This window comes from Agelaius phoeniceus, chromosome 31 (assembly GCF_051311805.1).
Source record: "Agelaius phoeniceus isolate bAgePho1 chromosome 31, bAgePho1.hap1, whole genome shotgun sequence".
In the NCBI taxonomy this organism is placed as follows: domain Eukaryota; kingdom Metazoa; phylum Chordata; class Aves; order Passeriformes; family Icteridae; genus Agelaius; species Agelaius phoeniceus.
Window position 1 is genome coordinate 4,890,330 of NC_135295.1, and position 140,777 is coordinate 5,031,106.

The 140,777-nt window shown below is 57.5% G+C and overlaps 2 protein-coding genes, 3 long non-coding RNA genes and 1 pseudogene across 5 annotated transcripts; 3 read left to right on the plus strand and 3 right to left on the minus strand.

Annotated features, from left to right (window-relative positions):
- Positions 1-1,740: 1,740 nt before the first annotated feature.
- Positions 1,741-37,102, minus strand: LOC143696208 (Fc receptor-like protein 4; annotated as a pseudogene).
- On the minus strand, positions 27,205-27,797 carry LOC129129688 (uncharacterized). Its single transcript, XR_008535469.2, has 2 exons — positions 27,723-27,797; positions 27,205-27,449 (listed from the first exon to the last, which is right to left on the minus strand). It is a non-coding gene; the product is annotated as an uncharacterized LOC129129688 (long non-coding RNA).
- A 13,052-nt stretch (positions 37,103-50,154) lies between the features above and the next one.
- LOC143696229 (uncharacterized) lies at positions 50,155-51,198 on the plus strand. The gene is made up of 3 exons (XR_013185658.1): positions 50,155-50,243; positions 50,830-50,851; positions 51,078-51,198. It is a non-coding gene; the product is annotated as an uncharacterized LOC143696229 (long non-coding RNA).
- Positions 51,199-61,273: 10,075 nt separating this feature from the next.
- LOC143691879 (Fc receptor-like protein 3) lies at positions 61,274-69,447 on the plus strand. The gene is made up of 8 exons (XM_077191911.1): positions 61,274-61,279; positions 66,199-66,280; positions 66,971-66,991; positions 67,080-67,310; positions 67,533-67,787; positions 67,888-68,166; positions 68,733-69,002; positions 69,092-69,447. The coding sequence occupies exons 1-8, from the start codon at positions 61,274-61,276 to the stop codon at positions 69,445-69,447; spliced, it is 1,500 nt and encodes a 499-aa protein (XP_077048026.1).
- A 29-nt stretch (positions 69,448-69,476) lies between these two features.
- LOC143696255 (uncharacterized) lies at positions 69,477-70,964 on the plus strand. The gene is made up of 3 exons (XR_013185685.1): positions 69,477-69,560; positions 70,123-70,284; positions 70,367-70,964. It is a non-coding gene; the product is annotated as an uncharacterized LOC143696255 (long non-coding RNA).
- Positions 70,965-80,312: 9,348 nt separating this feature from the next.
- On the minus strand, positions 80,313-96,830 carry LOC143696210 (Fc receptor-like protein 2). The gene is given in 13 exon segments (XM_077191912.1): positions 80,313-80,422; positions 80,508-80,586; positions 80,678-80,699; positions 81,100-81,169; positions 81,257-81,559; positions 81,650-81,919; positions 82,492-82,770; positions 89,267-89,524; positions 89,784-90,014; positions 90,103-90,123; positions 90,343-90,424; positions 95,504-95,652; positions 96,230-96,830. Coding segments are annotated over 13 exon segments (2,475 nt in total).
- Positions 96,831-140,777: the final 43,947 nt, after the last annotated feature.

Sequence of the window (140,777 nt, forward strand, 5' to 3'; positions counted from 1 at the left end):
AGACCAATGCCACCTCTTTGGTCTGCTTAGCAAGCCAACATCCCAGCTTGTTTGGCACTTTCTAGCCTTTTCTTGATGTTGATTCTATTTGCCATGCAATGCTTCAAAATAGAGCTGCAATTGATTTTCTTTTACTTGCACAAGGTCATGGTTGTGAAGAATTTGAGGGCATGTGTTGCATGAATCTTTCTGATCATTCACAGTCCATTCACTCCCAACTCTCTGAGTAGCGGAGGTTAACAGGTAGAATCGGGCTTTGGTATTGATGGATGGCTCAAATCTTTAGGCCAGGGATCATGGTTACACTCTATTGTTAAGGTCAGCATTATAGTGGGAATTATAGCTTTGTTAGTAGTATTAATTTTGCTGTGCTTTTGCATATGCCTACAGAACATGGTGCAAAAGATGGTATCTGCTGCATTTAATCAGACCATGCTTGTTCAACAGAAAAATGGGGGAAGTGTGGAGAGCTTTGTGGACAGTTGGCTAGCTGAGAAAGGTCACGTTGACATAATACCATTGGTTAAGTTAGAAGGAGGCAAGTCTAGGAGTCAGCAGTCACTGTCCGACCACTGACAAGGACATTGTGCCCTTGGTGCAACAACAGGATAGAGGAGAGGATCTTTTGCCAAAAATATGAGGATAGTTTCAGCAGAATAACCACAAGAATGTAGATGTAGTAACAAAATAACCGTAAGAATATAGAAGTAGGCGTGGTTGACCAATAAGTAATTAACCAATAATGAGCTCAGTTTTGCAATATGTAAAGGCTAAATTAACACCAATATAAAATATGTGTGAACTATCAATAAAGTTTGAGACTTCCTGATCACTCATATTGAGTGCCGCATTTCTTCTACCGATCCAACACCAAAGGGAGCCGAATTGTTGTTGTCTTTGCAGTAGTTCTTGGGCTCTCTCTGTCCCTTGGGGACAGGGACAAAAGGATCAATTGCTGCATTTCCAGACAGCTCCCTCTCAGCTGCCCCTGCAGGGGAGGTTTCCAACTAGTCCTGCTCTGAAAACCATCAAAGGCCCTCACAGAGCCCCTCCTTAGGCTCCCTTTGGGTCAAGGGGGCGGGGGGACCCTCAGGTGCTGGCTGCCACCTGGGGCTGGGCAGAGCAGGGCTGGGCAATGGCCATCCCTGTGCAGTGGGGCTGGGCCATGGCTGGGCCCCAGCCTTGCATTGACGGGGTCCCCAGGATGTGCCACCCCTGGGACAGGCGCCCGGCCAGGAATGTGCAGGGACATTTCCCGAACTGCCACCACCTGGGACAGGACCCGCCATGCCAGGATGTGTCACCCCCTGGGACAGGATCCTCCCAGGACAGGAGCCTCTGGATGTGCCACCCCAGGACAGAACCCCCCTTTCCCATCTGACTCTCAGCACAAACGGCCTCTTCCTTCTTGTCCAGGAAAATAAAGTGAAAGTGTTGAGGGGGCACAGCCAGACAGCCCCATCCCCCAAAGCCTCCTCACCCTTCCCTGCACCCCCCACAACCCATTTGCCTCCTCCCCTGTCTCCCCCCAACCCATTCCCTGCTCAGGTGCTTCCCAGGATTGCTGAGCCAGGAACCAGGAATAAGGGTACATGGCACAAACGTGAAGAAAATAAGGAAAAAAGAGAAATAAAGAGAGGAAAAAGTCCAGGGCAGGGGAGGGCATAGGAGCACCAGCACCGCGGGTCCCACCCCAGCCAGCTCCGTGGACGCTGCCGGTCCCCACAGCCCCTCCCGCTGTCACCCCTCCAGCAGAGCCTGTGGGGGCTCCGGCCGCGGCAGCCCCGCCTTCACCAGCCGTGCCGGTGGAGGAGGTTGAAGCTGAGAACCGCGATCAGCAAGCGGCACCACCCCTACTGGCCCCCCCGGTGGTTCTGCTGACCTTCTGCCGGCACGATCCAAGTTCAAGATGATGCTGAAAACGGCGCTGAGCCCGTGGGACCGTCTTCGGAGCTGCCCGCGGTCCCGCCGCCCCAGCAGCAGCTGCCGCGGCACCTGCGACCAGCCTGGCTTCCCCCCGGAGTTTTTCGGGCTGTCCTGGGGCTGGCCCTGCAGAGAGAGCTGGGACAGGGAAGGGGGCGTCAGCCTGTCCTTCTGTGGAGGAGGCACGGCCTGACAGCTGAGTGTGGGCGCAGCCCGGCTGCCTGCTTTCAAACTCAGCATTTTTTGCAGGCCGGTTCTCGTTTGGTCGGGCGCTTCCAACCCCCAACGGGAAGCTCCTGACCAAAGCTCCCTGCCGTCCCTTGTGCACCCCAACAGCGAGGGGGAGGTGGGTCCCGAAAGTTCTGCCTCTGGTCCCCAGCCCAGAGGGGGTTGGGGTGGTACCGAGGGGCTGGAAGCAGGAACACCTTTTGCATTTGCATTGCGGAGGCAGGAGGAACAGCAGAAAGCGACCATTGCTCACTTGCTGTGGGGACAAAACACCCCCCGAACCGGGGTGGTGGTCCCTGGGAAAGCTTCTCTTCCCACAAGTGCTGGTATGTACCGGTAGTCCAGGGAGAGGGAAGCGTTTGGTCACTCGTGCTGCCCAGGAATTGGCAGCAGGGTGCTGGGTTGTGAGAACACAGAGCCCGCCTCGCGGGCTGGGCCTGGGCCGTTTGGCTCGGTTCCCAGGGCCAGGGTCACCGCCTGGCCGGCTGTTGGGTTGGGGGGCTTTGCTTCCCCTGTCAGGACCTGGGCCACCGTTCTGTGGGCCAGGTCTGGGGTTCCTGATCCTTCCACGAGGGCCAGACCCCCTCAGGGCCTGAGAGGCTCCTCTCTGGTGGTGCTCTTTCCGGAAAATAAAAAAAAAAAAAAAAATAAAAGGAGTTGAAAGAGCTAGTAGCAGCTCAAAAGCATTGAAGAGCCAAAAATTAGCCTCAGCCCAAGTGCTTCAATAAAGGGCTGTGGCCAAGACATTCCAGAAATTTTCTCAAAATTGTTTGAGAACTGTCAATGGATGTTTGATAATCATTGATGATTTTCTTTAGCAGTATTTTGTTTCAAGATTCTGAAAGCCTGTTTCAGGACCAAAAGGGACTTTCAGAGATGTCAAAGAGGAACATCTTCAGTCCATGGACTTTGTCCTGAAACTCAGCTGTCTGGACTTGGAGCAATGAACTTTCTTTGCATTGTTTTTGCATTTTCTTATATTGTAAGATTGTTTTAAGTGATATGATAAGAGTTTTATGTTCTACAGGTGAAGAATTTCCCTGATCATTCCACATCAGCACTGGATTGAGATTTGGATTGGCAACAGATAACCTGTCAAGTGTTTGTTCTCTCTTCTGCATGAGCCCAGCAGAGAAAATTAAAAACAATTTTCTTTTAATTTAACTAAAATAAAAAAGAGTGATATGTCACAGACAACTTTTATGAAAAATCCTTTCCTTAGGATTTTTCCTCCTGAGAAGCTGAGAGGCCTCAGGAACAAAATGTAAAGAGTGATTATCTGCTGCTGTGGAATGCAACAGGTGGATCTTTGATTGGCCCATGTTGAATGTTAGTAATTAATGGCCAATCACAGCCCAGCTGGCTCGGGCTCCCTGTTTGAGCCACAAACCTTTGTTATTATTCCTTCCTATTCTATTCTTAGCTAGCATTCTGATGAAATCTTTTCTTCTATTAGTATACTTTTAATGTATATATAATAAAATAATAAATCAAGCCTTCTGAAACATGGAGTCAAATCCTCGTCTCTTCCCTCAACCTGAGACTCCTGTGAACACCGTCACATCCCTCCTCCTTCCTGTCTCAAACCTGAAGCCCTTTGGGATGTCCTGGGAAAAATATTTCGGTTATTGCTCAGCCGCCAGACAAGAGGGAAAAGTGAGGGAATACAGAGCAGTGGCTCTGCCCGCGGCCGTGGTGGGGCAGTGGGGAGTGACCCTGTCTGGATTCCAGGCGTTCCCAGAGCTGCTCCATCCCTGCCCTCCTCACCTGCACAGGGCACAGGGAATAGACAGGACTCTGCCCTGCCCCTGCCCCGCCCCTTCCAGGGTCCCCCTCCACTTCCTGGAGCTGGGGGGCCTTACCCTGGCAACGCTCGGTCCCGACACATCGCGACAGTGGCTTCGGACACGCTGCCACAGTCGGTTCGGACACCCCGGGACCGTCCCGGCACTCGCAGCGCGATGGCAGCTGGGCCCCTTCCCGGCTCCAGAACCCCCACAGGGCCTTTGTGAGATCCTCGTGTGGGGAACAAGGCAGAGGAGGGCTTTGGGACATGAAACAAGAGAATCCAGAGCCTCCTGAAGGCTGCGTGGGCGATTACAGGAAGGAAGGTCCAGGGCCCTGCCGGGTTCCTCTGGTGAGAGAAATATGCGGGGGGAAAGTTCTAAGATTTGTTCTTTTTTGGTGGCGTTCCCAGGAAATCGTTCCTTGTATGACAATTTCGACTCTGAACCTTGTTGCTGTTGCTGTTGGTTTTATTCTCTCTCTGGTTGCTGTTTCAGGAAATTGTTCTCCTCTCAGCCCTTTGGGATCTTTGTGCCCCCATGGGGAGCAGGAGGGGCAGTTTTTAGTGGCAGCACAGACACGAGTGGGTGCCCATGGGTGGGGACCCCCAATGCCCCCCAGTTCCCCCCAGTGTCACAGCACATTCCCGTAGATGTCACCGGGTTCCCGCGGTTGCCCCTGGTGTCCCCACAGCTCTGCGTAGGTCACCTGGGGATCCTGGAGGGTGGTGGCACGGAGGGATGCTGCGAGAGACACGGGCTGTGGGATCTGGGTGGGGTGACACTGGTGGGTGACGTGTCCCTCTGTGTGTGTCCCCCCCCGTACTCACCCCCTGCCCTCTTGGTGACCACGACGTGGGTGTACAGCACCTCCCCCTCCTCTGGGGGGCCTGGGGGATCTGGGGGGGGGGGCCTGAGGGAACAAAGGGGATGTGGGGGAGGAAATGGGAGGTCTTGAGGTTTGGAGAAAAGAGGGAGCGTGTGGTTTAAGTTTCCCACTCACCTTTCCTTGTTCTTCCTGGCAGCTGCAGAGGAAAGAGGGGAGGGGTGACTGTGGGATCCCCAGGGCCCTAACTGCTCTCAGGATTCCTGAACTCCCATGGGACCCTCAATCTTCAACAGGACCCCCATGCATCCCTGGAGTCCCACAGAATTCATGAACATCCTCAGGGCCCCGAATCAACTCAGTCTCAAGCACCCAAAGCCCAGGAGGGACAGAGACCTCCCAAACATGCCCAGGGACACTGAGAGAACCCTCAACCTCCCTGAACAACCCTCCAGCACCTCCCCAAGCTCTACAGCACCCCAGCCAATGTCACAACTCTGGGATTGTGAATGCCACACTATTGCTCCTCAATTATGGAAGCCTCTACAGTCCCCTGGGACGCCTGTCCCCCCATTGTCACCCACCCGCACAGTGCCACCAGTTCCAGGCCACAATGACACCCACGAGCAGGAGCAGGAGCAAAAAGGCCCCACAGACCCCTCCGGCCACTGCAAGAAACAGAGGGGGATCATTCAGGGTCACCCATGACCCCAAAGGTCCTGCACTCCCTGGTTACCCTCTGGGACCCCACCTGTGTCCTTGTGTGTCCCTGTGTCCTGCAGTGTCACGTCCAGGGCACCAGGGGTGATGGTGGCATCGGCCACGGGCACTGCGTGGACAGAGACAGGGCTGAGGGCACAGGAGGGGCTGGCAGCCGGTGTGGGGGGACAGGGATGGGGGATTGGTGTGATGGGGGATGTCAGGAATGGGGTCATAACACAGAAGGGTGTGGGCACAAGGGGAGTAATAGAAGGAGCAAGGAAATTTTTGTTGGGGACTTGGAGATGCCCAATCAGGGGACCCGAGGTGTCTGTGGGGCTCCCTGTGCCCATCCCGCACTCCCTGTGCACCATGACATGGAGCCAGGTGCTGCTTTTCCCCACACCCCCCCTCTCAGGGTTCAGCTGGCAGCTGTAATTCCCCAAATGGGAGACCCCGAGGGCGGGCACCAGCAGCTGTGGGGACCCCTGCGGGTCTCCCACCATCTTCCAGTCCCAGTATAACATGTGCAGGAGGGGGGCTAAGGGCCACAGGGGGCTGGAGGTTCTGAGGCAGCTGAGAGTCAGAGGCGACCCCAGGGTGGGGTGAGGCAAGAACATGAATTCTGTCCAGGGAGCACATCTAGAGGGGTCCAGCCTTTAGGGAAAAGGGCAGCTCTGCTGTGCTGACACCCGGCTCTTGTCCCAGCCTCTTGTCCCTGGGAGGTCCTCCTCGTTCTGGGGTGCCACATCCTTGGGGATTCCTTTCCCAGAGGTGGCACATCCTGGGGTCTTCTGTCCTGGGTGGGTCTTGAGCATTCCCGCTGTCCCCAGTGTGGCCCTGTGACTTCTGGGGTGCCCAAACTTAAGGAGGCATCTTTTATGACCTTGCCCTGATGATGGTAAATCCCAGGATCAAGCTGGTTGAATTCCCTGATGCCCAATTGCTTGGGACAATTTTGGGGTCATATTTTGGTCTCAGATTTTGAGATGACTCAGAGCCCAGCACAGAGCCCACCCTGGGGCACCCCAGGCTTGTCCTGGGAGGCTCTGGGTCTCTGCCCCACAAATCCCTGGGCTTTTTCCTGTCACCCAAATTTCCTGTCTTACCAATCTCAGGAAACACTTGATGCCCAATTGACTGTGACAAAATTATACAGCCATAGAAAAAAGGCATAAATCTTTTCCTATACCATTATTTTCCCAATAAAACACAAACTCCTCAAAAATCAATGTGACAAGGTATAAAATGCTCTGGTTTATAGAATTCTTTTAATCATTGCTTTCCCAACAAGAGGAAATCAAAACACAGTAAAAACAGAAATAATTGGAAATAAAAACCACAATAAAACCACAAACAAATCACAGTGAAATGAGACTTTTTGGTTCCCTTTAGCAGCCCCCTGCTGCATCCCAAAGCAGGGTTTGCTTCTGGATAACACAGAGGGTGGAATCTCCCGGACTGTCCAACAGCTCCATGGGATTGTTCCCTGCCTGCTGGGCAGCAACCCAGTCCCTAAGGAAGCCTTTTCTTGGGCCATATTTAGGAACTCTCCCCATTTTGCTCGTTCCCACCCTGAAACTTGATTGACTTCCCATGGAGGAAGGGGAGAAGCTCTGTCCATGCTTGGGACAGTGCACAGGAATCAGTGGAAATGCCCCTGTGTGCCTCAGGGTCTGATTCCCTGGTAAATGCACTCCAGCCTGCCCCGAATTCCCCTGTCTGGGCCCTGCCTTCTCCTGCTGTGACACCCCTGTTCCCCAGCCCCTCGTGTGCAGCCCCTGCTCAATATTTTCACACTTTTCCCTCTCTTCTGGTGTGCACATCCAGAACCCAAATATTCTTTCTGGGAAGTTCCAATGTCCCTGTTCTGCTCAGGGACCGGCAGACACTTAAGGAGGTGTTATAATTTGTTCTGGAGTTCCTAAAGTTCAGCCATGCTCCTAAAACATCCCTGTGCACAAACACAGGGTTCTGGTGCCTCTCCTGGGTATTTTGGGATCCTGTTGCTGAGGTAGGAGCAGCTGGAGCAAGTGGCCCACTGGAACAGCACCTGGCCATGGAGAGGAGCAGGAGTGCCGGGAATTCCGCAGGGTGCTCAGATGAGGGCCACAGGGCACCGCTTGCCATTCCTGCTCCCCCCAGATTTTGGGACAGAGCAGTGACACCCATCGAGCTCCCAGACCCCTCAGGGCTCAGGCACAGCCTCAGCCTGGAGGGGTTCTCGGCTGCTCTTACCAGGCACTCGCCAAAGCTCTGATCCACGTGTAGCATTTGTTCAATATCCCTCCTCTTCAGGAATCAGGCTGAAGAATACAGTGTTTCCCGGGAGGCCTGGAGAGCAGCAGAGATGCACAGATGGCCCCACAGGCCAGGGCACAGGAGCATCCCATTGCCACAGGCTGGAGGAGGCATCAGCCCGCAAGGTGCCAGGGCAGGAGGCAGCCCAACCCGCTGCCAGGGGGACAGCAGCTGGCCACAAGTGCTCACCTCAGCAACAATCTGATTCTCATCACGGCAGTGGAAGTAGAGTGGGAGCAGGCTCTGGCGCACGTGGGACTTCAGGGCCTTTCTTCCCTCTTCTGTTAATAAGTCCAGCATCTCTTGAAAGACAGACATGGAGCTCAGCTGCACCTGGATATCATCCTATATGAAAGGAAAGGGCAAAAGACCTGAGCATCAGCTGCTTCAGGCCCCCCAGGGCACAGGCCTGCATCTGCACAGGGCACCAAGTGTCTGGGCAGCAGCCAGTGGCCGTGGCTGTGGGCACAGAGCCTTATGCGGTCAAAGAGTGGCAGGAGTGCCTCAGCCAGCTGCAGGGCCATGGGGTGGCTATTGGGGCACCATTATCCAGGAGCAAATATCTGACTAGAAGTATGGTCATCCTGAGCATCTCGCTATCATTTTCCTCCAGGAGCTCCACAAGACTTTCAGTCAGGCTCCGCATTTTTTGGGCCTGTGAGGAACACGACTTTGTGAAAGGCCAGCCTGCTGCTGCAGGGCCCAGAGGCCAAAGGCCTGTCCCGAAGCACTGGGGCAGCTGAAGCAGGAGGCAGGAGAGCTGGGAGCAGCTGCCCCCATCACCCCAAGCCCAGTCAAGGCCAAGCAACTGCATTGCCCAGCCCCATGCTGCCTGCACGGCTTCAGCCACTGCCCCGTCCTCACTATCAAGGGATTCTTGCCCAGCACTACGAGGCCTCGGAGTGCCAAGTAATGCCAGGCCATGTGCTCGCTCTGCAGGTTCTGTGCCAGGATCTCCAGAAAACTGTCACTGCATTCCCTCAAGTCCAGGCACTCGAGGACCTGAAAGGCACAGGGCAGTGACAGGGGAGCCATCCAGCAGGATCCCAGAAGCGCACAGGGCCGGGCCCAGGCAGCAGCACAGGACATGGGCACTGTCCTGGCAGCCATGGCTATGAGAGGCCAGAGAGCTGGGAGGCAGCTCAGCCAGGCAGCGCCCGCCTTGAGGCTCACCTCCGCAAGGAATGCCAGGGCAGGGAAATCCCAGTATGGCATCTCTTTGCCGAACAGGGTGAGCAGGTAGAATGCAACCACGGAACAAAACTGGATGGTAAGTGGCAAATTTCTCTGAAGAGGGGAAAAAATAAACAAGACCCTGAACCAGTGGGGTGTGGGAACTCAGCACATCACTCCCGATGTCCAGAGTTGCCAGGAGAACCTTTGGGGGTCTCGGAAATCCTGGAATGTTGCCAAGAGTGTTTGGTGGCTTGATTTTGATCCATCCACAGAAGTGACAGCAGTTTGAGGACAAGAGAATCACTTTAGAGTGAAGGGTGTAAAAGAGACACATTTATAGGGTGAAATATAAACTTTAAGGTTTTTGGTACAGGGAGGTTATGGAGACAAGATGGAGGGATCAGGGCGTGTCTCGTCCTTCTTCTTTCTTCTTCTTGTCCTCCATCTCCTGTGGTGATGTTGGCACTTGGGGATTGGTTTATGGTGAAGGTGCACTTGCCGACATGGGTGAAAAGTATTGGAAAATAAAAGTAAATATCATGTACATAGATTTTAGTATAAAAAGACATGACCGCCCCGTGAGTGGTCAGAGTGCCCTTGGCTGCCTTGCAGATCAGACCTCTGTTGGGCAGACAGAAAATTTTGTAGATAAGAAACAATAAACAATCTGAAGATCGAAAAGCTGAAGAGTCCAGACTTGTCCTTTGAAACGCGTGCCACCCAAGAACCACCCTACCCGTGTCCGGGCAGAGACAGACAGCCGAACCGGACAGTGGGGCAAACCTCTCCCAGGCGTGACTCACCCAGTTCTCATCTTTCCCCAGCACCCTTCCAGCAAGGGGACGTGGGCCATTTGGGAGTTGGTTGCTCATGGGCACCCTCCTCTCCCAGCCTTTTCCAGTCTGCTTGGCCATCCCTCAGTGACAAGGCCCTCTGGCCCATGACCACGGGCACTTTGTGGGGCACCTGGGCACAGAGCACCAATGTCAGAGGCAGTGGGGAGAAGGGGGTCTCACCTGGCCAGCAGAGCCACAGCAAAGTGGTAAGTGTCAACAGAAAGCCGCGTGTCCCAGGCACACCTGCGTTCCATTGCCACCACCACATCCTCGCAGCGGAGAAGGCAGAGCAGGGACTTCAGGGTCCGCACTGCAAAGCTGTGTGCAGAGCAAAGCCCAGGTCACACCGGCAGCACTGGCTCCTTGGCAGGCCACGTGGCAGGGACAGGAGAACTGGCACAGAGCATCTGTTGGGGCTGGTGGCAAGGCCGTGCTCTTGCTGGCATCCCTTCCAGAAGGCATCGACCTCCTCCAGCATTTCCAGAGTGCTGAAGAACACTTGGAAGAGCAGATGCACAAAGAGGTGGGGGAAATACACCTTCAATATCCGTGGGAGACAGGGCACCTGGAGGATCTTCCACATCACCACGGTTGCCTGCAAAGGACAAAGCCCCCCGAGACAGTGCTCAGTTCCGGGTTGTCCCCTGTGGCAGGGCCCGAGCGTGGCAGGGAGAGGCCAGGAGAGACCTTGGCAGGGGGAGCACGGGGCCTGGTGGCCCTGAAGCTGCCCCTGGGCCAGGTTTCAGGCCAGCGCCTGAGGCAGGGAGATGCAGTGGGGAAAGGAGCATGGAGAGCTGCTGGAGAGGCAGCCTTGAGGCCAGCAAAGGCCACTTGCAGAAACTCACAGCCAGGGCAAAGACACCCGCTTGGTCCCCATTGGAGGTGCAGGCGCTGTGCTCTGGCCAGCTCCCCAGCACATCCAGGAGGATCAGCTGTGCCAGCTCCGCAATCCTGGCTGAGCCCATGATGGTCTTCCACATGGCCATGGCAGCTCTGCGGGGTTAGAGCTCTGTCTCAGGGGGGTCTCAGACACAGCAGCGGGGGGGAGCTGAGCTGGCTGCCAGTTCTGCCTGTGCCCACTGCCCCCCTGCCAGCAGCAGCCAGACAGCCCAGCCCTGTGGGGACAGAGCCCTGAGAGGCGGCAAGGGAGCATGGCAGCAGGCTCAGGGGCTGACATGCCAGGGCTGGGAAAGGGAGCAGCCAGAGGAACTCTCTGTTGCTCAGACACCTGGGGCAGGCTGTACAGGGTGATGGGCTGGGGAGGCCTGAGCCCCCTGGGCAGGTGGGCCCCATACCTGTCACAGGACGGGGCCACACGCAGCAGCGTCATGACTGCGTCATCTGGCTGTGCTTTGGTGAGATCCAGCAGGGTCTTGTCCAGCCTGTGCTCAGCAGAATCATTGGCCAGGAGCCACTGGTGGATGTAGCTGACCATGGCAGGCACCTGGAGAAGGCACGGGGAGACTTGGAAAGCTGCCAGAGGGAGCAATGTTCCCAGCTTCCCCAGAGAAGTGCTTCCCTTGCCACCACACTGCCATGTGGCCTCAAAGGCTCACAGCAACCAGCATGCATGGCTTGGGAGGCCAAGCAATTGCTGGGAGGATCACAGCCTGGCCACAGGCTGCTTACTTGCTTTGGATTGTAAAAATCTTCCTCTACAAGCACACACAGGAGGGCAGCACTGGTCTTGCTTTGGAAGATGGGCGAGTATGGTCTGAGACCTGCGCCCATGGCGATGGTCTCTTCCTCCTCAATTCTCTTAAGGAAGTTGCAAACGAACTGTAGGAGAAGGGCAAGAAGCCGGGGATGTTGCATGGAGTGCTCCACACACGGTGCTGGGCTGAGCAGGGACAGCAGGCCCAGCCCAGCCGGGGGTAACTGCAGGTACCTTCAGGGCTTTGCGCAAGCGGCCGCGGCCGGGATCCTGCTCTTGTGTCTTCTCCAGGGCTGCACCTGGCAAAGAGCGAGCGCAGCCAGAGCTGAGGGGCTGCGGGAGAGGCCGGAGAACACAGCCCAGCCCTGCGCTCCCCAGGCAGGGAGAGCCCCGGCATGACCCAGGCGATGGAGCGCGGCCACTGTGGAGTGTCTGCCCAGCCCCTCTTCCATCCTGTCCGTGGGCATGTCCCCAGGGGATAGCATGGCATGGCATGGCATGGCATGGCATGGCATGGCATGGCATGGCATGGCATGGCATGGCATGGCATGGCATGGCATGGCATGGGGCCAAGCTGGCAGCAGGCACCAGTTCTGTGGCCCAGCTTTGCCACTCATCCTCCTGCGGTGGCTGGAAGGGCACCACCTGTTCAGTCTGCTGTGCCGGGGCAGCGCCAGGGCCTTCCTCCTCCTCCTCCACCCAGGCCAGCTTCAGGAAATCTTGGGGGTCTCTGCTGCATGTCTCTGACTGGATTTGTGGCTATTTGCAGGAGAGATGCCTTGGAAAAGCTCCAAGTCACCAAGTCATGCAGTCGTGCCTGAAGGCACCTTCAAGAAAGAAGCCTCAGGAAGGCTACAGGACAGCAAGTCCTGCACTCGGTCTCAAGGGCTCCGGCCACAAGGACAGGAGACTCCTGTCAAGTACTGTGGTCTGGCCTCAAGCTCAGCTGCAGGAACAACGCCTCAGAAAAGCTCTGGGTGGGACGCGAACGAGTGCGCTGTGCAGGGGCTCCTCACGGCACCGCTCTGTCCCGTCCTGTCCTGTCGCGTGCTCTGAGCACTGTGGCGTGCTCTTGTCACTGCCAGCTCCTATGCCACCACGTGTCACAAAGGGCCCTTGGACACCCGGTTCCATTCCGTTCCACGGTGACCGTGCTGCACCGTGTCACCAAGGGCCCTTGCACACATTGCCGCCTGCCTTGGGGCCGCCCCCAGCCCAGCCAAAATGGCCCAGGTTGGAAGGAATGCCTGGCCCCAGGTGTCTAAGCCAGGCCTACAGGATCTTTAGGAAGGGCTCAGAGCATCAGCAAACGCTGCCCTGCTCTGCGGGCTCAGGGCAGCAGAAGGAGCCCCCAGGGCTGCCGACGCAGCCATGCTGGGAAGGGCACGGGGCCTTCCAGGGAAGCTGGCACGGCCTCCTTGGGACACGTCCCGGCTGGTGGCCGTCCTAAACTCGCCAGTGTGACCAGGCACAAGGAATGTGTGGGCCCGGGCACGAATGCTGCTCTGAGGCCTGGCGCCCGGGGAGCGCTGACATCAGCAGCTGTGGCAGAGTCCCTGGCCAAGCAGAGCTGCCACCCCCCGAGCCCTGGCAGCGCTGGTGCCTGTCTCCTGCCCCAGAGACCTGTGCCCCTGGGGGGCTTCTGTGCCAGAAGGAGCCAAAGCCCACGTGCATTGGGGGCTGTGCTCCTTCCTGCAGGGGCTGATGGCAGCAGCACCTGGAGCAACTGCTGGCACACTTGGTCTCTGTCAGATGATGTTGCTCCTTCCTGAAATGAATTTTTCTCATATAAGGCATTGGCAGTAGCACTAAAGCACATCCATTGCTGAGCTTCCCAGGGCAATTAGATTGCAAAGTAACAGTCTGAAATCTCCTTGTGCTTTTCTCACTCTCTTTCCCGCATTCTGGAAAAAACAAAATCTGCCCAGCCTCTGCTATTCTCGGCTTCAGTTGCTGCATATCTTGCTCTGGCAGCTCATGTGCAAACAAAACTGTGTCCCTGCTGAGCACAGCAATGAGTGGCCACAAAGTGGAAAGTTCCCTAGTGAACATCAAGGCAGACACGTGGAAGTGCGGAGGATAAGGATAACTCTGGGAGGAGAAGCTGTTCTGTGTCTCTGATGATGGTGCCCACACCCTGAAGCAGCAGCCAAGAGAAGTGCTGGAAGCAGACGGGCACAGTTTTGGGTGGCACAATATAAAAAAGATACGAAGCCATTATCCAGAATGCAAAGGAGGACTGCAAGGATGGAGTGTGGTCTGGAGGGGAAGCCCTAGATGCAGCTGAGGCCACTTTGTTCAGCCTGGAGGAGAGGAAAGGGCATCATTGTGGTCTTCAACATCCTCCTGAGGGGAATCAGAGGGGCTGCTGCAGCTCTCATCACTGTTGGGACCAGTGACAGGACTTGAGGAAAGGGCAGGGAGCTGGGTCAGGGCAAGTTTCATTTCCATAGCAGGAAAAGGATTTTCACCCAGAGCATGGTTGGCCACTGGGACGGGTTCCCCATTGACGCAGCCCAGCGGAGCCCGGGCTGGGTCTTGGGAAAACTGCGGTGCTGCGCCAGGAGCGGGGAACGGCCAAGGCGTGGGATCTGCCTGCGGCTGAACCTGATGAGCCACTGCTCAGTGGTTCAGGATCCACTAACTGAGGCACGGAGCAGGCAAAACAGAAGGAGGAGGCTCCTTGGCTGTGAGCTTCCACAGGCAAAGGGTTATCCCCAGGGAAGGATTCAGCAGCAAAGAGCCACCAGCACTTCTGTGCATGGGATTGCATCAGGGCGCAACTCGGGGTGGATACAAACGATTGACCAATAAGGAATCTGCAGGGGAGGAGCAAGGGGATTACATCCCTTGCTTGGGACTAATTAGGACAGATGGAGCAGAGGGTGGGTCACATGGGCCAGTGGGGCTTCCAGCAATCGGGGAATTCCTAAGGGGTGGTGCAGTCAGGGATTGGTCCAAGGCAAAAGTGACAGGGAAGGTTCAGGAAGAAAGAGCTGGATTATCTTGACAGGCAGGGAAGGAACTGGAACAAAGAGTGGGGAATGGCATGAGGGACAGCTTTGAGGGAGGGCAAAACCTAGGGGTAAACCAACTTGGGGAAAACACGGGGTATATGAAAACAAACCATGGTACGACAACTGATAAATAAACACGAACCGGAACAGCCCGGGGAAATGGGCACAGCACCAAGCCCATCTGAGTTTGAGAAGTGTTTGAACAAAATCGAGCAGTCACCCAAGCTTTTAGACACTACATCAAAAGTCAAGGTTTGTGACCTCTAGGCTTACATGAGTATATACTCCTGAGTATGACTTTAGGCAGTGTTTTATGAAACTCATTTTATGTCAAATCATACCCCAATTCCTTGTAGACCAGGGGTCCCCAATTCCAAGATAGGGTTCTCCACTCTGGGATGCTCTGAGATGTCCCCAGAGCAGGGGACAGCCTCTGGTCACACAGGAGGTGACCCATGGAGCGGAGCCCACCCAGAGCTCTCAAGGTCCCCATGGGTGCCAGCCTAGGGACATCAAAACCCCCCTCACCTTCTGTGACTTTCACGGGGGGGCTGAGCCCGGTGCTGGACCTGTCACACCAGTAGGTGCCTTTCATGATGACAGTGAGGTATTCAGGTCCCTCCTGCCACAAGCACTGCCTGTTTCTGTACCAGGTAGTGGCACTGGCGGTCCCCGAGCCCTGCCAGGTCAGTGTCATCCGGTCGCACCACAATGCCAGCATCCAGGGGGGCTCCACCAGTACCTGGGTGGTCTGGGCACCTGTGGGTGACAGGGGACACCAGCCTGCCAGGGCCAGCGTGGGGCTGGGGACAGTGGGGTGGGGCCATGGCATCCCCCGAGGACTCACCAGTGAGGCCGAGGGTCTGGGCTGGAAGGGAGAAGGGACAGGGCTGGGTGGGGATGGCACCATGGGCAGAGCAGCATGAGGGCATGGGGTGTGGTGGCTGTCCCCAAACTGTCCCCATAGGGGACAGCAGTTCTTGTAGGAAAGTGTGTGTGGGTGGTCTCAAAAAGATTTGGAGAGGCAGGGGCACATGTCTGTGACACAGCCATCTGTGCGCCACACCCATGTGGCACAGACACCTTGGGAACAGAGACACTGAAGCCAGCCTGGGCTGAGGCAGAACATGGGGACACTGTGGACACCCCAGGCAAAAGGATACCACGGACAAAGCCCAGGCTGGCTCAGGTCACCCCCACCAGCTCATGATCCCATTCCCATGATCCCATCCCCAGGGCCACATCCTCACCGTTCTTGTCCCCTTCTGTCCCTGCATCCCAGTTCCCTTGTCCTTATCCCCAGAGCTACCTGAGCCCAAAGGTGCCAGTCCCCATATTCCTGTCCCCACATCCCCATCCCCAAATTCCTGCCCCATGTTCCTGTCCCCAAAGCCACCCTGCAACCCCAGTCCCACGAAGGTCCACTGTGGGTAACATGGACTGGCACTGCTGGCATTGGGGACCTCAGGGGACCCCACAGCCCCCCTGTGCCCCCTCCCCTTCTCATCCCCTGCATGTCAGTCCCGTGCCTGGGGCACTCATCCCACAGGAGCAGCGCCATCTTCCTGGCCATCCCAGTGTCCCCAGCGATGTGCACTGGCTGTCACTCGCTGCCGGGGGTGGCTGTCCCCTGGGGGGTGGCTCTTAGGCCAAAGGGGAAGGAAGCGATGTCAGGTCTCACCCTCATGTGTAGGTGGCACCTGGTGGGGGCAGGGTGGCCACAAGCTGGGCACAGGCTGTGGGCAGGGTGGGGACAGGATGGAGACAAGGATGGGTGGGACACAGTGGGACATGGGGTTTCCAGGAGTCTGGGGGGAGCTCAGGCGTATTTGAGGACACAGAGAGGAGTGTTCAGGGGAATGGGGGTCCCTTGGGAATGTGGGTCCTGAAGAGGTGATGTCACTGGGGATGGGTCTGCCATGGGAATGGGGGTGCCAAGGGCTGGTGGGACTCAGGGATGGGAGTCCCAGGAGAGCGTGGGCTCCAGGAATTTGGGGTCATGGGATGGGGATGCTGGGGGAATGGGAGCTGCAATGGGAATGGGGGTCCTGGGAGAATTAAGGTCCTGGGGGAAGGAGGATTGCAGGGGATGGAATGAACAGGAGAGGGTTCCTTGGGAATGGGGTCCTGGGCCATGGAGATCCTGGGGAATATCAGTATTGGGATGGGAATTCCACAGAGGGGGGGACATAAGGAATGGTGCTCCCATGATTTGATTTCTAGGAGAATGCAGGTCTCAGGGAGGGGACGTGACTGGGTGGGCCAGTGAGTCTCAGCTCTTTCCCTGGATGCCTAAAAGTTTGGGGTGACCCAGGGCCCAGCACAGCCCCCAAAAGGTGCCAGCGGCCTGGGGGTCACCCTTGACAGATTCCAAGGAACTCTGTGCCTGTGGAGCTGCTGCAGAGCTGAGAATTCTGTGGGGGAAAAAGGCCTGCCTGTGGTTTGCTCAGCTCTGCAAGAAGCACAAACCTTAAAGGGAGCCCAAGCAGTGGCTCTGAGAGGGCCTTTGATGGTTTTCAGAGCAGGGCTGGCTGAAAAACCACCCCCTGCAGGGGCGGCTGAGATGGAATTGATCATTTTGTCCCTTTGTCCAAGGGACTGAGAGAGCCCCAGAACTACTGCAAAGACAACAACAATCTGCTCTACAACCTGACCTGGACCATCCTTCTTGAAAAAAACCTGCAGCCTTCTGGAAAACCTCATGGAAAGAATCTTTGGGTTCAGTCGGTCACCAGATAAGAGGGAAAAGTGTGGAAATACTGAGCAGGAGCTCTGCCCACTGTCATGGTGGGGCAGTGGGGACTGACCCTGTCTGGATTCCAGGTGTCCCCAAAGCTGCTCCATCCCTGCCCTCCTCACCTCTGTGAAAGGCTGAGACTTTAGGGGAATTGTGTTTTAAAGCCACCAGAGGTGCTGCTGTGGACCCGACATCTGCCTCGGGTCAGGCACTGCTTTCCTTCCATTCGGGATCATGGAGAGCGGTCGCGGGTGTTGTGCAGGGCGTGTACCTGGCCCCGGGACACTGCTACGCTGCCAGTGGGCACTGGGATCCAACCTGCTGCCTTGGCGGCTTCTGCCCGCTGCCGGTGGTGGTGCCGGGACCGATTGGTGGCCGTGAGTTTGCAAAAGGAGCGATTTCCCCTCCTCCCTCCCGCCCGAGGCCGCCATGGCCCCTGAGGGGATGGAGCTGGAGCGGGGCGCCCCCTGCTGGCCGGGAGTGCTCCCTGCAGCGCCCCCTGCTGGCCGCGGTTATAACTGCCACAAAAACCAACAGCGCTGAGCGGGAGGGAAAGTTCTGGGTTTGTGTTGTTTGCTGTGTTCTGGTTTATAAATTTCCTAGTAAGGACCTGTTATTCCTTTTCCAACACTTTTGCCTGGAAGCCCCATCATTATTTAAATTGAAAATAATTTAGTGATGGGTCTTCTTTTAATTCCAGGAAGGTTCCCACTTTCCTTGGCAGATGTTTCTCATTTAAATGAGTTGCCAGCTGCTGGGTTCCAGTGTGGTTGGGACAGACACCTCAAGAGCAGAAACGGTCAGGGACTTGGACACCTCATGCTTTGCCTTTTAAGCCAGTTGGGCCACCAAGGGCCCTCTCCCCAGCTTGCACTTCTGGTCACCCGGCCACTCAGGACTTGGTGCATCTTACTGCCCCTAGTGTGCCATGGCTGACAGACTGATGGACAGATGGGGCCCTGTCTAACCAAAAGGCCCACCCCTGCCACACACAGCTGTTCCAAAATGTCTCCAGACATCAAACTATGCCTGTCTCTGACACCCCACCCTGTGCCATGCCTGATCCCGGTTGCTCTGGAAAAGGGGGAAGTTCCAGAACCCCCAAAGGTCCTTTGTGACATCCTCATGTGGGGAACACGGCAGAGGAGGGGTTTGGGACAGGGGACAAGAGAATCCAGAGCCTCCTGATGGCCACTTTGGCCATCAGAGCAAGGAAGGTCCAGGGCCCTGCCAGGTTCGTCTAGTGGAGGAAATGTGCTGGGGACAGCATCTGGGGTTTGCTCCTTTTTGGTGGTTTTCTCTTGAAATCATTCCTTTTTTGACCATTTGGACAGTGAACCTTGTTGCTGTTGCTGCTGATTTTATTCTCTCTCATTGCTGTATCAGGAAATTGTTCTTCTCTCAACGCTTTGGAATTTTTGAGCCCCACAGGGAGGGATTGGAGCAGTTTTTAGTGGCAGCAGACACACATGTGGGTGCCCATGGGTGGGGACCCCCAGTGCCCCCCAGTTCCCCCCAGTGTCACAGCACATTCCCGTAGGTGTCACCGGGTTCCTGCGGTCGCCCCTGGGGTCCCCGCAGCTCCGCGTTGGTCACCTGGGGATGCTGGAGGGTGGTGGCACGGGGGGACGCTGCGAGAGACACGGGCTGTGGGATCTGGGTGGGGTGACACTGGTGGGTGACGTGTCCCTCTGCGTGTGTTGCCCCCGTACTCACCCCCTGCCCTCTTGGTGACCACGACGTGGGTGTACAGCACCTCCCCCTCCTCTGGGGGGGCTGGGGGATCCAGGCGGGCCCTGAGGAAATAAAGGGAATGTGGGGGAGGGAATGGGAGGTCTTGGGGGTTGGGGTAAAAGGGGAGAGTGTCGTTTGAGCCCCCCACTCACCTTTCCTGGTGCTTCCTGGCAGCTGCAGAGGAAAGAGGAGAGGTGTGACTGTCGGGTCCCAGGGCACTGAACCCTCTCAGGACTCCTGATCCCCACAGGACCCTCAATTGCCCACAGGATCCTGCAAGCATCCCTGAAGCCCCCCAGAATTCATGAACCTCCCCAGTGGCCTCAAACAAGTTAGCATCAAGAACCCAAAACCCAGGAGATACATAGACCCTCCAAACACCCCCAGGGCCCCTGAAAGAATTCTCAACATCTCTACAAAACCCTCAAGCACCTCCCCAGACACCATCAGCACCCCCAGACAAGGTCACATATCTGGGGCTGTGGGTGCTGCCCTGTCTCTGCCCAACTCTGGGGGCCTCTACAGCTTTTTAGGACCCCCGTCCTCCCACTGTCACCCACCCACACTGTGCCACAGGTCCCAGGCCACAGTGACACCCAGGAACAGGAGCAGGAACAAAATGGCCACACCAACCCCTGCGGCCACTGCAAGAAACAGAGGGGGACACATCAGGGTCACCCATGACCCCAGGGGTCCTGCACTCCCTGGTGACCCCGTGTGACGCCACCTGTGCCCCAGGGTGAGCCAGGTGTCACCTCCAGGGCCAGCTCAGGGCTGAGTGCCTGGAACACGCGGTGCCCGTCCTGTCCCAGCTGGTTGGTGGCCACGCACTGGTAGGTGCCCGAATGTCCCACATCGATGTCCCTGAGCTCCAGGAGGGGACCCTGGGCCACCTCCTGCCCATTGTGTAGCCAGGTGAAGGTGACAGGGGCTGAACCCACCTGCACTGAGCAGCACAAGGTGATAGAGTCACCTGCATGCACCTGGTGTGACAGGGGACCAGGGGTGATGGTGGCATTGGCCACAGGCACTGTGGGGATACAGACAGGGCTGGCACTGGGCGAGATGGGATGGGGGTGCCGTGGGTGGAGTCATCCCCAGCCCGAGGGTCCCACTCACCCAGGATGGTGACATTCAGGGGGTCACTCTTGGCCTCCCTTTCCCCGTCGCTGACCCGGCACCGGTACTGGCCGCTGTCATTGTCCCCAATGTGTTTCAGCTCCAGGCGGGGGCCGGTGCCCAGCAATGGCTCCGAGCCCTCCCGGTGCCAGGAGAAAGACAGGGGACCTGTCCCCATGGCCACCATGCAGCTCAGCACCAGGCGGTCCCCCAGTGCCACCTGTCCCCCAGGGGGCTGTGCTGACAGGGACACCCCTGAGAGTGGGACACCTGCAGGAGTGGGGAACAGAGATGGGATTGGGGACCCAGGGGAGGTGGGGGACATGGAAGGGAAAAAAGGGGTTTGGAGGGGAGCAGAGAGGATCCCAGTGAGCAGAAGGGGACCCTGGGAGGCACGTTGGGACCTGGGGACAATGGCGAGACCCCGTGGAAAGGGGGACTGACCCAGGCAGGGATGGGGAACCAGACGAGAGACTGAGGAGCCTCAGGGAATGATTTGGGATTTAGAGATGGGCGGGAGGAGCCAGGGAGGGAAGGGAGACCAGAGAGTGGAGCAGGGACCTTGGAAGGGGTGGGGAATCCAGGGAGGGCTGGGGAGGACAAAGAGAGGGATGAGGGATCTGGACAGGGAACTGGGCAGTCATGGGGGAAACCAAGAGGGACTTGGGAAATTTGGGGTGACCCAGGGAGGAGTAAAGGGAGGGATGAAGGATTCAGGCAGTGCTGCGAAAACCCTTGGAGAATGTGGTAGAAGGACACCATGGTGACCGTGCTGTTCTGCCAGCCTCGGCAGTGCAGTGTCACCGTGTCCCCCTCCAGCAGTGCCTGCATCAGCACCTGCAGCACCAGCCAGTCTGGGGGACAGAGAGGTCCAATCACACCTGATAGCCCTGGGACCCCCTCCTTGGGACACACCCAGTGCACAAGTGGTCCCCAATCCCAACATGAGTTCCGCCCGCTCTGGGATGATCTGGGATGTCCCCAGAGCAGGGGACGGGCTCTGGTCACACAGTAGGTGACCCATGGAGCAATGCCCAACCAGAGCTCTCGGGGTCCCTGTGGGTGCCAGGCTGTGGACACCCAAACCCCCCCCCAGAATCTGAGACAGTCACAGGTGGGCTGATCCAAGTGCCAGATCTGTCACACCAGTAGATGCCACTATGGGGGGCACTGATGGTGTTGCATCCTGGCCAGCAGCATTGCCCATCCTTGTACCAGGTGGTGGCACCAGCGGTCCCCGAGCCCTGGCAGGTCAGGGTCACCCGGTCCCACAGCACTGTCGACCTCCAGGGGGGCTCCACAAGGAGCTGGGTGGTCTGGGCACTTGCAGGTGACAGGGGACACCAGCCTGCCAGGGCCAGCGTGGGGCTGGGGAGAGCAGGGTGGGTCCATGGCATCCCCTGAGGACTCACCAGCAAGGCCGAGGGTTTGGGCTGGAAGGGAGAAGGGACAGGGCTGGGTGGGGAGGGCACTGCTGGGCTTGAGGCACATGGGGCACAGGGTGTGGTGGCTGTCCCACAACTGTCCCCGTCGGGACAGCAGTTCTTGTTAGAAAGTGTGTCTGGGTCGTCCCCAAAAGATTTGGAGAGGCAAGGAGACATGTCTGTGTCACAGCTACCCATGCATCACATCCCTGTGGCACATACACCTTGGGGACAGGGACACTGAGGCCACCCTGGGCTGAAGCAGAACATGGGGACACTGGGGAGAACACGGGCACGAGGACATCACAGACACAGCCCATGCTGGCCCAGGTCACCCCCACCAGCTCATGATCCCATCCCCATGGCCACATCCTTGTGGTTCTTGTCCCCTTATGCCCATGCATCCCAGTTCCCTTGTCCCTATTCCCACAGGTACCTGAGCCCAAAGGTGCCAGTCCCCACATTCCTGTCCCCACATCCCCATCCCCAAATTGCTGTCCCCTGTTCCTGTCCCAACAACTCCCCTACATCCCCAGTCCCACCAAGGTCCACTGTGGGTAACATGGACTGGCACTGCTGGTATTGGGGACCTCAGGGGACCCCACAGCCCCCCTGTGCCCCCTCCCCTCGCTATACCCGGGGTGTCAGGCCTGTGCCCGGGGCACTCACCCCACAGGAACAGCGCCACCTTCCCGGCCATCCCGGTGTCCCCAGCCATGTGCACTGGCTGTCACTCACTGCTGTGGCCACCGCTCCCCTGGCTGGCGGCTCTTGGGATGAAGGGGAAGGAAGCGAGGTCACGTCCGACCCCATGTGTAGGTGGTCTTGGTGGGGGCAGGGTGGCCACAAGCTGGGGAAATGATGGAACAGTCTGGGGACATGGTGGGGGATGGTCTTGACAGAACTGGGGGGGCTCAGGGGATGTGGGGAACCAAGGATGGGTGTCCAGCAGAATGGGGGTCCACTGGAATTGGGGTTTCCATGCCTGGGGGCATTCAGGGTTGGGGGTGGTTTGGGAACATGGTCCCCAGGGATTCGGGGTCATGGTGTGTGGGTGCCAGGGCTGGGGGTGCAGGGGGAAAAAGGGGACCCTCGGGAATAGGGGTTCTGGGGGAAGAAGAAGCCCATGGGATGGGATCAAGTCAATGGTGGTGCTGGGCAATGTCAGTCCTGGCATGGTGGCCCCCAGGGAGGAGAGACCAAGGCAATGGGGATCCCATGGTTCCCACAGGGATGGGCAGTGGCTGGGTAGGCACAGGGGGCACAGCTCCTTCACGTGGTACCTCAGATTTTGGGGTGACTCAGAGCCCAGCACTGCCCCCTGGGGTGCTCATTTACTGGGCAGGCATCACATGGGGGTCCTGGGTAGCTCTGCCTCTGTGCCCTCCCCTGCCCTTGATTTTTCCTCTCTTTATTTCTCTTATTTCCTTATTTTGCTCACTTTTGTGCCATGTTCCCTCACACCCTGTTCCGAACTCAGCAATTCAAGGCAGCACCTGAGCAAGGAAGGAGTTGGGGGGAGCCAGGGGAGGGGGAAAATGGGGAGTTGGAGGTGCAGGGAAGGGTGGGGAGGCTGTGGGGGATAGAGGTGTTGGGCTGTGCCCCCTCAACACTTTCACATTATTTTTCCTGGACAAGAAGGAAGAGGCCGTTTGTGCTGAGAGTCAGATGGGAAAGGGGGGCAGATGTGTCCTGGGGTGGCACATCCAGCTTGATTCTGTCCTGGGGGGATCCTGTCCCAGGGGGTGACACATCCTGGCATGGGGGGTCCTGTCCTAGGTGTGGCAGTTCTGGAAATGTCCCTGCACATTCCTGGCCGGGCACCTGTCCCAGGGGTGGCACATCCTGGGGACCCCTGTCAATGCAAGGGTGGGGCCCAGCCATGGCCCAGCCCCACTGCACAGGGATGGCCATTGCCCAGCCCTGCTCTGCCCAGCTCCAGGTGGCAGCCAGCACCTGAGGGTCTCCCCTGCCCCCTTGGCTTTGATTCTGGCAGCTTTAGAGCTGCTGCAGAGGTGAGAATTCTGTGGGTGGAAAAAGCCCTGCCTGTGGTTTGCTCAGCCCTGCAAGAAGCACAGAACCCAATGGGAGCCCAAGCAGTGGCTCTGGGAGGGCCTTTGATGGTTTTCAGAGCAGGGCTGGCTGGAAACTGCCCTGTGCAGGGGCAGCTAAGAGGCAAGCAGTCTGGAAATGCACCAATTGATCATTAGGTCCCTTGCAGCAAGGACCTGGGAGAGCCCCAGAAACCCTGCAAAGACAAAAATCTGCTCAAAAACCTGACCTGGACCCACGTCCTTCCTGTCTCAAACCTGCAGCCCTTTGGAATGGCCCGGAAAGAATAATTGGGTTCTGCATCGGCTGCTAGACAACAGGGAAATGTGTGGGAATACTGAGCAGGGGCTCTAACCCACAGTCATGGTGGGGCTGTGGGGAATGACCCTGTCTGGATTCCAGGTGTCCCCAAAGCTGCTGCATCCCTGTCTTCCTTACTTGAGTGAAAGGCTGAAGGTTTGCAGGAATTGTGGAGTAAAGCCACCAGAGGGGCTGCTGTGGACACGACACCTGCCTGGGGTCAGGCGCTGCCTTCCTTCCATTCGGGATCATGGAGAGCGGTCGCGGGTGTTGTGCAGGGCGTGTGCCTGGCCCTGGGACGCTGCTACGCTGCCAGTGGGCACTGGGATCCAACCTGCTGCCTTGGCAGCTTCTGCCCGCTGCCGGTGGTGGTGCCGGGACCGATTGGTGGCCGTGAGTTTGCAAAAGGAGCGATTTGCCCTCCTCCCTCCCGGCCGAGGCCGCCATGGCCCCTGAGGGGAGGGAGCTGGAGCGGGGCGCCCCCTGCTGGCCAGGAGTGCTCTCTGCAGCGCCCCCTGCTGGCCGCGGTTATAACTGCCACAAAAACCAACAGGGCTGCACGGGAGGGAAAGTTCTGGGTTTGTGTTGTTGGTTCTGTTCTGCTTTATAAATTTCCCAGTAAAGAGCTGTTATTCCTTTTCCTACACTTTTGCCTGGAAGCCCCATCATTTTTCAAATTAAAAAGATTTTTAGACATGTGTCTTCCTACCATTCCAGGAACATCCTCACTTTCCTTGGTAGATATTTCTCATTTAAATGAGGTGCCAGCTGCTGGGTTCCAGTGTGGTTGGGACAGACACCCCAAGAGAAGACACGGTCAGGGACATGGTCACCTCATGCTTTGTCCTTTAAAGCAGATGGGCCACCAAGGGCCCTCTCCCCAGCTGGCACTCCTGGTCACACGGCCGCTCAGGAGCTGGCTTTGGCAGAGCATCACACTGTCCCCAGTGGGACATGGCTGACAGACTGACGGACAGACGGGGCCCTGTCTCACCATAAGCAAGGCCTGACCCACCCCTGCTACACACAGGTGTTCCAAAATATCTCCAGACATCAAACTTTTCCTGTCTATGACACCCCGCCCTGTGCCATGGCCTGATCCCGACTGCCCTGGGAAAGGAGGGGGTTCTGGAATTCCCACAGGGCCTTGGTGACATCCTTGTGTGGGGAACAGGGCAGAGGATGGTTTGGGACAGGGGAAAAGAGAATCCAGAGCCTCCTGAAGGCCACTTTGGCCATCAGAGCAAGGAAGGTCCAGAGCCCTGCCAGGTTCCTCTGGTGAAGGAAGCCTGCTGGCGGGAACTGTCAGGCGTTTGTTCCTTTTTGGGGGCTTTCCCTGGAAATTGTTCCTTGTGTGACAATTTGGACACTGTACCTTATTGCTGTTGCTGTTGGTTTTATTCTCTCTCATTGCTGTTTCAGGAAATTGTTCTTCTCTCAGCCCTTTGGGATCTTTGTGCCCCCACGGGGAGGGATTGGGGCAGTTTTTAGTGGCAGCAGAGACACGAGTGGGTGCCCATGGGTGGGGACCCCCAGTGCCCCCAGTTCCCCCCAGTGTCACAGCACATTCCCGTAGATGTCACCGGGTTCCCGCGGTCGCCCCTGGGGTCCCCGTAGCTCCGTGTTGGTCAGCTGGGGATGCTGGAGGGTGGTGGCACGGGGGGACGCTGCGAGAGACACGGGCTGTGGGATCTGGGTGGGGTGACACTGGTGGGTGACGTGTCCCTCTGCGTGTGTCCCCCCCGTACTCACCCCCTGCCCTCTTGGTGACCATGACGTGGGTGTACAGCACCTCCCCCTGCTCTGGGGGGGCCAGAGGATCCGGGGGTGCCCTGAGGGAATAAAGGGGATGTGGGGGAGGGAATGGGAGGTCTTGGGGGTTGGGGAAAATAGGGAGCGCGTGGTTTGAGCTCCCCACTCACCTTTCCTGGTTCTTCCTGGAAGCTGCAGAGGAAAGAGGGGAGGGGTGACTCTGGGGTCCCCAGGGCCCTGACTGCTCTCAGGATTCCTGAACTCCCATGGGACCCTCAATCTTCAACAGGACCCCCATGCATTCCTGGAGCCCCCCAGAATTCATGAACAGGTTCCTCCGTACCTCAAATCAACTCAGGCTTAAGTACCCAAAGCCCAGGAGGGACAGAGACCCCCCAAACACCCCCAGGGCCGCTGCAATTACCCCCAGCATCCCTGAACAACCCTCCTGCACCTCCCCAAGCTTTACAGCACCCCCAGCCAATGTCACAACACTGGGATTGTGATGCCACACTCTCGTTCCCCAATTATAGGGGCCCCGATGTTGTAGTGCGTTCTTATATTTTGTAATACCTTGAAGTAGTTGGTTTTGTATTCCCATGTTTTTCCCAAATGGTTTATCTCAGACTGCACCCCCCCCCCTCCTTTTGTGTTATCCCTTTCCTGGGATAAGATCTCCAAAACCCCCACCCTGGCTCTCTGTCAGTCACCTCGACATCCCAGCCCCCTACCTAGAAGTTTCGGTCCAAGTTGTCGAGTGATTAGCCAGGGGCCAAGGGTCAACCCCCCAAGTCCTGCCCCATACGCAGTTTTGTATGTCTATCCCCCCAGCACCCATCCCCCAGAGATACCTATTGGTCAGTAGGATTTTATCTATGTTAGTTTCCTCCCCCCTTTAAATGTAAGCTCCGAACATCCCCCAGCGCTCTCGGCAGGAACCCCCTGAGGCATAGGAGCTCCCTCGGGACTCCTTAATAAAACCTTGGAATATCCCCTGCTGGGAGTCGGCCCCTTTCCTCTTCCACCGACGTCTCGGTCGTCTCTGCTGCAACGAAGGCAACCAGCCTGAGTGCCCTCAGCACCCTCGGGGCACAGAGAGTGTCTCCCTGCAGTCGGCCGTGGTGGGGCTACCCCCCCCACTCTCTGCCGACCCGGGTAAGGCCCAGGGACTTGAGAGGCTTGCAGAGAGACTGGGACAGCTTGGCGCCCAACGTGGGGCTCTGGGACCATTCCAGGAGCCCACGGAAAGGGGCTCGGACATACTTTCAGTCTGTTCGATAAGCCTTTGGCCGGCAAGCTACCTCGGAAGAACACACTCCGTTTTAGTGAGTTGCTCTCCTGTGGACGAAGCTGGGAGCTTCTTATGTACCCTAAGAAGTCAGCTTTAGGTGGAAATCAACATCCCAGGCTTTTTCGTTCCCCTCTCCTGCAGTTGGATTGGTAAGTTTTACCCTTCTCTTGTTTCTCCCCTCTTTGGGAGGGGGTGTTTCCCTGCCCTTTGTTCTCAGCCCCGCCGCGGAGGGCTGAAGTTTTTTTTTCTCTCTATTGTGGGCAGGCTGCCAGCTGTAGGCTTTTTTCTCCTCCCCCCCCCCCCACCTGGGTTGCTGAAATTTGAGATACAAATTTAAAATCAGAGCCAAAATGGGTGCTAGGCTTTCTGTATCTCACAAGGGTGTCTATTATCATCTCTTAAACATTCTTAAGAGTGAAAAAATCCGATTTTCAAAAACAGATGTTAAACAGTTCGTCAGATGGCTTTTCCTTCACTTCCCCGACGTGTCCACTGAAAATCTCAGTGATTTGGCTTTTTGGGACAAAATTGGTAGTGAATTATTGAAGGCAGGGAAAGCAGGAGACACCTCTCCGTCAAAATTTGCTTTCTTAGCCCTGCAGATAAGAAATGTTGTAAAATTTAATTTAAAGATGCAAGAACAGCCATCCGGCAACAGTTTCAATATCTCTGTCTCCCAAAAACCCGATCTACCCCCCTCCGAGTTCGGTTCTCCGTCCCCCACCCCCCTTTCCCCACTCCCAGCCCCTGCACAAACCCCTGCTCCCCCCCCGAGGTTCCCTGTCTCCAACCCGGACACTTCTGCCCTGAATTCCCGAAATCCCACCCTCCCCCCTGCTTCCCCAAGTTATAATACCGTGTCTCACAACCTTAGTGCCCGCCTTGGTACCCCCGATCCGCGCCCGGTAACTTCTCAGGACCATAATGGCGGACACCACGTGGCAATGGTGGTTTCCTCTCTTTCCCAGAATCCCTTTCGCTCTCCCAACAACCCATTCTGCTCGGAGCACCCCGCCCCCGAAACCCGCCCTCCCGCCCTTCCCCCGTCTCCTCCTCCGGCCCCGGCCGCCCCTCCCGCCCTGGCCCTGGCCGCCCCCGCCCCCTCAGAGCTCTGCCCGCCCGCCGCGGGCTCCCTCCGCCCCCCCCACGGCCCGCCCTCTGGCCCTCAGACCAGTGTGATAAGAGACGCTGTCGCCGGGAGACCGAACCCGGAAACAGCACAGTCCTTTTCTGCTGCCCCTGTCTCATATATTCCAGATGCCACCGGGGCATTCCAGCCAAATTATAGCCCCCTTTCTGTTGCTTCTGTTAAAGAACTAGCCAAAGCCCAAAAAGATTTTGGAAGATCAAGTGAATATTTTAGAGGGCTCCTTAAAGCTACATTATTCGCTCACATTTTAACCCCTGCTGATATAAAACACCTTTTTTCCTGCCTGTTATCCTCTTCTGAATATCTCTTGTGGGAAGTTGCATGGCAAAAAGGATTGAGAGCAATTTTACCAGCTCTGTGGGCTGATGAAGCTACTGCTCGTGATGTTTATGGTAATATGTTATCCCTCGATCATCTCTGTGGACAGGGGGGTTGGGAAAACGCCGTGACCCAGGCAGAAAGCATTCCCACAAGGGCTTTCAGAGAAGGTGCTAGAGCAGCTGAGAAAGCTTTCTTTGGGCTCCGTCCTAGTATTCCAATTGAAAATTATTTGAAAATAACACAATCTCCATCTGAGTCCTTTTTGAGTTTTGTGGAAAGGTTGAGAAAAGCTGTTGAATTGCAAGTTCAGAATGAAGGAGCCAGGATGGAAATCCTCACCGAGATCGCTAAAGAAAATGCCAATGAGAAGTGCAAAGCTGCTATCCTCAGCCTGCCTCTTGACCCAACGCCTACGCTGCAGGCCATGCTTGAAGTGTGTGAGAAGAAAGTTACCATCACCCTCGCTGACCACGACGAGAGACCAAAACCACAGAGGAGGATTGCTGCAGTGGAAACCCCTGAGCCACCATTTACCAGCCAGCTCCAGCATGTCACGATGCCACAAGAGAGAATCTCCAGCTCTAATAGACCTTGCCATCTTTGTGGGAAGTTGGGGCATTGGATGCCTGGCTGCCCTCTGAAAAAGCAGTTTTTAGATTTTAAATACAATAAGCTTAGAAACCAGGATTGCCCAAAGGACCACCTCTCAAAAAACTGAGTAAAGAGCGCTCCTTTCCCCAGCGCTATGACAAAAATAGGGTGGGCTCAATTCAAGTACGGGGGAGGGAAAAGAAATCTAGTGTAAAAGATGTATCAGTGCCAAGCGAGGCACTGGCTTTGAACAAAACAGAACATTCATTTCATTGGAATAATCCCAGACCAATTTTAACCACTGACTCTTCCCATAACCCTTACAGGCTGGCGTTGACCGAACCTCTCCATCTCAGAGACACTAACTGGCATTTCATATCTGTTAACCCTGAACAACCAGGTACTTGGACACAGCTTTGCCAGAAGCGTCACAGTAAGTATGTCGTCCTTGGGGACACAAAACACACACCCCAAGAAATTATTATTCCTCCGGGTCTCATATCATCAGACCCGAAACAATTTGTCATATGGCTTCACTGTACTCATCCACCCGTGTACTTGCCCAAAGGCCAAATCATAGCCCAAGCCATCCCAGTGCCTGAGCCTCCATGGGACCAGGAGCAAGCAAACACCCTCAGAGGTAAACTCCGTCCCAATGTCTGCTGGACTCAGGTATTGGGAAAAGAAAAACCCAAGCTATCATGTGGGTTACACCGCGGTGGTGAGTACAAGTCCATACAAGGACTTTTAGATACTGGAGCAGATGTCACGATTATTCCATCTAAAGAGTGGCCATCACACTGGGAATTGCAAAACGTAGCAGGACACGTGCAAGGTGTAGGGGGAATTCAATTGGCAAGACAGTCAAAAAACGTTGTTCAAATTGAGGGACCCAATGGCAAAATAGCTTCTATTCGCCCGTTTGTTTTAGACTACACAGAGCCCCTCTGGGGCAGAGATTTAATGGTTCAATGGGGAACCACAATTGACATCCCAGAAAACCCGCAGGTTTTTCGGGGAGCGGTCGCTGAGGTGCGCCATGCCCAAAAATTGATTTGGAAAACTGATACTCCTATAAGGGTAGTTCAGTGGCCGCTCAATAAAACCAAATTAAAGGCGCTTGAAGAACTTGTACAAGAGCAGTTAGAAAAAGGTCACATTGTGGAGACCACGTCGCCGTGGAATTCGCCTGTCTTTGTCATTAAAAAACCAAACAAAGACAAGTGGAGACTACTCCATGACCTCCGTCAAATCAACAACGTTATTGAGGACATGGGGTCCCTACAACCAGGGATGCCCTCACCAAGCATGCTTCCACAAAATTGGTCTTTAGCTGTAATTGACATCAAAGATTGTTTTTTTCACATTCCCCTACATCCTGACGATGCTCCGCGTTTTGCCTTCTCGGTTCCCACCATTAACCTGGAGGCCCCAATGAAGAGATACCATTGGACCGTCCTCCCTCAGGGACTTAAAGTCAGTCCTGTGATTTGCCAGAGGTATGTCTCTTCCTTGTTGTCTCCAGTCCGTGAAGCTGCAGGAGATTCCATCATCCTGCACTACATGGATGACATCCTGGTGTGTGCCCCAAGTGATGACATGCTTACTCACACACTTGACCTGACAATCAATGCATTGGTTGCTGCAGGGTTCGAGCTCCAAGAAGAAAAGATTCAAAAGATGCCACCTTGGAAGTACCTGGGCCTTGAGATTGGAAAGCGGACCATTGTGCCGCAAAAATTGACTATCAAACATGATATCAAAACCTTAGCGGATCTCCATCAACTTTGTGGATCCTTAAATTGGGTGAGACCTTGGCTAGGCATTTCCACTGAAGACCTAGCCCCCCTTTTCAATTTGTTAAAAGGGGGAGATGACCTTAGTGCTCCTAGGACCCTCACCCAGGAAGCGAAAACCGCACTGGAGAAAGTTCAGGAAATCATGTCTACTAGGCAGGCCCACAGGTGCCAGCAGGGTCTCCCCTTCAAATTTATCATCTTAGGCAAATTGCCACACCTCCATGGTATGATTTTTCAGTGGGAAACTGTCCAGGCAAAGAAAAAGGACCAGGTCAAGAAAGATCCCCTCTTAATTATAGAATGGGTCTTTCTCAGTCACAACAGGTCAAAAAGGATGACAATGCCACAAGAGCTGATGGCAGAATTGATCCGGAAAGCAAGGATACGGATCAGAGAATTGGCAGGGTGTGACTTTGACTGCATTTACATTTCCTTAAACCTGAAATCAGGCCATTTGTCTCAAGCAATGCTAGAGCAATTTTATCAAGAGAATGAAGCCTTGCAATTAGCCCTAGATAGCTACACAGGCCAAATTTCAATTCACAGACCGGCCCACAAAATTTTCAATTCAGATGTTCAGTTTTCATTATCACTGACAAGTATTCAGAGCAGGACACCTCTAAAAGCACTGACAGTTTTTACTGATGCGTCTGGTGCGTCTCACAAGTCAGTGGTAACTTGGAAAGATCCCCAAACTCAACAGTGGGAAGCAGATATTGCTAAGGTGGAAGGATCACCCCAAATTGCTGAGTTGGCCGCTGTAGTCAGAGCTTTTGAGAAGTTTCCTGAGCCTTTAAATGTAGTTACTGATTCAGCTTATGTTGCAGGTGTAGTGTCTAGGGCAGAGAATGCTGTGTTGCAAGAAGTTTCCAACATTCCTTTATATGAATTACTTTCTAAGTTAGTAAGAATTATTTCTGGCCGAGAACACCCATTTTATGTGATGCATGTTAGGTCACACACAGACCTGCCGGGGTTCATTGCAGAAGGTAACCGGAAAGCTGATGCCCTTGCGGCTACAGCCAAGATGGCCCCGCTCCCAGAGGTATTCCAACAAGCAAAGATCAGTCATCAATTTTTTCATCAGAATGCACCTGCCTTGGTCCGACAATTCCATCTGAAGCACAAACAAGCCCAGGCCATCGTAGCCACCTGCCCTTCTTGTCAAAATCAGTCACTACCTACCTTAAGTGCAGGTGCAAACCCTAGGGGCTTGCAGAGCTGCGAAGTGTGGCAGACAGATGTAACCCACATCCCATCATTTGGCAGATTTAAATATGTCCACGTCTCCGTGGATACCTTTTCTGGTGCCATCTATGCTTCTGCCCACACAGGGGAGAAAGCCAGTGAGGTAAAGAAGCATTTCATGCAAGCCTTTTCCACATTAGGAATCCCTAAGGTCATCAAAACAGACAATGGCCCAGCGTACAAGTCCAAAGACCTTCAGAGCTTCCTGCAGCAATGGGGAATAGAACACAAAACAGGCATCCCCTATTCCCCGACAGGCCAAGCTGTGGTGGAGAGAGCCCATCAGAACCTAAAAAAGGTTCTTCACCGACAACGTGAAGTGATGAAAACAGAGACCCCTCAAATCCAGCTGTCCAAAGCGCTGTTCACACTGAACTTTTTGAACTGTACCTATGAAAACCTTAACCCACCTATTGTAAGACATTTTAACGAGAACAGTCAGCACAAATTAAAAGTCCGTTCGCCAGTCCTCATAAAGGACCCTGAAACTTGGAAAATAGAGGGGCCCCATGAGCTCGTAGTCTGGGGTAGGGGGTATGCGTGCGTATCCACTCCCTCGGGCTTGAGATGGATCCCCTCCAGGTGGGTGAGACCGTACATTCCTAAGGTGTCAAAGGACAAAGCTGCAACACAGGTAGCCAGTGCCTGCTGGAGGAGGAAGCGCCGTCAGACTCTTTAAAGTTAAATTGTTGTTACCTGGACCTCATCCCTAACATTTTTTATTTTCAGTTTTAGTGTTTTCCTTTGATCTGAACTCAGCCCTGGTGTCATCAGAATGAGCCCCATCCTTCCGTTGCTTCTGTTGACAGCCGTCCATCCAGGTCAGATGTGGATTGTTCCACAACCCCAAGCAAATGTGTGGACCACCCTCGCCAGAGTCCTCAACCAAGACCACATTTGCCTGTCAACCTCTTCTGTGTCTGACCCGATGTCCACTTGCCTTGTGGGGATCCCATCCAAATATGATGAATTTCCGCCAACATTAGCTGCTCCCCTTCCCCCAGTATATAATCCGTTATCCCCTTGGTCAAAATTAATTGATAGACAAGCAGTAGCAGAAAAAGAACCCCAAGAATTTGAACTCCTTGGTTCTGCCAAGGCATTCTATTGTGTTCAGTTTACGTTTACACCAAAAGATCAAGTAGATTTGTACCATGAAGTCAAACAGTTTAAAGTGAATTACACAGCAAAAATTTGGTGTAAGAAAATTTCCCAAGTAGGAATACCTTCTACCCCTGATAATAAGCCCCGTGCCCTTCCTAAGGGGTTTTTCCTCATTTGCGGGGACAGGGCATGGGCAGGCATCCCCTCTCGTCTAATCGGAGGTCCATGCACCATTGGAAAGCTGAGCCTGTTTACACCCAACAAAACCCAAATTATGGATTGGCGAACCAAAACCAACACCCGCAATTCGGCCCGCAAAAAGAGAGATTTAAGGAATCTGGACCCAAATTGTGATTCTGAAATTGTACATTGGTCCAAACCAAAAGGAGTTGCGATCACCGTGTTTTTGCCATGGGTGTCTGCAGCCAAAGCTCTAGGGGAATTATCACATCTAGAGTGTTGGGTTGCTAAACAGGCCAATATTACATCAGCTGCACTTTCAGACCTCCTGGCAGACGATGAAACAACAAGGCAAGCCACCCTACAAAATCGGGCTGCAATTGATTTTCTCCTCTTGCTACATAACCATCGTTGTGAGGAGTTTGAAGGTCTCTGTTGCCTGAATCTGTCATCCAAAGCTGAAAATGTCCACAAAATCATCGGGAAGATGCAACAAATGGTCCAAGACATCAAGCAAGAAACAGCGGACTGGATGGATGGACTCTTTCAGGGATGGGGACTCTCGGGCTGGGTCAAATCCATTTTGAAATCTGTATTTTTAGTTTTGCTTGTTCTTCTTGTTATTTTGATCAGTTTTGGGATCATCAAGAGCATTGTGACCAAACTGATCTCGAAAGCTATTTCCCCTTTAGAGGTCAATCAGGTGACTGTTCCCACCTCTTCTGAGGAAGGGACAGAAACCTCTGCAGGATTTATCAAACAGCCTTGGTTTGCTGATGCTTGATAGCACTCCGAGCTGAAATTTAATGTTTAGGTGCCTCTTCCTTTTTTATTTAAACGAAAAGAGGGAGATGTTGTAGTGTGTTCTTATATTTTGTAATACCTTGAAGTAGTTGGTTTTGTATTCCCATGTTTTTCCCAAATGGTTTATCTCAGACTGCACCCCCCCCCCTCCTTTTGTGTTATCCCTTTCCTGGGATAAGATCTCCAAAACCCCCACCCTGGCTCTCTGTCAGTCACCTCGACATCCCAGCCCCCTACCTAGAAGTTTCGGTCCAAGTTGTCGAGTGATTAGCCAGGGGCCAAGGGTCAACCCCCCAAGTCCTGCCCCATACGCTGTTTTGTATGTCTGTCCCCCCAGCACCCATCCCCCAGAGATACCTATTGGTCAGTAGGATTTTATCTATGTTAGTTTCCTCCCCCCTTTAAATGTAAGCTCCGAACGTCCCCCAGTGCTCTCGGCAGGAGGAACCCCCTGAGGCATAGGAGCTCCCTCGGGACTCCTTAATAAAACCTTGGAATATCCCCTGCTGGGAGTCGGCCCCTTTCCTCTTCCACCGACGTCTCGGTCGTCTCTGCTGCAACGAAGGCAACCAGCCTGAGTGCCCTCAGCACCCTCGGGGCACAGAGAGTGTCTCCCTGCAGTCGGCCGTGGTGGGGCTACCCCCCCCACTCTCTGCCGACCCGGGTAAGGCCCAGGGACTTGAGAGGCTTGCAGAGAGACTGGGACACCCCTACAGTCGCCTGGGACCCCCGTCCCCCCATTGTCACCCACCCACACGGTGCCACCAGTTCCAGGCCACAATGACACCCACGAGCAGGACCAGGAACAAAAGGGCCCCACCGACCCCTGCGGCCACTGCAAGAAACAGAGGGGGACACATCAGGGTCACCCATCACCCCAGGGGTCCTGCACTCCCTGATGACCCTGTGGGACCCCACCTGTGTCCCTGTGTGTCCCTGTGTCCTGCGGTGTCACGTCAAGGGCACAGGGGGTGATGGTGGCATTGGCCACGGGCACTGCGGGGACAGAGACAGGGCTGAGGGCACAGGGTGGGGCTGGCAGCCGGTGTGGGGGGACAGGGATGGGGGACGGGTGTGATGGGGGATTTCAGGGGTGGGGTCATAACACAGAAGGGTGTGGGCACAAGGGGAGTAATAGAAGGAGCAAGGAAATTTTTGTTGGGGACTTGGAGATGGCCAATCCCTTTGTCCATCCTGCACTCCCTGTGCACCATGACATGGAGCCAGGTGCTGCTTTTCCCCACACTCCCCCTGCTCAGGGCGCAGCTGGCAGCTGTAATTCCCCGAGTGGGAGACCCCCATGGTGGGCACCAGCAGCTGTGGGGACCCCTGCGGGTCTCCCACCATCTTCCCATCCCGGTAGAACACGTGCAGGAGGGGGGCTCAGGGCTGCAGGGGGCTGGCGGTTCTGAGGCAGCTGAGAGTCAGGGGGAATGTGAGGATGGGCTCGGGGGGACCCTGCAGCACTGGCACCGAGAAGAGCTCTGGGAAGGAGAGGGGAGAGGGAATTTTGGCCCCGAGTCCCTGGGGAGGGGCTGTGGGGGTGTCGGGGTGGGGACTTTGTGGTGCTCACCGTGCACTGTCACTGTCACTGGTGGTGACTCCCTCCATCCCCAGGATCCCACCTTGCCCCTGCAGCTGTAGTGGCCATCGTGGCTCAGCTGCAGAGGGGACAGGGAAAGCTCAGTGACATCAGGGAACACCCCCAGTTCCTTCCCCTCGTGGTAGAAGGACACCGAGGTGACCGTGCTGTTCCGCCAGCCCCGGCAGCGCAGTGTCACCGTGTCCCCCTCCAGCAGCGCCCACGCCGGCACCTGCAGCACCAGATCATCTGGGGGACAGAGGGGATTCATCACATCACAGGGATCTCAAGGGTCCCGCTGACATCGGGACCCTCACTGAGTCACACCCAGTGCACCAGAGGTCATCAATTCCACAAACAGGGTCCTCTCGCTCTGGGGTGCTCTGGATGTCCCCAGGGCAGGGGATGGGCTCTGGTCACACAGGAGGTGACCCATGGAGCGGAGCCCACCCAGAGTCCTTGGGGTGCCTGTGGGTGCAAGGCTGGGGACACCAAAACCCCCCTCACCTTCTGAGACAATAACAGTGGGGCTGAGCCCAGTGCCAGGTCTGTCACAGCGGTAAATGCCTTTCATAGCGACAGTGACATTGGTGCGTCCCTGCTGCCCCCAGCGCTGCCCATCCTTTTACCAGGTGGTGGCACCGGCGGTCCCCGAGCCCTGGCAGGTCAGGGTCACCCGGTCCCACAGCACCGCCGGCCTCCAGGGCGGCTCCACCAGGAGCTGGGTGGTCTGGGCACCTGTGGGTGACAGGGGACACCAGCCTGCCAGGGCCAGTGTGGGGCTGGGGACAGTGGGGTGGGGCCATGGCATCCCCCGAGGACTCACCAGTGAGGCCGAGGGTCTGGGCTGGAAAGGAGAAGGAAGGGACAGGGCTGGGTGGGGGTGGCACCGTGGGGACAGAGGCACGGGGGCAGGGTGGGAGGGGGCTGCCCTGAGAAAGGTCTCAGTGAGGGCATGGGTGTGGCACAGAGGTCTCGAGGACAGGGACACAGCAGCCAACTCATGGTCAGGCATGGGGACCCCTGTGCTGGCACAGGTCATCCCTGCCAGACCCATAGCCACATTCCCATGACCCTGTGCCCATGGTCCCATTTTGGTGGCACCTGTCCCCATGGCTCAAGCACATGGTGCTTGTCCCCTTGTTCCTGTCCCTGCACCCTGTGTCCCTCTTCCCCTGTCTCTGTACCCACAGCTGCCCAAGCCCCAAGTTTCCTTCTGTAGCATCCTTGTCCCCACAACTCCATCCTCCTGTCCCTGTCCCCACATCCCAGTTCCCCTGTGTGTGTCCCGTGTCCTGTCCCCATGGCCACCCCACAACTCTGGTCACACTGGGCTCCATGTCCTGCTGGCCTTGAGGACCCCGGGAGACCTCGCAGCCCCTCTGTGCCCCCTCCCCTCCCCATTCCCAGGGTGTCAGGCCCGTGCCCGGGGCACTCACCCCACAGGAGCAGCGCCACCTTCCCGGCCATCCCGGTGTCCCCAGCCATGTGCACTGGCTGTCACTCGCTGCTGTGGCAACCGCTCCCCTGGCTGGCGGCTCTTGGGATGAAGGGGAAGGAAGCGAGGTCACGTCCGTCCCCATGTGTAGGTGGCCCTTGGTGGGGGCAGGGTGGCCACAAGCTGGGCACAGGCTGTGGGCAGGGTGGGGACAGGATGGGGACATGGTGGGGGATGGTGTTGCCAGGAGTGGGGGGGCTCAAGGGATGTGGGGAACCAAGGATGGGTGTCCAGGAGAATGAGGGTCCACTGGAATTGGGGTTTCCATGCCTGGGGGAATTCAGGGATGGGGGTGCTGTGGGAACATGGTCCCCAGGGATTTGGGGTCATGGTGTGTGGGTGCCAGGGCTGGGGGTGCAGGGGGAAAAAGGGGACCCTCAGGAATAGGGGCTCTTAGGAAGAAGCAGCCCATTGGATGGGATCACGGCAATGGTGGGACTGGGCAATGTCAGTCCTGGCATGGGGGTCCCCAGGGAGGAGAGACCAAGGCAATGGGGGTCCCATGGTTGGGTTTCCAAGGGAATGGGGGTGCCAGGGATGGGCAGTGGCTGGGTGGCCATGGGGGTCACAGCTCCTTCATGAGGTGCCTCAGATTTTGGGGTGACTCAGAGCCCAGCACAGTCCCCACCCTGGGGCACCCCATGGCTCTCCTGGGAGGTTCTGTGTCTCTGCCCCACTCACCCCTGGGCTTTTTCCTGTCTCCCTGCATTTCCTGGCTGAACCATCCCAGGGAACAGCTGGGAGAATCCCAGGAAGGGAAAAAAGGGGTTCGGAGGTGAAGACAGTGGTTTCAGGGCTGTGGGGGATGGATCTCCCTGTCTGTGACCCCCCAACTCTTTCTCTTTCCTGCAGCGGTTTGTGCTGAGGCAAGGACATGAATTCTGTCCAGGGGGCACATCCAGAGGGGTCCAGCCTTTAGGGAAAAGGGCAGCTCTGCTGTGCTGACACCCGGCTCTTGTCCCAGCCTCTTGTCCCTGGGAGCTCCTCCTCGTTCTGGGGGTGCCACATCCTTGGGGATTCCTTTCCCAGAGGTGGCACATCCTGGGGTCCTCTGTCCTGGCTGGGCCTTGAGCATTCCCGCTGTCCCCAGTGGGGCCCTGTGACCTCTGGGGTGCCCAAACTTAAGGAGGCATCTTTTATGACCTTGCCCTGATGATGGTAAATCCCAGGATCAAGCTGGTTGAATTCCCTGATGCCCAATTGCTTTGGACAATTTTGGGGTCATATTTTGGTCTCAGATTTTGAGATGGCTCAGAGCCCAGCACAGACCCCACCCTGGGGCACCCCAGGCTTGTCCTGGGAGGCTCTGGGTCTCTGCCCCACAAATCCCTGGGCTTTTTCCTGTCACCCAAATTTCCTGTCTTAGCAATCTCAGGAAACACTTGATGCCCAATTGACTGTGACAAAATTATACAGCCATTGAAAAAAGGCATAAATCTTTTCCTATACCATTATTTTCCCAATAAAAAACAAACTCCTGAAAAACCATACTGACAAGGTATAAAATGCTCTGCTTTATAGAATCCTTTTAATCATTGCTTTCCCAACAAGAGGAAATCAAAACACAATAAAAACACAAATAAGTGGATATAAAAACCACAATAAAACCACAAAAAAATCACAGTGAAATGAGACTTTTTGGTTCCTTTTAGAAGACCCCTGCTCAATCCCACAGCAGCGTTTGCTTGTGGATAACACAGAGGGTGGAATCTCCCTGAGTGTCCAACAGCTCCATGGGATTGTTCCCTGCCTGCTGGGCAGCAACCCAGTACCTAAGGAAGCCTTTTCTTGGGCCATATTAAGGAACTCTTCCCATTTTGCTCATTCCCACCCTGAAACTTGTTTGACTTCCCATGGAGGAAGGGGAGAAGCTCTGTCCATGCTTGGGACAGTGCACAGGAATCTGTGGAAATGCCCCTGTGTGCCTCAGGGTCTGATTCCCTGGTAAATGCACTCCAGCCTGCCCTGAATTCCCCTGCCTGGGCCCTGCCTGCTCCTGCTGTGACACCCCTGTTCCCCAGCCCCTTGTGTGCAGCCCCTGCTCAATATTTTGACACTTTTCCCTCTCTTCTGGTGTGCAGATCCGGAACCCAAACATTCTTTCCATGAGGTTCCAAAGGGCTGCAGGTTTTGTTCTAGAAGGAGGGTGAAGGTCAGGTTGTTGAGAAAATCGGTGTGGTATTTGCAGCAGTACTGGGGCTCCCTCAGTCCCTTGTTGAGAGGGACAAAATGATCAATTGCTGCATTTCCGGACGGGTTCCCCCACAGCTGAAACTGCAGGGGCAGTTTCCAGCCAGCCCTGCTCTGAAAACCATCAAAGGCCCTCCCAGAGGCACTGCTTGGGCTCCCTTTGGGTTCTGTGCTTCTTGCAGGGCTGAGCAAACCACAGGCAGGGCTTTTTCCACCCACAGAATTCTCACCTCTGCAGCAGCTCTAAAGCTGCCAGAATCAAAGCCAAGGGGGCAGGGGGGACCCTCAGGTGCTGGCTGCCACCTGGGGCTGGGCAGAGCAGGGCTGGGCAATGGCCATCCCTGTGCAGTGGGGCTGGGCCATGGTTGGGCCCCACCCTTGCATTGACAGGGGTCCCCAGGATGTGCCACCCCTGGGACAGGCACCCGGCCAGGAATGTGCAGGGACATTTCCAGAACTGCCACCCCTGGGACAGGACCCCCATGCCAGGATGTGTCACCCCCTGGGACAGGATCCCCCCAGGACAGGAGCCTCTGGATGTGCCCCCCCAGGACAGAACCCCCCCTTTCCCATCTGACTTTCAGCACAAACGGCCTCTTCCTTCTTGCCCAGGAAAAAGAAAGTGAAAGTGTTGAGGGGGCACAGCCCAACACCTCCATCCCCCACAGCCTCCCCACCATTCCCTGCACCTCCAACTCCCCATTTTCCCCCTCCCCTGGCTCCCCCCAACCCGTTCACTGCTCAGGTGCTTCCCAGAATTGCTGAGCCAGGAACCAGGGGTGAGGGACATGGCAAAAAGTAAGGAGAATGAGGAAAAAAAGAGAAATAAAGAGAGGAAAAAGTCTGGGGCAGGGGAGGACCCAGAGGCTGAGCTACCCAGGACACCCATGAAATGCCTGACCAGGACACAAGCACCCCAGGGGTGATTTTGCAGGGCCCTGGGTCACTCCAAAATCTGAGGCATCCAGGGAAGGAGCTGTGACCCCCAGGCCCCCCCAGCGACCGCCCATCCCTGGCACCCCCATTTCCCTGCGACCCCAACCTTGGGACCCAATTTCCTTCTGTCCCCCCTTCCCTGAAACCCCCATCCCAGGACTGCAATTTCCCAGGATCTCCAACCCCAAGGAACACCATCCCAGTAATTCCAGTCCCTGGGACACCCCTTCCCTTGGGGACCTTGATTTCCCCTGTGCCCCCATTCTCACAGGGACCCCCTTGCACCTGGAACCCCCATGCCATGGCCCCCATCCCATGATCACAAATCCCTGGAGGCCATGTTGTTCGGGGACCCTCATTCCCAAGTCTGAGTCCACCCAACCCTTGGGACCCCCATTTCCCTGGGACCCCATCCCTGGGCACCCCATTCCCCTGGACACCCATCCCTGACTCTTTACACAGCCTTAGACTGAGATTCTGGCAAGACCATGTCCCTACCATGTCCCACCATCCCCCCCATGTCCCACAGCATCCCCACCCTGCCCCCACCAAGGGCCACCTACACATGGGGACAGACGTGACCTCGCTTCCTTCCCCTTCATCCCAAGAGCCGCCAGCCAGGGGAGCGGTGGCCACAGCAGCGAGTGACAGCCAGTGCACATGGCTGGGGACACCGGGATGGCCGGGAAGGTGGCGCTGCTCCTGTGGGGTGAGTGCCCTGGGCACGGGCCTGACACCCCGGGGATGGGGAAGGGAGGGGGCACAGGGGGGCTGTGGGGTCCCCTGAGGTCCCCAAGGCCAGCAGAGCCAGAGCAGGGCATGGAGCCCAGTGTGACCAGAGTTGTGCGGTGGCTTTAGGGACAGGAACAGGGGAACTGGGATGTGGGGACAGGAACAGGGGGGTAGAGATGTGGGAACAAGGATGTGGCAGAAAGAGCCCTGGGGCTTGGGTAGCTGTGGGGAGAGGGCTGCAGGGGAACAGGGATGCAGGGACAGGGACAAGGGCCACGTTGCATGGGGATGGGCCGGGAGAACAGGTGCCATTTGAATGGGATGATGGCACAAGGCCATGGATTTATGGCTGTGGGGACAGGTGCTGTAGGGCTGGTGGAGGTGACGTGTGCAGGGTGTCCACAGTGTCCCCATGACCCCCACCCAGCCCTGTCCCTTCTCCCTTCCAGCCCAGACCCTCGGCCTCGCTGGTGAGTCCTCGGAGGATGCCATGGCCCCACCCCACTGTCCCCAGGTCCACACTGGCCCTGGCAGGCTGGTGTCCCAAGTCACCCACAGGTGCCCAGACCACCCAGCTCCTGGTGGAGCCCCCCTGGAGGCGGCAGTGCTGTGGGACCGGGTGACACTGACCTGTCAGGGCTCAGGGACCTCCGGTGCCACCACCTGGTAAAAGGATGGGCAGCGCTGGGGGCAGGAGGGACCTGAACACCTCACTGTCACCATGAGTGGCACCTACACATGTGACAGACCTGGCATCAGTCTCAGTCCCCCTGTGACTTTCTCAGACAGTGAGGGGGGTTTGGGTGTCCCCAGCCTGGCATCCAGGGGACCCTGAGGGCTCTCAGTGGGCTCCACTCCATGGGTCACCTCCTGGTGTAACCAGAGCCTGTGCCCTGCTATGGGGACATCCCAGAGTATCCTAGTGTTGGGGAAACCATGTGGGAACTGGGGACCCCTGGTGCACTGGGTGTATCCCAGATGGGGTCCCGGTGCAATCGGGTGTGACAGAACCCCTCTGTCCCCCAGGCCTGCTGGTGCTGCAGGGGCCGGCACAGGCGCTGCTGGAGGGGACACGGTGACACTGCGCTGCCAGGGCTGGTGGAACTGCACGGTCACCTCGGTGTCCTTCTACCATGAGGAGAAGGGTCTGGGGGGACTCCATGATGGCACCGAGCTGTCCCTGTCCCCTCTGCAGCTGCACCTCAGCAGTCACTACAGCTGCAGGGTCTGGTGAAATCCTGGTGGTCAGGGAGGTCATGAAATTCGGCACCAGTGACAGTGACAGGGCACGGTGAGCACCCCACAGCTGCCACCCTGACACCCCCACAGCCACTCCCCAGGTATTCAGGCTCACAAATCCCCCTCCCCTCTCCTTCCCAGAGCTTTTCTCAGTGCCAGTGCTGGAGGGTCCCCCCACACCCACCGAGGGGTCCCCCCTGACTCTCAGCTGCCTCAGCATCCCCAGCCCCCTGTGGCCCCGAGCCCCCCTCCTGCACGTGTTCTACTGGAACGGGCAGGTGGTGGGGGGCCTGCAGGGGTCCCTGCAGCTGCTGGTGCCCGCTGTGGGGGTCTCCCACTTGGGGAATTACAGCTGCCAGCTGCACTCCGAGGGGGGTGCTGTGCAAAAGAGCAGCACCCGGCTCCGTGTCACGGTGCGCAGTGAGTGTGGGGATGGGCACGGGGAGCCCCCACAGCCTCCTCAGCTCTCCCAGGCCTTCAGGGGATGCCCAGTCCTTCCAGACACCTGCCCTGTGGCCTCAACCTTTCCCGGATCCTACCCTTGCTCCCCTGCTCCCTTCTCATGTCCCTCTCAGGGTCCCCCACCCCTAGAGGGCTGCCCCCATCCTACCCCTACACATTTTTCCTGTCCTGCCATCCCTGCCCTGGGTCCGTCACCAGGTCCCCCCATTCCTGGCTTGTGTCTCCCCATCCCTCTCTGAGCCCCCTCACCCCTCCCAGCATCCCCCCCATCCCACTCTGAGGTCACCACACATTCCCCAGGTCACATCATTCCCTCCCTGAGTCCTCATACCCACACTGGTGTCATCCCCCCACCCCTCCAGGTGTCCCTTGGGGTTCTTTTCCAAGCCCCACAAATCTCTGCGCCCCCTCTCCCTCACTGGGGTCTCCCTGCCCCTCCTGTACCACCCCCCCGGGTCCCTCACTGTCCCTTCCTATCCTCCCCTCCCGCAGGGGTCCTGCCCTCCGGGGTGTCCCTGTCAGTGCAGCCCCCCCGGGGGACAGGTGGCACTCAGGGACAGCCTGGTTCTGAGCTGCATGGTGGCCGTTGGGACAGGTCCCCTGTCCTTCTCCTGGCACCAGGAGGGCTCGGGGGCACCACCGGGCACTGGCCCCTGCCTGGAGCTGCGCCACATTGGGGACAATGACAGCGGCCAGTACCGGTGCCGGGTCAGTGACGGGGACAGTGTGGCCAAGAGTGACCCCATGAATATCACCGTCCTGGGTGAGCGGGACCCTCGGGCTGGGAGTGACCCCACCTATGGCACTCCCATCCCACTTCACCAGGTGCCAGCCCTGTCTGTGTCCCCACAGTGCCCGTGGCCAATGCCACCATCACCCCTGGTCCCCTGTCACACCAGGTGCGCACAGGTGACCCTGTGACCCTGCACTGCTCAGTGCAGGTGGGCTCAGTCCCTGTCACCTTCACCTGGCTGCACAATGGGCAGGAGGTGGCCCGGAGTCCCCTCCCTGAGCTCAGGGACTTCGATGTGGGACATTAAGGCACCTACCAGTGCGTGGCCACCAACCAGCTGGGACAGGACGGGCACCGCGTGTTCCGGGCACTCAGCCCTGAGCTGGCCCTGGAGGTGACACCACGGGGACACTGCAACAAAGGTGGGGTCACACAGGGTCACCAGGGAGTGCAGGACCCCTGGGGTGATGGGTGACCCTGATGTGTCCCCCTCTGTTTCTTGCAGTGGCCGTAGGGGTCAGTGGGGCCCTTTTGTTCCTGCTCCTGCTCGTGGGTGTCATTGTGGCCTGGCACCAGTGGCACCGTGTGGGTGGGTGACAATGGGGGCACAGGCATCCCAGGGAGCTGTAGAGGCACCCAGTGTTGGACAATTATTGGGCAGCACCCACAGCCCCAAAACTGGGGCATTGTCTGGGAGTCCTTTAGGGTTTGGGGAGGTGCTGGAGGGTCCTGCAGGGATGCTGGGGGTTCTCTCAGAGGCCCTTGGGGAAGTTAGGAGGTCTCTGTCCCTGCTGGGCTTTGGGTTCTTGAGGCTGAGTTGGCTGGGGACACTGGGGAGGTTCCTGAATTCTGGGAGGCTTCAGAGATGCTTGAGGGTTCTGTTGTAAATTGAGCGTCCCGTGGGGGGTCAGGAATCCTGGGAGGGTTCACGGCCCTGTGATCCCACAGTCACATCTCCCCTCTTTCCTCTGCAGCTGCCAAGAAGCACCAGGAAAGGCTGGTGAAGGGCTCCTGACATGAGTCCCGTTTTACCCCCACCCCAGAGTTCTCCATTCTCTCCCCCACATCCCCTTTATTCCCTCAGGGCCCCCCCGAATCCCCCGGCCCCCCAGAGGAGGGGGAGGTGCTGTACACCCACGTCGTGGTCACCAAGAGGGCAGGGGGTGAGTACGGGGGGGACACACGCAGAGGGACACGTCACCCACCAGTGTCACCCCACCCAGATCCCACAGCCCGTGTCTCTCGCAGCCTCCCCCCGTGCCACCACCCTCCAGCATCCCCAGGTGACCAACGCGGAGCTGCGGGGACCCCAGGGGCGACCGCGGGAACCCGGTGACATCTACGGGAATGTGCTGTGACACTGGGGGGAACTGGGGGCACTGGGGGTCCCCACCCACTGGCACCCACTCGTGTCTGTGCTGACACTAAAAACTGCCCCAATCCCTCCCCGTGGGGGCACAAAGATCCCAAAATAGCTAAAAGATGGACAATTTCCTGAAACAGCAATGAGAGAGAATTAAACCAACAGAAACAGCAACAAGGTTCAGTGTCCAAGTTTTCACAGAAGGAACAATTTCCAGGGAAAGCCCCCAAAAGGGAACAAACCCCAGACATTTCCCCCAGCAGGTTTCCTCCACCACAGGAATCTTGCAGGGCCCTGGACCTTTCTTGCTCTGATGGCCAAAGCAGCCTTCAGGAGGCTCTGGATTCTCTTGTACCCTGTCCCAAACCATCCTCTGCCCTGTTCCCCACACGAGGATGTCAGAAAGGCCCTGTGGGGGTTCCAGAGTCTCCGTCTTTTCCAGGGCAGTCGGGATCAGGCCATGGCACAGGGCAGGTGTCAGAGACAGGATAAGTTTGATGTCTGGAGACATTTGGGAACACCTTCATGTGGCGAGGTGGGTCAGGCCTTGCTTTTGGTGAGACAGGGCCCCATCTGTCCATCAGTCTGTCAGCCGTGGCACATTGGGGACAGTGTGATGCTCTGCCAAAGCCAGCTCCTGAGTGTCCACATGACCAGAAGTGCCAGCTGGGGAGAGGGTCCTTGGTGGCCCAACTGCCTTAAAAGGAAGAGCATGAGTTGGCAAAGTCCCTGACCGTGTCTCCTCTTGGGTTGTCTTTCCCATCCACGCTGGAAACCAGCAGCTGGCAACTCATTTCAATGAGAAATATCTACCAAGGAAAGTGAGAAAGTTCCTGGAATGGAAGGAAGACCCATTTCGAAAAATCTTTTTAATTTCAAAAATGATGGGGCTTCCAGGCAAAAGTGTAGGAAAGGGAATAACAGCTCTTTACTGGGAAATTTATAAAGCAGAACAGAACAAACAACACAAACCCAGAACTCTCCCTCCTGTGCAGCGCTGTTGGTTTTTGTGGCAGTTATAACCGCGGGCAGCAGGGGCCGCTGCAGGGAGCACTCCTGGCCAGCAGGGGGCGCCCCGCTCCAGCTCCATCCCCTCAGGGGCCATGGCGGCCTCGGCCGGGAGGGAGGAGGGGAAATCGCTCCTTTTGCAAACTCACGGCCACCAATCGGTCCCGGCACCACCACCGGCAGTGGGCAGAAGCCGCCAAGGCAGCAGGTTGGATCCCAGTGCCCACTGGCAGCGTAGCAGTGTCCCGGGGCCAGGCACACGCCCTGTGCAACACCCGCGACCGCTCTCCATGATCCCGAATGGAAGGAAGGCAGCGCCTGACCCCAGGCAGGTGTCGTGTCCACAGCAGCACCTCTGGTGGTTTTACACCACAATTCCTGCAAACCCTGAGCCTTTCACACAGGTGAGGAGGGCAGGGATGGAGCAGCTTTGGGGACACCTGGAATCCAGACAGGGTCACTCCCAACAGCCCCACCATGGCCGCGGGCAGAGCCCCTGGTCGGTATTCCTAAAACTTTCCCTCTTATCTGGTGGACACATTCCAAACCCAAACCCATTCTTTCCAGGTGGTTCCAGAAGGCTGCAGGTTTTGTTCAAGAAGCATGGTCCAGGTCAAATTGTTGAGCAGAATGTTGTGGGTTGTGCAGTAGTTTTGTGGTTCTCTCTGTCCCTTGCTGAGAGGGACAAATGAACAATTGCTGCATTTCCAGACTGGTTCCCTCACAGGTGCCTTCCCCTGCAGGGGCACTTTCCAGCCAGCCCTGCTCTGAAAACCATCAAAGGCCCTCTTAGAGCCACTGCTTGGGCTCCCTTTGGGCTTTGTGCTTCTTGCAGGGCTGAGCAAACCACAGCCAGGCCTTTTTCTACCAACAGAATTCTCACGTCTGCAGCAGCTCCACAGACCCAGAGCCTCTCGGAATCTGTTTTCGATGACCCCCAGGCTGCCGGCCCCTTGTGGGGGCTGTGCTGGGCTCTGGGTCACCCAAAATCTGAGGATCCCAGAGAAGGAGCTGAGACCTATGGGCCCATCCAGCAATTGCCCAACCCTGGGACCTCCATTCCCCTGGAAACGAAATCATGGGTACCCCATTTCTTGTGTCTCCCCCCTCTGGAACCCGTATCCCAGAACTCACATTCCCCAGGATCTCCATGGCCCAGGACCCCTCATTCCCAAGGAACCCTCTCCTGTTCATTCCATCCCCTGAAATCCTCCTTCTCCTGGCACCTTGATTCTCTCTGGAACACCCATTCCCACGGGATCCCCCTTTCCCCCAGCATCCCCATCCCATGACCCCAAATCCCTGGAGCCCACATTCCTCTGGCACTCCCATCCCTGAGTCTCCTCAGCCCTGGGGACCCCCATTCCCAGTGACTCCCCATCCTCAGCACCCCCATTCCCAAGGACCCCATCCCTGAGACCCCAGATTCCCCTGGACACCCATCCCCACATCCCCAAACCCCCTGAGCCCCCCCCACTCCTGGGAGCCCCATGTCCCACCGTGTCCCACCCAGCCTTGTCCCCATCCTGTCCCCACCCTGCCCACAGCCTGTCCCCAGCTTGTGGCCACCCTGCACCCACCAGGTGCCACCTACACATGGGGATGAGACCTGACCTCGCTTCCTTCCCCTCTGGCCAAAGAGCCACCACCCAGGGGACAGCCACCCCCGGCAGCGAGTGACAGCCAGTGCACATGGCTGGGGACACCGGGATGGCCGGGAAGCTGGCGCTGCTCCTGTGGGGTGAGTGCCCCGGGCATGGGCCTGACACCCCGGGTATGGGGAGGGGGAACAGGGGGGCTGTGGGGTCCCCTGATGTCCCCAATGCCAGCAGGTTATGGAGGCAGTGTGACCAAAGCTGTGGGGTAGCTTTGAGGACATAAACAGGAGAGAGGAATGTGGGGACAGGGACAGGGGGATGAAGATGTGGGGACAATGATGTGGCAGAAGGAACCTTGGGGCTGGGGCAGCTGTGGGGACAGGGACACAGGGATGCAGGGACAGGGACAAGGGGACAAGCACCATGTGTTTGAGCCATGGGGACAGGTGCCACTGGAATGGGACCATGGGCACAGGGCCGTGGGGATGTGTCTGTTGGGCTGGCAGGGATGACCTGTGCCAGCACAGGGTCCCCATGCCTGAGCAGGGGTTGGCTGCTGTGTCCCTATCCTTGAGACCTCTGTGCTACACCAGTGCCCCCACTGAGACTTTTTGGGAACAGCCCCTAAACCCCATGTCCTCATGCTGCTGTCCCCACAGTGCCACCCCCACCCAGCCCTGTCCCTTCTCCCTTCCAGCCCAGACCCTCGGCCTCGCTGGTGAGTCCTCAGGGGATGCCATGGCCCCACCCCACTGTCCCCAGCCCCACACTGGCCCTGGCAGGCTGGTGTCCCCTGTCACCCACAGGTGCCCAGACCACCCAGCTCCTGGTGGAGCCCCCCTGGAGGCCGGTGGTGCTGTGGGACCGGGTGACACTGACCTGCCAGGGCTCGGGGACCACCGGTGCCACCACCTGGAACAAGGATGGGCAGCGCTGGGGACAGGAGTAACGCGACAACTTCAGTGTCACTGAGAGTGGCACCTATGAGTGTAGCAGACCTGCCACCGGGCTCAGCCCCCCTGTAACAGTCTTAAATGGTGAGGGAGGTTTGGGTGTCCCCAGCCTGGCACCTGCAGGGACCTCGAGGGCTCCGGGTGGGCTCTGCTCCATGGGTCACCTCCTGTGTGACCTGAGCCTGTGCCCTGCTATGGGGACATCCCAGAGCATCCCAGAGTGGGGAAAACCATGTGGGAAATGAGGACCCCTGATGTGCTGGGTGTCACCGAATGGGGAGTCCTGGTGCCATCGGGTGTGACAGGACCCCTCTGTCCCCCAGGCCCGCTGGTGCTGCAGGTGCCGGCACAGGCGCTGCTGGAGGGGGACACGGTGACACTGCACTGCCGGGGCTCTTGGAACAGCACGGTCACCTCGGTGTCCTTCTACCACGAGGGGAGGAAACTGGAGGGGCTCCATGATAGGACCGAGTTGTCCCTGTCCCCTCTGCAGCTGCACCACAGTGGCCTCTACCACTGCGCGGGCCGGGTGGTGTCACTGTGGAGCATGTCGAACAGGGTGACAGTGACAGTGCACAGTGAGTGCAAGGATGGGGACAGGGAAGCCCAACATCCTCTGAGGGATTCCCCACCACTGCCTGAATCCTTCATCCCTCCCTTTACTCCTCCCTGGCTCACCCCAAAGTTCCCAAGTCCCTCTTGGTTTCCCCCATGACTGCCCAGTTCCCCCTGCACATCCCTCATCCCTCTCTTTGTCCTCCCCAGCCCTCCCTGGATTCCCCACCCCTTCCAAGGTCCCTGCTCCACCCTCTGGTCTCTGTGCCTTCCCTGGGTCCTCCCGCCCATCTCTAAACCCCAAATCATTCCCTGAGGCTCCTCAGTCTCTCGTCTGGTTCCCCATCCCTGCCTGGGTCTCTCTCCCTTTCCACGGGGTCTCGCCATTGTCCCCAGGTCCCAACGTCCCTCCCAGGGTCCCCTTCTGCTCACTGGGATCCTCTTTGCTCCCCTCCAATCCCCTTCTTTCCCCTCCTGTGTCCCCCACCCCCCCTGGGTCCCCAAACCCTCCTGTGTCCCCCCATAGTGGTTCTGCTCTCGGGGGTGTCCCTGTCAGCACAGCCCCCTGGGGGACAGGTGGCACTTGGGGACAGCCTGGTGCTGAGTTGTGCAGCAGATGGTCCCCTGTCCTTCTCCTGGCACCGAGAGGGCTCATGGGCACCGCTGGGCACTGGCCCCTGCCTGGAGCTGAGCCAGGCTGGGGACAATGACAGCGGCCAGTACTGGTGCCGGGTCAGTGACGGGGACAGCGTGGCCTAGAGTGACCCCCTGAATGTCACCGTCCTGGGTGAGTGGGACCCTCGGGCTGGGGGTGACCCCCCCACGGCACCCCCATCCCACCTCGCCCGGTGCCAGCCCTGTCTGTGTCCCCACAGTGCCCGTGGCCAATGCCACCATCACTCCTGGTCCCCTGTCACACCAGGTGCATGCAGGTGACCCAGTGACTCTGCACTGCTCTGCGCAGGTGGGGTCAGCCCCTGTCACCTTCACCTGGCTGCACAACGGGAAGGAGGTGGCCCAGGGTCCCCTCCTGGAGCTCAGGGACATCGATGTGGGACATTCGGGCACCTACCAGTGCATGGCCACCAACCAGCTGGGACAGGACGGGCACCGCGTGTTCCGGGCACTCAGCCCTGAGCTGGCCCTGGAGGTGACACCTGGCTCACCCTGGGTCACAGGTGGGGTCACACGGGGTCGCTGGGGTGTTCAGGAGCCCCGGGGTTCCAGGTGACCCCAATGTGTCCCCTCTGTCCCCAGCAGTGGCTGTGAATGTCGGCAGGACCCTCCTGTTCCTGCTCCTGCTCCTGGCTGTCATCGGGGGCTGTCACTGCTGGCACCGCCGGGGTGGGTGACAATGGGGTGGCACGAGGTCCTACAGGAACTGGGGGGAAGCCCCACACACTGGGGGGGCACTTGGGGAATCACCCAAAGCTCCTGACCTGGTGGAAGCTGAGCCCCCAGTGACCTTTGCATGGGGTGCTCACAGGTTTGGGGACGTTTTGGAGGGTCCTGGGCTGTCCCAGGAAGGGCCTTGAGGAATACTGGGGTGCCTCTGGGATCTCCTGGGGGCTTTTAGGGAGGTGTTGGAGAGTTGTGCAGGGATGTTGAGAGCTCTCCAGGGATCCTGGAGCTGTTTGGAGGCTTCCCTGCATTCCATTCTTGGGGTTTTTGGGGGCTTGAGGGGTGCTCAGGGGCTGTGTGAAGAATCAGGGTCCCAAGGCAGTTCAGGGGTCCTGGGGAGGGGGTTGGAGTACCTGGGTGGCTCAGGTGTTCTGGGGCTCCTCAGGGGTGGTTTGGGGTGCAGGGGCCTGGGAGTCCAGTAGAAATCAGTGTCTGGTGGGGGCTCAGGGGTCCAGTGGGCATTTAAAGGTCCCAGGTGGGGTTGGGGCCCAGGGCATCCCATGATCACCCTATCCTCTTTTTCTTGCAGCTCTCAGGAAATCCCAGGACAGGTGAGTGGGGAGCTCCAGCCATGGCTCTCCTTGACCCCCTCCCCAGACACCCCTCAGACCCCCCCTTATCCCCACAGGGCCCCCCAGAACCCCCTTATCCCCTGGAGGAGGGGGAGGGGCTGGACACCGAGGGGGCAGGGGGTGAGTATGGGGGATGGGTGGGGACACGGACATGTCACCCGTGGGTGTCACCCCCAGCCAGGTGTCCCTTACTGTCCCCCCCAAGGACCCCCAGGTGACCCAGGCAGAGCTGCCAGGACCACACGGGCGACTGCAGGACACCAGTGACATCCATGGGAACGTGCTGTGACACTGGGGGACACTGGGAGTCCCCATCCCATGGCTCCCATTGTGGCCCTGCCTGGGGTGATGATCACGAGTCAGGGGGCGCTGCACAGGGCCCCCAGTGCTCCCCTTTCCCCCTCCCAGTTCCCCCAGTACACCCATGGCCCCCCAGGCTCCTCCCAGTGCTCCTCCCAGGGGGCACAGGAGCCATTTCCTTCTTATTTGGTCTGAAATGCAGCTTTTTGGTTAAACTGGCAGAGATGGTGTTTGTTCAGCGTTGTTGCGCTTTGGGAATGGGATTCTCCAGTTCTGGGCTGCCACTGAAACCCAGGCCTGATGCCCCTCACTCTCCCAGTGGAGGCACAAAGATCCCAAAGTGCTGAGAGAAGAATAATTTCCTGAAACAGCAACGAGAGAACAAAACCAACAGAAACAGCAACAAGGTTCAGAGTCCAAATAGTGAGACAAGGAACGATTTCCAGGAAAAGCCCCCAAAAGGGAACAAACCCCAGACGCTGTCCCCAGCACGTTTCCTCCACCAGAGGAACCTGGCAGGGCCTCAACCTTCCTTGCTCTGATGGACAACACAGCCTTTACGAGGCTCTGGATCCTCTTCTCCCCTTTCCCAAACACCTCTCTGCCCTGTTCCCCACACGAGGATGTCACAAAGGCCCTGTGGGGGTTCCAGAGCCTCCCCCTTTCCCAGGGCAGTCAGGATCAGGCCATGGCACAGGGTGGGTGTCAGAGACAGGAAAAGTTTGATGTCTGGAGATATTTTGGAACACCTCTATGTGGCAGGGGTGGGTCAGGCCTTGCTTTTGGTGAGACAGGGCCCCGTCTGTCCATCAGTCTGTCAGCCATGGCACACTGGGGACAGTGGGATGCTCTGCCAAAGCCAGCTCCTGAGTGGCCGGGTGACCAGGAGTGCCAGCTATGGAGAGGGCCCTTGGTGGCCCAACTGGCTTAAAAGTCAGAGCATGAGGTGACCAAGTCCTTGATCCTGTCTCCTTTTGGGGTGTCTGTCCCCAACCGAGGAGTTGGCAACTCATTTAAATGAGAAATATCTGCCAAGGAAAGTGGGAACATTCCTGGAATGGAAAAAAGACACGTGTGTAATATTTTCTTTAATTTCAAAAATGATGGGGCTTCCAGGCAAAAGTGTTGGAAAAGGAATAATAGCTCTGTAGTAGGAAATTTATAAAGCAGAACAGAACCAACAACACAAACCCAGAACTTTCCCTCCCGCTCAGCGCTGTTGGTTTTTGTGGCAGTTATAACCGCGGCCAGCAGGGGGCGCTGCACGGAGCACTCCCGGCCAGCAGGGGGCGCCCCGCTCCAGCTCCATCCCCTCAGGGGCCATGGCGGCCTCGGCCGGGAGGCAGGAGGAGGGCAAATCGCTCCTTTTGCAAACTCACGGCCACCAATCGGTCCCGGCACCACCACCGGCAGTGGGCAGAAGCCGCCAAGGCAGCAGGTTGGATCCCAGTGCCCACTGGCAGCGTAGCAGTGTCCCGGGGCCAGGCACACGCCCTGTGCAACACCCGCGACCGCTCTCCGTGATCCCGAATGGAAGGAAGGCAGAGCGTGACCCCAGGCAGGTCTCGGGTCCACAGCAGCACCTCTGGTGGTTTTACACCACAATTCCTGCAAACCTTCAGCCTTTCACTCAGGTGAGGAAGACAGGGATGGAGCAGCCTTGGGGACACCTGGAAACCTGACAGGGTCACTCCCCACTGACCCACCATGGCTGTGGGTTAGAGCCCCTGCTCAGTATTCCCACACATTTCCCTGTTGTCTAGCAGCCGAATCAGATCCCAGTTATTCTTCCCGGGCCATTCCAAAACCCTGCAGGTTTGAGACAGGAAGGACGTGGGTCCAGGTCACGTTTTTGAGCAGATTGTTGTCTTTGCAGGTTTCTGGGGCTCTCTCAGATCCTTGCTGCAAGGGACCTAATGATCAGTTTGTGCATTTCCAGACTGCTTGCCTCTTAGCTGCCCTGCAGGGGCAGTTTCCAGCCAGCCCTGCTCTGAAAACCATCAAAGGCCCTCCCAGAGCCACTGCTTCGGCTCCCATTGGGTTCTGTTCTTCTTGCAGGGCTGAGCAAACCACAGGCAGGGCCTTTTTCACCCACAGAATTCTCACCTCTGCAGCAGCTCTAAAGCTGCCAGAATCAAAGCCAAGGGGGCAGGGGGGACCCTCAGGTGCTGGCTGCCACCTGGGGCTGGGCAGAGCAGGGCTGGGCAATGGCCATCCCTGTGCAGTGGGGCTGGGCCATGGCTGGGCCCCAGCCTTGCATTGACAGGGGTCCCCAGGATGTGCCACCCCTGGGACAGGCACCCGGCCAGGAATGTGCAGGGACATTTCCAGAACTGCCACCCCTGGGACAGGACCCCCCCATGCCAGGCTGTGTCACCCCCTGGGACAGGATCCTCTCATGAGAGGACCCACCCTGGATTTGCTGCTCAGGACAGAACCCTCCCCCACCATGATACTCTTCCTTCTTCTGCAGGAGAGAGAAAGTGTTGGGGGGCACAGCTCAACACTCCCATCCCCCACAGCCTCCCCACCCTTCCCTGCACCCCCCACTTCCCCGTTTCCCCCCTCCTCTGGGTCATCCCAACTCCTTCCCTGCTCAGGTGCTCTCCAGGATTGCTGAGCTGGGAACGGGGCATGATGGGACCTGGCAGAAAAGTGAGGAAAATAAGAAAAAAGATAAAAAAAGACTCAAAAAAGTCAAGGGCACAGAAGCAGAGCTACCAAGGACCCCTATGCCCAGGAAACGAGCATCCCAGGGGAGCAGCGCTAGGCCCTGAGTCACCCAAAAATCTGAGGCACCCAGGGAAGGAGCTGTGACCCACCAGCCCACCCAAGCAACTGTCCATCCCTGGCACCCCCTTCCCCTGGCCCCCAAACCATATGATCCCCACTCCTTCCATCCCAACTTCCCTGGGCCACCATTACAGGGCTGGCAGTCCCCAGGATCTTAATTCCCAAGGAACCCCAGGTTGGTAATTCTGGCCTCTGGGATCCCCCTTCCCCTGGGGGCCTTGGTTCCACCAGGAATCTCATTCCCATGGCATGCCAATCCCTCAGCCCCATCCCATGATCACAAATCCCTGGAGGCCACATTATTCTGGGACCCTCACCCCAAGCTTGAGTCCACCAAATCCTTGGGTCCCCCATTCCCCTGAGACGCCATCCCCGGGCCTCCCATTACCCTGAACACCCATCCCTGGCCCCCTGTACTGCCTCAGCCTCAAAATTCTGGCAACACCATGTCCCCACCATGTCCCACCATCACAAACATGTGCCACCATCACCCCCATGTGCTACCAAACATAGAGACGAAGTCCTTTGGTGCAGTCCAGCTGAGGATCTGCCTGTTACATCGGGGAGATCTTAGAGGTGCAGTTCATCTGGACTCCAATTTTACTCTCTTTCGATGGGGGAAGGGGGAATGGTATTTGCAAAGGGTACACACAGTCCATGTTCTCAGCAGTGGGCGAGAGCCATTGTGTACATTGTCCAATGCTCACACCTGCAACATCCATCTTGCTTTGGTCAGCTTGCCTCCCCCTGCACGTCTCTGCCGGGTTGGGGGTTTCAGTCCCAGGCCTTGGAAGGAGGAGAGGGGGCCTTCTCACATAGGGGTTTCATGTCTTGGTCTTTGATGGAAAGGCTTCTTACATCTCAGTCTGTCTGTCACAGTGGTTGCAAATGAGTGAGAAGGGTCTTCTGCAGGGGACCACCCAGAACTCAGGAAAAGTCCAGCCAGGCTGAGAGGTGGGACAGCTTCCAAGGCTATTGTTGCAAAAAGGGCACGGTGCCCCCTTCTTCTCATTGGGCTTGGTGTAGCATACAGCAAACAACACCTGTGAAAACAAAAACTTAGCAATGCTCTCAGGTCTCAGGGCCTTGTTGGCATGTGACTTTCTCCTTAAGAGCCAGAGATTTTAGACAGGGGGGGTCTTCTCTTCAGTGGTTCCCCAATGACGATTGTGAGGCAGATGAGGGAAAATTCGGACTGACTCTCACAGGACTCCCAAAACTCCTCACCATTTAAGACTGTCCCAGGGGGGCTGAGCCCAGTTCTGTGTCTGTCACACATGTCGGTGTCACTCTCAGTGACCTTGAAGGGGTCTCATCCCTGCTGCCTCTAGTGCCGCCCATCCTTGTACCAGGTGGTGGCACCGGCGGTCCCCGAGCCCTGGCAGGTCAGTGTCACCTGGTCCCACAGCACCGCCAGCCTCCAGGGGGGCTCCACCAGGAGCTGGGTGGTCTGGGCACCTGTGGGTGACAGGGGACACCAGCCTGCCAGGGCCAGTGTGGGGCTGGGGACAGCGGGGTGGGACCATGGCATCCGCTGAGGACTCACCAGCGAGGCCGAGGGTCTGGGCTGGAAGGGAGAAGGGACAGGGCTGGGTGGGGGTGGCACCATGGGGACAGAGGCACGATGGCACTGGGTGTGGGGGCTGTCCCCAGAAGGTCTCTGTGGGGGCACTGGTGTGGCACAGAGGTCTCAAGGACAGGGACACAGCAGCCAACCCCTGCTCAGGCATGGGGACCCTATGCTGGCACAGGTTACCCCTGCCAGCCCCACAGACACATCCCCACGTCCCTGTGCCCCTGATCCCATTTTGGTGGCACCTGTCCCCATGGCCCAAACACAGGGTGCTTGTCCCCTTGTCCCTGTCCCTGCATCTCTGTGTCCCTGTCCCCACAGCTGCCCTGGCCCCGAGGTTCTTTCTGCCACATCATTGTCACAACATCTCCATCCCATGCTCCTGTGCACTCATCACAGTTCCCCTGTTCCTGTCCCCCTTTTCCTGTCCCCACAGCCATCCCACAGCTCTGGTCACACTGGGCTCCATGACCTGGTGGCCCTGGGGATCTCAAGGAACTGCGCAGCCCCCCTGTGCCCCCTACCCACTCATCTCTCCCTCACCAGAGCCCATCACCAGGGTGTCAGACGCCTGCCCAGGGCACTCACCCCACAGGAGCAGCGCCACCTTCCCGGCCATCCTGGTGTCCCCAGCCATGTGCACTGGCTGTCACTCGCTGCCAGGGGTGGCTGTCCCCTGGGTGGTGGCTCTTTGGCCAAAGGGGAAGGAAGAGAGGTCAGGTCTTGTCCTCATGCATAGGTGGCACCTGGTGGTGGCAGGGTGGCCACAAGCTGGGGACAGGCTGTGGGCAGGGTGGGGACAGGATGGGGACAAGGCTGGGTGGGACAAGGTGGGACATGGGGTTCCCAGGAGAATGGGGTCCTGGGCCATGGACATCTTGGGGAATGTCAGTATTAGGATGGGGGTCCCAGGGAGGGGGGGACACAAGGAAAGGGGGGTCCCATGGTTGGTTCCCATGGGAATGGAGGTCCCAGGGATGGGCAATTGCTGGGTGGGCCTGTGGGTCAAAGCGCCTTCCCTGGGTGCCTTAGATTTTGGTGTGACCCAAGCCCAGCCATGGCCCCACAAGGTGCCGAGGGCCTGGACGTCACCCCAGAGAGATTCTGAGGGGCTCTGAGTCTATGGAGGTGCTGCAGAGGTGAGAATTCTGTGGGTGGAAAAAGGCCCTGCCTGTGGTTTGCTCAGCCCTGAAAGAAGCACAAAACCCAATGGGAGCCCAAGCAGTGGCTCTGCGAGGGCCTTTGATGGTTTTCAGAGCAGGGCTGGCTGGAAACCACCCCTGCAAGGGCAGCTCTGGAGGAAGCAGTCCGGAAATGCAGCAATTGATCACTTTGTCCCTAGCAGCAAGGGTCTGAGATAGCTCCCTAACTTCTGCAAACACAATAATGTTTTGCACAACAACCTGACTGGGTCCCTCCTCCTTCCTGTCTCAAACCTGCAGCCATTTGGAATGTCCTGGGAAGAATATTTGGGTTCTTGGTTGGCTGCCAGACAAGAGGGAAAAGTGAGGGAATACAGAGCAGTGGCTCTGCCTGCGGCCGTGGTGGGGCTGTGGGGAGTGACCCTGTCTGGATTCCAGGTGTTCCCAGAGCTGCTCCATCCCTGCCCTCCTCACCTGCACAGGGCACAGGGAATAGACAGGGCTCTGCCCTGCCCCTGCCCCGCCCCTTCCAGGGTCCCCCTCCACTTCCCGGAGCTGTGGGGGCCTTACCCTGGCAACGCTCGGTCCCGACACATCGCGACAGTGGCTTCGGACACGCTGCCACAGTCGGTTCGGACACCCCGGGACCGTCCCGGCACTCGCAGCGCGATGGCAGCTGGGCCCCTTCCCGGTGCTCCGGGACCACCATTGCGGTCCCTCCTTTCCGCAGACCCCACCGCAGGGTCTCTGCTCCCCCCTGTCCCGGGGTCTCCCCTCCGCCGTTTCGCTCCCTCCACGCTCGGGGCTCCCCAGTGGGGTCCCGGTCCCTCCATCCCGGCCCCTCTCACCCGCTGCCCCCCGGCCCCTCCGGCCGCGCCCCCCGACAGCCCCGGGGCCGGCACCGGCAGAGGCTGCCGAGCTCCTGCAGGATGAGACGTTCCTGGGGCAGTGCCGGCTGAGCGGGGCCCGGCTCCCTCACGCCGTCCTTGCCCGCAGCACTCGGGCTCCAGCATCCCCGGGCTGCTCCTTCGGAATGTGCCGACCACTCCCGGAGTGCTGCCCTTTGTTGGGAATGAGCCCAAGAGTGCCCAAATCATCCCCAAGGCCTGGGCTGGGACCTCCTGTGAGGCTGTGCCCGAGCCCTGAGGGGTTTGGGAGCCCGATGGGTTTCACTGCTCCATCCGAAAATCTGGGGGGAGCAGGAATGGCAAGCGGTGCCCTGTGGCCCTCGTCTGAGCACCCTGCAGAATTCCCGGCACTCCTGCTCCTCTCCATGGCCAGGTGCTGTTCCAGTGGCCCACTTGCTCCAGCTGCTGCTGCCTCAGCTGCAGGATCCCAAAATCCCCAGGAGAGGCACCAGAACCCTGTGTTTGTGCACAGGGATGTTTTAGGAGCATGGCTGAACTTTAGGAACTCCAGAACAAATTATAACACCTCCTTAAGGGTCTGCCAGTCCCTGAGCAGAACAGGGGCATCAGCCCAACGAGATACAGTTTCTCCCCATTTTTCCCTCCCAAGGCACTGCTCCCGGCCTGGGCTGTCCCTGTGCTCCAGCGGCAGCTGCAGAGCCCTTGGAATTGTGGCTCCGCTCTCCATCTGCTCTTCCTTTCCCTGCAGATGTTGTGTTGGGACCAGCAGTGGCCCAGGAAGAGCAGGAACTCCAAATGTGCTCTGGAGCCCCCAGAGGAGCCCAGGCAGAGCCAGGACTGAACATCAGCTTTCCTCAACATTCCAGAGCAATTCAACATTTGCAGATTGGCTGTGACAGGGCTGAAAGAGGAAAAGGGAGAGAAAGGCTGAGGATTTGCAGGAATTGTGGTGTAAAACCACCAGAGGTGCTGCTATTGACACAAAACCTGTCAAGGGTCAGGTGCTGCTTTCCTTCCATTTGGGATCATAGAGAGTGGTTGCGGATGTTGCACAGGGCGTGTGCCTGGCCCCGGGACACTGCTACGCTGCCAGTGGGCACTGGGATCCAACCTGCTGCCTTGGCGGCTTCTGCCCGCTGCCGCTGGTGGTGCCGGGACCGATTGGTGGCCATGAGTTTGCAAAAGGAGCGATTTCCCCTCCTGCCTCCCGCCCGAGGCCGCCATGGCCCCTGAGGGGATGGAGCTGGAGCGGGGCGCCCCCTGCTGGCCGGGAGTGCTCCCTGCAGCCCCCCATGCTGGCCGCGGTTATAACTGCCACAAAAACCAACAGCGCTGAGCGGGAGGGAAAGTTCTGGGTTTGTGTTGTTGGTTCTGTTCTGGTTTATAAATTTCCTAGAAAAGACCTGTTATTCCTTTTCCTACCTCTTGGTCTGAAAGCCAAATAATTTTGAAATTATAAAAGAGTTTTAGAAGTGGGTCTTCTTTCCATTCCAGGAATGTTCCCACTTTCCTTGGCAGACATTTCTCATTTAAATGAGTTGCCGAAAACTGAGTTCCAGCCTGGATGGGACAGACACTCTCAAGAGGAGACACAGTCAGGGACTTGGTCACCTCATGCTCTGTCTTTTAAGCCAGTTGGGCCACCAAGGACCCTCTCCCCAGCTGGCACTCCTGGTCACCCGGCCACTCAGGAGCTGGCTTTGGCAGAGCATCACACTGTCCCTAGTGTGCCATGGCTGACAGACTGATGGACAGACGGGGCCCTGTCTCACCAAAAGCAAGGCCTGACCCACCCGGGCCACATGGAGGTGTTCCATGTCTCCAGACATCAAACTTTTCCTGTCTCTGACACCCTGCCCTGTGCCATGGCCTGATCCTGACTGCCCTGGAAAAGGGGGGGGCTCTGGAACCCCCACAAGGCCTTTGTGACATCCTGGTGTAGGGAACAGGGAAGAGGAGGGCTTTGGAACAAGGAACAAGAGAATCCAGAGCCTCCTGAAGGCCACTTTGGCCACCAGAGCAAGGAAGGTCCAGGGCCGTGCCAGTTCCTCTGGTGGAGAAACGTGCTGAGGGAAACATCTGGGGTTTGTTCCTGGTTGTGGCTTTTCCTGGAAATCGGTCCTTGCATGACCATTTGGACTCAACCTTTTTGAGGTTGCTGTTGGTTTCATTGTCTCTCGTTGCGGTTTCAGGAAATTGATCTTCTCTCAGCCCTTTGGCATCTTTGTGCCTCGATGGGGTGCAGGAGGGGCAGTTTTAGTGGCAGCACAGACACGAGTGGGTGCCCATGGGTGGGGACCCCCAGTGCCCCCAGTTCCCCCCAGTGTCACAGCACATTCCCGTAGATGTCACCGGGTTCCCGCGGTCGCCCCTGGGGTCCCCGTAGCTCCGTGTTGGTCAGCTGGGGATGCTGGAGGGTGGTGGCATGGGGGGACGCTGCGAGAGACACAGGCTGTGGGATCTGGGTGGGGTGACACTGGTGGGTGACATGTCCCTCTGTGTGTGTGTCCCCCCCCGTACTCATCCCCTGCCCTCTTGGTGACCACGACGTGGGTGTACAGCACCTCCCTCTCCTCTGGGGGGGCTGAAGGATGCGGGAGGGCCCTGAGGCAATAAAGGGGATGTGGGGGGAGGGGGGGGGAATGGGAGGTCTTGGGGGTTTGGGAAAAAGGAGAGCGGTTGGTTTGAGCCTCCCACTCACTTTTCCTGCTGCTTCCTGGCAGCTTCAAAGGAAGGAGGGGATGGGTGACTGGGGTCCCAGGGCGCTGAATATTATCAGGATTCCTAAATTCCCAAGGTACTCCCAAGAATCCCCGAAGCCCCCCAGAAATCATGAACCTCTCCCAACCCTCTGACCAAGTCAGCTAAAGCTGCCAGGGACAGAAAACCCCATCACCCCCAGGGCCCCTGAAAGAAATGCCAACATCCATGCAGGACCTTCCAGCACCTCATCATACTCCACAGGACCTTCAGACAAGGTCAAAATTTTGGGGCTGGAGTGCTTCCCTATTGCTCCCCAACTCTGGGGGCCTCAGGAGCTCCCTGGGACCCCCATCCACCCACTGTCACCCACCCACACAGTGCCACCAGTGCCAGGCCACAGTAACACCCACGAGCAGGAGCAGGAACAAAAGGGCCCCACCGACCCCTGCGGCCACTGCAAGAAACGGAGGGGGACACATCAGGGTCGCCCATCACCCCAGGGGTCCTGCACCCTACAGTGACCCTGTGTAAACCCACCTATGTCCCTGTGTGTCCCTTTGTCCCGCGGTGTCACCTCCAGGGCCAGCTTAGGGCTGAGTGCCCGGAACACACAGTGCCTGTCCTGTCCCAGCTGGTTGGTGGCCATGCACTGGTAGGTGCCCAAATGTCCCCCATCGATGTCCCTGAGCTCCAGGAGGGGACCCCGGGCCACCTCCTGCCCATTGTGCAGCCAGGTGAAGGTGACAGGGGCTGAGCCCACCTGCACTGAGCAGTGCAGGGTCACATTGTCACCTGCATGCACCTGGTGTGAGAGGGGACTGGGAGTGATGGTGGCATTGGCCACGGGCACTGCGGGGACAGAGACAGGGCTGAGGCCACAGGGAGGGGCTGGCAGCCGGTGTGGGGGGATAGGGGCAGGGGGGATGGGTGTAGTGGGGGATTTTGGGTATGGGGTCACACCACAGAGGGGCGAGGGGACAAGGGGAGTGATGGAAGGACCCAAGAAAGGTGTCAGGGGGACATGGAGGTACCCAACCAGAAGACACGAGCAGGCCATGGGGGCTCCCCGTGCCCATCCCCGCACTCACTGTGCACCGTGACACAGAGCCAGGTGCTGCTCTTCCGCACGGCCCCCCCTCAGAATGCACCTGGCAGCTGTAATTCCCCGAGTGGGAGACCCCCAGGGTGGGCACCAGCAGCTGCGGGGACCCCTGCGGGCCCCCCACCACCTGCCCGTCCCGGTAGAACACGTGCAGGAGGGGGCTTGGGGCTTCAGGGGGCTGGGGGTGCTGAAGCAGCTGAGAGTCAGGGGGGCCCCCAGGGTGGGCTTGGGGGGACCCTCCAGCACTGGCACCAGAGGGGAGGGAGATTTGTGAGCCTGAGTCCCTGGGGAGGGGCTGTGGAGATGTCAGGGTGGCAGCAGTGGGGTGCTCACCGTGCACTGTCACTGTCACTGGCGCTGACTCCTTCCACCCCCAGGGTTTCACCCAGGCTTTGCAGCAATAGCTGCCACTGTGGTTCAGCTGCAGAGGGGACAGGGACAGCTCGGTCCAATTGAGGACCATCTGCAGCTCTTTCTTCTCATGGTAGAAGGACACTGAGTTGACCGTTCTGTTCCACCAGCCCCAGCAGCGCAGTGTCACCGTGTCCCCTTCCTGCAGTGCCCATGCTGGCACCTGCAGCACCAGCCAGTCTGGGTGACAGAGGGGTCCTGTCACATCTCAGGCATCTGGAGGGTCCCCATGTCACAAGGATCCCCCCACTGGGTGACACCCAGCGCACCAGGTGTCCCCAGCACCCACATAGTTTTCTGCACACTGGATGCTCTGGGATGTCCTCAAAGCAGGGGACGGGCTCTGGTAACACAGGAGGTGACCCATGGTGCGGAGCCCACCCAGAGCCCTCGGGGTCTAGAGGGTGCCAGGCTGGGGACAGCCAAACCTCCCTCACCATCTGAGATGTTCACAGGCAGGTTGAACACACTGTCAGGTCTGCCACAGGTGCAGGTGCCACTCAGGGTTACAGTGAGGAGGTCGAGTCCCTCCTGCCCCCAGCGCTGCCCATCCTTGTTCCAGGTGGTGGCACCGGCGGTCCCTGAGCCCTGGCAGGTCAGGATCACCCAGTCCTACAGCACCACCGGCCTCCAGGGGGTTCCACCAGGAGCTGGGTGGTCTGGGCACCTGTGGGTGACTTGGGACACCAGCCTGCCAGGGCCAGTGTGGGGCTGGGGACAGTGGAGTGGGGCCATGGCATTCCCCGAGGACTCACCAACGATGCCAAGGGTCTGGGCTGGAAAGGAGAAGTCCCCGAGGACTCACCAGCTGGGTGGGGCTGGCACTGTAGGGACAGCAGCATGAGGGCACAGGGTGTGGTGTCTGTCCCCAAAAGGTCTCTGTGGGGGCACTGGGGTGGCAAATATGTCTCGAGGACAGGGACACAGCAGCCAAGCTGTGTCCCTGTGTGGGTACAGGTCACCCCTGCCAGCCCCACAGCGACATTCCCATGGCCCTGTCCCCATGGTCCCATTTTGGTGGCACCTGTTCCCATGGCGCATCAACATGGTGCTTGTCCCCTTGTTCCTGTCCCTGCATCCCTGTGTCCCTGTCTCCACAGCGGCCCAAGCCCCAAGGTTACTTCTGCCACATCCTTGTCCCCACATCTCCATCCTCCTGTCCCTGTCTCCATATCCCATTTCCCCTGTTCCTGTCCCCCTGTTCCTGTCCCCAAAGCCACCCCACAACTCTGGTCACACAGGGGTCTTTGCCCTGTTGGCATTCGGGAGATCAGGGGACCCCGCAGCTCCCTGTACCCCCTCCCCTCCCCATCCCTGGGGTGTCAGGCCCATTCCTGGGGCACTCACCCCACAGGAGCAGCGCCACCTTCCCGGCCATCCCGGTGTCCCCAGCCATGTGCACTGGCTGTCACTCACTGCTGTGGCCACCGCTCCCCTGGCTGGCGGCTCTTGGGATGAAGGGGAAGGAAGCGAGGTCACGTCTGTCCCCATGTGTAGGTGGCCTTTGGTGGGGGCAGGGTGGCCACAAGCTGGGCACAGGCTGTGGGCAGGGTGGGGACAGCCTGGGGATGTGGTGGGGGATGCTGTTGCCAGGAGTGGGGAGCTCAGGGGATTTGGGGAACCAAGGATGGGTGTCCAGGAGAATGGGCGTCCAGTGGAGTTGGGGTCTCCATGCCTGGGGGCATTCAGGGATGGGGGTGCTGTGGGAACATGGTCCCCAGGGATTTGGGGTCATGGTGTGTGGGTGCCAGGGCTGGGGGTGCATGGGGGAAAAAGGGGACCCTCGGGAATAGGGGTTCTGGGGAAGAAGCAGCCCATGGGATGGGATCAAGGCAATGGTGGGGCTGGGCAATGTCAGTCCTGGGATGGGGGTCCCCAGGGAGGAGAGACCAAGGCAATGGGGGTCCCATGGTTGGGTTCCCAGGGGAATGGGGGTGCCAGGGATGGGCAGTGGCTGGGTGGGCACGGGGGTCAGAGCTCCTTCATGGGATGCCTCAGATTTTAGGGTGACTCAGAGCCCAGCACAGTCCCCACCCTGGGGCACCCCAGGGATCTCCTGGGAGTCTCTGTGTCCCTTCCCCACTCACCCCTGGGTCCGGTCCCCCCATTTCCTGGCTCAGCCATCCCAGGAAACACTTGATGCCCAACTGACTGTGACAAAATTATACATCCATAGAAAAAAGGCATAAATCTTCCCCACACCTTTTTTTTTTTCCCAATAAAGTACAAAATCAGCAAAAATCAATCTGGCAAGGTATAAAATACTCTGGTTTATAGAATCCATTGCTTTCTCAACAAGACCCTCACAATAAAACACAAATCACAATGAAATGAGACTTTTTGGTTCCCTTTAAAAGCCCCCTGCTGCATTCCATAGCAGCGTTTGCTTGTGGATAACACAGAGTGTGGAATCTCCATGAGTGTCCAACAGCTCCATGGGATTGTTCCCTGCCTGCTGGGCAGCAACCCAGCCCCTAAGGAAGCCGTTTCTTGGGCCATATTTAGGAATTCTCCCCAGTTTTCTCATTCCTACACTGAAACTTGATTGACTTCCCATGGAGGAAGGGGAGAAGCTCTGTCCATGCTTGGGACAGTGCACAGGAATCAGTGGAAATGCCCCTGTGTGCCTCAGGGTCTGATTCCCTGGTAAATCCACTCCAGCCTGCCCTGAATTCCCCTGCCTGGGCACTCCCTGCTCCTGCTGAGACACCCCTGTTCCCCAGCCCCTCGTGTGCAGCCCCTGCTCAATATTTCCACACTTTTCCCTCTTATTTGGTGGCCAGAGCCCAAACCCAAATATTCTTTCCATGATGTTCCAGAAGTCTGCAGATTTTCTTCAAGAAGGGGCGTTCCAGTCAGGTTGTTGAGCAGATTGTTATTGTCTTTACAGTAGTTTTGTGGTTTTCTCAGTCCCTTGTTGAGAGGGACAAAATGATCAATTGCTGCATTTCCAGACTCGTTCCCTCACAGTCGCCTCTGCAGGGGGGGTTTCCAGCCAGGCCTGCTCTGAAAACCATCAAAGGCCCTCATAGAGCCACTGCTTGAGCTCCCATTGGGTTTTGTGCTTCTTGCAGGGCTGAGCAAACCACAGGCAGGGCCTTTTTCCACCCACAGAATTCTCACCTCTGCAGCAGCTCTAAAGCTGCCAGAATCAAAGCCAAGGGGGCAGGGGGGACCCTCAGGGCCTGGCTGCCACCTGGGGCTGGGCAGAGCAGGGCTGGGCAATGGCCATCCCTGTGCAGTGGGGCTGGGCCATGGCTGGGCCCCAGCCTTGCATTGACAGGGGTCCCCAGGATGTGCCACCCCTGGGACAGGCACCCGGCCAGGAATGTGCAGGGACATTTCTGGAACTGCCACACCCTGGGACAGGACCCCCCATGCCAGGATGTGTCACCCCCTGGGACAGGATCCCCCTGGACAGGAGCCTCTGGATGTGCCCCCCCAGGACAAAACCCCCCCTTTCCCATCTGACTCTCAGCACAAACGGCCTCTTCCTTCTTGTCCAGGAAAAGGAAAGTGAAAGTGCTGAGGGGGCACAGCCCAACACCTCCATCCCCCACAGCCTCCCCACCCTTCCCTGCACCCCCTGCTCCCCATTTTCCCCCTCTCCTGGCTCCCCCCAACCCAGTCACTGCTCAGATGCTCTCCGGGATTGTTGAGCAAGGAACGGGGGCAGAGGGGACGTGGCACAAAAGTGAGGAAAATAAGGAAAGAAAAGCAATAAAAACACAAAAAAGTCAAGGACATTGGAGCCACGGAGGCCGTGCTACCCAGGACCCCCATGTGATGCCTGCACAGGAAACAAGAATCCCAGGGGGGCTTTGCTTGCTCTGGGTCACCCCAAAATCTGAGGCACCCAGGGAAGGAGCTGAGACTCCTTAGCCCATCCAGCAACTCCTCATCCCTGGCACCCCCATTCCTCCTGGAATCTAAACATGGGATCCCCATTCCTTATGGCCCCTCATACCTGGGACCCCCATCCCAGTACTGACATTCCCCAGGATCTCCATGGCCCAGCACCCCATTCCCAAGGAACCCTCTCCTGCTCATTCAGTCCTCTGATATCCCCCTCCCTCCATGACCTTGATTCTCTCAGGAATGCCATTCCCATGGACAACCCCCATTCCCCCAGCATCCCCATCTCATGACCCCAAATCCTGGAGCCCAGGATCACCTGGGACTCCCATCCCTGAGTCCCCTCAGCCCTGGACACCACCAGACCCATGACTCCCCCTCCTCAGGGACCACATTCCCCTGGACATCCATCCCTGGCTCCCCAAACCCACCGAGCCCCCCACTTCTGCAAACTACATCTCCCACCTTGTCCCACCCACCCTCATCCCCATCCTGTGCCCAGCTCCACCCTGCCCCCACCAAGGGCCACCTATGCATGGGGACGGATGTGACCTCGCTTCCTTCCCCTTCATCCAAAGAGCCGCCAGCCAGGGGAGCAGTGGCCAGAGCAGCGAGTGACAGCCAGTGCACATGGCTGGGGACACCGGGATGGCCGGGAAGGTGGCGCTGCTCCTGTGGGGTGAGTGCCCCGGGCACGGGCCTGACACCCCAGGGATGGGGAGGGGGCACAGGGGGGCGGCAGGGTCCCCTGAGGTCCCCAATGGCAGCAGTGCCAGTCCATGTTACCCACAGTGGACCTTGGCGGGACTGGGGATGTAGGGTGGCTTTGGGGACAGGAATAGGGGGGCAGGAATTTGGGGATGGGGATGTGGGGACAGGAATGTGGGGACTGGCACCTTTGGGCTCATGTAACTCTGGGGATAAGGACAAGGGAACTGGGATGCAGGGACAGAAGGGGACAAGAACCATGAGGATGTGGCCATGGGGATGGGATCATGGGGATGGGATCATGAGCTGGTGGGGATGACCTGAGCCAGCATGGGCTGTTTCTGTGGTGTCCTCGTGCCAGGAGTGTCCACAGTGTCCCCATGTTCTGCCTCAGCCCAGGGTGGCCTCAGTGTCCCTGTTCCCAAGGTGTTTGTGCCACAGGGATGTGGTGCACGGGTGGCTGTGACACAGACATGTCCCCCTGCCTCTCCAAATCTTTTTGAGACCACCCACACACACTTTCCCACAAGAAATGCTGTCCCAACAGGGACAGTTTTTGGGGACAGCCACCACACCCTGTACCCTGGTGCTTCCTTCCCTGCAGTGCCACCCCCACCCAGCCCTGTCCCTTCTCCCTTCCAGCCCAGACCCTCGGCCTCGCTGGTGAGTCCTCAGGGGATGCCATGGCCCCACCCCACTGTCCCCAGCCCCTCGCTGGCCCTGGCAGGCTGGTGTCACCTGTCACCCACAGGTGCCCAGACCAGCCAGCTCCTGGTGGAGCCCCCCTGGAGGCCGGGTGTGCTGTGGGACCGGGTGACACTGACCTGCCAGGGCTCGGGGACCCCCGGTGCCACCACCTGGTACAAGGACGGGCAGCGCTGGGGGCAGCAGGGACGTGACCGCCTCAGTGTCACCGAGAGTGGCACCTACACATGTGACAGACCCGGCACCAGGCGCAGCCCCCCCGTGACTGTCTTAGATGGTGAGGGTGGATCTTTAATGATCAGGGTGGCCCCTGAGAGGTCAGGGTGGGCTCCACTCCATGGGTGGCCTCACACCCCTCATGTGGCGAGAGCCTGTGCCCTGCACACAGGGACATCCCAGTGCAGCCCACTGCTCTCCAGAGCACCCAGATGTCCCTGGTGCTATGGGCACCCACCTCAGAATGGCCTCATCAGTGAGATGTGACCTTCCTGTCCCACAGACCCACTGGTGCTGCAGGTGCCAGCGTGGACACTGCTGGAGGGGGACACAGTGACACTGCGCTGCCGGGGCCGGCAGGAAAACCATCTCAGCAGGGTGCGATTTTACCGGGATGAGAAGGATCTCGGGGGGTCCCTCAGGGGAACTGAGATGTCCCTGCCCCCCCTGCAGCTGCACCACAGCGGCCGCTACAGCTGTGGGGGCTTGGTGGGGTCCTGGCAGTCCCGGTCAGCAGCAGTGACAGTGACAGTGCAGGGTGAGCACCCCCATGGCTGGAACTCCAATATCTTGACAACCCCAAAGCCACTTCCCAGTGCACTCAGAGTCACAGTCCTCACCTCCCCTCTCCTTCCCAGAGCTCTTCTCGGTGCCGGTGCTGGAGGGTCCCCCCACACCCACCGAGGGGTCCCCCCTGACTCTCAGCTGCCTCAGCACCCCCAGCCCCCTGCGGCCCCGAGCCCCCCTCCTGCACGTGTTCTACCGGGACGGGCAGGTGGTGGGGGGCCCACAGGGGTCCCCGCAGCTGCTGGTGCCCGCCGTGGGGGTCTCCCACTCGGGGAATTATGGCTGTGAGGTGCACTCCCAGGGTGGGGCCGTGCGGAAGAGCAGTGCCCGGCTCCGCGTCACGGTGCGCAGTGAGTGTGGGGATGGGCACGGGGAGCCCCCACAGCCTCCTTGGGTCCCCCACACTGCCTGGCATCACCCAGCCCTCCCTGATGCCTACTCTGGGCTACCCAACCTTTCCCGGATCCCTCCCTGGCTCCCACCATCCTTTCTTGGGTCCCTCCCTGGGACCCCCCCAGCCCCTACATGAGTACCCCCATCCTTCCCTGGCACCGTTTCCGTGTCCTGCCATTGCTGCCCGGGGTCCCTCCCCAGGTCCCCCCATTCCTGGCTCGTGTTTCCCTCCATCCCACATTGGGTACCCTCACCCCTCCCTTGGTCCCATCACCCCTCTCTGACTTCTCTGCACATTCCCCAGATCACACCATCCCCTCCCTGGGTCCCCGTACCTGCCCTGGTGTTGCCCACCTCCCTTTCCAGGTGTTCCCTCCCTGACCCCCCCAGCATCCCTCAGGGTTCCTTTCGAAGCACACCCCCCCCTCCATCTCTGCGCCCGCTCTCCATCACTGGAGTTCCCCTGCCCCTCCCTGAACCCCCTGGGTCCCTCACTGTTCCCTGGTGTCCCCCTCTCCTGCAGGGGTCCCGCCCTTGGGGGTGTCCCTGTCAGCACAGCCCCCCGGGGCACAGGTTGCACTCGGGGACAGCCTGGAGCTGAACTGCTCAGTGACCATGGGAACAGGTGCCCTGTCCTTCTCCTGGCACCGGGAGGGCTCGGGGGCACTGCTGGGCACCGGCCCCCGCCTGGAGCTGCGCCACGTTGGGGACAATGACAGCGGCCAGTACCGGTGCCGGGTCAGCGACGGGGACAGCGCGGCTGAGAGTGACCCCATGAATGTCACCGTCCTGGGTGAGCGGGACCCTCGGGCTGGGGATGACCCCACCCAGAGCACCCCCATCCCACCCTGCCAGGTGCCAGCCCTGTCTGTGTCCCCACAGTTCCCGTGGCCAATGCCACCATCACCCCTGGTCCCCTGTCACACCAGGTGCGTGCAGGTGACAACGTGACCCTGCACTGCTCAGTGCAGGTGGGCTCAGCCCCTGTCACCTTCACCTGGCTGCACAACAGGCAGGAGGTGGCCCAGGGTCCCCTCCTGGAGCTCAGTGACGTTGAAGTGGGACATTCGGGCACCTACCAGTGCGTGGCCACCAACCAGCTGGGACAGGACGGGCACCGTGTGTTCCGGGCATTCAGCCCTGAGCTGGCCCTGGAGGTGACACCTCAGTCATCCTTGCTCACAGGTGGAGTCACACGGGGTTGTTGGGGTGTTCAGGATGCCTGCAGTTCAGGGTGACCCCAATGTGTCCCCTCTGTCCCCAGCAGTGGCTGTGAATGTCAGCAGGACCCTCCTGTTCCTGCTCCTGCTCCTGGCTGTCATCGGGGGCTGTCACTGGTGGCACCACCGGGGTGGGTGACAACGGGGGGGATGGGGGGTCCTGGAGTGAGGGGGAGCCCCCAGAGCTGAGGCAGAGATTGGCAGCACCCAGGGCCCCTGTGCTGGGGGACACTGAGCCTGCAGTGACCTCAGCTGGGGGTCCTGATTGATCTGGGGGAAATTTGGAGGGTCTTGGTTGGGCTCCAGGGCCTTCCCTGGGTGGGCTTTGAGGAACATTGGTGTGGCACAGGGAGCTCGTGGAGCATTTTTGGAGGTCCTGGAGGGATGTGCAGGGATGTTGGGGGATCTTTCTGGGGTCCTATGGGAGTTTGGGGGTGCCCATCCCTGCCAGGCTTGAGGTTCTGGGGGCTCAGAGGGTTGGGAGCACCAGGAGGACTGGAGGCACTGCAGTGATGCAGAAGTTCCGGGGGGTTCAGTGGTGCTCAGAGTCTCTGGGGGGAGTCAGGGATCTGGTGGGAATCAGGGCTGCAGTGGGGATTTGGGGGTCCCGTGGGTGATGAGACCTGTCGAGGTCCCAGGAAGGTTCAGGGGTCCCAGTGTCCCCACGGTCACCCCCTCCCCTTTCCCTTGCAGCTGCCAGGAAGCTCCAGGACAGGTGAGTGGGGGGCTCAGGCTGGGACTCCCCTTTCCCCCTCCCCAGACACCACCCAGGCCCCCCTTTATCCCCACAGGATGTCCCCGTGGAGGAGGGGGCTGTGCTCAACACCCACATCAGGGGCACCAAGTGGGCAGAGGGTGAGTACAGGGGGGGACAGGGACACGTCACCCACAGGTGTCACCCCCCCAACCAGATCCCCACAACCGGTGTCTCTCTCAGGGCCCCCACGGGTGTCCCCCAGCCCTGCCCCACCTCAGGATCCACAAGTGACCAACACGGAGCTGTCGGGACCCCACGAGGGACAGTGGGACCCCTGTGACTACGATGATGTGCTGTGACACTGGGGGCACTGGGGGCATCGATTCCCCTCAGGGGTCTCTTCTTCCTCTTCACAGCACCCACAGGGCTCCTCATTCCCCCTCCCAGAGCCAGGGGGGCACACAATGTTTTTCCCTCTTATTGTACACAAAGTGACATGTTTGATTAAACTGTGTGAGAAACAAGGCTCACTCTTTAAAATTTGTAAATGTTTAATAATGAATAAAAGGGACAGTAAACAGCATGCTGGGTGCTTGGCAACTGCCAGAGGCCTACAGTTAACTACAACAATTCTCCTTACATACCTTTTCATTGTATTGGATAAATACATACTCAGGAGGGTTATACATATTCAAACACTCTTTCCAGTTTACATGTTCCGGGAATTCTTTTGCTTAGTTTGACCCTTGATTAATTTTCATAAAGTACACACCATACTGTAGATTAAATTTAAATATTTTATATTCTCACAAGTCCCCCCTGTTCTGTGGTTTGACAGTTCTTGATAAATGAAGGGTCAGTGGTAAATTCCTCTTTGCATTCTCTTTTTTGATGTTTATTTACTCACTACTTGTCAATGTGTTCTTCTCATACAGATAAGATAATCCACTAGTACATTAAATCAACATTAGTTATTTCACAAAATTATCTGAGTTATTCTCACCATTGTCACTTAGTTACACAAAGAAAGGTATTAGCTACTTCTGCAACAGTTAATGTTGTAATACACAGCACATTGTCTCTATCTTGGTACTTTGTGAGTGCCTAAACTAGAATATATTTATTACACTATAAATATATATTTTACACGGGGATTAGGGTAAAAGGCTGACAAAAATTGTAGTGTATCAAAAGCAGTTAAAAAGTGATTACAAACTGTATTATACCAAAATAATTTGGAAAAACCAATATAAAAGTGAAAGCCAATGACTACACAGTTATTCATAACAGGGAGAAGGTGTATGGAAGGGTTTATTTGATTTCTCCTTACCCTGCTCTGATTTTGTCAGCAATAAATTCAATTCATATCTCTAATTCCGAGGCAGTTTTGCCCCTGACAGGATTTGATGAGTGATCTCTCCTGGTCCTTGTCTCAACCCAGGAACCTTTCATTCAATTTTCTCTCCCCATCCGGGTGTGGAGGGCAGTGAGAGAGCGGCTGTGGTGGGTGCGGGGCATCCGGGCACTGTCCATCCATGGCAAGGCAGGGAAGAGGAGGAGGGTCCAAGCCAGGTTGTTGAGCAGATTGGTGTGGGATTTGCAGAAGTTTTGTGGATTTCTTAGTCCCTTGGGCAAAGGGACAGAGGATCAATTAATACACTTCTGGACTGGTTCCCCCACAGCTGCCTCTGCAGGGGCAGTTTCCAGCCAGCCCTGCTCTGAAAACCATCAAAGGCCCTCACAGAGCCACTGCTTGGGCTGCCTTTGTGATTTCTGCTTCTTGCAGGGCTGAGCAAACCACAGGCAGGGCCTTTTTCCCCCACAGAATTCTCACCTCTGCAGCAGCTCTAAAGCTGCCAGAATCAAAGCCAAGGGGGCAGGGGGGACCCTCAGGTGCTGGCTGCCACCTGGGGCTGGGCAGAGCAGGGCTGGGCAATGGCTGGGCCCCAGCCTTGGATGGGCACCCCAACAACATCAGCCACTCCACAATACATGTCACTGTCCTAACAACATCACAATATTTAATCAACAAGATAATCAATAATGTAATATCAATTCATATATTATCACACGAAAGTCAACTTCCATTACTTTGTTTCTCACAATACATACCAGTAAAGAACTGTATTCCTGTTCCCACTTTTTTGCCTAAATGCCCCATAATTTCAATGTTACAATAATTCAGAGAGATGGGGGTTGTACTTTCCATTCTAATGGAGGTTCCCACCTTGTTCAGCTTCCTTGACAGAGCAGAACAAAGAAACACCATTTCTGCCTGTTTAACCAAAGAGCTGCATTTTTGTCCCAGGAGCAGGGAACCAGGTCCTGTACCCCTTTGGAACTGGGACGGGCACCAGTAAGCCACCTTAGTGGGAGCACTGGGAGGGGGATTGCAGAGCCACTAAGCACACTGGGGTTAAGAGGAAAAAATCTGATTTTGATTTCTGTCTCAACATATGCTACACATGAGGTGAAAAATGAACATGTGCTGGGAACCCTGTCCCTGGCAAGGCTTCACACAACAGAGAATCAGGGGAGAGAAAGCTCCAGTGATTGAGCTGTGAGTGATCCCTGCTGGCTGGTGGGACAGAGTGTGGAAGTGTGCGCAGGAAAAAAATCCCAGGAAATCGGGCTGTGGGAGGAGCCTTTGCAAATCAAAGCAGCAAACTGTGACACAACAGGAGTGTTTTGCTTTGGGTTTCTTGGAGGGATCAGGGGCTTGCTCAGAGGGTCAGCTTGGCCCTCCTCCCCTGTGGGATTCACATTCTCTGAACCTGGGAGAAGCAGTGAGAGAAGCAAAGAATGATCCAAAGAGTTCTTACCTCATTTACTGCTCCTGTGTTTTTCACAAGTGGAATGCATTGTGGAAGATTGTTTACCTGAAGGGAATTGGTAACTGGATTCTGGTGTGAGTGTTTTGATTCACTGACCAATTGAATCCAGGTGTGTGTGTGTGTGGATTGTTGGCTGACAGTCATGAGATTGTGTGCAGTGGAGTGCAGTTGAGTGCTTGGCAGATTCAGTTTGGATGTAATGTAATATGGTATAGAATAATAAAGTATAATAAAGTAATTAATTAGCCTTCTGATAAGATGGAGTCAAGTGCATCATTCCTCCCGGACGTTGGGCAAAAATATCACCGATACTCCTCCCCCTCACCTTTTCCTCCCGGTGGTCCTTCTTCCCTGTCCGCACCCGTTCTTCCCTGCTTCGCTGCTTCCCCGAGGCAGCTCATTCCTGCTCCTCCTGGACGTTCCTTCATTGCTTCCCCGATGGAGCGGATGCTGCCTGCACCCACCCGCCGCCTCTGCCGCGTTTCCCACGCTGCCCACAGCCCCGAGCCTGCTGCACCTGCCCACGGCAGCCCCAGCCCGCGGCAGCCAGCCCAGTGCCACCAGTGCCCAGCACCAGCCCGCAGCCAGCCCGCAGCAGCCCCTGCAGCCATCGCTCGCAATGCCAGAGACACGCAGGTGCCGTCCTTGGAAATCACGCCCAGCCACTCACAAAAGCCATGTGGGCTCGCCCTGGCTTGCAGCACACACACTCCATCTGCCGAGCTGATGCCCACAGAGCGCCCGGGCTTCTTGCGGTAACGCTGTCCCTGTCTTCTGTTTCTCTCTCTGTCCTTTTCCCTTTCTACTGCCTTCTCTGCCCCTTTGGTAAGAACCCTTACCCTCCTTTATCAATAAACAATTCTCAGATATAATATTGCCGTGTTTGTGCTTCATTTTCATCTGAGAAACCTTTCAGCAAGAATCCTCCCCAACTCCCCCTTTTACAGTGGGATGGGACAGGGGTAGTGGGAGGGGGAATGGGGCAGCCCTGGGTGTACTGCAAGCACAGTGGGGAGAGAATGGGGCAGTCCCTGAGGGTACTTGGGCACTTGGATGGGGCTGGGGAGCCCCTGCAGGTACGAGCAAAAGGGATGGGGGAGCCCTTGGGGGTAGTGGGAGAGGAAATGGGGAGCACAGGGTGCCCTGTGTAGCCTCCCCCTGACCCATCCCTTGGAAGGATGGGCAACCACAGGAGCCATGGAGGGAGCACCCCCAGTGTCACCCAGTGCCTCCCGCTTCCCAGAGCATCACAACTTTTGGTGTAGATTGTCATAGATGTCACTGGGCTCCCACGGTTGCCTTTGCAGCTCCATGTATGTCGCCTGAGGATCCTCCACTGAGGGTGCCAGGGGGTCTTGGGGGGCCCTGTGGAATAAGGGGGTGTGTGGAAGGGGATGGGAGGTGCTGGGGGTTTGGGTAAAAGGTGTATCATGGCTGGAGCCTGCCCTCACCTTTCCTGGTGCTTCCTGGCATCTGCAAAGGAAAACTGGAGGGGTGAATTTGGAGGCCCAGGGGCCCCCATCCACCCTTGGGAATGTTGAACCACCACCAGACACACAATCCTCCCCAGGCCCCCCCCCAGTATCCCTAACCCACCCCACTTGCACCAACAGCCTGAGCCCCCAGAACCCCAAGCCTGGCAGGGAGGGGAACCCCTGACAGAACCCCCAACATCCCTGCAGGACCCTCCAACAGCTCCCAGGGCTCTGAGCCATGGACACTGAGGGCTCAGCCCCTCCCAAGTCAGGGGCTGTGGGTGCTGCCCTAGGGCCACACTTCTCTGGAGGCCTTTTCACCCCCTCCATGACCCCCGTCCCCCCATTGTCTCCCACCCACACGGTGCCACCAGTGCCAGGCCACAATGACACCCATGAGCAGAAGCAGGAACAAAAGGGCCCCACCGACCCCTGTGGCCACTGCAAGAAACGGAGGGGGACACATCAGGGTCACCCATCACCCCAGGGGTCCTGCACTCCCTGGTGACCCCGTGTGACCCCACCTGTATCCCTGTGTGTCCCTGTGTCCTGCAGTGTCACGTCCAGGACACCGGGTGTGATGGTGTCATTGGCCACGGGCACTGCGAGGACAGAGACAGGGCTGAGGACACAGAGAGGGGCTGACAGCCGGCAATGGGATAAAAGGGACGGGGGTTTGGGTGTGATGGGGGATGTCAGGGATGGGGTCACACCACAGAGGGGTGAGGCGACACAGTGCAGATGTGGGGGGACGAAACAAAGGTGTCTGGGGAACATGGAGGTGCCCAGGCAGGGGACCTCAGGAGGCTGGGAGGGCTCCCCGTGCCCATCCCCACACTCACTGTGCACCGTGACGCGGAGCCGGGCACTGCTCCTCCGCATGGCCCCCCCTTGGAGCGCACCTGGCAGCTGTAATTCCCCGAGTGGGAGACCCCCAGGGCGGGCACCAGCAGCTGCGGGGCCCCCTGCGGGCCCCCCACCACCTGCCCGTCCCGGTAGAACACGTGCAGGAGGGGGGCTCGGGGCCGCAGGGGGCTGGGGGTGCTGAGGCAGCTGAGAGTCAGGGGGGCCCCCAGGGTGGGCTGGGGGGACCCTCCAGCACCGGCACAGGGAAGAGCTCTGGGAAGGAGAGAGGAGGTGAGGACTGTGACTCTGAGTGCACTGGGCTGTGCTTTTGGGGGTGTCAGGAGATTGGAGTTCCAGCCGGGGGGGTGCTCACCCTGCACTGTCACTGTCACTGGTGCTGAGAGCGCCCATGGTGACACTTTGGACTCCACCCAGTCCCCGCAGCTGTAGTCCCACTGTGGTGCAGCTGCAGGCAGGACAGGGACAGCTCGGCCCCATTGAGGGACCTCCCCACCTCCTTCTCTCCATGGTGGAATCACACCTCAGTGACTGGGTTGTTCTGCCAACGCCGGCAGCGCAGTGTCACCGTGTCCCCCTCCAGCAGCTCCCACGCTGACACCTGCCACTCTAACTGGGCTGCACGACACGGGGGTCCTGTCACACCGGTGGTCCTGTTTGCATGAGCATTCCCCATTGGGTCATTCCCCGCACACCAGAGATCCCCACTTCCAAGACGGGGCTCCCCCCACACTGGGATGCTCTAGGATGCTCACCATGCACTGTCACTGTCACAGGTGCTGACTCCTCCAACACTCAGGACCTCACCCAGCCCCTGCAGCTGTAGTTGCCGCTGTGGTGCAGCTGCAGAGGAGACAGGGACAGCTCAGTCCCATTGCGGAGCCCCTCCAGTTTCTTCCCCTTGTGGTAGAAGGACATGGATTTGACATTGAGGTTCCGCCAGCCCCGGCAGCGCAGTGTCACCATGTCCGCCTCCAGAAGTGCCTGTACTGACACCTGCAGCACCAGCCACTCTGGGGGACAGAGGAGTCCTGTCACACCTGATGGCACCGGAACCCCCCCATAGGGTCACACCCAGTGCACCAGGGGTCCCCATATCCAGCATGGGGATCCTCCCAGCCTAGGATGCTCTGGGATGTCCCCAGAGCAGGGGACAGGCTGTGATCACACAGGAGGTGACCCATGGAGGAGAGCCCACCCAGAGCCCTTGGGGTCCCCACGGGTGCCAGCCTGGGGAGAGCCAAACCCCCTTCACCATCTGAGATTCTCACGGGGGGGCTGAGCCCAGTGTCGGGTCTGTCACACATGTTGGTGCCACTCACGATAACAGTGAAGGGGTCAGGTCCCTTCTGCCCCCAGGGCTTACTGTCCTTGTACCAGGTGGTGGCACCAGTGGTCCCCGAGCCCTGGCAGGTCAGTGTCACCCGGTCCCACAGCACACCCGGCCTCCAGGGAGGCTCCATTAGGAGCTGGGTGGTCTGGGCACCTGCGGGTGACAGGGGACACCAGCCTGCCAGGGCCAGCGTGGGGCTGGGGACAGCGGGGTGGGGCCATGGCATCCCCCGAGGACTCACAACTGAGGCCGAGGGTCTGGGCTGGAAGGGAGAAGGGACAGGGCTGGGTGGGGGTGGCACTGCAGGGACAGAGGCACACAAGGTACAGGGCGTGAGGGCTGTCCCCAAATTGTCCTCATGGGGACAGCAGTTCTTGTGGGAAAGTGTGTCTGAGTGGTCCCCAAAAGATTTTTCGCTGCAGGGGGACATGTCTGTGTCACAGCCATCTGTGCACTACATCCCTGTGGAACAGACACCTTGGGAACAGGGACACCGAGGCCACCCTGGGCTGAGGCAGAACATGGGGACACTGTGGACTCTCCGGGCACAAGGACACCACAGACACAGCCCATGCTGTCCCAGGTCACCCCCACCAGCTCGTGATCCCATCCCCATGGCCATATTCTCACCGTTCTTGTTCCCTTCTGCCCCTGCATCCCAGGTCCCTTGTCCTTATCTCCACAGCTACCTGAGCCCAAAGGTGCCAGTCCCCACATTCCTGTGCCCACATCCCCATCCCCAAATTCCTGCCCCTCTATTCCTGTCCCCAAAGCCACCCTACATCCCCAGTCCCACCAAGGTCCACTGTGGGTACCATGGACTTGCACTGCTGCCATTGGGGACCTCAGGGGACGCCACAGCCCCCTGTGCCCCCTCCCCTCCCCATCCCCAGGGTGTCAGGCATGTGCCCAGGGCACTCACCCCACAGGAGCAGCGCCACCTTCCCGGCCATCCCGGTGTCCCCTGCCATGTGCACTGGCTGTCACTTGCTGCCAGGGGTGGCTGTCCCCTGGGTGGTGGCTCTTTGGCCAAAGGGGAAGGAAGCCAGGTCAGGCCTCTCCCTCATGTGTAGGTGGCCCTTGGTGGGGGCAGGGTGGCCACAAGCAGGGGACAGGCTGTGGGCAGGGTGGGGACAGGATGGGGACAAAACTGGGTGAGGCAAGGTGCAATATGGGGTTCCCAGTAGTGGGGGGCTCAGAGGGTTTGGGGACCAGGGATGGGTGTCCAGGAGAATGGGGGGTCCCAGGGATGGGGTCTGTGGGAATGAGGGTGCTTCAGAGGTGGAATCACCAGGGATGGGGGTGCCATGGGAATGGGGGTGCCCAGGGCTTGGGGGACTCAGGGATGGGAGTCCCAGGGGAATGTGGGCTCCAGGGTCATGGGATGAGGATGCTGGGGGAATGGGGGCTCCCGTGGGAATGGGGGTCCTGGGAGAATCAAGGTCGTGGGGGAAGGAGGATTTCAGAGGATAAAATGAACAGGAGAGGGTTCCTTGGGAATGGGGTCTTGGGCCATGGAGATCCTGGGTAATGTCAGTACTGGGATAGGGGTCCCAGGTACAGTGGGACCTAAAGAATGGGACTCCCATGGTTTTATTTCCAGGGAAATGAGATTGCCAGGGAAGGGCAGGGGGTGGATGGACGCGTGGTCGCAGCTCCTTCCCTTGATGCCTCACATTTTGGGGTGGCCCACGACCTAACAGCCCCAACAAGGTGCCAGCAGCCTGGGCATCACCACGGACAGATTCCAAGGGGCTCTGGGTTTTTGGAGCTGCTGCAGAGGTGAGAATTCTGTGGGGGAAAAAGGCCCTGCCTGTGGTTTGCTCAGGCCTGCAAGAAGCACAAAGCCCAAAGGGAGCCCAAGCAGTGGCTCTGCGAGGGCCTTTGATGGTTTTCAGAGAAGGGCTGGCTGGAAACTGCCCCTGCAGGGGCAGCTGTGGGGGAACCAGTCTGGAAATGCAACAATTGTTCATTTGTTCCTCTTTGTAAGGGACAGAGAGAACCACAAAACTACTGCACAAGCCACAACATTCTGCTCAACAATTTGACCTGGACCATCCTTCTTGAACAAAACCTGCAGCCTTCTGGAACCTCATGGAAAGAATGGGTTTGGGTTTGGAATGTGTCCACCAGATAAGAGGGAAAGCTGTGGGAATACTGAGCAGGGGCTCTGCCCGCAGCCATGCTGGGGAAGTGAGGAATGACCCTGTCTGGATTCCAGGTGTCTCCAAAGCTGCTCCATCCCTGCCCTCCTCACCTGAGTGAAAGGCTGAGGGATTGCAGGAATTGTGGTGTAAAGCCACCAGAGGTGCTGCTGTGGACACGACACCTGCCTGGGGTAAGGTGTTGCCTTCCTTCCATTCGGGATCATGGAGAGCGGTCGCAGGTGTTGTGCAGGGCGTGTGCCTGGCCCCGGGACACTGCTACGCTGCCAGTGGGCACTGGGATCCAACCTGCTGCCTTGGCGGCTTCTGCCCACTGCCGGTGGTGGTGCCGGGACCGATTGGTGGCCGTGAGTTTGCAGAAGGAGCGATTTCCCCTCCTCCCTCTCGCCCGAGGCCGCCATGGCCCCTGAGGGGATGGAGCTGGAGCGGGGCGCCCCCTGCTGGCCGGGAGTGCTCCCTGCAGCGCCCCCTGCTGGCCGCGGTTATAACTGCCACAAAAACCAACAGCACTGAGCGGGAGGGAAAGTTCTGGATTTGAGTTGTTTGTTCTGTTCTGGTTTATAAATTTCTCGGTAAAGAGGACTTATTCCTTTTCCTACACTTTTGCCTGGAAGCCTCATTATTTCTGAAACTAAAAAAAGTTTTAGAGATGGGTCTTCTTTCAGTTCCAGAAACATTCCCAATTTCCTGGGTAGGTATTTCTCATTTAAATGAGTTGCCAACTCTTGGGTTCCAGTGTGGATGGGACAGACACCCCAAGAGGAGACATGGTCAGGGACTTGGCTACCTTATGCTCTGCCCTTTAAGCCAGTTGGGCCACCAAGGGCCCTCTCCCCAGCTGGCACTTCTTGTCACCCGGCCACTTAGGAGCTGGGTTTGGCAGACTGTCACACTGTCCCCAGTGTGCTGTGGCTGACAAACTGATAAACAGATGGGGCCCTGTCTCATCAAATGCCAGGCCTGACCCACCCCTGCCACACCCCTGCTACACACAGGTGTTCCAAAATGTCTCCCGACAGCAAAATTTTTCTGTCTCTGACACCCCGCCCTGTGCCATGGCCTGATCCCGACTGCCCTGGAAAAGGAGGAGGCTCCAGAACCCCCCTATGGCATTTGTGACATCCTTGTGTGGGGAAAAGGGAAGAGGAGGGGTTTGGGACAGGGGAGAAGAGAATCCAGAGCCTCCTGAAGGCCACTTTGGCCATCAGAGCAAAGAAGGTCGAGGCCCTGCCAGGTTCCTCTGGCAGAGGAAACGTGCTGGGGGAAACATCTGGGGTTCGTTCCTTTTTGAGGGCTTTCCAAGGAAATAGTTCATTTTTTGACCATTTAGACTCTGCACCTTGTTGCTGTTGGTTTTATTCTCTCTCATTGCTGTTTCAGGAAATTGTTCTTCTTTCAGACCTTTGAGATCTTTGTGCCCCCAGAGGGGAGGGATTGGGGCAGTTTTTAGTGGCAGCACATACACGAGTGGGTGCCCATGGGTGGGGACCCCCAGTGCCCCCAGTGCCCCCAGTGTCACAGCACATTCCCGTAGATGTCACCGGGTTCCCGCGGTCGCCCCTGGGGTCCCCGCAGCTCCACGTTGGTCACCTGGGGATCCTGGAGGGTGGTGGCACGGGGGGACGCTGTGAGAGACACGGGCTGTGGGATCTGGGTGGGGTGACACTGGTGGGTGACGTGTCCCTCTGCGTGTGTCCCCCCCGTACTCACCCCCTGCCCTCTTGGTGACCATGATGTGGGTGTACAGCACCTCCCCCTCCTCTGGGTGGCCGAGGGATCCAGGGGGGCCCTGAGGGAAAAAAGGGGATGTGGGGAGAAGAATGGGAGGCCTTGGGGGTTTGGGTAAAAAGGGGAGAGTGTGGTTTGAGCCCCCTACTCACCTTTCCTGGTTCTTCCTGGCAGCTGCAGACGAAAGAGGGAAGGGGTGATTGAGGAGTCCCCAGGGCCCTGAACCCTCTGAGGAATCCTTTACCTCCATGGGACCCTCAATTCCCCTCAGGACCCCCAAGAATCCCTGCAGCCCCCCAGAATTCATGAACCTCCCCAGTGGCCCCAAACAAATCACCCTCAAGAACCCAAAGCCCAGCAGGGACCGAGACCCCCGAACACCCCCAGGGCCCCTGAAAGAGCCCCCAGCATCCCTGCAGGACCCTCCAGCACCTCCCCAAACCCTACAGGACCCTCAGCCAAAGTCACAATTGTGGGTATGTGGGTCGTTTCTTATGGTTCCCCAATTCTGTGGGCCTCTACAGCTCCCTGGGACCCCCCATCCACCCACTGTCACCCACCCACACGGTGCCACCAGTGCCAGGTCACAACGACAGCCATGAGGAGGACCAGGAAGGAAAGGGCCCCACCAACCCCTGCAGCCACTGCAAGAAACAGAGAGGGGCACATCAGGGTCACTCATCACCCCAGGGGTCCTGTACTCCCTGGTGACCCCACCTGTGTGACCCCACCTGTGACCCAGGGTGAGCCAGGTGTCACCTCCAGGGCCAGCTCTGGGCTGAGTGCCTGGAACATGCGGTGCCCATCCTGTCCCAGCTGGTTGGTGGCCACACACTGGTAGGTGCCCGAATGTCCCACTTCAACATCATTGAGCTGCAGGAGGGGACCCTGGGCCACCTCCTGGCTGTCACGCAGCCAAGTGAAGGTGACAGGGGCTGAGCCCACCTGCACTGAGCAGTGCAGGGTCACGTTGTCACCTGTGCGCACCTGGTGTGACAGGGGACTGGGGGTGATAGTGGCATTACCCACGGGCACTGTGGGGACACAGACAGGGCTGGCACCTGGCAAGGTGGGATGGGAGTGCTCTGGGGGGGCGTCATCCCCAGCCCGAGGGTCCCGCTCACCCAGGACGGTGACATTCATGGGGTCACTCTCAGCCACGCTGTCCCCGTCGCTGACCTGGCACCGGTACTGGCCGCTGTCATTGTCCCCAGCGTGGCGAAGCTCCAGGCGGGGGCCGGTGCCCAGCAGTGCCTCCAAGCCCTCCTGGTGCCAGGAGAAGGACAGGGGACCTGTTCCCATGGTCACTGAGCAGTTCAGCTCCAGGCTGTCCCCGAGTGCCACCTGTCCCCCGGGGGGCTGCACTGACAGGGACACCCCCGAGGGTGGGACCCCTGCAGGAGAGGGGGACACCAGGGGACAGTGAGGGACCCAGGGGGTTCAGGGAGGGGCAGGGGAACTCCAGTGAAGGAGAGCGGGCGCAGAGATGGAGGGGGGGGGGGGGGGCAGTGCTTCGAAAGGAACCCTGCGCGATGCCGGGGGGGTCAGGGAGGGAACACCTGGAAAGGGATGTGGGAAACACCAGGGCAGGTACAGGGACGCAGGGAGGGGAGGGTGTGATCTAGGGAATGTGTGGAGAACTCAGAGAGGGGTGATGGGACCCAGGGAGGTGTGAGGGGACCCAATGTGGGATGGAGGGAAACACGAGTCAGGAATGGGAGGACCTGGGGAGGGATCCACGGCAGCAATGGCAGGACATGGAAACGGTGCCAGGGAAGGATGGGGGTACCCATGTAGGGGCTGGGGGTCCCGGGGAGGGACACAAGAAAAAAGGGTGGGAGCCAGGGAGGGATCTGGGAAAGGTTGGCTACCCCAGAGCAGGCATCAGGGAGGGCTGGGCGATGCCAGGCAGTGTGGGGGACCCAAGGAGGCTGTGGGGGCTCCCCGTGCCCATCCCCGCACTCGCTGCGCACCGTGACGCGGAGCCGGGCGCTGCTCTTCCGCACGGCCCCACCCTGGGAGTGCACCTCACAGCCATAATTCCCCGAGTGGGAGACCCCCACGGCGGGCACCAGCAGCTGCGGGGACCCCTGCTCGCCCCCCACCACCTGCCCGTCCTGGTAGAACACGTGCAGGAGGGGGGCTCGGGGCAACAGGGGGCTGGGGGTGCTGAGGCAGCTGAGAGTCAGGGGGGACCCCTCGGTGGGTGTGGGGGGACCCTCCAGCACTGGCACCGAGAAGAGCTCTGGGAAGGAGAGGGGAGGTGAGGACTGTGGCTCTGAATCCACTGGGAAGTGGCTTTGGGGTTGTCAAGATATTGGAGTTCCAGCCATGGGGGTGCTCACCGTGCACTTTCACTGTCACTGCTGCTGACCGGGACTGCCAGGACCCCACCAAGCCTGCACAGCTGTAGCGGCCGCTGTGGTGCAGCTGCAGGGGGGACAGGGACATCTCAGTTCCCCTGAGGGACCCCCCGAGATCCTTCTCATCCCGGTAAAATCGCACCCTGCTGAGATGGTTTTCCTGCCGGCCCCGGCAGCACAGTGTCACTCCAGCAGTGCCCGTGCTGGCACCTGCAGCACCAGTGGGTCTGTAGGACAGGAAGATCTCATCTCACTGATGAGGCCATTCTGAGGTGGGTGCCCATAGCACCAGGGACATCTGGGTGCTCTGGAGTGCACTGGGCTGCACTGGGATGTCCCTGTGTGCAGGGCACAGGCTCTCGCCACATGAGGGGTGTGAGGCCTCCCATGGAGTGGAGCCCACCCTTACCTCTCAGGGGCCACCCTGATCATTAAAGATCCACCCTCACCATCTAAGACTGTCATGGGGGGGCTGCGCCTGTTGCTGGGTCTGTCACACGTGTAGGTGCCACTCTCGGTGACACTGAGGCGGTCACGTCCCTCCTGCCCCCAGCGCTGCCCATCCTTGTACCAGGTGGCGGCACCAGCGGTCCCTGAGCCCAGGCAGGTCAGTGTCACCCGGTCCCACAGCACCGCCAGCCTCCAGGGGGGCTCCACCAGGAGCTGGGTGGTCTGGGCACCTGTGGGTGACAGGGGACACCAGCCTGCCAGGGCCAGCGTCGGGCAGGGGACAGCGGGGTGGGGCCATGGCATCCCCTGAGGACTCACCAGCGAGGCCGAGGGTCTGGGCTGGAAGGGAGAAGGGACAGGGCTGGGTGGGGGTGGCACTGCAGGGAAGGAAGCACCAGGGTACAGGGTGTGGTGGCTGTCCCCAAAAACTGTCCCTGTGGGGACAGCATTTCTTGTGGGAAAGTGTGTGTGTGTGGTCTCAAAAAGATTTGGAGAGGCAGGGGGACATGTCTGTGTCACAGCCACCTGTGCACCACATCCCTGTGGCACAGACACCTTGAGAACAGGGACACTGAGGCCACCCTGGGCTGAGGCAGAACATGGGGACAATGTGGACACCCGGGGCACGAGGACACCACGGACACAGCCCATGCTGGCCCAGGTAACCCCCACCAGCTCATGATCCCATCCCCATGATCCCATCTCCATGGGCACATCCTCATGGTGCTTGTTGCTTTCTGTCCCTGCATCCCAGTTCCCTTGTCCTTATCCCCAGATCTACCTGAGCCCAAAGGTGCCAGTCCCCACATTCCTGTCCCCACATCCCCATCCCCAAATTCCTGCCCCCTATTCCTGTCCCCAAAGTCACCCCACATCCCCAGTCCTGCCAAGATCCACTGTGGGTAACATGGACTGGCACTGCTGGCATTGGGGAGATCAGGGGACCCTGCAGCCCCCCTGTGCCCCCTCCCCTCCCCATCCCTGGGGTGTCAGGCCCGTGCCCGGGGCACTCACCCCACAGGAGCAGCGCCACCTTCCCGGCCATCCCGGTGTCCCCAGCCATGTGCACTGGCTGTCACTCGCTGCTGTGGCCACCGCTCCCCTGGCTGGCGGCTCTTTGGATGAAGGGGAAGGAAGCGAGGTCACGTCCGTCCCCAGGTGTAGGTGGCCCTTGGTGGGGGCAGGGTGGCCACAAGCTGGGCACAGGATGGGGATGAGGGTGGGTGGGACAAGGTGGGAGATGTGGTTTGCAGGAGTGGGGGGCTCGGTGGGTTTGGGGAGCCAGGGATGGATGTCCAGGGGAATGTGGTTCCTGAGGAGGGGGAGTCATGGGTCTGGGGGTGTCCAGGGCTGAGGGGACTCAGGGATGGGAGTCCCAGGTGATCCTGGGCTCCAGGATTTGGGGTCATGAGATGGGGATGCTGAGGGAATGGGGGTTGTCCATGGGAATGGCGTTCCTGAGAGAATCAAGGTCATGGGGGAAGGGGGATTTCAGAGGACTGAATGAGCAGGAGAGTGTTCCTTGGGAATGGGGTGCTGGGCCATGGAGATCCTGGGGAATGTCATTACTGGAATGGGGGTCCCAGGGATGTGGGGCCATAAGGAATGGGGATCTCATGTTTAGATTCCAGGAGGAATGGGGGTGCCAGGCATGAGCAGTTGCTGGATGGGCACAGGAGTCAGCTCCTTCCCTGTGTGCCTCAGATTTTGGGGTGACCCAGAGCAAGCAAAGGCCCCCTGGGATGCTTGTTTCCTGTGCAGGCATCACATGGGGGTCCTGGGTACCTCTGCCTCTGTGCCCTCCACTGTCCTTGACGTTTTGTGGTTTTATTGCTTTTTTTTCCTTATTTTCCTCACTTTTGTGCCCGGTCCCCTCTCCCCCTGTTCCTGGCTCAGCAATCCCGGGGAGCACCTGAGCAGTGAACGGGTTTGGGGGACCCAGAGGAGGGGGAAAATGGGGGGAAGGAGGTGCAGGGAAGGGTGGGGAGGCTGTGGGGGATGGAGGTGTTGGGCTGTGCCCCCTCAACACTTTCACTTTCTTTTTCCTGGACAAGGAGGAAGAGGCCATTTGTGCTGTCAGATGGGAAAGGGGGGGTTTTGTCCTGGGAGGGCACATCCAGAGGCTCCTGTCCTGGGGGGATCCTGTCCCGGGGGGGACACATCCTAGCATGGGGGCTCCTGTCCCAGGGTGTGGCAGTTCTGGAAATGTCCCTGCACATTCCTGGCCGGGTGCCTGTCCCAGGGGTGGCACATCCTGGGGACCCCTGTCAATGCAAGGCTGGGGCCCAGCCATGGCCCAGCCCCACTGCACAGGGATGGCCATTGCCCAGCCCTGCTCTGCCCAGCCCCAGGTGGCAGCCAGCACCTGAGGGTCCCTCCTGCCCCCTTGGCTTTGATTCTGGCAGCTTTAGAGCTGCTGCAGAGGTGAGAATTCTGTGGGTGAAAAAAGGCCCTGCCTGTGGTTTGCTCAGCCCTGCAAGAAGCACAGAACCCAATGGGAGCTGAAGCAGTGGCTCTGGGAGGGCCTTTGATGGTTTTCAGAGCAGGGCTGGCTGGAAGCTGCCCTGTGCAGGGGCAGCTAAGAGGCAAGCAGTCTGGAAATGCATCAACTGATCATTAGGTCCCTTGCAGCAAGGAGCTGAGAGAGCCCCAGAAACCCTTGAAAGATAACAATCTGCTCAAAAACCTGACCTGGACCCACATCCTTCCTGTCTCAAACCTGCAGCCCTTTGGAATGGCCCGGGAAGAATAATTGGGTTCTGATTCGGCTCCAAGACAACAGGGAAATGTGTGGGAATACTGAGCAGGGGCTCTAACCCACAGTCATGGTGGGGCTGTGGGGAGTGACCCTGTCAGGTTTCCAGGTGTCCCCAAAGCTGCTCCATCCCTGCCCTCCTCACCTGAGTGAAAGGATGAGGGTTTGCAGGAATTGTGGTGTAAAGCCACCTGAGATGCTGCTGTAGGCCCGAGACATCCCTGGGGTCAGGCGCTGCCTTCCTTCCATTCGGGATCATGGAGAGCGGTCGCGGGTGTTGCACAGGGCGTGTGCCTGGCCCCGGGACACTGCTACGCTGCCAGTGGGCACTGGGATCCAACCTGCTGCCTTGGCGGCTTCTGCCCGCTGCCAGTGGTGGTGCCGGGACCGATTGGTGGCCGTGAGTTTGTAAAAGGAGCGATTTGCCCTCCTCCCTCGCGGCCGAGGCCGCCATGGCCCCTGAGGGGATGGAGCTGGAGCGGGGCGCCCCCTGCTGGCCGGGAGTGCTCCCTGCAGCGCCCCCTGCTGGCCACGGTTATAACTGCCACAAAAACCAACAGCGCTGAGCAGGAGGGAAAGTTCTGGGCTTCTGTTGTTTGTTCTGTTCTGCTTTATAAATTTCCCAGTAAAGACCTGTTATTCCTTTTCCTACACTTTTGCCTGGAAACCCCATCATTTTTGAAATTAATGAAAATATTACACACATGTTTCTTTCAATTCCAGTAATGTTCCCACTTTCCTTGGCAGATATTTCTCATTTAAACGAGTTGCCAAGTCCTTGGTTGAGGACAGACACCCCAAAAGGAGCCAAGATCAAGGACTTGGTCACCTTATGCTCTTACTTTTATGGCAGTTGGGCCACCAAGGGCCATGTCGCCAGCTGGCACTTCTGGTCACCCGGCCACTCAGGAGCTGGCTTTGCCAGAGCATCAAACTGTCCCCAATATGCCACGGGTGACAGACTGATGGACAGGCGGGGCCCTGTCTCACCATAAGCAAGGCCTGACCCACCCCTGCCACACACAGGTGTTCCAAAATGTCTCCAGACATCAAAATTTCCTGTCTCTGACACCCCGCCCTGTGCCATGGCCTGATCCTGACTGCCCTGGGAAAGGAGGCGGCTCCAGAACCCCCACAAGTCCCTGGTGACATCCTTGTGTAGGGAACAGGGCAGAGGAGGTGTTTGGGACAGGGGAGAAGAGAATCCAGAGCCTCCTGAAGGCCACTTTGGCCATCAGAGCAAGGAAGCTCCAGAGCCCTGCCAGTTCCTCTGGTGGAGGAAACGTGCTGGGAGGAAATGTCTGGGGTTTGTTCCCTTTTGGGGGCTTTCCCTGGAAATTGTTCCTTCTGTGACAATTTGGACACTGAACCTGGTTGCTGTTGCTGTTGGTTTTATTCTCTCTCATTACTGTTTCAGGAAATTATTCTTCTCTCAGCCCTTTGGGATGTTTGTGCCCCCACGGGGAGGGATTGGGGCAGTTTTTAGTGGCAGCACAGACACGAGTGGGTGCCCATGGGTGGGGACCCCCAGTGCCCCCAGTTCCCCCCAGTGTCACAGCACATTCCCGTAGATGTCACCAGGTTCCTGAGGTCGCCCCTGGAGTCCCCGCAGCTCCGCGTAGGTCACCTGGGGATGCTGGAGGGTGGTGGCACGGGGGGACGCTGCGAGAGACACGGGCTGTGGGATCTGGGTGGGGTGACACTGGTGGGTGACGTGTCCCTCTGCGTGTGTCCCCCCCGTACTCACCCCCTGCCCTCTTGGTGACCACGACGTGGGTGTACAGCACCTCCCCCTCCTCTGGGGGGGCCGGGGGATCCGGGAGGGCTCTGAGGGAATAAAGGGGATGTGGGGGAGGAAATAGGAGGTCTTTAGGGTTGGGGAAAATAGGGAGCCCGTAGTTTGAGCCTCCTACTCACCTTTCCTGGTTCTTCCTGGCAGCTGCAGAGGAAAGAGGGTAGGGGTGATTGAGGGGTCCCCAGGGGCCGGACTGCTCTCAGGATTCCTGAACTCCCATGGGACCCTCAATCTTCAACAGGACCCTCATGCATCCCTGGAGCCCCCCAGAATTGATGAACATCCTCAGTGCCCCGAATCAACTCAGCCTTAAGTACCAAAAGCCCAGGAGGTACAGAGGCCCCCCAGACACCCTAGGGCCCCTGAAAGAACCCTCAACCTCCCTGAACAGCCCTCCAGCACCTCCCCAAGCTCTACAGCACCCCCAGCCAATGTCACAATTCTGGGATTGTGAATGCCACACTATCGTTCCCCAATTATGGGGGCCTCTACAGGCCCCTGGGACCCCCGTCCCCCCATTGTCACCCACCCACACGGTGCCACCAGTTCCAGGCCACAATGACACCCACGAGCAGGAGCAGGAAGAAAAGGGCCCCACCGACCCCTGCGGCCACTGCAAGAAACAGAGGGGGACACATCAGGGTCACCCATCACCCCAGGGGTCCTGCACTCCCTGGTTACCCTCTGGGACCCCACCTGTGTCCCTGTGTGTCCCTCTGTCCTGCGGTGTCACGTCCAGGGCACAGGGGGGGATGGTGGCATTGGCCACAAGCACTGCGGGGACAGAGACAGGGCTGACGGCACAGGGAGGGGCTGGCAGCCAGTGTGGGGGGACAGGGATGGGGGATAGGTGTGATGGGGGATGTCAGCGGTGGGGTCATAACACAGAAAGGTGTGGGCACAAGGGGAGTAATAGAAGGACCAAGGAAATTTTTGTTGGGGACTTGGAGATGCCCAATCAGGGGACCCGAGGTGTCTGTGGGGGCTCCCTGTGCCAATCCCGCACTCCCTGTGCACCATGACATGGAGCCAGGTGCTGCTTTTCCCCACGGCCCCCCGCCTCAGGGTGCAGCTGACAGCCATAATTCCCTGAGCGTGAGACCCCCAGGGCAGGCACCAGCAGCTGTGGGGACCCCTGCGGGTCTCCCACCATCTTCCCATCCTGGTAGAACACGTGCAGGAGGGGGGCTCGGGGCCGCAGGGGGCTGGGGGTGCTGAGGCAGCTGAAAGTCAGGGGGGACCCCGGGGTGGGCCGGGGGGACCCTCCAGCACCGGCACTAAGAAGAGCTCAGGGAAGGAGAGGGGAGAGGGAATTTTGGCCCCGAGTCCCTGGGGAGGGGCTGTGGGGGTTTCGGGGTGGGGACTTTTTGGTGCTCACCATGCACTGTCACTGTCACTGGTGGTGACTCCCTCCACCCCGAGGATCCCACCTTGCCTCTGCAGCTGTAGTGGCCACTGTGGCTCAGCTGCAGAGGGGACAGGGACATCTCAGTGACATCGGGGAACACCCCCAGTTCCTTCCCCTCCTGGTAGAAGGACACCGAGGTGACCGTCCTGTTCCACCAGCCCCGGCAGCGCAGTGTCACCGTGTCCCCCTCCAGCAGCACCCGTGCCGGCACCTGCAGCACCAGATCATCTGGGGGACAGAGGGGATTCATCACATCACAGGGATCTCAAGGGTCCCGCTGACATTGGGACCCTCACTGAGTCACACCCAGTGCACCAGAGGTCATCAATTCCACAAACAGGGTCCTCTTGCTCTGGGATGCTCTGGGATGTCCCCAGAAGAGGGGATGGGCTCTGGTCACAAAGGAGGTGACCCATGGAGCGGAGCCCACCCAGAGCCCTTGGGGTCCCCATGGGTGCCAGGCGGTGGACGGCCAAACCCCTCTCACCTTCTGAGACAATCACAGGGGGGCTGAGCCCAGTGCCAGGTCTGTCACATGTGTAGGTGCCACTCATGGTGACAGTGAGGTGTTCAGGTCCCTCCTGCTCCCAGCGCTGCCCGTTTCTGTACCAGGTGGTGGCACCGGCGGTCCCCAAGCCCTGGCAGGTCAGTGTCACCCAGTCCCACAGCACCGCCGGCCTCCAGGGGGGCTCCACCAGGAGCTGGGTGGTCTGGGCACCTGTGGGTGACAGGGGACACCAGCCTGCCAGGGCCAGCGAGGGGCTGGGGACAGCGGGGTGGGTCCATGGCATCCCCCGAGGACTCACCAGCGAGGCCGAGGGTCTGGGCTGGAAGGGAGAAGGGACAGGCCTGGGTGGGGGTGGCACTGTGCGGTCAGAGGCACAGGGGCAGGGGGCTGTCCCTGAAAAATGTCTGAGTGGTTGCATTGGTGTGACACAGAGGTCTAAAGGACAGGGACCCCACAGCCCCCCTGTGCCCCCTCCCCTCCCCATCCCCGGGGTGTCAGGCCCGTGCCCGGGGCACTCACCCCACAGGAGCAGCGCCACCTTCCCGGCCATCCCGGTGTCCCTAGCCATGTGCACTGGCTGTCACTCGCTGCTGTGGCCACCGCTCCCCTGGCTGGCGGCTCTTTGGATGAAGGGGAAGGAAGCGAGGTCACGTCCGTCCCCATGCGTAGGTGGCCTTTGGTGGGGGCAGGGTGGCCACAAGCTGGGGACGGGCTGTGGCAGGGTGGGGACAGCCTGGGGACATGGTGGGAGATGCTGTTGCCAGGAGTGGGGGGCTCAAGGGATGTGGGGAACCAAGGATGGGTGTCCAGGAGAATGGGAGTCCACTGGAATTGGGGTTTCCATGCCTGGGGGGATTCAGGGATGGGGGTGCTGTGGGAACATGGTCCCCAGGGATTTGGGGTCATGGCAAGTGGGTGCCAGGGCTGGGGGTGCAGGGGAAAAAAGGGGACCCTCGGGAATAGGGGCTCTGGGGAAGAAGCAGCCCATGGGATGGGATCAAGGCAATGGTGGTGCTGGGCAATGTCAGTCCTGGGATGGGGGTCCCCAGGGAGGAGAGACCAAGGCAATGGGGGTCCCATGGTTGGGTTCCCAGGGGAATGGGGGTGCCAGGGATGGGCAGTGGCTGGGTGGGCACGGGGGTCACAGCTCCTTCCTGGGGTGCCTCAGATTTTGGGATGACTCAGAGCCCAGCACAGTCCCCACCCTTGGGCACCCCATGGCTCTCCTGGGAGGTTCTGTGTCTCTGCCCCACTCACCCCTGGGCTTTTTCCTGTCTCCCCGCATTTCCTGGCTGAACCATCCAAAGGAACAGCTGGGAGAATCCCAGGATGGGAAAAAAGGGTTTGGGGGGTGCAGGCAGTGGTTTCAGGGCTGTGGGGGATGGGGCTCCCTGTCTGTGACCCCCCAACTCTTTCTCTTTCCTGCAGCGGTTTGTGCTGAGGCAAGGACATGAATTCTGTCCAGGGGGCACATCCAGAGGGGTCCCGCCTTTAGGGAAAAGGGCAGCTCTGCTGTGCTGACACCCGGCTCTTGTCCCAGGCTCTTGTCCCTGGGAGGTCCTCCTCGTTCTGGGGGTGCCACATCCTTGGGGATTCCTTTCCCAGAGGTGGCACATCCTGGGGTCCTCTGTCCTGGCTGGGCCTTGAGCATTCCCACTGTCCCCCGTGGGTTACTGTGACCTCTGGGGTGCCCAACTTAAGGAGGCATCTTTTATGACCTTGCCCTGATGATGGTAAATCCCAGGATCAAGCTGGTTGAATTCCCTGATGCCCAATTGCTTTGGACAATTTTGGGGTTATATTTTGGTCTCAGATTTTGAGATGACTCAGAGCCCAGCACAGAGCCCACCCTGGGGCACCCCAGGCTTGTCCTGGGAGGCTCTGGGTCTCTGCCCCACAAATCCCTGGGCTTTTTCCTGTCACCCAAATTTCCTGTCTTAGCAATCTCAGGCAACACTTGATGCCCAATTGACTGTGACAAAATTATACATCCATAGAAAAAAGGCATAAATTTTTTCCTATATCATTATTTTCTCAACAAAAAACAAACTCGTGAAAAATCAAAGTGACAAGGTATAAAATGCTCTGGTTTAGAGAATCCTTTTAATCATTGCTTTCCCAACAAGAGGAAATCAAAACACAAAAAAACCAAAAAAACGGGGATATAAAAACCACAATAAAACCACAAACAAATCACAGTGAAATGAGACTTTTTGTTTCCCTTTAGCAGCCCCCTGCTGCATCCCAAAGCACAGTTTCCTTGTGGATAACACAGAGGGTGGAATCTCCCTGAGTGTCCGACAGTTCCATGGGATTGTTCCCTGCCTGCTGGGCAGCAACCCAGCCCCTGAGGAAGCCTTTTTTGGGCCATATTAAGGAACTCTCCCCATTTTGCTCGTTCCCACCCTGAAACTTGATTGACTTCCCATGGAGGAAGGGGAGAAGCTCTCCATGCTTGGGACAGTGCACAGGAATCAGTGGAAATGCCCCTGTGTGCCTCAGGGTCTGATTCCCTGGTAAATCCACTCCAGCCTGCCCTGAATTCCCCTGTCTGGGCACTCCCTGCTCCTGCTGTGACACCCCTGTTCCCCAGCCCCTCGTGTGCAGCCCTTGCTCAATATTTTCACACTTTTCCCTCTCTTCTGGTGTGCACATCCAGAACACAAACATTCTTTCCAGGAAGTTCCAAAGGGCAGGAGGTTTTGTTCAAGAAGGACGGTGCAGGTCAGGTTGTTGAGAAAATCGGTGTGGGATTTGCAGCAGTTTTGGGACTCTCTCAGTCCCTTGTTGACAAGGACAAAATAATGAGTTGCTGCATTTCCGGACTGGTTCCCTCACTGCTGAACCTGCAGGGACAGTTTCCAGCCAGCCCTGCTCTGAAAACCATCAAAGGCCCTCCCAGAGCCACTGCTTGAGCTCCCATTGGGGTTTGTGCTTCTTGCAGGGCTGAGCAAACCACAGGCAGGGCCTTTTTCCACCCACAGAATTCTCACCTCTGCAGCAGCTCTAAAGCTGCCAGAATCAAAGCCAAGGGGGCAGGGGGGACCCTCAGGTGCTGGCTGCCACCTGGGGCTGGGCAGAGCAGGGCTGGGCAATGGCCGTCCCTGTGCAGTGGGGCTGGGCTATGGCTGGGCCCCAGCTTTGCATTGACAGGGGTCCCCAGGATGTGCCACCCCTGGGACAGGCACCCAGCCAGGAATGTGCAGGGACATTTCCAGAACTGCCATACCCAGGACAGGACCCCCCATGCTAGGCTGTGTCCCCCCCTGGGACAGGATCCTCTCATGAGAGGACCCCCCCCTGGATTTGCTGTCTAGGACAGAACTGCCCCCCTTTCCCATCTGACTCTCAGCACAAACGGCCTCTTCCTTCTTGTCCAGGAAAAGGAAAGTGAAAGTGTTGAGGGGGCACAGCCCAACACCTCCATCCCCCACAGCCTCCCCACCCTTCCCTGCACCTCCTTCCCCCCATTTTCCCCCTCCCCTGGGTCCCCCCAACCCGTTCACTGCTCAGGTGCTTCCCAGGATTGCTGATCCAGGAATTGGGGGTGAGGGGACTGTTGCCTTCTTGTGAAGGCCGCGATGACCTGGTTTCAGGGGCCCAGCACTTCGATCTCCTTTTGTGGGATCCCTTGTGGCCAATAACGGACGCTGACACCAATGTGGTGGACGGTTAAAGGCGTTTATTGAGGGGTTTTACGGGTATTTATGGACTAAGGGGTCTCTCTACGTCAGACAGGGGTTTGGCTATACTTTCTAGGGTTAGTATGGAGTGGAAAGTTACTGGCATGCATAGGTTAGGGGGGCTACACGTCTGGCTACATTCCAAGGGTGATCCTTATCTATGGGGAGGGGGATAGAAGGATTCCTGTAACTTTCCGTTACAACCCGAAATCTTCCGAGCGCCTGTCCCTGGCCTACCACACTTCCCCCCCCTCTTTCACAAATGAACGAGGTAGTCTTATACATAGGCACTAAAATGAGGTAGGAAGTTGAGATCTGATTAGGGAAAAGGGTCTTGGGAAACCTGAGTAAGTTTCTGCCAGGCAAGTCTCTCATGACTGGCAGCGTTCCCTGTTGAATTCACAGGAATTGTGGCTGCCCCAGGAACAGGATGTTAGCCCGTTCTATGCGGGCCTGAACGAATGAGACTAGCTTGTTCAGCAGACATGGCCCGAAGGTAACAGCTAAAAGCAGTATTGCCAATGGACCTATTAGGGTAGAGATGAGGGTGGTTAACCATGGTGATTGGTTGAACCAGGATTCGAACCAGTTCTGTTGGGCTTCCCTGTCTTTCTGTCTCTGAGCCAGTCTGTTTCGGAGTTCTGTCATGGAGTCTCTAACGACTCCTGTATGGTCAGCGTAGAAACAGCATTCCTCTTTCAAGGCAGCACACAGGCCTCCTTGCTGCATGAACAGGAGATCCAGTCCTCGCCTGTTCTGCAGGACCACTTCTGAGAGTGAAGAGACTGACTTTTCTAGGAAGGAAATGGATTTCTCGATCCTTTGCAGGTCCTCATCGATGGTCATCTGCAGCTGGGACAGTCCTTGGTGTTGAGTTGCTAGGGCTGAGACGCCTGTTGCCGTTCCAGCTGCTCCTAGGCCGAGCAGCATTGCGATAGTTATACCTGTTAATATTTCTCTCTTGTGGAGCCGGTTGTTATTTTCGGAAAGGTGGTACACCTCTTCGTCTGAGTGGTACAGGATCCTAGGGATGATCAGAACTTGAACACAAAAGTCGTTAGAGTTATCGAATTTGGCAAGAGACACGCAGGGACTTACTCCAGATCTCTGGCAAACCCACATCCCAGATGCGGATGGGACTACCCACTTATTATTCTTCCTGTCGGGCTCAACTACTTCGGTGCAGATGTCGCCTTTCCGCTTAGCTAGGGTTGCATTGCCGAAGCATCTGCCCTGACCTGTGACTTGACTCAGGGTAATTCCTTTGCGGGGTGTGTCCCATCTGCACTGGCGAGGGGCGTCGGCTGTGGAATAGCTGAAAGGGGTATCTAAAGCGACTCCTTCGTAAAATGGGGGTTTAACATCGTAACAAAGCCAGCAGGACTCAGTTAGGTTCGGGTTAGATTCATTTAGGGATAAAAAGGTAGCTTCTAACATGCGAAGGATTGGGTTCGAGCCTGACCCGGCTGATTGGCCTATCTGGAAGGCTTCCTCATCGCCAGTCAGGACGTCGGTGACCCTTGTGGGTAAGGGTTTGGGGTAGGTCATATTTTTCCCTTTCTGTGTGCTTTTGATCACTTTGTTGGGCCCGACTGCTCTGGGTGCTGACGGTGGGAATCTGGTAATTCGCACATTCACCCACTTTTCTGACCCTTGAAGGACTACTGTCCATGCTTTGCCCACGGCCCAGCTAGGGTGATTCGGCTGCAGAACTGTCATGTTATAGTGAGTGCATTTCCGGAATTTGGGGACTTTATGTTGGTTTCGATAGAAACTTCCCTGGAGGAAGACGGGTGTTTTGCAACCTGCGGGCGCCCAGGTGAACTGTAGGAATTTGTCGGGCTCTTGTGGGTCCCACCCAGGTCCTGACGGCCTGGCGTCTGTAACTATTGTTTCGCAGCCCCAGTGTCCACAGTATCCCCACCCTGGGCGATTGCAATAACTTTTTCCTGGGTTTGAGGCTGGGCACCAGTAAGATAGGTACATGTGCGTGGCGTGTGAAGAATGGGGGTCTACCTTTGGTTGTTCTGGAAACAGGTCGGTGATGTGAAGCATGAAGGACGGGGCGTTCGGCGTGGTGATGACTCTGAGCACCTTGTCACCAGCGACGTGTTGCATGACCCACCTGAAGGGCTGATGAGGGTAGTAGTCTGGGCTGGCTTGTCCTCCGGCGACAAGCCCCAATAGCATAATCACGCAGAAACACCGCGCTTGCTTGGGTCTCGCCCGTGTGGGTCTCTCAGGTGCTGTCCGGTGTCTCGGTGGGCTGTCACTTTCCTCTGGGAGGGGAACGTACGCATCCCGGGGACGGCCGATAAGCATGCCCTGTAAATAGAAACTCACAGTTCTCATCAGTCTTGTCCCGCCCACTGTGAAGGTCAGGCTTGATTGACCTAAGTGGACACCACCTAATTTCGCCGTCCTTTTTGACAGCTGCGTACCCTCGTCCCGTGAGCATCAACCTCCAGCCCTGTTCCCATTCACCTAGCTCATTTCTAATTGCAACCTGTGGGCCTTCCTCTAGAGCTCTGGTGGCCCAGTGTTTTTGGACAGGGCTGTTTGTCTCATCCCCCCTGGGAAACTGATTCAGTGCTAGCAAAGCAGTTGCTAGCATGCATGCCTGTTCTCCCGGGGGAATAGAATTGGCAAAACCCTCTGCTTTTGCCAACACCTCCAGCCTGGTTTTCAGGGTCTGATTCGCCCGCTCTACTATGGCCTGCCCAGTACTGTTATACGGGATACCCTGTACTAGTGTGATGCCCCATTTCGAGGCGAATTCTTGCACTGGTTTGGAGGTGAAATTGGAACCGTTGTCAGTTTTTATCTGCTTGGGGATGCCAAGCCACGCCATGACTGTCAGCCAGTGCTGAATTGTGGCTTTAGAGTTAGTTTTGGGGTGCTGTGTGGCCACGATCATTCCGCTGAAAGTGTCCACTGTCACGGCAAGCCACGCTCGGGGCTTCAGCAGTTGACACAAGGTGAAGTCCGACTGCCAGATTTGTGAAGGCTTGAGACCTCTCGGGTTGATCCCACTGGTCCACAGGGGTGACTTCTGGCAGTGGGGACAGGTAGCCACCACATGCCTTGCGTCTGCTGTTGAAATCCCACACCTCTTTGCCAGGGCCTTGGCCCCGATGTGGAGTGATTCATGCAGCTGGCGAGCTTCCTGCAACGTCCATACGCCTTTTGCTGCGGCGTCCGCCTTGTCGTTGCCTGTTTGGAAGTAGCCTTTGATTGGGTCGTGGCTGTTGGCGTGAATGATGGATACGGTGCCCTGTCGTGAAGAGAGTGCTTCTTCCAGCATTAGGGCTGCTGTAGATGTTGACACACCTGGTCCTGCCATGGCTAGGCAAAGCCTTGCCACGAATATAGAGTCTGTTACTATATTGAGGTGTTCATCTATGAAAAGTCCGCACACTAAGACCACTGCTGCTGCTTCCAGTTGCTGCACTGACAGTGTGGGGTCACATGCTTTGATGCAATGCCATTGCTCTCCTGCCTGCCACACTGCCGTTGCCGTAGAAGTCGTGGAGGAAGCGTCCGTGAAGACCGTTGGTCCTGGCTGCGGTCGGTCCTTGACCTTTGGCGGTATGTCTATGTCGACGATGGTCAGCAGCCGAGTCCAGGGTGGTTTTGCTGAGTAGGAGATTTCTCCTCCGAAGCCGGTGAGAGCAAGGGCTAGGTGCTCTGAAATTGCGGGTGACTCTGCAGACGGTTGCTTGCGAAAGGGAAGGTGTATTCTTGTCGGCTCAGTTCCTAGGTGTCTCAGGGCGAGTTTCCTGCCTTTCCTGATGAGGTTAGCGACGCATTCGACTCCTGGGGAGAATGCACGAGCAGGTCTCCCGAGGACCACCCATTGAATCGGCCGGGCCTTTTCAGAAGGCCCCTGTGCCAGTGCCCCCACTCCGCCCTTTGGCGTGAAGTGTATGTATAAGTCCAGGGGCATGGCCGGGTTCCACCTGGCTAGTGTGCCAGCGGACATTTGCTGATCGATGAAATCGAGGGAGCTCGCCGCTTGTGGTGTCAGCTCCTTGGGTTCCCAGGGGTGTTGTCCCTTCAGGAGGTCATATAAAGGGTCCATGACCTCGGGGGGGATCAGGACGACATTGCGGACCCACTGCAGCGATCCCACCAGGCATTGCACATCGTGAAGTGTCCTGATGTCCCGGTTGATCCTTACCTTGGGAGGAGTCACATAGGAGCTTGTGATCCCCACTCCCAGGAAGGTCACACAGGGTCCTCTCTTGACCTTTGCGCTGGCGATCTCGAAGCCGTTGGCCCGGAGGGTTTCTGTGATCGCAGACACCAGGTGGTCCACCTGGCTCGTCGATGGTGCAGCGACTAGGATGTCATCCATGTATTGGATGATGGTTGCGGCAGGATAGGAATGTCGGACTGGCATCAGCGCTCTGTCCACGGTGATCTGGCAGATAACCGGACTGTCCACTAGGCCCTGGGGAAGTACCCTCCATTGGAAACGGAGGTTAGGCCGATTACCGTTTGGAAACGCGACGGAAAAGGCAAAGCGTTCTCTGTCGTCCGGATGCAGGGGTATCGAGAAGAAACAGTCTTTGATGTCCAGTACTGCGCATGGCTGTCCTTCAGGGATGGCTGAGTTCATGGGTAGCAGTGTCTGGACCGGACCCATGGGTCGAATCGTCTTGTTCACTTCTCTCAGGTCGTGGACGAGACGATAACCCTCTCCGGACCTTTTGGGGATTACAAACACAGGGGTGTTCCATGGACTGGTGGAGGGTTCTATGTGACCCTTTTGCAGTTCACGGTTGACCAGTTCCAGCAAAGCTGCCACTCGAGGCTCTGACAAAGGCCACTGCTCCCTCCAAACAGGATCTGATGATTTCCAAGTCAATTTGATCGGCAGCTGAGGGTGTACAGCAGTGGCCCCTATGATAAATTTGTAATCTTGACTCCTAGCATAGCAAGGACATCCCTTCCTATTAGTGGCGGGGAGTTTTGCAAAATGTAGGGGTAAATTGCTACTGTCTGTTCTGGTCCCTTGTTTGTGTGAAGTGTGATAGCCACTAGCTGGGTGCTTTTCCACGCCCGGGTTTGTCCCCCCACCCCGTTCACTGGGGGGACTTCCTTAAACCGCCAATGTCTGGGCCAATGTTGCTGAGGGAGAATTGTGCAGTCTGATCCCGTGTCTACCCAAAACTGAAGCCCTACGATGTGGGGGTCCTGGCTGCCATAGAGGCGGCATGTCCCCCACACCCTCGGGGGTTCCTTCCCTATTCTCATGGCCAGGGCCACCCAGGGGTCCCGGTTTGGGGCGTCCCCTGCTGGCCCTGTTGCGCTTGCGTGGCTTGTGATGATGGGGGGTGCGAGGGTGCAGTCGGTGGTACTGCATAGCTCTGCCATTGTATCGCTGGCGGGGGTGCAATACTGACCGTCTCCTGTGGGAGCATAGGGTATGAGGATCCCCTGCCCCACTGTGGGTTGACATAGATGGGCCGTCTCGCATCCAGAGCGGGAGGGGGCTGAATATGGCCCGCACGCCCCCCCCCTCTCCCGTTTCCCCGGGGCCGGGATCTACACTCCCTAGCGAGGTGACCTCTCTTCCCACAGCTCCAGCAGGTCCCTCTGGGGCGCTGTTGGGGCGAGGGTGTTGCCTGGGGACGCTGTGCCGGCTGGGGGCAGTTAGCCGCAACATGACCTGACTGACCACATTTGAAGCAGGCCATCACACTGGTTAGGGTGTGCACGGTTGCCTGAAGTGGGGTCAGCTGCTCTTCCCTCACAACATGCTTAATCATGTCAGCCAGGCTGGCCCCGGCTGGTAGGGAACGCAATATATCTTTGGTTACGGTGTTACATTGTTGCCGAAGGCAGTCAGTTACCACCGGGCCCTTTGCGACAGCGGGTAGATTAGAAGAGTCCACGGCAGCCTGAAGGCGGTCAACAAATTGTGTAAAGCTTTCACTCTCCCCCTGTTTGATGGTCGACCATGGTGTCGGTCTGGCCACCACCCTGGATGCGGCGCGTATAGCTTCTCTGGCCGCCCAGGAGGTCGCCCTGACTTCCTCGATCCGGAGCTGGGCAGCTTGTTGCTGGGGTGTGGCCACTTCGTCGTGCTTCCCCAACAACCTAGATAAACTCGACCCGTGGAGTGGCTGCCCTTCCCCCGCCGTCTGAGCGAGCATGGTTGCACATTGGTCCGTCCATTCCTGCTTAAATATTATCAAACCCGCCCCATCAAAAAGCATACGGCTTATTTGCACTATATCGAAAGGGAGTAAATCGTCATTGCTAAAAAGACCATCCACGAGAGTGGAAACCACCCCTGAGTTAATTCCTTTTTCTGAAATGGCTTTTACTATTGTTTGAACGTCTTTGGAATTAACGGGAGTATACGTTCTTTGCTGGTTCCCCTGGGGTCCCGTAATTCTCACTGGGAAGGCATGCACCGATGCTGCGGATGCCCATTCCGCGCATTCGATTTTGATTTTACCCCAGTCGGTGAGTTCGTATTGGGGCTGGTTCCCGGTTGTGTTAAAAGTTTTAATTGGTTTCGTCCGAAACCGCATTGATTCTGTTTTCTCTGCTTCCGAGTCGCTGCTGGACTCGGTGGGCTCCGTAGAGCGATCTGGGGAGCTGTGGCTCCCTTCAGAGTCGGAAGTCGACTGCCAATATACTTCCGGTCTCTGCTGCCGTTTTGTCCGGCTACGGCCCCGCTCCTCCCCTCGGGGGCGGTGCTGATGTTGCTGGCGGTGCCGCCCCCTGGGCTCGCCCTGCCTCCCGCAGGGAGGGATCTCTCCCATATATGGTGGCATCAGTAGGCGCGGCTCCCGAGCGAGTGCCCGCCCTCTGTCGCACCCCCACGCATGCGCGTCTGCTGGGACCCACGGCTCTCGGCCGGGCATGGGCTCAGCGCTGGCTTCCCGCGCATGCGTGTTCGCGGCTGGCCGCGGTTCTGGGTTCTTCCCGCCGTGAGGCGGCGGGCTCCACCCCTCTCCCCGGCCACCCGCGCCATATTCAAACGGGTAGGGCGGCGGATCCCCTCCGCCGCTCGCCCGTGCGCCAGCCCTCTCGATATTTCGGGCTTCTGTCGCCAGCCCCTCCCAAAAGGACCGTGCGAGTCCCTCCGCTTCTTGCGCTAAGTCGGCTAGCGGCGGGGAAGGGTTGGGCGAGGGGTCCGCGGGCACCCCGGGGGGCTCCGGAGGTGGTGTGGGCCCCGGCGGGTCCCCCGAAATGGTCAGGGGGTCCCCCGGGGGCTCCGAGGGCTCCGGGGGCTTTGGGCTGGAGGAGGGATGGGTCGCGCCCGGCCCCCCCGTCTCCCCGCTCTCAATCGAGTCGCCACCAGGGGGGTTTCGCGTTCCCGCCCCCTCCCCCTGCTGTGGCGCGATTAACAAACAGGAGCGCGCAACGTTCCACGTCTCCTGTTCTTCTAATGCTTTGCGTAGGGCGGCTTCTGCCTTCCCCCACGCTTTCAGGCTTTTGCTGCTGCCTGTGGCTTTTGTGTCCTCTGCTAGCGCGACAGTACATTTCTGCCACACCCCAGGGTGTAATATATCTATGGGTCGAGAAATAACCCCAATCTCTAGGAGTCTCGTCAAAGCGAGATTAAAATTCCTGAGTTCACATTTGATTCCCCATTGCATACGTATCAGACTTACGACCTTCGCTATCGCTTCCATACGAATCGCGGGTCTCTGGGGCGTCCCCCTTCTTCGTTACGGCCGTTCCGGCGTTGAGTGCTGTCCCCTGGCCAGGAGTACTCCCGTCGCCCGGACTCGTCCCTCCGTCCCGATCCCGGGTTTCGGCACCACTATGTTGCCTTCTTGTGAAGGCCGCGATGACCTGGTTTCAGGGGCCCAGCACTTCGATCTCCTTTTGTGGGATCCCTTGTGGCCAATAATGGACGCTGACACCAATGTGGTGGACGGTTAAAGGCGTTTATTGAGGGGTTTTACGGGTATTTATGGACTAAGGGGTCTCTCTACGTCAGACAGGGGTTTGGCTATACTTTCTAGGGTTAGTATGGAGTGGAAAGTTACTGGCATGCATAGGTTAGGGGGGCTACATGTCTGGCTACATTCCAAGGGTGATCCTTATCTATGGGGAGGGGGGTAGAAGGATTCCTGTAACTTTCCATTACAACCCGAAATCTTCCGAGCGCCTGTCCCTGGCCTACCACAGGGGACATGGCAAAATGTAAGGAGAATAAGGAAGAAAGAGAAATAAAGAGAGAAAAAAGTCAAGGAGGACACAGAGACTGAGCTGCCCAGGACCCCCATGCAATGCCTGACCAGGAAATGAGCACTCCAGGGTTGATTTTGCAGGGCCCTGGGTAACCCCAAAATCTGAGGCATCCAGGGAAGGAGCTGTGACCCCCAGGCCCCCCCAGCCACCGCCCATCCCTGGCACCCCCATTCGCCTGGGACCCCAACCTTGGGACCCAATTTCCTTCTGTCCCCCCTTCCCTGAGACCCCCATCCCTGGACTGCAATTCCCCAGGATTGCCAACCCCAAGGAACCCCATCCCAGTAATTCCAGTCCCTGGGACACCCCTTCCCTTGGGGACCTTGATTTCCCCTGTGCCCCCATTCTCACAGGGACCCCCTTGCCCCTGGCACCCCCATGCCATGGCCCCCATCCCATGATCACAAATCCCTGGAGGCCACGTTGTTCTGGGACCCTCATTCCCATGTCTGAGTCCACCCAACCCTTGGGACCCCCATTTCCCTGGGACCCCATCCCTGGGCACCCCATTCCCCTGGACACCCATCCCTGGCTCCCTACACAGCCTTAGACCCCAGATTCTGGCAACACCATGTCCCCACCATGTCCCAGCATCCCCCCCATGTCCCACAGCATCCCCACCCTGCCCCCACCAAGGGCCACCTACACATGGGGACAGACGTGACCTCGCTTCCTTCCCCTTCATCCAAAGAGCCGCCAGCCAGGGGAGCGGTGGCCACAGCAGCGAGTGACAGCCAGTGCACATGGCTGGGGACACCGGGATGGCCGGGAAGGTGGCGCTGCTCCTGTGGGGTGAGTGCCCCGGGCATGGGCCTGACACCCCAGGGATGGGGAGGGGAGGGGGCACAGGGGGGCTGCGGGATCCCCTGAGGTCCCCAATGCCAGCAGAGCCAGAGCAGGGCATGGAGCCCAGTGTGACCAGAGTTGGGGAGTGGCTTTAGGGCCAGCAACAGGGGAACGGGGATGTGGGGACAGGAACAGGGGGGTAGAGATTTGGGAACAAGGATGTAGCAGAAGGAGCCTTGGGGCTTGGGTAGCTGTGGGGACAGGGACAGGGGAACAGGGATGCAGGGACAGGGACAAGGGCCATGTTGCGTGGGGATGGACCGGGAGAACAGGTGCCATTGGAATGGGATGATGGGCACAGGGCCATGGATTTATGGCTGTGGGGACAGGTGCTGTAGGGCTGGTGGAGGTGACGTGTGCAAACATGGGGTGTCCACAGTGCCCACATGACCCCCACCCAGCCCTGTCCCTTCTCCCTTCCAGCCCAGACCCTCGGCCTCGCTGGTGAATCCTCAGGGGATGCCATGGCCCCACCCCACTGTCCCCAGCCCCACACTGGCCCTGGCAGGCTGGTGTCCCCTGTCACCCACAGGTGCCCAGACCACCCAGCTCCTGGTGGAGCCCCCCTAGAGGCCGGCGGTGCTGTGGGACTGGGTGACACTGACCTGCCAGGGCTCGGGGATCGCCGGTGCCACCACCTGGTACAAGGATGGGCAGCACTGGGGGCAGGAGGTACCTGAACACCTCACTGTCACCAAGAGTGGCACCTACACATGTGACAGACCTGGCATTGGTCTCTGTCCCCCTGTGACTGTCTCAGACATTGAGAGGCGTTTGGGTGTCCCCAGCCTGGCACCCAGGGGACCCTGAGGGCTCTCAGTGGGCTCCACTCCATGGTTCACCTCCTGCTGTAACCAGAGCCTGTCTCCTGCTATGGGGACATCCCAGATTATCCTAGTGTTGGGGAAACCATGTGGGAATTTGTAGTAAACCCCGTAGATTTTGGAAAAGCACCATGGAGGATATGAACAATAGGAATGCTGAAACAGCAAAAGAAAATTCCTGTTTTCCTGTCCTCCACCCCTTAACCTACCTCTGTAACCCTATAAGGCAATGTCATGTTAACCCCTTACCATTGGTCAAGCTTGGATCCTTTCCAACCCTATAAAAGAAGCATGCTGTACCCCATTAGGGGAGAAAGAAGAAGAGCAGAGACCCTTCACGGACCTCCCCAAATGAAGCCATCTTCATGGAACAGCCTGCGCCTTCTCCTTCTCCTCTCTCTCCGTCTGCTGTAGCCTCTAGCCCAGGGTACCACTACCTAGCAAGCAGAGCTGAAATCCTGAGAGCTTGTAATCACTATAGAGCTGATAATCACCATGCTTGCTAGATGGTAGCCCCGCGGCCATGGCATGAGCGAGCTAGCTTTGGGCACCCAGTCCGTACTCAGGCACTGAGCTCCTGAGCCCTATTGCTCTGCTTTATGTTAAGGCCGAATGAGGCTTTATTAAAGTGGCGTCCCAACGACTTCGGACAACGGACTCCCCCAGAGGCGACATCCATCGGTTGAGCAACGAAGCCCCCCCCAGGGTTTTCTGTGATTGCCTGTTTGGGAAGCCGCTACTTCTGTGAAGGGACTTTTAGTTTTAGAAAATCCTTTCCCCAGGATGGTCAGTTCGACACTCAAAACTTACATCTGAATGAGAGAAAATTCCGAGGAGAACTGACGACAGCAGACCCCTTTCACAGATCTTGGACCCCAGAATCTGTAAGTATTAGCTAATATTGCGCGCATAACTTCGGGGCTCTAAAACTTTTTTTTTCGTTTTTTTTCTTTTTTTTCATGTTTTTTCTGCTGGAAGGGCTAACCATTAACATGGGTACAATTTTTAGTACTTTAAAACTAAGTAAAACCGAGAGAGAGATATATTCCACTATTTTAGAAATCTTATCTGCTAACAACTTCTCCTTTTCTAAAGGCAAGCTCTCAAAAACTAACCTTAAAAAATTTGTAACTTGGATTATTTCACAATACGCTGATACTGATAAGAAAGCAGTCATTGAAAATTCATTTTGGGATATGATCGGGAACACAATATGTATCTCCCAAACAAACCAGGATTTCTCTGTAACTAACTATTTGCCTTTATTCCATATAGTAACTAAAACCGTTGAAAGATTTAACAGAGAAAAAATCTTGCAGGGCTTAACAGACACTTCCTCTTCAAATACTAATGAGATTGATAAGGACTCAGAGGAATGTCACTTGCATGTCTCACACCACCCCTTCGTTCCTAAAGTCCCCCTCGCCTCCGTTACTCCTAAAGCAGAGGTTACGCTGCCCACCCCAGTTCCCCCCCCCACATCCTCCACCCCTGCGGGACCTGCGCTGCCCAACTCCGCGGATCCTATCTTGTCTGTAATTCCACACATCCCCCCTACCCCTGGCTTGGCTTTCTCCTTGCTTTCGGTCCCGGGGGTCCCTTTTCCTGCCTCTGCCGCCCCCTCCACCCCTGCGTCGGCTCTGCCCCCCTCCGCTGCGGCCCCCCCCACCCCCGCGCTGGTGTCCCCCACCGTCCCTCCCGCCGCTGCGCCCGCCGCCCCCACTCCCCCCGCCCCGGCTCCGACCGGCCTGGCCCCTCCCGAAGGCTCCCCGAGCCTCACCCCCGCCGCTCCCGAGCCCGTGTCCATCCCCGCCGCCTCCCCCTGCTCCCTGCCTGCCACAGCAGGGACACCTCACACAAGCCCAATCCCAGACACCCCCCACGGTGCTACCCCCCCCACCCAGTCCTGTGCGTGCTGTGCTGCCATCCCAGCTCCATTGGCACCTCCCCCTAGCCGGGTCATGCCATGTCTCCCCCCCCAGCCACTGAAACCTTTGAAAAACGCTTCTAAACGAAAAAAGCGCAAGTCACAGATAGCAACCCCCCCTCAGTCCTCCTCAGAGGACCAGAGCTCTTGCAGTGAATCTGATTCTGATACGATCCACACGTATCCATGGGCTCTTATTAAATTAGAAGCGACAAAGGCTGGAGATTGGGAGCTGGCACAGAAAATTAATGCTTTCCCAGTAGAATATAAGCAAGGACGGAATGGTGGCAAATCCACTATAAAGACATGGAAGGCTAACTCGAATAAAGAACTAGTGCAATTAAGAAATATAGCCAAAGAACATGGGCGAAGCTCACATATTTTTAGAAATTTCTTAGAAGCCATGTTCTCAGCACATGTCTTACTTCCCCACAATATAAAAAATATTTCACACTGCCTCCTGTCCCCAGCAGAATATTTGTTATGGGACAGGCATTGGAAAAGACATTTAAAAACATTATCAGATTCATATTCTGCGGATGCTAATAAGACGAATTTTACGGTAGCCCAACTAGCTGGTGAAGGTGACTTACAGAAACCAGCAGACCAATTGGAAACCTTTAATAAAGAGGCACTGCAGGACATCGCTCTCGCAGCAAAAACCTCTTTACTTCTCGTGCATGATGAGTCAATGCCAACAATGCATTTTTCTACTATTAAACAAGAGATAGATGAAAGTTTTATCAAATTTGTGGACAGACTTAGAGATGCTCTGGAGAAACAGATAGAGAGCACAGAGGCAAAGAAGGAACTCTTATGTAAACTTGCCTTGTGTAACTCTAATGAAAAATGCAAAGCCATTTTGAGGTCTCTACCCATGGATACAGACCCCACCATAGAGCAAATGCTGGAATGCTGTACACATCACATGTCCACTGAAAATACAGTGGCCCAAGCAGTTGCTAAAGGTACTGCTGAAGGAGTTTCTGGTACATATGCAGTAATAGCTTCTAAAGACTAAGCTAAATGCTATCACTGTGGGGATCTTGGACATTATATAAAGGACTGCCCAGAGAGATCACACCCCCGATACCACCGTAACAATTACCAAAGACCCCAGAATCAGCAGTGCTACCAGCAGCATTCGGGAAACTTCTTGCGCAGCCCGGTCGAGCCCCGGGCGCTGACAACAAATCAAAGGCCACCCAGACCCAACCACGCACCAACCCAGGAGGTTCCGGACCACAAGAAGAGGATCCAACCCACGGGGCAACCCAGATGGGAACCCACCGTCAACTGGTAACTGCTTTGTCCATTGACTTTAATAATGAGAATGTTCACCGTGTTCCCACAGGCAAATACGGGCCAAAAGGTGGTCCTTCGCACATTTTAATTATAGGTGACTCTCTTAATAGCCCAAAGGAGATCTTTGTTGTTCCAGAAGTGCTGACAGTGCAGCCAGGACAAGAGATTCTCGTCCAGATATACTGCATAGACTCACCATTTTTTCTTTCAAAGGGAACTCCAATAGCACAAGCCTTTTTACTCCCAAAGGATCACAGGGAACAGATTCCTCTCAACCCTACAGCTATGTGGGCACAAGTCGTGGGACCATCCAAGCCTACCATCGAGTGCGGCCTTACCTGCAAAGGCGAGAAGACCCACCTGCCAGGGATGCTGGACACCGGTGCTGATGTGACCATCATTGCCCGCTCAGAATGGCCAGCACACTGGGATCTACAACCTGTTGCAGGCATGATTTCAGGGATTGGTGGAGCCACAGTGTCCATGAGAAGCAAGAACAACATCCTCGTGGAAGGGCCTGAAGGCAAGCTGGCAACCATTCGTCCATTTGTGGTAAGGGCCCCCATCACCCTTTGGGGCAGAGATGTTCTATCCCAGTGGGGAGCTTCCCTACGTATTCCCACTCAGGATTTCTAACTGGGGCCACTGAGCTAAGTGCGCTGCCAGAAACACCTCGTCTCACCTGGAAAAGTCACAAGCCACTCTGGATTGAACAGTGGCCCCTCAATAAAGCCAAACTGTGCAACCTAAACACCCTTGTGGAAGAACAGCTCACGAAAGGCCACATAGTGGAGTCCAACAGCCCTTGGAACTCTCCAGTCTTCGTTCTACCAAAGCCTGGGACAAACAGGTGGAGGCTCCTCCATGACCTTCGCAGAATCAACGAGGTCATCGAGGACATGGACCCCCTCCAGCCTGGCCTACCCTCCCCATCGATGCTGCCTAGAGACTGGACACTTGCTATCATAGACATTAAGGACTGTTTCTTCAGCATTCCTCTGCACCCTGAGGATGCTCCACGGTTTGCTTTTTCCATTCCCTCTCTTAACAAGGAGACCCCGTGAAAAAGATATCATTGGCGTTATCTTCCTCAAGGCCTGAAAAACAGCCCCACTATTTGCCAGTGGTACGTGGCTCACATTCTGTCTCCCATTCGGAAATCATTCCCCGATGCTATCATCCATCACTATATGGATGACATCCTGGTGTGTGCTTCAGACAAAGCTTACTTGGACAAAACAGTTAAAAAGACTATTGAAACCATAGAAAAGGCAGGAATGGAGATTCGAGAGGACAAAATCCAGTACACCAAGCCATGGACTTACCTTGGAGTCCAGATCCGGGAAAGAACCATCGTACCTCAGCAGATCACCATAAATGACGACCCAAAAACCCTCAGGGACTTACACGGCCTTTGCGGATCCATCAACTGGGTACGTCCACCGCTAGGAATTACAATAGTGGACCTTGCTCCCCTGTTCAACCTTCTTCGCGGACCTAAGGACCTGGACTCTCCTTGCACTCTCACAGAAGAAGCCAGAGGTGCCATCACCAAAGTCCAGGAAGCCCTGTCTTCACGCAAAGCCCATCGCTTCGAGCCCAGCCTGCCTTTCCAGTTCATCATCCTGGGAAAAGCACCTCGATTCCATGGACTGATTTTCCAGGATGGGTCTTTACAAATAGCCAGCCCACAAAGACACTCACCACCTACCAGGAGGTCATAGCACATTTAATAAAAAAGGCTAGGACTTGCCTTCGCTCTCTTTCAGGTTGTGAGTTCAAATGCGTACACTTACCAATAACTTACAGACTTTGAGGATTTGATCCAGACCAATGAAAGCCTCCAGTTTGCCCTGGATAGCTACATGGGCCAAATTTCAGTTAGGATCCCAAAACACAAACTTTTTAACCCTGATGTAACCTTCCATTTGATTCCAAAACAAATCCAAAGTAGAAAACCTCTCAAGGCTCTAACCCTCTTTACAGATGGCTCAGGGTCTTCCCACAAGTCGGTGGTTACATGGAGAGACCCCCAAACACAAGATTGGTACTCTGACATACAAATAGTGGAGGGATCTCCACAGAATGCAGAATTAGCAGCTGTTGTCAGAGCCTTTGAAAAGTTTAAAAACGAGCCTTTCAATCTGGTTACAGATTCAGCTTATGTTGCTGGGATAGCGATGTGAGCAGAACATGCTCTTCTCAAAGAGGTCTCTAATACAAAGTTGTGCCAACTGCTCTCTAAATTAATATACCTAATCTCCCACAGAAAGCAACCTTACCATATAATGCATGTGAGGTCACACACAGACCTCCCAGGTTTTGTTGCAGAAGGCAACAGAAAAGCGGATGCATTAGCAATGGCAGCAGAAACTGCTAATGTTCCTAACATCTTTGCCCAGGCAAAGTTGTCACACGCATTTTTTCATCAAAATATACCTGCCCTTATGAGAATGTTTAAGCTCTCAAAGGATCAGGCAAAGGCTATCGTCGCTACGTGTCCGAACTGGCAGAACTATCAGATACCATCCATGGGGACGGGAGTCAATCCCCGAGGTCTGAATAGCTGCCAGCTGTGGCAGACAGATGTAACTCACTTCGCACCTTTTGGAAGATCAAAATACGTGCATGTATCGGTCGACACATTTTCAGGAGCAGTATTTGCATCATCACATGCAGAAGAAAATACCATGCACACAATAAAACACTTTCTCCTCACTTTTGCCACCCTGGGTGTACCAAAAGAGATTAAAACAGATAATGGACCAGCCTACACTTCCTGCAAGGTAAAGGAGTTCTTCAATGAATGGGGAATAGCACACAAGACCGGCATACCTGTAAATCCCACAGGACAATCCATCGTGGAAAGGACACATCAAACCCTCAAAAGAGTCCTCGATCAACAGAACAGAGACACGAGAATCACATCTCCAGTGGAAAGACTTTGCAAGGCTCTCTACGTCATCAACTTCCTGAACTGTACAGCATCAGAGCCTGACCCACCAATACTTTGCCACTTTGCAAATATCACCCAAGCAAAGCTCACCGAGAAACCACCTGTGCTCGTGAAGGACCCTGAAACACACCAAATTTCTGGGCCTCACCAGTTGATTACCTGGGGTAGAGGATATGCATGCGTGCTTCTACCAGCCGGTCCGAGGAGGTACCCAGGAAAAAACATAAAGCCATACCTAGGCACTGAGAACACTACTCCTGCAAACAGGGACAAGAACTCTCCAGAGGCAAACACAAGACCACCTCAAAACCAAACCAGCTCTGCCTGGAGACGAAGATGTCGCCGCATACCCACAAACACAAGAAAAGACCACCCCATTACAAGACAGCAGACAAAACTGATAGCTAAACAACAGTCTGCTGCATCAGACCATAGATAGCCTTAACACAAAATGTTCTCTGAACTGTATGTTGTTACACTGGGTTTTTTTTGTATTTAAAGAAAGAAAAAAGAAAAAAAAAAACCCTGTTATTCCCCCTCCCTAACCTTTTAAAACCCCTTAACCTTCTACCCACTCCTCCTCCCTTAGTGTAGCTTAGAAATTAAAAGAAAAAGGGGGAGAGGAGGGGAACACAGAAAAGAACAAGGCAGAAAACCCTCTCATCATAAAGATAACAAATTCTGCTTATATTCCCTATCAGAAGCCCTATTCCTGCCCAAAGATGAAAAATATCTATGTTGCTACTGTCCTCATTGCTGCCTGGATGTTCTTCACTGTATCGCGTGCCTTCGGCTGGATTAGCCCACAGCCCAGCCATAATGTTTGGGTAACCTTAGCAAAAACATTAAAACAGGACAACATGTGCTTGTCCATGGGAAGCATTGATAACCCACTTTCCACATGTCTAGTAGGAATTCCCTTTGTAGCAGATGACTGGCCTGTCTATAACTCAGAGCTTCTCAGAACCACAGGTAAGAGACTCAATGTGGTTGATACTTGGGACGAGTGGACAAAAATTCTGCCAGATGCTCGAGAGGAACCCCAAGAATTGGATCTGTTGGGATCCTCCAAGGCCACATACTGTGTCAAATTTTACTTTAGAGGTCCAAAAAACAATTGGCCAGAAATTGACCAGAACAAAAACACATATCGAAAAGAGATATCACAATTTAACAAAGCCTATAACTCTCACGATTGGTGCAATTACATGGCTCGTGTGATTTCTGTGTCCTCTCTCCATCTCAAAGTATTACCCAAGGGAATGTTTCTCATCTGTGGTGACAGAGTATGGACTGGGATCCCCTCCCGTCTCCAGGGAGGTCCCTGTACCCTTGGAAAACTTTCCACCCTTACTCCGAACATCACCCTGTTAAATAATTGGAAAAAAGAAAGCGAATCAAAATGACAAAAAAGGTCCTACACTGAATTTGATGAAAATTGTGATCCTAAATTATACGATTGGAACAAACCAAAAAAGATTGCTGTCTCCCTGTTTTTACCCTGGGTAGCTGCAGCTAAAGCCCTCGGTGAAATCAATCACCTTGGGTGCTGGCTCAGTAAACAAGCTAACGCTACATCTGCAGCCTTGAGTGATCTCTTAAAGGAAGAAGAAACCACAAGACAGGCTTCTCTCCAAAATCGAGCAGCAATCGACTTCCTGCTGCTTGTCCATGGACACGGCTGTGAAGACTTCGAAGGGATGTGCTGCTTCAACCTCTCTTCACGCTCGGAATCCATCCATGCGAACATCCAGAAACTGAAAGATCTCGTGAAGGACTTGAAAGTAGAAAGAACCCCAGACTGGGTCAATGAACTTTTCGGGCAATGGGGATTAACAGGATGGGCTGCATCCTTGGTTAAGGGAATGTTGTTGATTCTCCTTGTAGTTGTTATTGTGTTAGCTATGTTCTCGTGCCTTGTTCACTGTTTCAAAAGAACTATAACGAACGCCTTTTTTGTAAAAACAGAAAGTGGAGTTGTAGTAAACCCCATAGATTTAGGAAAAGCACCATGGAGGATATGAACAATAGGAATGCTGAAACAGCAAAAGAAAATTCCTGTTTTCCTGTCCTCCACCCCCTAACCTACCTCTGTAACCCTATAAGGCAATGTCATGTTAACCCCTTACCCATTGGTCAAGCTTGGATCCTTTCCAACCCTATAAAGGAAGCATACTGTACCCTATTAGGGGAGAAAGAAGAAGAGCAGAGACCCTTCAAGGACCTCCCCAAATAAAGCCAAATCCGTGGAACAGCCTGCGCCTTCTCCTTCTCCTCCTCTCTCTCCGTCTGCTGCAGCCTCCAGCCCAGGGCACCACTACCTAGCAAGCAGAGCTGAAATCCTGAGAGCTTGCAATCACTATAGAGCTGATAATCACCATGCTTGCTAGATGGTAGCCCTGCGGCCTTGGCATGAGGGAGCTAGCTTCGGGCACCCGGTCCTTACCCAGGGACTGAGCTCCTGAGCCCTATTGCTCTGCTTTATGATAAGGCCAAATAAGAGGCTTTATTGGGCCTTTGTGACATCCTCGTGTGGGGAACAAGGCAGAGGAGGTGTTTGGGATAGGGGAGAAGAGAATCCAGAGCCTCCTGAAGACCACTTTGGCCATCAGAGCAAGGAAGGTCCAGAGCCCTGCCAGGTTCCTGTGGTGGAGGAAACTTGCTGGGGGAAATGTCTGGGCTTTGTTCCTTTTTGGGGGCTTTCCCTGGAAATTGCTCCTTCTGTGACAATTTGGACACTGAACCTTGTTGCTGTTGCTGTTGGTTTTATTCTCTCTCATTGCTGTTTCAGGAAATTATTCTTCTCTCAGTCCTTTGGCATCTTTGTGCCCCCACGGGGAGGGATTGGGGCAGTTTTTAGTGGCAGCAGAGACACGACTGGGTGCCCATGGGTGGGGACCCCCAGTGCCCCCAGTACCCCCCAGTGTCACAGCACATTCCCGTAGATGTCACCGGGTTCCCATGGTCGCCCCTGGGGTCCCCGCAGCTCCGCGTTGGTCACCTGCGGATCCTGGAGGGTGGTGGCACGGGGGGACGCTGCGAGAGACACGGGCTGTGGGATCTGGGTGGGGTGACACTGGTGGGTGACGTGTCCCTCTGCGTGTGTCCCGCCCGTACTCACCCCCTGCCCTCTTGGTGACCACGACGTGGGTGTACAGCACCTCCCCCTCCTCTGGGGGGGCCGGGGGATCCGGGGGGGCCCTGAGGGAACAAAGGGGATGTGGGGGAGGGAATGGGAGGTCTTGGGGGTTGGGGAAAATAGGGAGCGCGTGGTTTGAGCCTCCCACTCACCTTTCCTGGTTCTTCCTGGCAGCTGCAGAGGAAAGAGGGGAGGGGTGACTGTGGGGTCCCCAGGGCCCTGACTGCTCTCAGGATTCCTGAACTCCCATGGGACCCTCTGTCTTCAACAGGCCCCCCATGCATCTCTGGAGCCCCCCAGAATTCATGAACATCCTCAGTGCCCCGAATCAACTCAGCCTAAAGTACCCAAAGTCCAGGAGGGACAGAGACCCCCCAAAAACACCCAGGGTCCCTGAAAGAACCCCCAGCATCCCTGAACAACCCTCCAGCACCTCCCCAAGCTCTACAGCACGCCCAGCCAATGTCAAAACTCTGGGACTGTGAATGCCACACTCTCGTTTCCCAATTATGGGGGCCTCTACAGTCCCCTGAGACCCCCGTCCCCCCATTGTCACCCACCCACACGGTGCCACCAGTTCCAGGCCACAATGACACCCACGAGCAGGAGCAGGAAGAAAAGGGCCCCACCGACCCCTGCGGCCACTGCAAGAAACAGAGGGGGACACATCAGGGTCACCCATCACCCCAGGGGTCCTGCACTCCCTGATGACCCTGTGGGACCCCATCTGTGTCCCTGTGTGTCCCTGTGTCCTGCGGTGTCACGTCCAGGGCACAGGGGGGGATGGTGGCATTGGCCACGGGCACTGCGTGGACAGAGACAGGGCTGAGGGCACAGGGAGGTGCTGGCAGCCGGTGTGGGGGGACAGGGATGGGGGATGGGTGTGATGGGGGATGTCAGGGATGGGGTCATAACACAGAAAGGTGTGGGCACAAGGGGAGTAATCGAAGGACCAAGGAAATTTTTGCTGGGGACTTGGAGATGCCCAATCAGGGGACCCGAGGTGTCTGTGGGGGCTCCCTGTGCCCATCCCGCACTCCCTGTGCACCATGACATGGAGCCAGGTGCTGCTTTTCCCCACACCCCCCACCTCAGGGTGCAGCTGGCAGCTGTAATTCCCCGAGTGGGAGACCCCCAGGGTGGGCACCAGCAGCTGTGGGGACCCCTGCGGGTCTCCCACCATCTTCCTGTCCCTGTAGAACACGTGCAGGAGGGGGCTTGGGGCCGCAGGGGGCTGGGGGTGCTGAGGCAGCTGAGAGTCAGGGGGGACCCCAGAGTGGGCTCGGGGGGACCCTCCAGAACCGGCACCGAGAAGAGCTCTGGGAAGGAGAGGGGAGAGGGAATTTTGGCCCCGAGTCCCTGGGGAGGGGCTGTGGGGGTTTCGGGGTGGGGACTCTGTGGTGCTCACTGTGCACTGTCACTGTCACTGGTGGTGACTCCCTCAACCCCCAGGGGCCCACCTTGCCCCTGCAGCTGTACTGGCCACTGTGGCTGAGCTGCAGAGGGGACAGGGACAGCTCAGTGACATCGGGGAACACCCCCAGTTCCTTCCCCTCGTGGTAGAAGGACACCGAGGTGACCGTGCTGTTCCACCAGCCCCGGCAGCGCAGTGTCACCGTGTCCCCCTCCAGCAGCGCCCGCGCCGGCACCTGCAGCACCAGATCATCTGGGGGACAGAGGGGATTCATCACATCACAGGGATCTCAAGGGTCCCGCTGACATCGGGACCCTCACTGAGTCACACCCAGTGCACCAGAGGTCATCAATTCCACAAACAGGGTCCTCTCGCTCTGGGATGTTCTGGAATGTCCCCAGAGCAGGGGATGGGCTCTGGTCACACAGGAGATGACCCATGGAGCGGAGCCCACCCAGAGCCCTTGGGGTGCCCGTGGGTGCCAGGCTGGGGACAGCCAAACCCCCCTCACCTTCTGAGACAATCACAGGGGGACTGAGACTGATGCCAGGTCTGTCACACCGGTAGGTGCCTTTCATGGTGACAGTGAGGTGTTCAGGTTCCTCCTGCTCCCACCGCTTCCCGTCCTTGTACCAGGTGGTGGCACCGGCGGTCCCCGAGCCCTTACAGGTCAAGGTCACCCAGTCCCACAGCACCGCCGGCCTCCAGGGGGGCTCCACCAGGAGCTGGGTGGTCTGGGCACCTGTGGGTGACAGGGGACACCAGCCTGCCAGGGCCAGAGTAGGGCTGGGGACAGTCGGGTGGGGCCATGGCATGCCCCAAGGACTCACCAGCGAGGCCGAGGGTCTGGGCTGGAAGGGAGAAGAGACAGGGCTGGGTGGGGGTGGCACTGTGCAGTCAGAGGCACGGGGGCAGGGGGAGTGGGGGCTGTCCCTGAAAAATGTCTCAGTGGTTGCATTGGTGTGGCACAGATGTCTCGAGGAACGGGACCCCGCAGCCCCCCTGTGGCCCCTCCCCTCCCCATCCCTGGGGTGTCAGGCCCGTGCCCGGGGCACTCACCCCACAGGAGCAGCGCCACCTTCCCGGCCATCCCGGTGTCCCCAGCCATGTGCACTGGCTGTCACTCGCTGCTGTGGCCACCGCTCCCCTGGCTGGCGGCTCCTCGGATGAAGGGGAAGGAAGCGAGGTCACGTCCGTTCCCATGTGTAGGTGGCCCTTGGTGGGGGCAGGGTGGCCACAAGCTGGGGACAGGCTGAGGGCAGGGTGGGGACAGCCTGGGGACATGGTGGGGGATGCTGTTACCAGGAGTGGGGGGCTCAGGGGATGTGGGGAACCAAGGATGGGTGTCCAGGAGAATGGGAGTCCACTGGAATTGGGGTTTCCATGCCTGGGGGGATTCAGGGATGGGGGTGCTGTGGGAACATGGTCCCCAGGGATTTGGGGTCATGGCAAGTGGGTGCCAGGGCTGGGGGTGCTGGGGAAAAAGGGGACCCTCGGGAATAGGGGGTCTGGGGAAGGAGGAGCCCATGGGATGGGATCAAGGCAATGGTGGTGCTGGGCAATGTCACTCCTGGGATGGGGGTCCCAGGGGAATGGGGGTGCCAGGGATGGGCAGTGGCTGGGTGGCCACGGGGGTCACAGCTCCTTCATGGGGTGTCTCAGATTTTGGGGTGACTCAAAGCCCAGCACAGTCCCCACCCTGGGGCACCCCATGGCTCTCCTGGGAGGTTCTGTGTCTCTGCCCCACACACCCCTGGCTTTTTCCTGTCTCCCCGCATTTCCTGGCTGAACCATCCCAGGGAACAGCTGGGAGAATCCCAGGAAGGGAAAAAAGGGGTTGGGGGGTGCAGGCAGTGGTTTCAGGGCTGTGGGGGATGGGGCTCCCTGTCTGTGACCCCCCAACTCTTTCTCTTTCCTGCAGCGGTTTGTGCTGAGGCAAGGACATGAATTCTGTCCAGGGGGCACATCCAGAGGGGTCCCGCCTTTAGGGAAAAGGGCAGCTCTGCTGTGCTGACACCCGGCTCTTGTCCCAGCCTCTTGACCCTGGGAGGTCCTCCTCGTTCTGGGGGTGCCACATCCTTGGGGATTCCTTTCCCAGAGGTGGCACATCCTGGGATCCTCTGTCATGGCTGGGCCTTGAGCATTCCCGCTGTCCCCCGTGGGTTACTGTGACCTCTGGGGTGCCCAAACTTAAGGAGGCATCTTTTATGACCTTGCCCTGATGATGGTAAATCCCAGGATCAAGCTGGTTGAATTCCCTGATGCCCAATTGCTTTGGACAATTTTGGGGTCATATTTTGGTCTCAGATTTTGAGATGACTCAGAGCCCAGCACAGAGCCCACCCTGGGGCACCCCAGGCTTGTCCTGGGAGGCTCTGGGTCTCTGCCCCACAAATCCCTGGGCTTTTTCCTGTCACCCAAATTTCCTGTCTTAGCAATCTCAGGAAACACTTGATTCCCAATTGACTGTGACAAAATTATACAGCCATAGAAAAAAGGCATAAATCTTTTCCTATACCAATTTTTTCCCAACAAAAAACAAACTCCTGAAAAATCAAAGTGACAAGGTATAATATTCTCTGGTTTATAGAATCCTTTTAATCATTGCTTTCCCAACAAGAGAAAATCAAAACACAATATAAACAGAAATAAGTGGATATAAAAACCACAATAAAACCACAAACAAATCACAGTGAAATGAGACTTTTTGGTTCCCTTTAGCAGCCCCCTGCTGCATCCCACAGCAGCGTTTGCTTGTGGATAACACAGAGTGTGGAATCTCCCTGAGTGTCCAACAGCTCCATGGGATTGTTCCCTGCCTGCTGGGCAGCACCCCAGCCTCTAAAGAAACCTTTTCTTGGGCCATATTAAGGAACTCTCCCCATTTTGCTCGTTCCCACCCTGAAACTTGATTGACTTCCCATGGAGGAAGGGGAGAAGCTCTGTCCATGCTTGGGACAGTGCACAGGAATCAGTGGAAATGCCCCTGTGTGCCTCAGGGTCTGATTCCCTGGTAAATCCACTCCAGCCTGCCCTGAATTCCCCTGTCTGGGCACTCCCTGCTCCTGCTGTGACACCCCTGTTCCCCAGCCCCTCGTGTGCAGCCCCTGCTCAATATTTCCACACTTTTCCCTCTCTTCTGGTGTGCACACCCAGAACACAAACATTCTTTCTAGGAAGTTCCAAAGGGCAGGAGGTTTTGTTCAAGAAGCACGGCGCAGGTCAGGTTTTTGAGAAAATCGGTGTGGGATTTGCAGCAGTTCTGGGGCTCTCTCAGTCCCTTGGTGAGAGGGACAAAATGATCAATTCCTGCATTTCCAGACTGGGTCCCCCACAGCTGCCCCTGTAGGGGCAGTTTCCAGCCAGCCCTGCTCTGAAAACCATCAAAGGCCCTCCCAGAGCCACTGCTTGAGATCCCATTGGGTTTGTGCTTCTTGCAGGGCTGTGCAAACCACAGGTAGGGCCTTTTTCCACCCACAGAATTCTCACCTCTGCAGCAGCTCTAAAGCTGCCAGAATCAAAGCCAAGGGGGCAGGGGGGACCCTCAGGTGCTGGCTGCCACCTGGGGCTGGGCAGAGCAGGGCTGGGCAATGGCCATCCCTGTGCAGTGGGGCTGGGCCATGGCTGGGCCCCAGCCTTGCATTGACAGGGGTCCCCAGGATGTGCCACCCCTGGGACAGGCACCCGGCCAGGAATGTGCAGGGACATTTCTGGAACTGCCACACCTGGGACAGGACCCCCCATGCCAGGATGTGTCACCCCCTGGGACAGGATCCCCCCAGGACAGGAGCCTCTGGATGTGCCACCCCAGGACAGAACCCCCCCTTTCCCATCTGACTCTCAGCACAAACGGCCTCTTCCTTCTTGTGCAGGAAAAAGAAAGTGAAAGTGTTGAGGGGGCACCGCCCAACACCTCCATCCCCCCCAGCCTCCCCACCATTCCCTGCACCTCCTTCTCCCCATTTTCCCCCTCCCCTGGGTCCCCCCAACCCATTCACTGCTCAGGTGCTCCCTGGGATTGCTGAGCCAGGAACCGGGGGTGAGGGACATGGCAAAAAGTAAGGAGAATAAGGAAAAAAAGAGAAATAAAGAGAGGAAAAAGTCAGGGGCAGGGGAGGACCCAGAGGCTGAGCTACCCAAGACCCCCATGCAATGCCTGACCAGGACGCAAGCAACCCAGGGGTGATTTTGCAGGGCCCTGGGTCACTCCAAAATCTGAAGCATCCAGGCAAGGAGCTGTGACCCCCAGGCCCCCCCAGCCACCGCCCATCCCTGGCACTCCCATTCCCCTGGGACCCCAACCTTGGGACCCAATTTCCTTCGGTCCCCCCTTCCCTGAGACCCCCATCCCTGGACTGCAATTCCCCAGGATCTCCAACTCCAAGGAACCGCATCCCAGTAATTCCAGTCCCTGGGACACCCCTTCCCTTGGGGACCTTGATTTCCCCAGGGCCCCCATTCTCACAGGGACCCCCTTGCCCCTGGCACCCCCATGCCATGGCTCCCATCCCATGATCACAAATCCCTGGAGGCCATGTTGTTCTGGGACCCTCATTCCCAAGTCTGAGTCCACCCAACCTTTGGGACCCCCATTTCCCCGGGACCCCATCCCTGGGCACCCCATTCCCCTGGACACCCATCCCTGACTCCCTACACAGCCTTAGACCCCAGATTCTGGCAACACCATGTCCCCACCTTGTCCCACCATCCCCCCCATGTCCCACAGCGTCCCCACCCTGCCCCCACCAAGGGCCACCTACACATGGGGACAGATGTGACCTGGCTCCCTTCCCCTTCATCCCAAGAGCCGCCAGCCAGGGGAGCGGTGGCCACAGCAGCGAGTGACAGCCAGTGCACATGGCTGGGGACACCGAGATGGCCGGGAAGGTGGCGCTGCTCCTGTGGGGTGAGTGCCCCGGGCACAGGCCTGACACCCCGGGGATGGGGAGGGGAGGGGGCACAGGGGGGCTGTGGGGTCCCCTGAGGTCCCCAATGCCAGCAGAGCCAGAGCAGGGCATGGAGCCCAGTGTGACCAGAGTTGTGGGGTGGCTTTAGGGACAGGAACAGGGGATCTGGGATGTGGGGACAGGAACAGGGGGAGAGAGATGTGGGAACAAGGATGTGGCAGAAGGAGCCTTGGGGCTTGGGTAGCTGTGGGGACAGGGACAGGGGAACAGGGATGCAGGGACAGGGACAAGGGCCATGTTGCATGGGGATGGGCCGGGAGAACAGGTGCCATTGGAATGGGATGATGGGCACAGGGCCATGGATTTATGGCTGTGGGGACAGGTGCTGCAGGGCTGGTGGAGGTGACGTGTGCAAACATGGGGTGTCCACAGTGTCCCCATGACCCCCACCCAGCCCTGTCCCTTCTCCCTTCCAGCCCAGACCCTCGGCCTCACTGGTGAGTCCTCAGGGGATGCCATGGCCCCACCCCACTGTCCCCAGCCCCACACTTGCCCTGGCAGGCTGGTGTCCCCTGTCACCCACAGGTGCCCAGACCACCCAGCTCCTGGTGGAGCCCCCCTGGAGGCCGGCGGTGCTGTGGGACTGGGTGACCTTGACCTGCCAGGGCTCGGGGACCGCCGGTGCCACCACCTGGTAAAAGGATGGGCAGCGCTGGGGGCAGGAGGGACCTGAACACCTCACTGTCACCATGAGTGGCACCTACACATGTGACAGACCTGGCATCAGTCTCAGTCCCCCTGTAACTGTCTCAGACAGGGAGGGGGGTTTGGGTGTCCCCAGCCTGGCACCCAGGGTACCCCGAGGGCTCTCAGTGGGCTCCACTCCATGGTTCACCTCCTGGTGTAACCAGAGCCTGTCCCCTGCTATGGGGACATCCCAGAGTATCCTGGTGTCAGGGAAACCATGTGGGAATTGGGGACCCCTGGTACACTGGGTGTAACCCAGATGGGGTCCCATTGCCATCGGGTGTAACAGGACCCCTCTGTCCCCCAGGCCTGCTGGTGCTGCAGGTGCCGGCACAGGCGCTGCTGGAGGGGGACACGGTGACACTGCGCTGCCAGGGCTGGTGGAACTGCACGGTCACCTCGGTGTCCTTCTACCGTGAGGAGAAGGGTCCGGGGGGGCTCCATGATGGCACCGAGCTCTCCCTGTCCCCTCTGCAGCTGCACCTCAGCAGTCACTACAGCTGCAGGGTCTGGTGAAATCCTGGTGGTCAGGGAGGTCATGAAATTCGGCACCGGTGACAGTGACAGGGCACAGTGAGCACCCCACAGCTGCCACCCTGACACCCCCACAGCCCCTTGCCAGGGATTCAGGCTCACAAATCCCCCTCCCCTCTCCTTCCCAGAGCTTTTCTCAGTGCCAGTGCTGGAGGGTCCCCCCAAGCACTCTGAGGGGTCCCCTCTGACTCTCAGCTGCCTCAGCACCCCCAGCCCCCTGCGGCCCCAAGCCCCCCTCCTGCACGTGTTCTACCGGGACAGGCAGGTGGTGGGGGGCCTGCAGGGGTCCCTGCAGCTGCTGGTGCCTGCCATGGGGGTCTCCCAATTGGGGAATTACAGCTGCCAGCTGCAGTCCGAGGGAGGTGCTGTGCAAAAGAGCAGCGCCCGGCTCCGTGTCACGGTGCGCAGTGAGTGCGGGGATGGGCACGGGGAGCCCCCACAGCCTCCTCAGCTCTCCCAGGCCTTCAGGGGATGCCCAGTCCTTCCAGACACCTGCCCTGTGGCCCCAACCTTTCCCGGATCCTACCCTTGCTCCCCTGCTCCATTCTCATGTCCCTCTCAGGGTCCCCCACCCCTAGAGGGCTGCCCCCATCCTACCCCTACACATTTTCCCTGTCCTGCCATCCCTGCCCTGGGTCCGTCACCAGGTCCCCCCATTCCTGGCTTGTGTCTCCCCATCCCTCTCTGAGTCCCCTCACCCCTCCCAGCATCCCCCCCATCCCACTCTGAGGTCACCACACATTCCCCAGGTCACATCATTCCCTCCCTGAGTCCCCATACCCACCCTGGTGTCATCCCCCCACCCCTCCAGGTGTCCCTTGGGGTTCTTTCAAAGCCCCACCAGTCTCTGCGCCCCCTCTCCCTCACTGGGGTCTCCCTGCCCCTCCTGTACCACCCCCCCGGGTCCCTCACTGGCCCTTGCTATCCTCCCCTCCCGCAGGAGTCCTGCTTCCGGGGTGTCTCTGTCAGCACAGCCCCCCGGGGTACAGATGGCAGTCTGGGACAGCCTGGTTCTGAGCTGCATGGTGGCCGTGGGGACAGGTCCCCTGTCCTGTTCCTGGCACCAGGAGGGCTCGGGGGCACCACCGGGCACTGGCCCCTGCCTGGAGCTGCGCCACATTGGGGACAATGACAGCGGCCAGTACCGGTGCGGGGCCAGCGACGGGGACAGCGTGGCCGAGAGTGACCCCATGAATGTAACTGTCCTGGGTGAGCAGGACCCTCGGGCTGGGGGTGACCCCACCTATGGCACTCCCATCCGACTTCACCAGGTGCCAGCCCTGTCTTTGTCCCCACAGTGCCTGTGGCCAATGCCACCATCACACCCAGTCCCCTGTCACACCAGGTGCATGCAGGTGAGAACGTAACCCTGCGTTGCTCAGTGCAGGTGGGATCAGCCCCTGTCACCTTCACCTGGCTGCAGAACAGGCTGGAGGTGCCCCAGGGTCCCCTCCCGGAGCTTGGAGACATCAATGTGGGACATTCAGGCACCTACAAGTGCATGGCCACCAACCAGCTGGGACAGGACAGGCACCGCGTGTTCCAGGCACTCAGCCCTGAGCTGGCCCTGGAGGTGACACCACGGGGACACTGCAACAAAGGTGGGGTCCCACAGGGTCACCAGGGAGTGCAGGACCCCTGGGGGGATGGGTGACCCTGATGTGTCCCCCTCTGTTTCTTGCAGTGGCCGCAGGGGTCAGTGGGGCCCTTTTGTTCCTGCTCCTGCTCGTGGGTGTCATTGTGGCCTGGCAGTGGTGGCACCGTGTGGGTGGGTGACAATGGGGGCACAGGTGTCCCAGGGAGCTGTAGAGGGCCTCAGTGTTGGACAATAATTGGGCAGCACCCACAGCCCCAAAACTGTGGCATTGTCTGGGGGTCCTTTAGGGTTTGGGGAGGTGCTGGAGGGTCCTGTGGGGATGCTGGGGGTTCTCTCAGAGGCTGTTGGAGTTAGGAGGTCTCTGTCCCTGCTGGGCTTTGGGTTCTTTTGGCTGAGTTCACTGGGGACACTGGGGAGGTTCCTGAATTCTGGGAGGCTTCAGGGATGCTTGAGGGTTCTGTTGTAAATTGAGCGTCCCGTGGGGGGTCAGGAATCCTGGGAGGGTTCAGGGCCCTGCGATCCCCCACTCACATCTCCCCTCTTTCCTCTGCAGCTGCCAGGAAGCACCAGGTAAGGTTGGTGAAGGGCTCCTGACATGAGTCCCCTTTTACCCCCACCTCAAAGCTCTCCATTCTCTCCCCCACATCCCCTTTATTGCCTCAGGGCGCCCCTGGATCCCCCGGCTCCCCCAGAGGAGGGGGAGGTGCTGTACACCCACGTCGTGGTCACCAAGAGGGCAGGGGTTGAGTACGGGGGGGACACACGCAGAGGGACACGTCACCCACCAGTGTCACCCCACCCAGATCCCACAGCCCGTGTCTCTCGCAGTGTCCCCCCGTGCCACCACCCTCCAGCATCCCCAGGTGACCAACGCGGAGCTGCGGGGACCCCAGGGGCGACCCCGGGAACCCGGTGACATCTACGGGAATGTGCTGTGACACTGGGGGGAACTGGGGGCACTGGGGGTCCCCACCCATGGGCACCAACTCCTGTGTCTGTGCTGCCACTAAAAACTGCCCCAATCCCTCCCCGTGGGGGCACAAAGATCCCAAAAGAGCCAAAAGATGAACAATTTGCTGAAACAGCAACGAGAGAGAATAAAACCAACAGCAACAAGGTTCAGTGTCCAAATTGTCACAGAAGGAGCAATTTCCAGGGAAAGCCCCCAAAAAGGAACAAACCCAAGACATTTCCCCCAGTAGGTTTCCTCCACCACAGGAATCTTGCAGAGCCCTGGACCATCCTGGCCTTCAGGAGGCTCTGGATTCTCTTGTACCCTGTCCCAAACCCTCCTCTGCCATGTTCCCCACACGAGGATGTCAGAAAGGCCCTCTGGGGGTTCCAGAGTCTCCCTCTCTTCCAGGGCAGTCGGGATCAGGCCATGGCACAGGGTGGGTGTCAGAGACAGGAAAAGTTTGATGTCTGGAGGTATTTTGAAACAGCTCCATGTGGCAGGGGTGGGTCAGGCCTTGCTTATGCTGAGACAGGGCCCCCTCTGTCAATCAGTCTGTCAGCCTTGGCACACTGGGGACAGTGTGACGCTCTGCCAAAGCCAGCTCCTCAGTGGCCGGGTGAAAGGAAGTGCCAGCTATGGAGAGGGCCCTTGCTGGCCCAACTGGCTTAAAAGGCAGAGCATGAGGTGGCCAAGTCCCTGACCGTGTCTCCTCTTCGGTTGTCTTTCCCATCCAGGCTGGAATCCTGGCTGGAGTTGGCAACTCGTTTAAATGAGAAATATCTGCCAAGTTAATGGGAGCGTTCCTGGAATGGAAGGAAGACCCCTGTCTAAAAATCTTTTTAATTTCAAAACTGATGGGGCTTCCAGGCAAAAGTGTAGGAAAAGGAATAACAGCTCTTTACTGGGAAATTTATAAAGCAGAAGAGAACAAACAACACAAACCCAGAACTTTCCCTCCCGCTCAGCGCTGTTGGTTTTTGTGGCAGTTATAACCGCGGCCAGCAGGGGGCGCTGCAGGGAGCACTCCCGGCCAGCAGGGGGCGCCCCGCTCCAGCTCCATCCCCTCAGGGGCCATGGCGGCCTAGGCCGGGAGGCAGGAGGGCAAATCGCTCCTTTTGCAAACTTGCAGATTCTTGTTGTCTTTGCAGTAGTTCTTGGGTCTCTCATTCCCTTACCAAGAGGAACACATGATCACCTAATGGACTGGTTGCCTCAGAGCGGCCCGGCAGGGGGGGGTTTCCAGCTAGCCCCACTCTGAAAAACCATCAAAAGCCCTCCATGTTGTCATCTAATTGCAAAGGTTCCCATACTTTCTTCGTGATTTCTTATGGGGAGCTCCTAGCAGTACTGAATCTTTCATCTTCACAGCAGAGCTAAAAACACCAACTCTCTTTACCCAGCTAAGTCACTCTTTTGTAGCACTCGTCTTCTCATTAGACAGAGATGTGGCCTGTTAAGGGCAGGCTTGTTCTTAATCTTTGGTGATTAGTACAGCTGCAACTCTTCAGGTGTGAGGCTACTTTCTGCAGTATCTTTATTTTCTTACATTCTATCCTTCCACACTCTCAGAGCCACTGCTTGGGCTCCCTTTGTGTTTTGTGCTTCTTGCAGGGCTGAGCAAACCACAGCCAGGCCTTTCTCCACCCACAGAATTCTCACCTCTGCAGCAGCTCTAAAGCTACCAGAATCAAAGCCAAGGGAGCAGGGGGGTCCCTCAGGTGCTGGCTGTCACCTGGGGCTGGGCAGAGCAGGGCTGGGCAATGGCCATCCCTGTGCAGTGGGGCTGGGCCATGGCTGGGCCCCACCCTTGGATGGGCACTGGCTTCAAGGAGCAGGAGTTTGGGAGCTCCTTCCTGTCCTGGGCTCCTTTCCCCAGCTGGTCTTGCTGGCTCAGATCCTGCAGGGGACGAGCAAGAATGGAGAAGTCTGGAGTCCCCCAGAGCTGCCATGCCCCAGGACAGGACACCCATGTCCAGCCCATGTCCCCCCTGGGACAGGATCCCCCCCAGCACAGGACAGGAGCCCCCTGGATGTGCCCCCCAGGAGAGAACCCACCCCCGTGTGAGAAAGGTGTCAAACGGCCTCTTCCTTCTTCTGCAGGAGAGAGAAAGTGAATGTGTTTGGGGGGGGGGGGGGTAAAAGCTGGACCGTCCATCCCCCACAGCCTCCCCAGCCCTCCCTGCAGACCCCTCACCCCTGCTTCCCCCACCCTGGGCTTTCCCAGCCCATTCCCTGCTCAGGTGTCCCCTAGGATCATCAAGGCATGAACTGAGGTCTTGTGAAATTGAGGGATAAAATGATGGAAATGGAAATAAAGAGAGGAAAAGTCACTGGGAGCTGTGGGGGCACAGACCCAGAGCCCCTCAAAATCTTTCTGGGGTGATCCCCAGGCTGCTGGCACCTTGTGGGGGCTGTGCTGGCTCTGGGTCACCCAAAAATCTGAAGCACCCAGGGAAGGAGCTGCAACCCATGGGCTCACCCAGCCACTGCCCATCCCTGGCACCCTCATTTCCCCTTGAAATCAAACATGGGAGCACCATTCCTTATGTCCCACCTTGCCTGGGACCCCCATCCCAGTAATGCCATTGCCCAGGATCTCCATGGCCCAGGACCCCATTCCCAAGGAACCCTCTCCAGTTCATTCCATCCCCTGAAACCCTCCTTCCCCCAGGACCCTGATTCTCCCAGGACCCCCATTCCCACAGGGACCCCCATTCCCCCAGCGTCCCCATCCCATGACCCCAAATCCCTGGAGCCCACTTTCCCCTGGGACTCCCATCCCTGAGTGCCCTCCCATCCCTGGGACCCACCATTCCCTTGGACACCCATACCTGGGTCCCCAAACCCACCAAATCCCCCACTATTGGGAACCCCATGTCCCACTGTGTCCCACCCAGCCTTGTCCCCATCCCGTTCCTAACCTGCCCACAGTCTGTCCCCACAGCCACATCCCCATGATCCTGTGCTTGTGGCCACCCTGTCCCCACCAGGAGCCACCAACACATGGGGACAGACCTGACCTCACTTCATTCCCCTTCATCCAAAGAGCCACCACCCAGGGGACAGCCACCCCCGGCAGTGAGTGACAGCCAGTGCACATGGCTGGGGACACCGGGATGGCCGGGAAGGTGCTGCTGCTCCTGTGGGGTGAGTGTCCTGGGCATGGGCCTGACACCCCAGGGATAGGGAGGGGAGGGGGCACAGGGGGGCTGTGGGGTCCCCAGAGGTCCCCAAGGCCATCAGAACCAGCGCATGAGGTGACTGGGGTCGTGGGGTGGCTTTGGGGACAGGGGAAGGGGGACAGGAATGTGGGGACAATAACAGGGGGTCAGGGATTTGGGGAGGCAAATGGGGCAGGTGGGGGTGACCTGTGCCAGCACGGGGTGGCTGTGACATCCCCAGTTCAGGGGTGTCCACAGTGTCCCCATGTCCTGCCTGAGCAAGGGGTGGCCGCAGTGTCCCTGTCCCCAAGGGGTCCATGTCACACAAGGACAATTTGGGCACATCCCCCACACCCCATGCCCCTGAGCCTCTGTCCCCATGGTGTCACCCCCACCCAGCCCTGTCCTTTCTCCCTTCCAGCCCAGACCTTCGGCCTCGCTGGTGAGTCCTCGGGGGATGCCATGGCCCCACCCCACTCTCCCCAGCCCCACACTGGCCCTGGCAGGCTGGTGTCCCCTGTCACCCACAGGTGCCCAGACCACCCAGCTCCTGGTGGAGCCCCCCTGGAGGCCGGTGGTGCTGTGGGAACGGGTGACACTGATCTGTCAGGGCTCGGGGACCGCTGGTGCCACCACCTGGTACAAGGACGGGCAGTGCTGGGGGCAGCAGGGACGTGACCGCCTCATTGTCACTGAAGGTGGCACCTACACGTGTGACAGACCTGGCACCGGGCACAGCCCTACGGTGACAGTCTTACATGATGAGGGGGGTTTGGTTGTCCCCAGCCTGGCTCCTATGGGGACCCCAAGGGCTCTGGGTGCGCTCTGCTCCATGGGTCACCTCCTGTGTGACCAGAGCCCGTCCTCTGCTCTGGGGACATCCCAGAGCATCCCTATGCAAGGAGACTTCTCTCTCACAATGGGCGGCTCCTGGTGCCTCCTGGTGCCATCATGACCCTCCTGATGGCCCTGGTGTGACAGGACCCCTCTGTCCCCCAGACTGGCTGGTGCTGCAGGTGCCAGCACGGGCGCTGCTGGAGGGGGACACGGTGACCCTGCGCTGCCGGAGCTGGCAGAACAAACCACTCACAGATGTGTACTTCTACCACTATGGGAAGAAACTGGAGGGGCTCCATGATGGGACTGAGCTCTCCCTGTCCCCCCTGCGGCTGCACCACAGCGGCCACTACCTCTGCGGGGGCCGGGTGGTGTCACACTGGAGAGAGTCAGAGCAGGTGACAGTGACAGTGCACAGTGAGTGCAAGGATGGGGACAGGGAAGCCCAACATCCTCTGAGGGTTTCCCCAGCACTGCCTGAATCCTTCATCCCTCCCTTTACTCCTCCCTGGCTCACCCCAAAGTTCCCAAATACCTCTTGGTTTCCCCCATGACTGCCCAGTTCCCCCTGCAGATCCCTCATCCCTCTCTTTGTCCTCCCCAGCCCTCCCTGGATTCCCCACCCCTTCCAAGGTCCCTGCTCCACCCTCTGGTCTCTCTGCCTTCCCTGGGTCCTCCCACCCATCTCTAAACCCCAAATCATTCCCTGAGGCTCCTTAGTCTCTCGTCTGGTTCCCCATCCCTGCCTGGGTCTCTCCCCCTTTCCACGGGGTCTTGCCATTGTCCCCAGGTCCCAACGTGCCTCCCAGGGTCCCCTGCTGCTCACTGGGATCCTCTCTGCTCCCCTCCAATCCCCCTCTTTCCCCTCCTCTGTCCCCCACCTCCCCTGGGTCCCCAATGCCTCCTGTGTCCCCCCATAGGGGTCCCGCTCTTGGGGGTGTCCCTGTCAGCACAGCCCCCCCCGTCCTTCTCCTGGCACAAGCAGGGCTCATGGGCACCTCTGGGCTCCTGCCCCCTGCCTGGAGCTGCACCATATTGGGGACAATGACAGCGGCCAGTACCGGTGCCAGTTCAGTGACGGGGACAGCGTGGCTGAGAGTGACCCCATGAATGTCACTGTCCTGGGTTAGCAGGACCTTTGGGCTGGAGATGACCCCACCCACGGCACCCCCATCCCACCTATCTTTGTGTCAGCCCTGTCTGTGTCCCCACAGTTCCCGTGGCCAATGCCACCATCACCCCTGGTCCCCTGTCACACCAGGTGCGTGCAGGTGACAACGTGACCCTGCACTGCTCAGTGCAGGTGGGCTCAGCCCCTGTCACCTTCACCTGGCTGCACAACAGGCAGGAGGTGGCCCAGGGTCCCCTCCTGGAGCTCAGGGACATCGATGTGGGACATTCGGGCACCTACCAGTGCATGGCCACCAACCAGCTGGGACAGGACGGGCACCACGTGTTCCGGGCACTCAGCCCAGAGCTGGTCCTGGAGGTGACACCCTGGGTCACAGGTGGGGTCACACAAGGTCACCAGGGTTTTCAGGACCCCCGGAGTTCCAGGTGACCCCAATGTGTCCCCTCTGTCCCCAGCAGTGGCTGTGAATGTTGGCAGCACACTCCTGTTCCTGCTCCTGCTCCTGGGTGTCATCAGGGGCTGTCCCTGGTGGCACCACCGGGGTGGGTGACAATGGGGGGGGATGGGGGTCCTGGAGTGAGGGGAAGCCCCAGAGTGGGGGCAGAGATTGGCAGCACCCAGGGCCCCTGAGCTGGGGGACACTGAGCCTGCAGTGACCTCGGCTGGGGATCCTGGGGGATGTGGGAGCAATTTGGAGGGTCTTGGTTGGGCTCCAGGATCATTGCTGGGTGGGCTTTTTGGCACATTGGGGTGGCACTGGGAGCTCCTGAAGGATTTGGGGAGCTCCTGGATGTCTGTGCAGGGATGTTGGGGGATCTTTCTGGCGTCCTGGGGGAGTTTTGGGGTGCTCCTCCCTGCTAGGCTTGGGGTTCTGGGGGCTCAGAGGGTTGCGGACACCGGGGGTGTTGGGGGCCCTGTGGTGGTGCAGAAGTTCCAGAGGATTCAGGGATGCTCAGAGTGTCTGGGGAGAATCAGGGATCTGGTGGGAATCAGGGCTGCAGTGGGGATTTGGGGGACCCCTGGGTGGTTGGAGCTGCAAGGTCCCAGGAAGGTTCAGGGGTCCCGGTGTCCCCTCGGTCACCCCCTCCCCTTTCCCTTGCAGAACCCAGGAAGCTCCAGGACAGGTGAGTCGGGGCTTGGGCTGGGACTCCCCTTTTCCCTTCCCCAGACTACTGAGACCCCCCCTTATCCCCACAGGACCCCCCACTGGAGGAGAGGGCTGTGCTCAACACCCACATCATGGGCACCGAGTGGGCAGTGGGACGAATTCGGGGGGGACAGGGACACGTCACCCACGGGTGTCACCCCCCCCCCCACCCCGGTCCCCACAACCGGAGTCACTCTCACAGCCCCTACAGGTGTCCCCCAGCCCTGCCCCACCTCGGGATCCACAAGTGACCAACGTGGAGCTGTCGGGACCCCACAAGGGACAGTGGGACCCCCGTGATGATGAGAGCGTGCTGTGACACTGGGGGCACTGGGGGCACTGGGGGCACTCGGGTCCCTGCCCCAGGGCACTCCCCGTGTGTTCCCCCCCAGATCCTGTGCTCCCATACTCAGGGGTTGCCCACAAGTGGGGGCTCCCATGTGGGGCTGCCCAGAGCTCCTCGTTCCAGTGCTCCCAGTACCCCCAGGGCTCCCCATTCCCTCCCCCAGTGCCAGGGGGCACAGCACCCCTGTCCCTCTTATTGGACCCAAAATGCAGCTTTGTGATTAAACTGGGAGAAATGGTTTTTGTTTGTTCAGCTCTGCCTGACGAGCTCGGGATTGAGGAGGGTCCCAGTCAGGTTGTTGAGCAGATCCTTGTGGGATTCGCAGGACTTTTGGGGCTCCCTCAGTCCATTGGGGACAGGAACAAAATGATCAATTGGGGCATTTCTGAACTGGTTCCCTCATCCCTGCCCCGCAGCGGGGAAGGAGCTGCTGCTCCCTGTTTGTCCCCTCTCGGGGTGACACCGACCAAGGGCTCGGGCAGCTGTGGCGGTGCCGCCCCGTTACCTCGGGCACCGATCCGGCAGCTGCCGAGCCCCTCGGGCCCACCCCAGCTCAGCCCATCCCCGCCCGGTGCCCAAACCCCGCACCCGGCGCTCCCCGAGCGGCGTCTGAGCCCCGGAGCTGCTGCGGAGCCCCGGCCGGGGGCACCGGGAGGGCGGAGGGGCCCGGGGACCCCAGGGAGGATCCCCCGGCGCTGCGGGAGCGGAGTCCCGGCCTCGGGTCACTGTCGCCGGTCGCGGCTGCCATCGCACTGCGAGAGCCGGGACTGTCCCGGGCTGCGGGGACCGACGGTGTCGCTGTGTCCCGAGGGGGGATTTTGGGGTCTCACCCCGTCCTTTCCGGGACCCCCCGATCCCCCATCCCCCCGCGCCTCCGGGGCTGTTGGGGACGTTGGGGACAGCGCCGCTCGTGCCGGGGGCCGTTGGGGCCATCTCGCGACAGCCGCTGCCGCTGCCCACGGCCGGGCCTGGCGACAATTGCGACATCTGCATCCCCCAATGGCGACACGCGACAGCCGCCCCTGCCCGGGATCCGCCTCCCTCCATGCTGGGGACACCCCGGGGTCCCGGGTCCCCCAAAACCCTCCTGGGGACACCTCAGGCCCCCCTGACCCCCCCGGTCCCTCCCGGGCTCGGCGGAGGCTCCGCAGAAGCTTCGGGGCTCGGAGCCCGCCCGGGGAGCGCCGGGTGCGGGGTTGGGCACCGAGGGGGCACCGGGAGGGGAACCGGGCAGGGCTGGGGAGGGGGGCTCTGGGCACCGGAGGGATTTTGGCAGGATTTGGGAAGAATTTAGGGTGATTTGGGGGATTTGGAGGGCATTTTGAAGTGATTTGGGATTATTTTGGGGGCCATTTGGGGGATTTTTGGAGGGTGGGGAAATTAGGAGGGGTTTTGGGGTGATTTTAAGGGATTTTGAGGGTGATTCAGAGGTGATTTTGGGGAAGTCTTGTGAGATTTGGGGTGATTTTGGGCAGATTTTGGAGAGTTTGGGGTGATTTGGGGGATTTAGAGGATATTTGGATATTTTGTGCAGAATTTGGAGGATGTTGGAGTGATTTGGAGGATTTTGGAGGCTTTAGGGATGATTTGGGGGAATTTTGGGGCAATTTGGGTTGTAGGGATTTTGAGGAGTTTGGGGTTGATTTTGGGTTGATTTTGGTGGATTTTCAGGGGATTTTTATGGTATTTTGGGGGTGATTTTTATGGGAGTTTTTCATGGGATTTTGGGAGAATTTGGGGGGGATTTTGGGGTCTCACCCCATCCTTTCCCACAGCCCGAGGGCCGCTCCAGCCCCATTGTGCTGCTCCATGATGTCACCAATGTCACCGCTGCCCCCAGAGCGCTGCCCTCGCTCTGGGACAAACCCAAAACCATCCAAGTCATCATCAGGGACCTGATCTGGGAGCTCATGTGAGGCTCCCAAAATCCAACATTTTTCCCCCAACATCTGCTATTTCCCCCCGCCCCCACCTCAAAATCTGGGATTTTTTGCCCCAAAATTCGTGATTCTTTCACTGAAAATTCAGGATTTTTTCACTGAAATTTCAGGATATTTTGCCCCAAAATTTAGGAATTTTTTACCCAAAATTCAGGATTTTTTCATTGAAAAGTCAGGGTTTTTTTCCTCCAAAATTCAGGATATTAAAAAAAAAACCCGTTTTTCTTGGCTGAAAATCTGGTGTTTTTCCCCCAAATTCTGGGGTATTTTTCCCCTGTCCGTGATCCCGGTCCGTGTCCCCCAGAATTCCCAGGGATCGACCCCTGGCCTCGCTCATCATCGGCACCGATGAATTCCAGCGGATCCAGGAGGAGGCTCAGCCTCCGTGGCAGCTCGCGGATCGGCTGTGGATCCTCAAATCCCACCAGGACGCGGCTTTTGAGGGCATCTCCTGATTCCCTGAGCCCCAATTTCCCAATTCCAAATTTCCTGATCCCTCTTTTCCTGATCTGTTGCCTTCTTGTGAAGGCCGCGATGACCTGGTTTCAGGGTCCAGCACTTCGATCTCCTTTGCGGGATCCCTTGTGGCCAATAACGGACGCTGACACCAATGTGGTGGACGGTTAAAGGCCTTTATTGAGAGATCTTAAGGGTATTTATGGACTAAGGGGTCTCTCTACGTCAGACAGGGGTTTGGCTATACTTTCTAGGGTTAGTATGGAGTGGAAAGTTACTGGCATGCATAGGTTAGGGGGGCTACACGTCTGGCTACATTCCAAGGGTGATCCTTATCTATGGGGAGGGGGATAGAAGGATTCCTGTAACTTTCCGTTACAGCCCGAAATCTTCCGAGCGCCTGTCCCTGGCCTACCACACTTCCCCCCCCTCTTTCACAAATGAACGAGGTAGTCTTATACATAGGCATTGAAATGAGGTAGGAAGTTGAGATCTGATTAGGGAAAAGGGTCTTGGGAAACCTGAGTAAGTTTCTGCCAGGCAAGTCTCTCGTGACTGGCAGCGTTCCCTGTTGAATTCACAGGAATTGTGGCTGCCCCAGGAACAGGATGTTAGCCCGTTCTATGCGGGCCTGAACGAATGAGACCAGCTTGTTCAGCAGACATGGTCCGAAGGTAATAGCTAAAAGCAGTATTGCCAATGGACCTATTAGGGTAGAGATGAGGGTGGTTAACCATGGTGATTGGTTGAACCAGGATTCGAACCAGTTCTGTTGGGCTTCCCTGTCTTTCTGTCTCTGAGCCAGTCTGTTTCGGAGTTCTGCCATGGAGTCTCTAACGACTCCTGTATGGTCAGCGTAGAAACAGCATTCTTCTTTCAAGGCAGCACACAGGCCCCCTTGCTGCATGAACAGGAGATCCAGTCCTCGCCTGTTCTGCAGGACCACTTCTGAGAGTGAAGAGACTGACTTTTCTAGGAAGGAAATGGATTTCTCGATCCTCTGCAGGTCCTCATCGATGGTCATCTGCAGCTGGGACATTCCTTGGTGTTGAGTTGCTAGGGCTGAGACAGCTGTTGCCGTTCCAGCTGCTCCTAGGCCGAGCAGCATTGCGATAGTTATACCTGTTAATATTTCTCTCTTGTGGAGCCGGTTGTTATTTTCGGAAAGGTGATACACCTCTTCGTCTGAGTGGTACAGGATCCTAGGGATGATCAGAACTTGAACACAAAAGTCGTTAGAGTTATCGAATTTGGCAAGAGACACGCAGGGACTTACTCCAGATCTCTGGCAAACCCACATCCCAGATGCGGATGGGACTACCCACTTATTATTCTTCCTGTCGGGCTCAACTACTTCGGTGCAGACGTCGCCTTTCCGCCTAGCTAGGGTTGCATTGCCGAAGCATCTGCCCTGACCTGTGACTTGACTCAGGGTAATTCCTTTGCGGGGTGTGTCCCATCTGCACTGGCGAGGGGCATCGGCTGTGGAATAGCTGAAAGGGGTATCTAAAGCGACTCCTTCGTAAAAGGGGGGTTTAACATCGTAACAAAGCCAGCAGGACTCAGTTAGGTTCGGGTTAGATTCATTTAGGGATAAAAAGGTAGCTTCTAACATGCGAAGGATTGGGTTCGAGCCTGACCCGGCTGATTGGCCTATCTGGAAGGCTTCCTCATCGCCAGTCAGGACGTCGATGACCCTTGTGGGTAAGGGTTTGGGGTAGGTCATATTTTTCCCTTTCTGTGTGCTTTTGATCACTTTGTTGGGCCCGACTGCTCTGGGTGCTGACGGTGGGAATCTGGTAATTCGCACATTCACCCACTTTTCTGACCCTTGAAGGACTACTGTCCATGCTTTGCCCACGGCCCAGCTAGGGTGATTCGGCTGTAGAACTGTCATGTTATAGTGAGTGCATTTCCGAAATTTGGGGACTTTATGTTGGTTTCGATAGAAACTTCCCTGGAGGAAGACGGGTGTTTTGCAACCTGCGGGCGCCCAGGTGAACTGTAGGAATTTGTCGGGCTCTTGTGGGTCCCACCCAGGTCCTGACGGCCTGGCGTCTGTAACTATTGTTTCACAGCCCCAGTGTCCACAGTATCCCCACCCTGGGCAATTGCAATAACTTTTTCCTGGGTTTGAGGCTGGGCACCAGTAAGATAGGTACATGTGCGTGGCGTGTGAAGAATAGGGGTCTACCTTTGGTTGTCCCGGAAACAGGTCGGTGATGTGAAGCATGAAGGACGGGGCGTTCGGCGTGGTGATGACTCTGAGCACCTTGTCACCAGCAACATGTTGCATGACCCACCTGAAGGGCTGATGAGGGTAGTAGTCTGGGCTGGCTTGTCCTCCGGCGACAAGCCCCAATAACATGATCACGCAGAAACACCGCGCTTGCTTGGGTCTCGCCCGTGTGGGTCTCTCAGGTGCTGTCCGGTGGCTCGGTGGGCTGTCACTTTCCTCTGGGAGGGGAACGTACGCATCCCGAGGACGGCCAATAAGCATGTCCTGTAAATAGAAACTCACAGTTCTCATCAGTCTTGTCCCGCCCACTGTGAAGGTCAGGCTTGATTGACCTAAGTGGACACCACCTAATTTCGCCGTCCTTTTTGACAGCTGCGTACCCTCGTCCCGTGAGCATCAACCTCCAGCCCTGTTCCCATTCACCTAGCTCATTTCTAATCGCAACCTGTGGGCCTTCCTCTAGCGCTCTGGTGGCCCAGTGTTTCTGGACAGGGCTGTTTGTTTTATCCCCCCTGGGAAACTGATTCAGTGCTAGCAAAGAGGTTGCTAGTATGCGTGCCTGTTCTCCCGGGGGAATAGAATTGGCAAAACCCTCTGCTTTTGCCAACACCTCCAGCCTGGTTTTCAGGGTCTGATTCGCCCGCTGTACTATGGCCTGCCCAGTACTGTTATATGGGATACCCTGTACTAGTGTGATGCCCCATTTCGAGGCGAATTCTTGCACTGGTTTGGAGGTGAAATTGGAACCGTTGTCAGTTTTTATCTGCCGAAGCCGGTGAGAGCATGGGCTAGGTGCTCTGAAATTGCGGGTGACTCTGCAGACGGTTGCTTGCGAAAGGGAAGATGTATTCTTGTCGGCTCAGTTCCTAGGTGTCTCAGGGCGAGTTTCCTGCCTTTCCTGATGAGGTTAGCGACGCATTCGACTCCTGGGGAGAATGCACGGGCAGGTCTCCCGAGGACCACCCATTGGATCGGCCGGGCCTTTTCAGAAGGCCCTTGTGCCAGTGCCCCCACTCCGCCCTTTGGCGTGAAGTGTATGTATAAGTCCAGGGGCAAGGCCGGGTTCCACCTGGCTAGTGTGCCAGCGGACATTTGCTGATCGATGAAATCGAGGGAGCTCGCCGCTTGTGGTGTCAGCTCCTTGGGTTCCCAGGGGTGTTGTCCCTTCAGGAGGTCATATAAAGGGTCCATGACCTCGGGGGGGATCAGGACGACATTGCGGACCCACTGCAGCGATCCCACCAGGCATTGCACATCGTGAAGTGTCCTGATGTCCCGGTTGATCCTTACCTTGGGAGGAGTCACATAGGAGCTTGTGATCCCCACTCCCAGGAAGGTCACGCAGGGTCCTCTCTTGACCTTTGCGCTTGCGATCTCGAAGCCGTTGGCCCGGAGGGTTTCTGTGATCGCAGACACCAGGTGGTCCACCTGGCTCGTCGATGGTGCAGCGACCAGGATGTCGTCCATGTATTGGATGATGGTTGCGGCAGGATAGGAATGTCGGACTGGCATCAGCGCTCTGTCCACGGTGATCTGGCAGATAACCGGACTGTCCACTAGGCCCTGGGGAAGTACCCTCCATTGGAAACGGAGGTTAGGCCGATTACCGTTTGGAAACGCGACGGAAAAGGCAAAGCGTTCTCTGTCGTCTGGATGCAGGGGTATCGAGAAGAAACAGTCTTTGATGTCCAGTACTGCGCATGGCTGTCCTTCAGGGATGGCTGAGTTCATGGGTAGCAGTGTCTGGACCGGACCCATGGGTCGAATCGTCTTGTTCACTTCTCTCAGGTCGTGGACGAGACGATAACCCTCTCCGGACCTTTTGGGGATTACAAACACAGGGGTGTTCCATGGACTGGTGGAGGGTTCTATGTGACCCTTTTGCAGTTCACGGTTGACCAGTTCCAGCAAAGCTGCCACTCGAGGCTCTGACAAAGGCCACTGCTCCCTCCAAACAGGATCTGATGATTTCCAAGTCAATTTGATCGGCAGCTGAGGGTGTACAGCAGTGGCCCCTATGATAAATTTGTAATCTTGACTCCTAGCATAGCAAGGACATCCCTTCCTATTAGTGGCGGGGAGTTTTGCAAAATGTAGGGGTAAATTGCTACTGTCTGTTCTGGTCCCTTGTTTGTGTGAAGTGTGATAGCCACTAGCTGGGTGCTTTTCCACGCCCGGGTTTGTCCCCCCACCCCGTTCACTGGGGGGACTTCCTTAAACCGCCAATGTCTGGGCCAATGCAGCTGAGGGAGAATCGTGCAATCTGATCCCGTGTCTACCCAAAACTGAAGTCCTACAATGTGGGGGTCCTGACTGCCATAGAGGCGGCATGTCCCCCACACCCTCGGGGGTTCCTTCCCTATTCTCATGGCCAGGGCCACCCAGGGGTCCCGGTTTGGGGCGTCCCCTGCTGGCCCTGTTGCGCTTGCGTGGCTTGTGATGATGGGGGGTGCGAGGGTGCAGTCGGTGGTACTGCATAGCTCTGCCATTGTATCGCTGGCGAGGGTGCAATACTGACCGTCTCCTGTGGGAGCATAGGGTATGAGGATCCCCTGCCCCATTGTGGGTTGACATAGATGGGCCGTCTTGCCTCCATAGCGGGAGGGGGCTGAATATGGCCCGCACGCCCCCCCCCTCTCCCGTTTCCCCGGGGCCGGGATCTACAGTCCCTAGCGAGGTGACCTCTCTTCCCACAGCTCCAGCAGGTCCCTCTGGGGCGCTGTTGGGGCGAGGGTGTTGCCTGGGGACGCTGTGCCGGCTGGGGGCAGTTAGCCGCAACATGACCTGACTGACCACATTTGAAGCAGGCCATCACACTGGTTAGGGTGTGCACGGTTGCCTGAAGTGGGGTCAGCTGCTCTTCCCTCACAACATGCTTAATCATGTCAGCCAGGCTGGCCCCGGCTGGTAGGGAACGCAATATATCTTTGGTTACGGTGTTACATTGTTGCCGAAGGCAGTCAGTTACCACCGGGCCCTTTGCGACAGCGGGTAGATTAGAAGAGTCCACGGCAGCCTGAAGGCGGTCAACAAATTGTGTAAAGCTTTCACTCTCCCCCTGTTTGATGGTCGACCATGGTGTCGGTCTGGCCACCACCCTGGATGCGGCGCGTATAGCTTCTCTGGCCGCCCGGGAAGTCGCCCTGACTTCCTCGATCCGGAGCTGGGCAGCTTGTTGCTGGGGTGTGGCCACTTCGTCGTGCTTCCCCAACAACCTAGATAAACTCGACCCGTGGAGTGGCTGCCCTTCCCCCGCCGTCTGAGCGAGCATGGTTGCACATTGGTCCGTCCATTCCTGCTTAAATATTATCAAACCCGCCCCATCAAAAAGCATACGGCTTATTTGCACTATATCAAAAGGGAGTAAATCATCATTGCTAAAAAGACCATCCACGAGAGTGGAAACCACCCCTGAGTTAATTCCTTTTTCTGAAATGGCTTTTACTATTCTTTGAACATCTTTGGAATTAACGGGAGTATACGTTCTTTGCTGGTTCCCCTGGGGTCCCGTAATTCTCACCGGGAAGGCATGCACCGATGCTGCGGATGCCCATTCCGCGCATTCGATTTTGATTTTACCCCAGTCGGTGAGTTCGTATTGGGGCTGGTTCCCGGTTGTGTTAAGAGTTTTAATTGGTTTCGTCCGAAACCGCATTGATTCTGTTTTCTCTGCTTCCGAGTCGCTGCTGGACTCGGTGGGCTCCGCAGAGCGATCTGGGGAGCTGTGGCTCCCTTCAGAGTCGGAAGTCGACTGCCAATATACTTCCGGTCTCTGCTGCCGTTTTGTCCGGCTACGGCCCCGCTCCTCCCCTCGGGGGCGGTGCTGATGTTGCTGCCGGTGCCGCCCCCTGGGCTCGCCCTGCCTCCCGCAGGGAGGGATCTCTCCCATATATGGTGGCATCAGTAGGCGCGGCTCCCGAGCGAGTGCCTGCCCTCTGTTGCACCCCCACGCATGCGCGTCTGCTGGGACCCACGGCTCTCGGCCGGGCATGGGCTCAGCGCTGGTTTCCCGCGCATGCGTGTTCCCGGTTGGCCGCGGTTCTGGGTTCTTCCCGCCATGAGGCGGCGGGCTCCACCCCTCTCCCCGGCCACCCGCGCCATATTCAAACGGGTAGGGCGGCGGATCCCCTCCGCCGCTCGCCCGCGCGCTTGCCCTCTCGATATTTCAGGCTTCTGCCGCCAACCCCTCCCAAAAGGACCGTGCGAGTCCCTCCGCTTCTTGCGCTAAGTCGGCTAGCGGCGGGGAAGGGTTGGGCGAGGGGTCCGCGGGCACCCCGGGGGGCTCTGGAGGTGGTCTGGGCCCCGGCGGGTCCCCCGAAGGGGTCAGGGGGTCCCCCGGGGGCTCCGAGGGCTCCGGGGGCTTTGGGCTGGAGGAGGGATGGGTCGCGCCCGGCCCCCCCGTCTCCCCGCTCTCAATCGAGTCGCCACCAGGGGGGTTTCGCGTTCCCGCCCCCTCCCCCTGCTGTGGCGCGATTAACAAACAGGAGCGCGCAACGTTCCACGTCTCCTGTTCTTCTAATGCTTTGCGTAGGGCGGCTTCTGCCTTCCCCCACGCTTTCAGGCTTTTGCTGCTGCCTGTGGCTTTTGTGTCCTCTGCTAGCGCGACAGTACATTTCTGCCACACCCCAGGGTGTAATATATCTATGGGTCGAGAAATAACCCCAATCTCTAGGAGTCTCGTCAATGCAAGATTAAAATTCCTGAGTTCACATTTGATTCCCCATTGCATATGTATCAAACTTACGACCTTCGCTATCGCTTCCATACGAATCGCGGGTCTCTGGGGCGTCCCCCTTCTTCGCTATGGCCGTTCCGGCGTTGAGTGCTGTCCCCTGGCCAGGAGTACTCCCGTCGCCCGGACTCGTCCCTCCGTCCCGATCCCGGGTTTCGGCACCACTATGTTGCCTTCTTGTGAAGGCCGCGATGACCTGGTTTCAGGGTCCAGCACTTCGATCTCCTTTGCGGGATCCCTTGTGGCCAATAACGGACGCTGACACCAATGTGGTGGACGGTTAAAGGCCTTTATTGAGAGATCTTAAGGGTATTTATGGACTAAGGGGTCTCTCTACGTCAGACAGGGGTTTGGCTATACTTTCTAGGGTTAGTATGGAGTGGAAAGTTACTGGCATGCATAGGTTAGGGGGGCTACACGTCTGGCTACATTCCAAGGGTGATCCTTATCTATGGGGAGGGGGATAGAAGGATTCCTGTAACTTTCCGTTACAGCCCGAAATCTTCCGAGCGCCTGTCCCTGGCCTACCACATGATCCCAAATTTCCCGATCCCAAATTTCCTAATCCCACTTTTCCTGATCTTGATTTTCCCAATCCCGCTATTCCTCGTCCCGAATTTCCTGAGCCAAATTTTCCCTATCCCAAATTTCCCAATCTCGATCTTACCAATCCCAAATTTTCTGATTCCGCTTTTCCTGATCCTGCTTTTCCTGACCCCACTCTCCCTGATCCCACCTTTCTGATCCCAATTTTCTCAATCCCGATTTTCCCAATCCCACTTTTCCTGATCCTGATTTTCTGGATCCCGTTGTTCCTGATCCTGATTTTACTGATCCAGGGAATGCCCCGGGATGTCCCTGGGAATGTTGCCAAGAATGGCACTGGGAATGTCCCCGGGAATGCCTCAGGATGTCCCAGGGATGTCCCCAAAATGTCCGCGGGCTGTCCCAGGGATATCCCTGGGAATGACTCCCAGGAAGACACCGGGAATGCCCTGGGCTGTCCCTGCGATGTCCCCGGGCTGTATTAACATTGTTTGTGATTCTCTTTATGGTACAGGAATCATTGAGAGAATTCAGCACTCATTCCTGAAGGAAGTCTCTAACAAAGTTCTTTTTCTGTTATTAACCTCTCTGTACAACTTTTCACTTCCCAGGTCTCAGCAATACAACCTTCTGCACTTTGGATCACACACCCCTCTGCCTGGACCTGCACTGGAAGGTGATGTGAAGGCAGATGGCCTCGCCATGACAGTCACTATACCACAAAAGTTAGGGCAGGCCAAACTTTCTCATGATTTCTACCATCAAAATGCCCGAGCACTGGGAAAACAATTCCATCTGACTTTGCCACAAGCACGGGATGTAGAGAATCCTTGCTCACAGTGTCAGCAGACTCTTTCTTTGCCACAAATGTTAGGTACAAACTCACAAGGGTTGAAACCTAATGACATCTGGCAAACAGATGTAACACACTTTTCAAGCTTTGGGACTTTTAAATATGTCCATGTTTCTCCTGATACCTTTTCTGAATTCATAGTAGCAACAGTACACAAGGGTGAGAAATCCATGGGAATTTGATGGGAATTTCCCATGCCATGGGAATTTGATAGGAACTGGGGAGGGGAACTGAAGGATTCTAAATGCCTGGAATGCTGTCATTCCTTGGGAATATTGGAGGGGAACTGCAGGATTCAAAATTCCCAACGTCCAGAATGCCAGTATTCCATGGGAGTTCCATGGGGAATTTGGTAAGGGAGATGAATCATTTGAAATTCCTGATGCCCAGAATGCAATTATTCCATAGTTTTGTAGAGGAATCTGGGAGGAGAACTGGAGCATTCTAAATTCCCAACACTCAGAATACCCTTATTCCTCGGGAATTTGGGAGGGGAACTGAAGGATTCCAAATTCCCTGTGCCCCAAATG

Coding starts and splice junctions, on each gene's coding strand:
- LOC143691879 (XM_077191911.1), top strand. Junction 66,281..66,970: donor ACACCGGGATGGCCGGGAAG/GTGGCGCTGCTC, acceptor TCTCCCTTCCAG/CCCAGACCCTCGGCCTCGCT. Junction 68,167..68,732: donor GCTCCGCGTCACGGTGCGCA/GTGAGTGTGGGG, acceptor CCTCTCCTGCAG/GGGTCCCGCCCTTGGGGGTG.